General features: G+C 48.1%; 8 protein-coding genes across 15 annotated transcripts in view; 4 read left to right on the top strand and 4 right to left on the bottom strand.

Annotated features, from left to right (window-relative positions):
• Positions 1-24,672: 24,672 nt before the first annotated feature.
• Positions 24,673-43,834, top strand: Csk (C-terminal Src kinase). The gene is made up of 13 exons (XM_047540244.1): positions 24,673-25,315; positions 38,923-39,002; positions 39,365-39,478; positions 39,597-39,709; positions 40,037-40,256; positions 41,139-41,232; positions 41,406-41,471; positions 41,559-41,658; positions 41,740-41,830; positions 42,198-42,271; positions 42,376-42,571; positions 42,682-42,768; positions 42,969-43,834. Exons 2-13 carry the CDS (start codon positions 38,988-38,990, stop codon positions 43,149-43,151), a joined length of 1,353 nt encoding a protein of 450 aa, XP_047396200.1. The 5' UTR covers positions 24,673-25,315; positions 38,923-38,987; the 3' UTR covers positions 43,152-43,834.
• A 7,348-nt stretch (positions 43,835-51,182) lies between these two features.
• Lman1l (lectin, mannose binding 1 like) lies at positions 51,183-62,645 on the top strand. Its single transcript, XM_047539274.1, has 13 exons — positions 51,183-51,363; positions 53,627-53,781; positions 53,894-54,001; positions 54,104-54,162; positions 55,556-55,658; positions 56,041-56,161; positions 57,267-57,322; positions 57,888-58,020; positions 58,314-58,465; positions 59,487-59,554; positions 60,409-60,532; positions 61,170-61,297; positions 62,376-62,645. The coding sequence occupies exons 1-13, from the start codon at positions 51,183-51,185 to the stop codon at positions 62,503-62,505; spliced, it is 1,518 nt and encodes a 505-aa protein (XP_047395230.1). The 3' UTR covers positions 62,506-62,645.
• A 923-nt stretch (positions 62,646-63,568) lies between these two features.
• Cplx3 (complexin 3) lies at positions 63,569-67,381 on the top strand. Its single transcript, XM_047540257.1, has 3 exons — positions 63,569-63,732; positions 64,923-65,010; positions 67,003-67,381. Exons 1-3 carry the CDS (start codon positions 63,569-63,571, stop codon positions 67,225-67,227), a joined length of 477 nt encoding a protein of 158 aa, XP_047396213.1. The 3' UTR covers positions 67,228-67,381.
• Positions 67,382-73,216: 5,835 nt separating this feature from the next.
• On the bottom strand, positions 73,217-80,216 carry Ulk3 (unc-51 like kinase 3). Of its 3 annotated transcripts, none has more exons than XM_047540237.1 (16): positions 79,835-80,214; positions 79,098-79,238; positions 78,895-79,015; positions 78,361-78,465; positions 77,522-77,665; positions 77,259-77,341; positions 76,576-76,809; positions 76,360-76,465; positions 76,102-76,142; positions 75,733-75,835; positions 75,532-75,596; positions 75,362-75,440; positions 75,251-75,291; positions 74,694-74,741; positions 74,481-74,547; positions 73,217-74,359 (listed from the first exon to the last, which is right to left on the bottom strand). In XM_047540237.1, exons 1-16 carry the CDS (start codon positions 79,934-79,936, stop codon positions 74,343-74,345), a joined length of 1,497 nt encoding a protein of 498 aa, XP_047396193.1. In that variant the 5' UTR covers positions 79,937-80,214; the 3' UTR covers positions 73,217-74,342. The 3 variants fall into 3 exon arrangements, 2 of the variants coding, with proteins under 2 accessions (XP_047396193.1, XP_047396194.1); XM_047540238.1 differs by having other exon boundaries at positions 76,654-76,809; positions 79,835-80,211; XR_007107103.1 differs by lacking the exons at positions 73,217-74,359; positions 74,481-74,547; positions 74,694-74,741; positions 75,251-75,291 and having other exon boundaries at positions 75,363-75,440; positions 75,733-75,852; positions 79,835-80,216.
• A 1,096-nt stretch (positions 80,217-81,312) lies between these two features.
• On the bottom strand, positions 81,313-102,823 carry Scamp2 (secretory carrier membrane protein 2). The gene is made up of 9 exons (XM_047540248.1): positions 102,655-102,823; positions 90,835-90,903; positions 90,317-90,415; positions 88,222-88,339; positions 87,185-87,313; positions 86,426-86,585; positions 85,098-85,199; positions 83,022-83,142; positions 81,313-82,797 (listed from the first exon to the last, which is right to left on the bottom strand). Exons 1-9 carry the CDS (start codon positions 102,709-102,711, stop codon positions 82,663-82,665), a joined length of 990 nt encoding a protein of 329 aa, XP_047396204.1. The 5' UTR covers positions 102,712-102,823; the 3' UTR covers positions 81,313-82,662.
• A 5,762-nt stretch (positions 102,824-108,585) lies between these two features.
• Mpi (mannose phosphate isomerase) lies at positions 108,586-117,321 on the top strand. Of its 2 annotated transcripts, XM_047540245.1 has the most exons (8): positions 108,586-108,739; positions 109,217-109,344; positions 110,907-111,107; positions 111,806-111,947; positions 112,291-112,473; positions 114,389-114,562; positions 115,862-116,070; positions 116,334-117,320. In XM_047540245.1, the coding sequence occupies exons 1-8, from the start codon at positions 108,724-108,726 to the stop codon at positions 116,550-116,552; spliced, it is 1,272 nt and encodes a 423-aa protein (XP_047396201.1). In that variant the 5' UTR covers positions 108,586-108,723; the 3' UTR covers positions 116,553-117,320. The 2 variants fall into 2 exon arrangements, with proteins under 2 accessions (XP_047396201.1, XP_047396202.1); XM_047540246.1 differs by lacking the exon at positions 110,907-111,107 and having other exon boundaries at positions 116,334-117,321.
• Positions 117,322-118,433: 1,112 nt separating this feature from the next.
• Fam219b (family with sequence similarity 219 member B) lies at positions 118,434-125,259 on the bottom strand. 5 transcript variants are annotated; one of them, XM_047540251.1, is made up of 5 exons: positions 124,968-125,259; positions 124,677-124,764; positions 123,914-123,991; positions 123,279-123,481; positions 118,434-121,435 (listed from the first exon to the last, which is right to left on the bottom strand). In XM_047540251.1, the coding sequence occupies exons 1-5, from the start codon at positions 125,179-125,181 to the stop codon at positions 121,383-121,385; spliced, it is 636 nt and encodes a 211-aa protein (XP_047396207.1). In that variant the 5' UTR covers positions 125,182-125,259; the 3' UTR covers positions 118,434-121,382. The 5 variants fall into 5 exon arrangements, with proteins under 5 accessions (XP_047396207.1, XP_047396206.1, XP_047396209.1 ...); XM_047540250.1 differs by having other exon boundaries at positions 118,434-121,438; positions 124,968-125,254; XM_047540253.1 differs by having other exon boundaries at positions 118,435-121,435; positions 123,433-123,481; positions 124,968-125,238.
• Positions 125,260-132,679: 7,420 nt separating this feature from the next.
• LOC124977063 (cytochrome c oxidase subunit 5A, mitochondrial) overlaps positions 132,680-139,188 on the bottom strand; it is a 14,878-nt gene continuing 8,369 nt past the window's right edge. Inside the window, exons 4-5 of the mRNA XM_047540256.1 lie at positions 137,847-137,970; positions 132,680-135,849 (exon numbers count right to left, since the gene is read on the bottom strand). Coding sequence (XP_047396212.1) covers positions 137,857-137,970 — 114 coding nt within the window. The 3' untranslated portion in view covers positions 132,680-135,849; positions 137,847-137,856. The remainder of the gene's footprint in view (positions 135,850-137,846; positions 137,971-139,188) is intronic.

Below are 139,188 nucleotides of genomic sequence, written 5' to 3'. Positions count from 1 at the left end.
ACACTTACCCATGCACATTCACCCACAGAGCATGGGCACTCCACATCTGCAGCCCTGGACACAAACTCCCAGGACTGGCTGGTCCTGGTCCTGGTTCCTCTGGTCACCACCCACCACTGGTACTCTCAGCCAGGTAGCCCCACGAACTATATCATCTTGTGGACCCACACCATCTCCCCTTTGGAGACCTAGAGGACACCAGAGGTGTGGCAAGGCTTTGGGAACAGACCTCAGGCAGGGCCTAGGGGTGACAATGAGGTACAATGCTGTGTAGTGGATGATACAGCAGCAAGTGCCCATTCCTAGTGATGCTACTGATTCGTTCATTCACAAAAATTCTCATTAAAAGGTGACATTTCCAGGTGGTGCATGCCTGTGATCCCAGCAACTCAGGAGGCTGAGGCAGGAGGATTGCTTAAGCCCAAGACTCCAGGGCCACCCTGAGCAATGGTGAGACCTCATCTCTAAATAAATAAATGAATAAACGAACAGTAACATTTCATATCAGCAGGGAAAAGATATACTATTAAACATAGAATGAAAAAAGTTATATATCCATCTCCTCCTTCATAACACCAAAATAAATTCAAATGGATCCAAGATTGAAATGTTGGAAGTAAAACCTTAAAGGGACAGAAGAAACATGAAATGGTAAGAGCTGATGAAATTGATTTTTTAAAAAGATAATCTAGAATGGAAAAAGACTTTCTGAGTTTAACACAAGTCCAAAAGCTATAAAAGAAACATATTGATTCTATTATATAAAAATAAATCATTTCTGCATTCCAAAGAATCATAAAAAAAGGCAGAAGACACATGATGGATGTGTGCCAGTGAGCTTCCACTTCACCCTCTGGAATCACTCTCCTGCCTCCTGCAGGAAGCTGACTGCAGGGACTTCATCCACAGCCCCTTGCCCTCTGGTGCCTGGTTGTGTTCTTGGAATGGAGGCTCTAAGGGACATGGCAATATGTCTCCTCTCCACACAGCCCTTTCCTTCTGCTGCCTGTCAGCATGCTTCAGCCAATGGAGCTACTCTACAAGGCCCCCTGCTCCCTGCCTACACTTTGTATTTAATAATTTAGTATAATTTAATTTAATATTTAATAATTCTGGTATTAAGTCTTCCTATAAACTATTTTGAGCATATCATCTATTTCCTGCTGGATGAGTCCATGAATGATACACAGATAAAAGACTAATTTCTTTAATATGAAGAGTTCCTATAAGAAAACAATAATCCAGTAAAAATGGACAAAGGGACTGGGGTTATAGCTCAGTGGTAAGAGAGCTTGACTAGCACGTGTGAGGCACTGGGTTGGAGCCTCAGCACCACATATAAATATATAAGTAAATAAATAAAATAAAGGTATTGTGTCCATCTACAACTAAAAAAAAATTTGCTTAAATGGTCAAAGGACAGAATTGTTCATAGAGGAAAATATAAATGAATTTTAAAATAGAAGGGCTGGGGTTGTGGCTCAGTGGTGGAGCACTTGCCTAATATGTGTGAGGCACTGCATTCAATTCTCAGCCCACATATTAATAAAATAAAGGTCCATTGACAAGTTAAATTTTTTTTAAATATATAAACAGATGTTTGGCCCCATAATAAAAAACTATAACTTAAAACGAAAATCATATACAATATTTCACAAATCAAATTGACAAAGATGAAATGTCCAATTAGACTGTTTGTGAAAGTGTTAAAAAAAAAAAAAAGGTACTTATAAGCCAGGTGTGGTGGCGTGTAGTTCCATGGTTGCAGGGAGGCTGAGGCCACAGGATCCTTGAGCCCAGGAGTTCAATACCAGCTTGGGCAACATAGCGACAAGACCCTGTGTCAAAAAGAAAAAAAAAAAAAAAAGTTTGTTAATTTGAAAAACCCAGGCATTCATATTTGCTACCGGAGAAAGTGAATTTAAGTTGAAAAGTAAAGCTGTAGGAGTTGAGGATGTAGGCAAGGCCCAGTATCACAAAAGAAAAAAAGGAAAGTTCTAGACACTATGTCAAGTGAAATAAGCCAGTCACAAAAAAGAAAAACACTGTAAGAGTCCCCTGATGTTAAGAACCTAGAGTATCAAAATCACAGAGGCTAAAAGCCGAAGGGTGATTGCAGGGGACTGCGGGCAGGGAGGTATGTGGAATTATTGTTTAATGAATACAGAGTTGCAGTTTTACAAGATGCAAAGAGTTCTGGAGGTGGATAGTGGTGATGGTTGCACAGCACTGTGAATGTACTTAACAACATACAAGTGGTGAAGATAGTAAACGTTAGATTACATGCGTTTTACCAAAATACAAAATTTTTTTAAAAAACCTGAAGTCCTAAAGATGAATTTGACAATACCTGCCCTTTTGTGTGTGTGTGTGTGTGTGTGTGTGTGTGTGTGCGCACACACACGCTTGTGCTGGGAATCAAACCCAAGACCTTGAGCATGCTAGGTAAGTGCTCTACCACTGAGCTACATCCCCAGTCCACTTCACAGCTTTTTAAAAGTACAAACCCTTTGACCCAACAACCTCCACTTCCACAAATTCATCCTTCAATTAAGCTGACACAAATAACAATAACATGTTCAAGGATTTTTTGCAGCCGAAAGTTGACAGAATCAAAATGGAGTCACTTTTGTCAAGCACTAACAAAATAATATTAGCAATAATAAAGCCTGGAGGCTAGGGAGAAGGGAATCTCAAACTTGTATGCCTGATAACAAGAACAAAAGACTGCCAGAACCCCAGCCTTGTACAAAGGCCACTGAAACCTTACACAAAGAATACTTCTGCAAGGACGTCTGCCCAGTAACTGTCTGTTTGACCTTGGACTGGAGCCATTCTTGTTATTGATCCTTGAAAACCCTTCTTACTAATTCTGTGGTCAAGGATGGTGGTATAAAAATAATTTATGCCATCTTTCTCATTTTTTCTTTAGAGCCTTCCCCTTGCCTCAACTTCTTTGACAGCATACATTACTATGACATTTGTCTTGCCATGACAATGCCACTCCCAAATAAACTTATTTATCTTTGGATTTTCTCTCTGCTTGTTATTTAGGTTGAAACAGTGTTCCACGAATTCCAGCAATAGTGAAAATGACCACATAAATCATAATGGACCCATATAAAACAATACCGTGTTATAGAAGATTATCCAGAATAACATATATAATTTTGTTATCATTTATGTGTTTAAAAACAAGTACATGCTAATATATGCAGAGAATATATTAGAAGGCTAGACAAGAAAAAGTAAGTTTTTCCTCTAGGGAAGGTAACAGAAGCCTAGGGAATGTGGTTTTGAGGGAGATTTCACTCTTTTGTAGCTTTTTAACTTTATACCACATGCATGCTTTTTTCCCAAAAAATAATTTATGTTATATTCATTGAACATTTATTATACCCCAGTTGCTGTCTGTGCTGACTGGGGGACACATGTTGATGAAGGGGATTAACATGGTTATCTTCTGCTCCCATGAAACTTAGGTCTAGTGAAGAGACTTAAAAAAAAAAAAGTCAACATACAAATAAATATCCAATTACAAGTTGTAATAACTAACTACTACAAAAGAAGAAGCAAGGCTACTATGAAGAGACAGAGATGATAATTTTATATGAGTTCGTCAGGACAGCCTTCTCAGAAGAGGAAAAATTTAAAAAGAAGAGCAGGATTGGGATTGTAGCTCAGTGGTGGAGCACTTGCTAGCATGTGTGAGGCACTGGGTTCAATTCTCAGCACCACATAAAAATAAATAAATAAAATAAAGGTATTGTGTCCATCTACAACTAAAAAAATATTTTAACTAAAAGAGCAAAGGAAAGAGTTCTAGGCAGAAGGACCAACATGTGCAAAGTCCCTTGCACAGGAAAGGGCTTACTGTGTGCATAAGGTCATATGTGAAATAACGCATTTTAAAGGTGGAGAAACAAAGGCTCAGGGAAGGGAGACAGCTTCCCCAAGAAAACAGAAGAGCTGTAAATGTAACCTAGATTTTTTTTTTTTTTTCTCTCATTAACTCAGTACTATCTCAATTGTGTATTTGGAGGCCTTCGCAGGATAACAAAGATCAGGAGCAGAGAGAGGCTAAGCAGGAAAGAAGTTGGGCACTTTCCTGGCTCAGTCTACTCCCATCTCAGGGACAAAGAGGGAAAAAATAAGAAACTGAATGCCTGCTGGGCACAGTGGTGCACACTCGTAATCCCAACTATTTAGGAGGCTGAGGCAGGAAGATTACATGTTCAAGGCAAGCTTGGGCAATTTAGTGAGACACTGTCTCAAAATAAAATTAAAGCTGGGAATGTAGCTCAGTGGTAGAGTGCCTTCCCAGCGTGCATGAGGCTCTGAATTCAATCCCCAGTGAGTACACGCACACACACACACACACACACACACACACACACACACACACTACTCCTCTTAAAATGTTGCTTCAAGGGGTTGGGGTTGTGGCTCAGTGGTAGAGCATTTGCCTAGTATGTGTGAGGCATTTGGTTTGATTCTTAGCACTGCATATAAATAAATAAATAAAATTAAGGTCCATTAACAACTTTAAAAAATATTTCTAAAATTTTTTTTTTTAAATGTTGCTTCAATCAGATACAAACCTGAGCACCTGGAGTATGCATGTCCTTGTGCAGGAAAAGCTCACTTGCATAGCATTGCATTGAATGCATTCTCAGTTTCTGTACCCACTATTCCTGGAACACAGCAATCAATTCTCATATTCCTCATCAGCCAATAACTATTCAAATCTGCATGGCAATCATATGGGTTACATACTATTATTCACCCCTTTTCATAGAAATTGGGGCTCAAAGACTTCACATGAAGTACCCAATATTCCCCAGCAAATAAGTAGCAGAAAATCACCTCATACAGCAAGGAGGAATAGCAAGGGCCCCTGACCCTACCTGAATTCTAGGTAAATGTACAACGAGTAAGTGAATGCATGAACCTCACGACACAGATGGGGAAAGTGAGTTCTAGACAGGCACCTAGGAAGTTGATGTATGGGGAAGACTAAAAACCCAGGGTTCACCCAGCCCTGTCAGGCCCCTTCCAGTTAATGCCTCTAGGGCCACAAGTTCCTGACCTGGCTTCTGCCAGACCCCCAACCCAAGCTTGGCAGGCAGGCTGTTGATGACACTGGGTATGATCTCTTCCTTGGCAGCCTACAGTCTGCTGGGCTCTGGCAGAGCTCACTGACCCACACGTCCAACTTAGATCCCAAAGGGATCCTGGCCCTCTCTGCCCTCTCTGCATCCCAGAGATGCATCTGAAATGTTGGAAAAGGGGCTGCCTTCTCCCCAGGCTACCTCCTCCATCCTTCACTCAAGGGGCCCCAGGCTCCACTCAAGAGAGGGGTGCAGCTCTTTGGCACCTATAGCAGGTGTGTCTGTGCTAAACTCATGTGGAGCCCAGGTAAGATGAAATGAATACACTAACGATACCACCACAAGTCAATGCCATGGCCCTCCCACTAGGGGATGATCAGGGGCTCCGGGAAGGCTCCCAGTCCCACTATCCCACCAGCTCAGCACTGTGTCTGGAGTCCCCCACTTGATGCTTCCCTCCTAGGGGTCAGCGCTGCCCCGCAGGGGGCCCCCTGGGTGGGGGGCTCTCTTCATGAGTACTAGGTCTCCTTCCCCCAGAAGCCATATTCTCATGTTCTCCCTGCCCCAAAACAGGTGGAATCTGTCCCTAAATGTCAAACTGCAACTGTGGTCTTTAAATTCTACAAACATTTTCCAGTAGCAGAACCCACTGTTCAAAGGAAGGCTTCTTACCTTGCCTGTCCCTAAAAAAGCCAGACTTGTGATGTGTGGGAAGAAGAGGGGCCCTACCTCTGCCTGTCCCATACAGCAGTTCAATTCTGTCACATTTTTGGTTGTCAATGGATCTTTTATTTTATTTATTTATATGTGGTGCTGAGTATTGAACCCAGGGCCTCACACTGAGTCACAACTCCAGCCCCCTCCACCGGGTTCTTAAGCCTGGATTTGATGGCGCCCTCCAGTGCTGGAAAATTTAACAGTGAGAACGCAGTCTTGGTCTCCCCCTCGTGGTCACTCAAAGAAATGCATGCTCCCATAGCTGCTGACCTCACCCACAGTCCCAATGACCCCAAGAGTTTATTTTCCATATGCAACTTCAAGACAAGTCTCAAGTCCTGCCTATGCAGACATTCTGGGAAACTGCTGAAAATAGCTAGATGATGCACCCCCACCTCAGCTCCCATCATTCCTTGAACTGATCTTCATAGACCCACCTAAAATAGAAATTCCTTATCCAATTCTCAGCAAGGAATTCAACTTAGGTTAGGCTTCCAAAGACATGACGCTCAACACCCCCAAGATTGACCATCATCTTTTTCTGTACTGGGGCCACTGGGAACACCTATGGTGTAGAGCCATCCCTGACCTGGGATTCACACACTGCTCACTTACCTGGAGCAACAACTGAGCAAATGAGAGTTACAGGTGCACCAATAGCACAGAGATTGGATTGGCCAGAGATTTTGTATTCAGAGGAATTAAATCCAGAATCTTGGAGATGACTGGAGTCCAGCTGTACTTTTGATTCCACTTGAAAATCAGTCAACCATAATGTCACATTCAGACAGAAATAAAGAGAAAAAATAAGAAAGAACAAAGAGAACATACAAGATTTCTGGGACACCATTAAAGGATTATATATCCACATAACTGGCATACCAGAAGGAGAAGAGCTATATGCCGAAGGCATAGAAAATCCATTCAGTGAAATAACAGCAGAAAATTTCCCAAATCTTGGGAAATGTATGAACATCCAGACACAGGAGGCACTTAGTACCCAAATAGATATGACTAGAAAAGAATCTCTCCATGACATATTAGGTTAAACTACCAAATGTACAGAACAAATAAAAAGTATTAAAAACTACAAGAGAGAAGCACCAAATCATATTTAAAGGCAAACCCATTAGAGTAACAGAAGCTTTTAGATAAGAAACTCTAAAGACTAGGAAGGCATAGAACAATGTATTTCAAGTCCTGAGGAAAAAACTTCTAAACAAGATGATGATGATGATTATGATGATGATGATGATGATACCCAACAAGTTATCCTTCAGAATCAAAACAGAAATGAAGAACTTCTATAGAAACAAAAATGGGAATCAGTGATCACTAGACCAGCATTACAAAAGATACTTTAGATAATCCTACACCCAGATGAGGAAGAAAGACAAACACAATTATGAGGCACAGGAAAGATGAAAGCTCTCTGAAAGACTAAACACACAAAGGAGAAATAGAAACAAAACAAACAGCTTCAATAGAGTAAAACATCAAATGAATAACAGGAATAAATGAACATAGAATATTAAAATAACCGTAAGAGAATCAACAAAATGACAAAAACAACTGTATGCCTTTTCATAATAACCTGAATGTAAATGGTCTTACTTCACCAATTAAAAGACAAAGAATGGCTGATGGCATTAAAAACCAAGATCCAACAATAATATGCTGTATACAAGAAACTCACCTCACCTGCAAAGACATACACAGACTGAAAGGGAAAAAATGGAAAAATATGTTCCTAGCAAATGGAATCTGAAAACAGGAATAGCCATACTTATATCTAACAGAATAGACTTTAAAACAAAATCAGTAGTCAGAAGAGACAAAGAAGGTCATGTTAATTGAGAGAACAATTCATCTAGAAGACTTAACAATTATAAATACATATGCACTGAACATCACAGCACCCAATTTTATAAAATAAACACTATTAAGCTGAGCATGGTAGTGCATACCTATAATCCTAGAGTCTCAGGGAGACTAAAATGGGAAGATCACAAGTTCAAGGCCAGTCTCAGCAACTTAGGGAGACCCTGTCTCAATATAAAAAATAAAAAAGGGCTGAGATGTAGCTCAGTGGTACAGTACCCCTGGGTTAAATCCCTAGTACCAAAAAATGAAATATAAAGCTGAGCATGGTGATGCACACACCTGTAATCCCATTGACTCAGGAGACTGAGGCAGGAGGACCACAAGTTCAAAGACAGCCTTAGCAATTCAGCAAGACCGTATATCAAAATATACGGTCAATGGTTAAGCATCCCTGGGTTCAATCCCTAGTATCAAATAAATAAATAAATAAATAAATAAATAAATAAATAAACAAACAAATACTACTAGACATGAAGGAAGAGATAGGTCATAATACATTAATAGTGGGTGACTTTAATACTCCATTCTCACCAATAGGTAGATTATCCAGCAAAACATCATCTAGAAACATTAGAGTGCAATTACACTATAGATCAAATGGGTTAATAGACATCTACAGAATATTCTATTCAACAACTGCAGAATACACATTCTTTTTTCCAAAATAGACTATATATTAGGACATAAAGCAAGTCCTAGCAGATTTAAAAATACTGAAACAATGTCTTGCATATTATCTAATCAAAATGGAATTAAAAAAACTAGAAATCAACAGCAAGAGAAACTACAGTAATTACACAAACATATGAGTATTAAACAACACACTTTTGAATGAACAGTGTGTCCTTGAAGTTATCAGGGAGGAAATTTTAAAATTCCTAGAATGAAATGAGAATGGAAACATACCAGAATCTGTGGAATTGGAGTGAAAGTAGTACTACTACTACTAGTACTACTACTAGTAGTAGTTTATAGCAAGGAGTATTTACATCAAAAAACAGAGAGATCTCAAACAACCCAATAATGTATCTCAAGATCTTACAGATACAAGAATAAACATTCATTAGAAGGAAAGAATAATAAAGATCAAAGCAGAAATAAATGAAACAGTGCTGGGGGTGCAGCTTTGTGGCCAAGTGCTTGCCAAACATGCACGGGGGCCTGGATTGAATCCTACCAAAGCAAAAGAAGGAGAAGGAGAAGAAGAAAAGACCTGGAATGAAATAGAGAATTTTAAAAATCAATAGAACAAAGAGTTTGTTCTTTGAAAATTGACAAACCTTTAGCTAAACTAACAAAAAGAGAGAGAAGACCCAAATAAATAAAATTAGAGGTTAAAAAGGAGAGATTTCAACAGATATCACTGAATTCAGATGATAATTAGGAAATATTTTTTAAAACTATATGGGAATAAATTGGAAAATCTAGAAGAAATAGACAAATCTCTGGACACAAATGACATACCAAAATTATATAATAAAAGACTTAAATATCCCATAATACCAACTAATGAGATTGGAGGAGTACTAACAAGTTTCCCAACAGAGCCAGGCAAAGTAGCACATGCCATTAATCCTGAGATTCAGAAGGCTGAAGCAGGAGGATCACAAGTTTGAGGTCAACCTGGGAAACAGACCATGTCACAAAATAAAAATTTTGAAAAGGGATTGGGGATGTAGCTCAGTGGTAGAGCACTCCTGGGTTCAAGCCCCAGCACTGGTCCCTACCAAAAAAAATCTCCCAACAAAGAAAAGTCCAAGATCAGATGGGTTCACTGCTGAATTTTACCAAACTTTCAAAGAATTAGCAAATACTCCTCAAACTAGTCCCAAATCTATTCTATGAAATCAGTATGCTCTGCTACCAAGATCTGATGGGGAAGCAATAGAAAACTATAAACCAATATCCCTCATGAACATAGATGCAAGAATCTCAACAAAATACTTGCAAATTGAATTCAGTAGCACATTAAAAATAATACACCACGACCAGGTTGATTTCATACTAGAAATATAAGTATGGTTCAACATACACGAATCAATCAACGTAATACTTGCCAGGCAAGAAGGTGCACACCTGTAATCACAGCAACTCAGGAGACTGAGGCAGGAAGATTTCAAGTTTGAGGCCGGCCTGAGCAACTAACTTAGTGAGACCCTGTCTCAAAATAAAAAATAAAAAGGACTGGAATGCAGCTCAGTGGGAAAGCACCCTAGGTTCAATCCCCACTATCAAAAATAAAATAAAAATAAACATGATACAGCCATGCAGAGAATTAAGGGAAAAAAAGTTATCTCAAAAATGCAGAAAAAGTCTTTGATAAAATTCAATATCCCTACATGAAAAAGTCTGAATAAATTAGGTATAGAAGGATCATATCAACATAATAAAGGCTATATATGACAATCTCTTAGCCAACATCATACTATATGGGGAAAAACTGAAAGCACTTCCTCTAAGATCAGGAACAAGACAAGGTGTCCACTCTCACTCAACATAGTACTAGTAATTTTTTCAGAGCAATTAGGCAAGAGAAGGAAAGAAAAGGAAGACAAACAGCAAAAAAGAAGTCAAATTAACCCTGTTTTCTGATGATATGAGTCTATGCCTGGAAAGTACTAAGACATCACCAAAAGACATAGAACAGATCAACAAATTCAGTAAAGTAGGATACACCACTGACACAAAAATCAGTAGTTTCAGTAGTTTTTCTTTCTTTTCTTTTTCTTTTTCTTTTTTTTTTTAAGTACTGGGGATTGAATCCAAGGCCTCATACATGATGCCAGGCAAGTACTCTATCACTGAGTTACATTCCCAGTCCTTTTAAAAAAATATTGTTTGCTCTATTTAGTTATTCATGACAATAGAATGCATTTTGACTCATTCTACACAAATGGAGTACAACTTTTCATTTCTCTGGTTGTACACGATATAGAGTCACACCTTTCATGTAATCACACATGTACATATGGTAATAATGTTTGTCTCATTCTACCATCTTTCCTTCCTCCTGCTCCCTCCCTCTCCTCATTTCCCTCTACACAATCCAAAATTCCTCCATTCTTCCCTTACCCACCACACTGGTGTGTATTAGCATCCACTTATCAGTCTTTAGTTTTTTGGGATTGGCTCACTTTACTTAATATGATATTCTCCAACTCCATCCATTTACCTGCAAATGCCATAATTTTATTCTTCTTTATGGCTGAGTAGTATTCCATTGTGTATATATACCACAGTTTCTTTATCCATTCATCTACTGAAGGGCATCTAGGTTGGCTCCACAATCTAGCTATTGTGAATTGAGCTGCTATAAATATTAATGTGGCTGTGTCACTGCAGTATGCTGATTTTAAGTCCTTTGGGTATAAACCGAGGAGTGGGATAGCTGGGTCAAATGGCGGGTCCATTCCGAGTTCTCTGAGGAATCTCCACGCTGCTTTCCAGAGTGGTTGCACCAATTTGCAATCCCACCAACAATGTATGAGTGAACCTTTTCCCCCACATCCTCGCCAACACCTATTGTTGCTTGTATTCTTCATAATAGCCATTCTAATTGGAGTGAGATGAAATCTTAGGGTAGTTTTGATTTGCATTTATTTCCCTAATTACTGGAGATGTTGAACATTTTTTCATGTATTTGTTGGTCAATTGTATATCTTCTTCTGTGAAGTGTCTGCTCATTTCCTTAGCCCATTTATCGACTGGGTTATTTGTATTTTTGGTGTTAAGTTTTTTTAGTTATTTATAAATTCTGGAGATTAGTGCTTTATCTGAAGTGCATGTGATAAAGATTTATTCCCATTTCGTAGGCTCTCTCTTCACATTATTGATTGCTTCCTTTGCTGAGAAAAAAACTTTTTAGTCTGAATCCACCCCATTTATTGATTCTTGATTTTATTTTGTGTGCTTTAGGAGTTGTCTTAAAGAAGTCAGGTCCTAAGCCTACATCCTAGTCCTGTCCTTTTCATTTTATTATGAAACAGGATCTCACTAAGTTGCTGAGGCTGGTCTTAAACTTGGGATCCTCCTGCCTCAGATTCCCCCATAGCTAGTATTACAGGTGTATGCCACTGCACCCAGCAATCAGCAGTGTTTCTATACACCAAAAATGAACTTGTCAGGAAAGAAAATCAAGAAAGCAATTCAATTCATGATTGCCCTAAAATAAAATAATACCTAGGAATAAACCTAACTAAGAAGGGGCTGGGATTGTGGCTCAGTGGTAGAGTGCTTGCCTAGCACTTGGGAGGCACAGGGTTCAATCCTCAGCACCACATAAAAATAAACAGAATAAAGGCATTGTGTCCATCTGCAATTTTTTTAAATTATAAAAAAAAAAATAAGGATGCAGGTAAATGTATGGAGCTGGAGAATATCATGCTAGGTGAAATAAGCCAACCACCCGAAACCAAAGGCCGAATGATTTCTCTAAGTGGATGATGATACATAAGGGGACTGGGGGGAGGCAAGAATGGAGGAAGGATGGATTATATAGAGGAAAATGAGGGGTGGGGAGGGAGTGGGGGGAAGGAAAGATAAGAGAATGAGACAGACATCGTTACCCTATGTACATGTATGATCACACAAACTGTGACTCCACTTCATGTACAACCAGAGAAACGAATGTTGTATCCCATTTGTGTACAATGAATCCAAATTTTTAAAAGTTCAAAAACATAAACAAATAAACAAAACAAACCTAAGGAGATAAAAGACTTATGCAATGAACATTTCAAAAATTTTTAGAAAGAAATTTAAGAAGACACTAGAATGTGGAGAAACCTCCCATATTCATGGATTTGGAGAATCAACATCATTAAAATGGTCATATATTCAAAGCAATCTACAGATTCAAAGCACTCACCATCAAAACACCAAGGACTTTCTTCACAGAACTAGAAATAACAATCCTAAAATTCATATGAAAGCACAAAAGACCCTGAAGAGCCAAAGAAATCCTAAGCAAAAAGAGCAATGCTGGAGACATCTCAATATGGGATTTCAAAATATACTACAGAGTCACAGTAACAAAAAAAACCAGCATGGCATCTGCATAAAAACAGGCATGTAGACCTATGGAGCAGAATAGAGGACCCAGAAATAAATCCATGCATCTCCAGCCAACTGATTCTCAACAAAGGTGCCAAAAACATAAATTGGAGTAAAGATAGCCTCTTCAACAAATGGTGCTGGGAAAACTGGAATCCACACATAGGAGTTTGAAACTAGACCCATATGTCTAACCTTGTACAAAAATCAACTTGAAATGGATCAAAGACCTTAACGTACGATCTAAAACTTTGCAATTACTAGAAGAAAACATTGGGGAAACACTTCAAAATATTGGCACAGGCAATGATTTCCTGAATAGGGCTCCAATAGCCCAGGAAATAAAAGCAAGAATTGACAAGCCAGATAACAGCAAATTAAAAAGCTTCTGCACAGCAAAGGAAACAATCAGCAGAGTTAAGAAACAACCTACAGAATGGGAGAAAATCTTCACCAGCTATTCATCAGACAGAGGATTTGTATCTAGAATAATAAAGAATTCAAAAAAGAACAGGTAATTGAATTTTAAACACACACACACACACACACACACACACACACACACACACACCTATAATCCCAGCTACCCAGCAGGCTGAGGCAGAACGATCAGAAGTTGGAGGCCAACCTGAGTACTTTAGTGAAACCCTGTCTCAAACTAAAATTTGAAAAAAGACCTGGGGCCCGAGTACTGTGGCTCACACCAGTAATCCCAACAATTTGAGAGACTGAGGTAGGAAGATTGAAAATTCGAAGCCAGCCTCAGCAACTTAGTGAAACCTAGTCTCAAAATAAAAACTAAAAAGGGCTGGGGCTGTAGCCCAGTGGTAAAGTGCTCCTGGGTTTAACCCCCCATAGGGTGGGGGAGATGTCAGAGGTGTAGCCTTACCTACACATGTGAGGCCCTGGATTCAATTCCCCATGTGTGTTGCGGGGCAGGGTGCAGGGGTGCAAAGAATTTGAACAGACTTCTCAACTACAAATGGTCAATAAATACATGAAAAAAAAAAGCTCAACATTTTTAGCCTTCAGGGAAATGCAAATCAAAACTATACTGAGAATCTAGCTCATTACAGTCAGAATGGATATAATCAAATCAAAATGCTGGTAAGCACACAGAGAAAAAGGAACTCTTATACACTGTTGGTAGAATGTAAATTAGTAGAGCCTCTATGAAAAACAGTATGGAGATTCCTCAATAAAAACAGATCTGCCATATGATCCATCTATGTTACTCCTGGATATTTATCTAAAGGAAATGAAGTCTGCACACAAAAGAGATACCTGCACATGCATGTTTATTGTGGCATTGTTCACAAAAGTTAAAGCAGGGAATCAGCCTAGGTGCCCCTCCACAGATGATGGGTAAAGAAAATATGGTATAGACACATAATGGAGTATTACTCAGCCATAAAAAGAAGGAGATCATGTCATTTGCAGGAAAATAGATGGAAATAGAGGACACAGAAAGACAAGTGGTGCATATCTTGTCTTATTTGTGGAGAAAAAAAGGATATGAAAGTAGATGAGGGACTATTAGGGAAGGGAAAGGGAATCGGGGGTAGAAGGGAGTACAAAGTGAGGGGTACAAAGGAGAATAGATATGATAAATGTACAGTGTGTGCATATATGGAAATGTCATAGAGAAACCTATTAATTTGTCAAATTAATATGTGTGAATAATTTTTATCTTATTATTTTTTTGGTACTGGAGATTGAACTTAGGGATGCTTAACCACTGAGCCACATCCTCAGTCCCTTTTTTCTATTTTATTCAGAGACAGGGTCTTGCTGAATTGCTAAGTGCCTCACTCAGTTGCTGAGACTGGCTTTGAGCTCACAATCCTCCTGCCTCCCAAGTCACTGGGATTACAAGCGTATGCCATCACACCTGGCAATAATCTTTTTAAATATATTTTTTAGTTAAAGATGGACACAATTTCTTTATTTTTATGTGGTGCTGAGGATTGAACCCAGTGCCTCACACATGCTAGACAAGCACTCTACCACTGAGCCACACCCTCCCAGCCCTGGACAATAAGTTTTAAAAAGAAAGAAATCAGTCAAAGTTCCCTGAGCTGAATACCTGCTCTATGCCAGTCCCCACTTGTGCTTTGCCCACTTAGTCCTTACGCATATTGCATACATGCCCACGGGGCAGATGGGGACAGAGGTGCAGAGGGAGAGGTTACTTGCCCAGGGTAACACCTCTAGTCATTTGCAGAGTTGGATCTGACCTCAGGCTTGCTGGTAGCTATCAGCTATCAGCTGCAAGAATTGCCCCGATCAACAAATGACACCCCAACCTGGCATCAGAGCCCTGTGTTTCCCCTCAAAGAATCTGGATCAAGACGGATCCTGCTGAGAAGGTTCAGGGAAGATTGTGAAGTCAGAAGCTTCATCCCTCTATGTGCCTCCTTCCTAGCTCTGCTTCCCACCTCAGGGTCCAGGACCACTGTAACCAGAACTTCCTGCCCTGTTTCCAGCAGGAGACCACTACCCTGCACCAGCAATTCTCTATGCCTATATGGAGGGTGGGCAGGCAGGAGGCAAACATCACCCTAGCTCATGATTTTCACTGCCAAGCAAACCTGTAACCCAAGGACTCTGCAGCTGCCTTTGGAGATCCCCTCCTAGGGCAGGAGAGAAAACCCAGACTTTGGAGTCATTCTGCAAATCAGCCCAGCTACACGGATAAGATCTATACACTACTTCCTTGAAGGATAATGAAAGCTAACGTAAACACCCAGCACACCGTAGGCATTCAACTGAGTGGATCTTTCTGCCCTCCTCACCTGGCTCTTATTATTCAAGAAAATACTGGGGCTATCAGTACTGCTTATGTTGGTCCAGGAGTCCCAGTGGTCTTAGAATCAGTTTGCAGCCTGAAGAAGGGAAACCTGAGGATCCCAGCAGCCACATGCTGATCTGGCTGTTCCTCACCAACATCCCTTTAGAAAAGCCCTTTCAGAACCAGATGGGGGGCTGGGGTTGTAGCACAGTGGTAGAAGTGCTTGCCTGGCATGTGTTAGGCACTGGGTTCAATCCTCAGCACCACATTAAAAAAAATGAATAAATAAAATAAAAGTATTATGTCCATCTACAACTAAAAAGAAATCCAAAAGAAAAAAGAAAAGAAAAGAACCAGATGGGGCCCTTGGGTGTGGTTTCTAGAGGGCCGAATTCTGCCATTTTGTGAACAGATGAACAACCCAGCCATGCTTTCCAGAAGTGGCCTTAGCTCCTTCCCTTCCAGCTGCCCTGGGCTCCCCACCCTTGTACTCCCAGGCTAGCTCTGTTCAGAACTGGCCTGGACACTCTATTGGGGACCATTCAGTTCTGGCTCTGGCCATACTCATTCCTGGGACAGGGACCTCTCCAGGCTTCTAACAGTTCAGTTTTCCCAGAGCAAACATATGCCTGCTGCTGTGAAGAACAGGCTGAAGCCAGAGCCTTGTGACTGCTCTGGGCCTGGGGTTTTTTCTCTTTCCCTTCCTTTTGGGATCTGAAATCTTGCCACCAGGGGACACTGTTTCCCTTCAGATCTGACAAGACCAGCAGGAGGGCTCCGGTGTAGAGACCAAACTCAGTTCTAAGAGGGCAGAAGGGGAGGAACTGTGGAATGCAATGTCCATCACTGCCTGAATCTCCCACTTCCCACCCAGGACTCTACCTCATCCTCCCACTGCCTCGGTGGGGGTGGGGTCGGGGGCACCAGTCAGGGTTCTAAGTCACAATCAACAGAAACCCACCTCAGCTAACATTAGCCAAAAATAAATGGACTGTTCACAAATGTAACAGAAAAGACAAGAGCCATGCTGAGGAAATGGCAGTCACTCAAAATGAGACTTCCAATGCGGTTTGAACAGGATGCTGCCCCCGTCCTTTCCACTCCCAGCTACCACTGAAAAAAAACCTCCGAGGGCCCTGGTGTTGGTGGCACTGCTTCCCTTTGTCATATACCCTTACCCTAGAGGCCTTGCCTTGCACCACAAGCTCAGAGAAGCCACCAGTTCCACCCCAGCTATGGTCCTCTCACCCTGACATCAATTCTTCACTCATTTAGCAAAGGTAGAGTCCCTTTTCCTCCAGCACAGGGACCACGCAGGGTGGTTCTGGCTCCTGACAGGCAGGCCTGCCTTCTCTCTGGGGCTGCCACTCACTTTGGACTGGTTACAGGTGGAGGTGGGTGGTGAGAGCTGGCTACACTACTAGCAGCCAAGGACCTGGAGTTGCTGAAGGTCACAAGTCAGGGGAACCAACCTGGGTCCAGGAGAGTGGGTGGGAAGAGTTTGGGGACTGAGAGTTCCATCTCTCCAACCAGAACTTACCCCAGACTACCCCTATGTCAAGAGGTTGCTCTGGCAGGCTCAGAGGTTAAGGTGAGAGGGTCTGAGAAGATGGACCAGGGGAAAGGGCAGAGGGGATACAGGCAAGGGCCTTAATGGGAGTCCTGAGACCCATGGCAGGAATGACAGCCAGAGACCCCCAAGGAGAATTCAGTGTCTCATTTATTCCACAGGCATTTACTGCTGTAGGCTCTGAGCCTTCCTTCTGGAAGGAAAGAACCACTTCCTGTCCTCAGCATTCCCCCCACTGACATCCATTCTCCAGAACAAAACCCAGAGGGGCTTGATGACTAAGGGGAAGAGGTGTTTCCCTCCAGGTCTTCTGGGACCCCTGAAGAAGAGTCCCCCTGACTGGAGCATCCTTGACTCAGAGAGGATCCCCTCTACCAGGTCCTCACCCAGACAATCGGTTTTATTAGCTTCCCTGATCTTTGACAGCGACAGGTGTAAGAACACTGGTTTATTGAGGGTAAAGCACCTGGGCAGGAAGATTTGCATGAGATTTGCAAAAGCTGGGCCCAAGGCAAGTTCCCCAATAGGGTTCCCAAGAACCAGCCTGCTTGGCAAGCTGCACTGAGCAGGACTTCCAATCAGCAAGCAGAGCCTGGAGACTCCTGGGTGGGGTTTAGTCCAGCACAAAAAGGGCTCCCCGCAGGTGAAGATCTCTGGCAGCGTGGAAGGGTAAGTATCAACCTGAAAAAGACTTTACTGAGTCCAGGACTCCAGGTGAGAACCAGAGTCTCTCTGGCCACCTCTAATCCCAGCCACTTCAGTGTCTGAAAAGTAGTAAGCTCCCAGGATATTTGGCAAATGGATGAATGAGGGTTTTCACTTCATCAGCCATTGTGAACCTGCAAGCTCAGGAACAGACAAAAGCCCCCGCCCCACCCTCAGGGAGGCAGACTGAACCTTTAGAGGACAGCAGGGGAGAGCCAGGACTACAAAGCCTGTTTTAGGACGAGAGAAAAAATATTCATCTCAGTGCCTGTGAGTGAGGATTGCCTTGTGTCAAAGCACTACATTATTCCAGTTTAAGGTAACTTCCTGTGAACTGGGCACTTGTTCCCATCTTAGAGATGAAGAAACAGGGTCAGGGAGGTTCAGCACTGGGCCGGTTGTGGCTCAGTGGTACTGCACGTCCCTTGCCTACAGGAGACCCTAGCTTCAATCCCCGGCATGGCAAAAATCATGCTAAGGTCACCCAGCTGGGCAGGGACACAGCAGGACTCTAAACTAGAAGCTGTTAATAGGAAGGATGAGAGAGCATCCTAGGTCCTTCCTTCCACCTAGGGTTTGGTGACCCAAGTTCCCTCATTAACTCCCTCTTCACTTTCCTTCTAGGTAAAATGAAAATTGTAATAATACCTTTATCATTAATATGTTGGGAGATTAAATGACATTTAAAAGTGCACAGAGCTGGGCATGGGGGCAGAGACTCAGGAGGCTGAGGCAGGAAGTTCAAGGCCAGCCTGGGCATAGTGAGCCCCTGTCTCAAAATAAAAAATGAAAAGTGCTGGGGAGGTAGGTCAGTGGTAAAGTGTCCCTGGGTTCAATCCCTAGTATCAAAAAAAAAAAAAAAAAAAAACTGCTTAGGATAGTGCTGGCAGATTGTAAGCCTTATATTAGTGTTGTCTATTATTATTATTAATTGAAATTCATGTCATTCATGTCATGTCATTCAACCAACATTTCAGCACCAGGCTTCAGCCTTCAGCAGCAGATCAGGACACAGCACAAAGACAGTAGTCAGTGCTCTAATGCCATTGAGGGAGCACAGGAGGGGAGGAATCCAACCTTGGAATATTGGAAGGGAGTCATGGAAGCTTCTAAGAACAGCCAATCAATGCTCCTCCCAGAAGAAGGAGTGATCTTTTTACAAAACAAATCTGATCAGCTGAAGATGTGGTGAAACACTCTAATGCAGAGGACAGCGTCTACTCTGAGGATGAAGTCCAAAGACCCTGTGCTTCACTGGACACCTCTGCTCCTCTAAGGCTCTGCCTCCACATCCTGCACTCCACTCCTCTGGGCCTGTTTAACTTTAGCTTAACTTTAGCACGATGTTCAACCCCTTCTAGCTCCAGGGCCTCTGCCCAGTGGTCCCCCTGCCTGCCTCCCCTCATGGAAGGTCTGAGGGTTTCTGTGCTCTGGACCCACTTTGCATCTGCACATCCCTCTGGGGAACTGGCATGACCTTGTTGGCCATCTGTGCCCTTGTGGCTTGAACATTCCCAGACAGGGCCCCAGGAGGAGAGAAACATTCTGTGGGGACAGTTTGCAGAGATCCCAGATATCTCAAACAATTTGTGTCATGAACTTGACTCTTGATCTGTACTTTCCAGAGAGATATCAAAGCCCTGGACCCAGAAACTTTAAGGTCAGAGTCCATAAACCCTTGTGGTGGTAGAGGCTCTGTGTGCAGGCAGTCTTAAGCCACACGGTTGGATCCTCCAGTTCCCAAAGGGTGCTCTCGATTGGGTCACCACCACCACCACTAACACCACTAAGGCCACAAAATCACCAAACAACCATCACTGGAAATTCTACCACCGTTATAAAGGAAACAAAGACTAACTTTCTAGGAAGTCCCTTTGGAGCAAGTTGGGGCAGTGGGGAGTGAAAAATGTTCAATAATATCCTCCAGAACAATAATAAAGTCCCTGGTATATAGTAGGTGCTCAACAACAGTTTTCTGGTCTCAAGGGAATAGAAGCTGGAGGCAGTTGCCAGTTCCTGCTTTCCTCCCCAGAGCCCTCCACTTGCACACAGTAGTCAGACCTGTAGATCAATAAATCTAACCATTTGTAACTCAGGCCTAGAGGGACAGATCTGGCCCAAAGTTAGAAGCAAGATCTGTCCCAGAACCTGGGTCTCCCAGACCAACATGTCACCCTTGACATCATGATAAACTCATCCAATCTTAGGCAGGCACACTTCCTTCCAGGGAGGGGCCAAGGATAGGGTGAGTCAGAGGGGTGGGAGTTAGGGCTCCCTAAGGAGAGTGGAAGGGTTATCTGGAGGGTGGAAGGTTTGCTACTGCATGAGGCAGGTTCAGTTCCTGACTTGGAGTCGCAGGGAACCTGTTCTCCCATGGGTCAGGAAGGTAAAGAGGTCACAGGGAAGGCCCATCCCTGTTCCTGGAGCCTTTGGCAGCTGTGGACATTGGCCAAGCAGCTCCTGCATTGGAACAAGAAGGACCACCATCATGGCCACTTGCTCTCTCCTGGCTTCTCTTCCCTAGACACTCTCAGCCCCAAGCACTGGTCTGGTCTCCCTGGTTACTTCCCATAAGGCCTCTTTCTACCACCTTGGCCCCTCAATCTACCCCCACAGCTCAGTGAGTCCCCACGGCAAGGAAGTGAGTGACTCCAAAGCCTGAGCGACCACAAAGCCCTTGCCCTTTCTGCTTGGTCCCACCACCTCCCTGCGATTTCCTGTCTGTGCCACCATTGGGTTTCATTCCACAGCCACTTGCTGGAGGAGGCTCCTTCCCCAAGGTCCTGGGCAGAAGCAGTGATGTCAAGGCCAAAGAACAGCTCCCAAAAGTGGAGGGCTGGCTTCCTGCAGCTCAGCTCTGCCTAAGCACCTGTGTACAGGAAGTAGAAGGGGACTTTGCTGGAAATCTGCCTTTAATCTTGGCTTCCTGTTTTCTGCCCTGGGGGACTGCCCAGAGTGTCTGAGTTTCAAGCTACTTCACACCAGCTTCTCTAAACTGTCATCTCAGAGAAAAGAGGCTGGGGGGAGGGGAGGAGATAGGGGAGGGAACAGAGGCCCTTCTCTTCCCAGGGAACCTTGAGAGCTCAGTCCACCCTCAAATGTGCTCTGGACCTCTGGACACTAACTCAACTCTGATGGAGCAAGGCCTTTTTGCTCCTACCACCAAAAGCAATCAAAAGTCTTGATGCTTTGTTCCCATTCCCCATATCCAACAGGTCTCTAGTCTTCCTCTTTTCTTCACTCCCTTGGGGCTCACCCCACCACACAGGCACAAGTGGCTCAGCCCAAGAAAGCTAGTGTTTGGTCCCAAATGTAGACTTGATATCCCCATGTTTCACAGGCTGCTCAAACTCAGCTTGTCGAAAATTGAGCTTTCTAGTGCTACCCCAGCCTGCCCTCCTCCCCAGGTTCTCCCCATCTCAGCAAAGAGTACCTCCATCTCCCCAGGAGCTCCAGTCACAGGGAGAGTTCAGGCCTGACTTCTCCTGAGCCCTCCCTCCCCACAAAGGGCCCTTCTTGGAGAGTTGTCACGTGACTCTCCTTTGTCTATCCCTTCTCCTCTGTCCTGCTGCTTCCACCAGGCCCCAGTCCATCATCACTGGTCAGGACCAAACTGTGCACAGCCTTCTCACTGGGTTGGTTGGTTGGTTTGGTACTGGGGATTGATCTTAGGGGCATTCTACCACTAAGTTACATTCCCCGCCCTTTTTATTTTTTATTTTGAGACAGGATCCTACTAAGTTGCTGAAGCTGGCCTTGAACTTGTGATCCTCCTGCCTCAGTCCTATTTGCAGGATTATAGGTGTACCCCACCGCACCTGGCCCTACTAGGTTTTGACCGTCATTCTTTATCATGTCACTCTCCTGCTTAAAATCTTTCAATGGCTTCTATTGCTCATATTAAAAAATCCAAACTCTATAAATATCTGGTCCACAAGGCCCTACAGAATTTGACCTTCTCTCCCTCCCTTCTCCCCCCACCCCCATCCCCCTCTCTCTTTTTCCAGTTCTGGAGTTGAACCCTGGGCTCTGTTACCACTGAGCTACACCCCAACTCTTCTTAATTTTTATTTTGAGACAGGGTCTGGCTAAATTGCCAATGTTGACCTTGAACTTGTGATTCTCCTGCCTCAGCCACCTGAATTGCTGAGATTACAGGCATGTAACACCACACCCGGCTCTGGCTTTCCTCTCATACCACTCTCCCTTGCTTTCCAATCTCATCTTGTTGACCTTCCTTTTGTTACTTGAGCTACTGAGCCCTTCTGTATCTCAGGGTTTTTAACCATCCTGTCCTCTCTACCTGGAACACCCTACCTTCCCAAATCCACCAACACTGGCTCAGTCTCTTCCTGGGGTCTGGAAACTGAGGTTTGTCTTCCCCAGTTCTCCCGCATCAATTGAGGTGCTCACTGCCATGATACTACAATGACTTGCCCTGTCCATGTATCCTCTTAGGCAAGAACCATGGTGATGGCATCCATTCTTTTATCTCCTACACTCAGAACAATACTTAGCACTTAGTAGGTGCTCCATAAAGTATTTGTTGTGTGAATGAATGAATGAACTCTGAGGTTGGAAGTTAACTGGCCCTTGCACTAGAAGAGAGCTCTGTGGGATGAAGTCCTTTATTGATTTGTTCATGGTATTCTCCCTGCTACCTGGGAGTTAAAAATTTATTTTCACCCTGCAGAAAAGAGGTGGAACCAGGATTCAAATGCTAGTTTTATTTGACTCCAAAGTTCACACACTGGGCCACAGCACACCCAGGGGGAAGAGTGAAGTGTGTTTGGGAGTAAAGGAAGATGTGTAGGGGACAAAACTGGAGTAAGGATTAGAGTGTTTTCCCCAAGTCCCCAAAGTCTTGCTTTCTCATTCTGACAGTTAATTCAGCCAGGGCAGGGGAAGAGATGTCAATTTCTCCTTTGCACAAGGCTTTGCAGAGCTGCTACGGAAGAACTTTCCTTCAGGCTGAGTGGCAGCCCCTGCTCTGAAGGCCCCATATTATCATTCCATCTTGACTCAGAGAAAAGCAAAAGAAGCCAGCTCCACCCCCTTCACCCCAAGGCGTTATCTTGCTGAATCTGCGCCATCTCTCATAAGTGAGGTGTACCTGAACCTCATCTTACAGAAGAGGAAATTGAGCTGAGACCTTAGGCAACTAGTCCAAGGCCACACAACTAGTGGCCTGGTTAAGATTTAACCCTGAGATTTGAACCCCAAATCCATGGCCCCACACCCATGGTGCCACACTTACTTCTGAGATCTACTGGATGACTCCTCAGAAATCATCCCTCCCTTGGGCTGAGGTTGAAGCTCAGTGGCAGAGCACTTGCGTGGCATGTGTGAGGCACTGGTTTCAAACCTTAGCAACACATAAAAATAAGCAAATAAAATAAAGGCATTCTGTCCATTTACAACTATAATTTTTTTCTTTTTTAAAAAAACATGACCTAAAATAAAAATAAAAAAATTAAATTAAAAAAAATTACAAAAAAAAAATGAACTGGGCCCAGCATCTGGAATCTTTGAGGATGGGGTTCCAGGTCAGTTTAAAAAAAATAATCATCCCTCCCCATATGGCTGGCTCCTTGCTGGGAAGCTGGTCATGGGGCACGTCAGTCAGAATGCCTATCAGTAGTTTGCCTGGAGGGCATTGCCCAACTCCTCCTCCTGGCATCTATGGCTCTTTGCAATCTGCAGCTCTGCCTCCCACAGGGCCTGTACTGTCCCTTTCACTCCTTAAGCCCCTTCATGCTTATCTTGCATGTCAAGACATTGCCAGCAGCCTCACTTCCCCCATCCAAGAATGTCCCCTTTTCTCTGTCCACCTAAATGTGACCCTTCCTTCAGGACCCAATCCCTAGAAAACACCCTAACACTGCCTACCTCTGCAGGAGTCTCCCTGCTCCCCAAGAACAATGATACATAATAGCAGTCTGTGTTTAATTGAGGACTCACCCCATGCCAGGCACTATACACTGAGTGCTTTAAACCAATTAACTTATTTCCTCCCCATAAAATCGTATGTTGTTATTATTTTCCCCAACACAGAGAGGTCGAGTAACTTGTTCAAGGGAACACAGCTACTAACAACTTCCTTATTGCCTCCAGACTGAAAATAAAGTCCAGAAGAGTCCCATGAGGCTCTTTGGCTCTCTCTTGCCCCTGTAATTTGCAGGAACGCATCTCCCACCACTCTCCCCCACCCACACTGCCTGCAGCCTACTGAACTATTTATAGTTTCCAGAAGTCACCAAGCTTTCTCACTGCGCCCTGCCTCTTTGTGCATGCTGTCCCTCTGCCAGGGTCCCAGTTCTATGAAGTCTCCCTATGAGCCCTTTTTTCTTTTCTGTTTCCTGTGGACCTTGCAATCACCTCTCCACTTTTATCGATTAGTTCTATGCGATGATCCATTGGCCTGTAGGTCTGTTTCCACCCGACTAAGGACTAATACTGAAGAGGTGTCAATAGTGGACTCCAGAGCAGGGCCTGTCATATTGTCAGCGCCAGGAAATGTTTGTAAATGAATGAATGAATGCTTACTGCTGCGAGTGAGGTTCACTCTTTACAGACACACCCGAAGAGAGGGGGCCAGGCCCGACTTCAGCAGCGGGGGAACTCCAGAGAGGAGTGTGAGGCTGCTGCGAGACGAGATGGTGGGCCCTCTAGGAGAGCACTTGGGGAGACTTCATGCCCGAAGGCGGGTGGGGGAAGGGCGTGGGCGCGGACACACCCCCCGCAGTGCCCCCGGAGCCCAGCAGGGGGCGCCGTCCCTCCGGCCCACGCCCCGCTGCGCGCCGGGCAGGCCCCCTCGCGCAGGCGCGCTGCGGCGGGCGGAGGATCCGGGCCGCGCTTCCTCTCGCCAGGCCTGCGAGCTTCCTCCCAGCGGAGCCCGGGCTAGCAGAGGTTGGCCGCCACCGCCGCCGAGCCCGCCGCCGCCCTCCAGCTCTAGCACCACCCCGCTCCCGGCCCCGGGGATCCCGCCAGGGCGGGGTCCAAACCGGGCGACCGCCCAGCAGCGCAGCCGTCGGGGCCGTTCCCCGACCAGCTACCTCCCGCCCCGGCCAGTCCTTGGCCGCCCGAGCCCCCCGGGCGTGGAACGAGGGGAGCCCGGCGGCCCCCAGCCGAACGTCCTGGGCGGCCCCGGGCTGCCGGCGAGACGTTCCAAAATCGAACCTTGGTGGCGGCGTTCGGAAGCGGAACTCTACCGGGGCCGCGCCGGCTACATTGTTTCCTCCCCCCCGACTCCCTCCCGCCCCCTTCCTCCGCCTTTCTTCCCTCCCCGACCCGGGCTTTGCGGCGGTCCCCCTGCCTCTGTCGGACCGTCCTTCCTCCCTCCCTCTTTTAGCATCCGTGCCTCTTTGTATCGCACCCCCTGGGGACCCCTGCGCCCCACCCCTCCCCCTTGGCCGCATGGACCGTCCTGCAGGCCGCTGATGCCGCCCGTGTCGAGGTGGCCCGGACCGCAGTGCCCCGAGAGAGGTGAGTGCTTGGCAGCCCCGGAGGAGGTGGGCATCCAAGTGTCCCTTGGAGGGAGGAGGGTGGAGGTCGCATGTCCCGCCTCTTTTACCACCGCGGTCGCATCCACTCCCATCCCCCACCTCTTTTACCCTCTCCTCCATGGGTTCGAATTCTCCCGGGAGTCTCTATCAGAATCCTTCTGGGAAGGAGCCATCAGGGAGGTACTGCTCAACAGCCCTACAGACTTGTCTGAGGTCTACAGAGTCCCCCCAGTGTGGAACTCAGAGTGAGAGGTGGCTACAGATCCAGGGCCCAGGAGAATGAGCTAAACTCCTGAGAGTTTGCCCTTCCCTGCCCAGGACCTCCTTGCAGTGTCCCGGGCCACTTGGTTCTGACCCTTTCCTCTGTCCTGCACTAAGACCCTTCTGGCTCCAGACAGCCTAGGGCCCAGCCACCTCCTTTGAACGCTTTCTAGAAGCTCAGGTCCTGAAACTGAACCTGTCATCTTCTGCCTCTCAAAAGAACAGGCCTAAGCCAAGGGACCTCTGACCCCTGGGTGGGGAAACTGGGCAGGGTGTCCCTCTGGGTGGAGGTGACACTAGGTAATAGTCTCATGCCCCCACCTCCTGGCACCCTGGAATGCCCATTCTCCCGGTTCCTCTGGGCCCAGGTGTTAAGAAGGGGTGTGTCCACCCACCAGACTTTGGAGCTTAACTAGGAGTTCGCTTCATTGCCCATTTTGTAGACCCAGGAACTGAGACCCAAAGTGGGGAGGTAACTACTCCCAGCCTCTGTTGGAGGGAAGCCAGCTCTCTTTCATCCCCAGTTCTGCAGAACTGGACTGCTGTGGATGGGAGAAAACCAGGCAGGCACTGTAACCTATCAGGGATGCAGGCCCCCAGCCTAGCCCAGGAGGGACCTTGTAGGATGAGCACGTGTTCCCCTGCAGAGGACTGGAGAGGGCTTCCGGCCCCAGCTTTGTCTAGGTCTGGGCTCAGACAGCATCAGCACTACCCATAATATCTTCCCTTGATGTCTGAGGCTTGGTCTTACTGACAGGGGATGTGGTGAGTTGTGGGGTCTCCTGTGTAATATGGCACAGAGGTCTGCTGGCATTGAGTTCAAACAGTCTTGTGGTCAGTCCTGACCCAGCCCTCCCTATATGTTTTGCCTAGCTGGCACAGGAGCACACTAAATTCAGAACATGAATGTGATCAGGATGGAAAAGGTAGAGCTTTTTCTCCACTGGCAGCACCCTGTCATGGGCACATCAGCTGAGTGGGGATACCCACAGGGCCCATTTCTAACACCTGTACTGTAGGTGTCCCAGTGTCTTTCTTGGTGTGACCACAGCAGGAATGGGGCACAGGCAGCAGGAATGAGCTTGGCAGTGCAGCAGGATCCTCTGGTTCCCTGGAGGATGTTGAGCCGTGCCTGGGCCCCCTTCGAGCCACCTGTAGTTTTGTCCTGTTTGGGGCCCCCTGCCCTTTATTTAGGTGGGTATTTTTGTTTGTTTGTTTCCTCCCTTGTTTCCCTTACACCTGACAAGCATAGCAGAGGGGGCCCAGATGTCCTGGACCTGTTAGGCTCTACTCACATAGCTCACACCCAGCCCTTACTTCCTTTCCAACCTGAGGTGCCGGGACCTGACATCTGACATGGTTGAGTGCTTCTTTACCAACTGTGAGCTGCAAGGTTGTAGCCCAGCATCCCAACACCTTTGTAGAAAGGAGCCTATCATAGGCTGGCATATGTGCAGGGAGGTGTTTTTTTATTTGAGCTCAGTGCTTTCCTCCCTCTCAGAAGTGGCTGCTCTTTTCTCTGCATTGGGTTGGGGGCAAAGACCAGAAGATGAGTCCTTTCATTGCTGCCAGGGACACTCAGCCCTGAGAGGCTGAGCCACGTGGAGCTATTAGAGTATTAGAGAGAAGGCAGAGTTCAGTCTCCCCCAAAACAGCACCGTGTGATTGAGTGGCCCAGTTGGCCTAATTGGGTGGGACTGTGTGGGTCACGTCTGGGCTCCATCATTTGAGTGATTTTGAACCTTGACACGTAGACCTCAAAGAACAGAACAGAGGATTGAGTCTGGGGATGATGGTAGGGAGAGATGCTTCTGTGTCTGAGAGACTGTCCTAGGTGGGAAAAGTTGTCCCATGGTAGGAATTTCCTTAGGAGCCTGGACCAGAACCAGGGGTAAGTGGGACCCAAGGAAACCAATCTGAGCTTCTTGGAAGAAAACTATGTACATACTAATTTTCTTAATTTAGAAAGTAACGAAACAGATACAAAAAATTTATAAAACAAAAGTCACCCACTATTTCTTTACCAGGCAGTGACTGCTAGCATTTTGGAATCTCTGCCAGCTTTTTCCTGATTTTCTTCCTTCGTCACTGTTTTTGTTGGAATGTATATGCTGTGACATCTTTCATTCAGTACTGAGTGTATGGGCATTTTCTCATGGCCTTCCCCAGTCTAAATAACTGCCTCAAAAGCTACAAAATATTCTAAGTAGCTCTGCCACAACAGCTTCACTCAATTCCTCTTACTGAGCATGAATTTCCCATCTGTTGCCATTGTGGGGGTTGTTACTATGAGCCCCAAAAGCAGTCAGGAGAGAGCAGACAACTTGGCACTCGAGCCACGTGGGTACCAGGCCTAGTCATGCCACTTAGGCCAGAGTGAAGGGCTGGATAAGTCACTGCCCTCTGAACCAGAGTTCCTTTGTATAAATAAAGAAATGGTGGTATGCTTCATAGGAAAGTGTGAGAACAGTGAACGTACTAACCAAGGAACTAGAAAATGCCTGGCACACCCTTTCTTCTCACCTTCTGTAGATAGAGGTTATCATTGAGGGATTGCCCACTGCAGGGTGGCTCAACAGAGGGAAGACACCTGAGCCATGAGCCCAGCAGGGAGGTGATCCCTGCCCCAGCCCCTCTGGAACCCACTGTCTCTGAAATTCCAGGCTGCTATGGCCAGTGCCCTGCCCTGCCTCCTGCTTCCCCCAGTCCCCATGGTAGAAATGCCATTGCTATGTGATTGGCTGGCTCAGGGCCTGGAACAGCCCTGGGAAGATGGGCTGCTGGTTTGTGTCCAGGGCCTGACCCCACCCGTTCCCCTTCCAGTCTGCCAGGCTCGGTGCTGAGTGAAAGAAACCTCTTACCTTCCAGCTTCTGCAAGTCTGGTCCAGTCCTGCATTCTCCAGTGGAAATAGAGGTCTCCCTAACCTGAGCTTAGGCAGGGCATCCTGATCCCAAACCCAGGGACAGCCAGGCCAGCTTCAACTTCCCACCTTTCTCAGTGGCCAGGGAGGGGAAGAAAGCTGAGGGGTGAAGTTGGGGCAGTTCTAGAGCTTTCCAGCTCTAGAATCTTCCTTGGCAGGTGTTGCTCAGATCTAACCACTATACCATACCTTGCTTCCTCTTGTTCTGCTTCCATGCAGACTTGAAAAACTGGGAGTGCCCTCCAGGGGCCACCCTATGGACAGAAGGAGAAAACTCTCAAATTTGGCACTCCCTGGGTCCAAGAGACTATAGCCCCAGATGACCCTAAGGTATCTCAGGGCTAACCTAGGCAAGGAGTCCTCCCTGAGGTGACCTATTCAATGCAGAGGTCCCCTCAGGCTTGTGACCTCAGACTGGCTGCCAGATTTCTTCCTCCTGCCTGGTCTTGGTACAGGGGAAGTGGGCATTACAGCTGCCCTCCTGTCCCACAGCTTGGGCTGGGATGAGGTCACAGGGTGGGGTCCTCCCCAAGATGCTGGCCTGACTAGAGCGAGCCCTTTGGGTGTTTCTCAGTTTCCCCCGCCCTTGGTTGAGGACAGGATGGGTGGAGGATCAGGCTGCCCCCACGCCTGCCAGGGAGCACTGCCTCTCCCTTCTCTTCCCCTCTGGGTCCCTTCATCCAAGGACTGGAAATAGAATCCGCTAAGTAATGATTAAAGTCAAATTCAGACCTAAAAATAAAGAGCTGGTGAAGGAAGAGCTGGTGTGCTCCCTGCGTGGCTGAGGGAGAAACAAGCAGAGAGGGAAACTGGCTTTGGGTGACTGAGCCCCTACTCCCTGTGGTCAGAAGTGCTCCAGGAATCGGGGGAGCTGTCATCAGGCTTGATGCAGCCTGTAGTGCCCATTGCTTATAGCCTGCACGGATCAGAGGCATTCAGATAGGAGCGGATAGAGAAACCCATTTGTTCTGCAGGGAGACACAGGCCCAGAGGGTGAAGTGGTTTGACTGGGAGCTCCCCTCCCTAGGCCTCAGGTCTAGAGGCCCCACGGCCCAGCCCGCCGTTCTTCTCGCTCAGTTTCTCTTCCTGGTTCTGAGGCGCTGTGATGAGGACAGCTTCTCTTCACATACTCGCTGTGTACAACCGCAGCTTCCTTCCAACCGTCCCTTCCCCTCCCTTGGTGTATAAGAAGCAGAAGAGGGGCTGCTGTATGTCCCCTTGCCTGTCCTGCTCTCTGTATGGTGGGAAACCTTGTAGATGGGTGAAACCCGGGTGTCTTCCAACCCTTGTCCGTGCTGGCTGCTGCTATTCAGCCTTGCCCAGCCTTCTCCTTAGTCCTCAACCAGCCTTGTGCATCTGCGACCTGCGCTGTCCACACTCCCAGAAGACGGGAGCAGGGGATAAGCTCTGCTGCTGGGCAGAGAGGAGCCAGGCTCAGGAGAGTCAGTCAGGAGAGGCCTATGCTTCTTTCCACTTCTTGGCAGGCCTGGTGGGAGCTCAGAAGCTGGGGCCCTGTGTGGGCTGGAACAGCCTGGAGGACTTCCTGGAGGGAGGGAATGGGCATGAAAATCAAGAATCACTTGAAGAATCACTTGAGTATAGGCATGGGGGGAGGCAGAGGTTCTTGTTTGGAGCTTCTGCCCTCACAGGGGCTGTTGGCTTCTCTTCTTTTTGAAGCCCTGGACCAGCCCTCAGCTTCTCTGTACCTTTACTCCCTAGAACAAGAGGGCCAAATGCTGGGCAGAGCCCCTCCACCCCAGTGTTCCCATCTATCCGTTCCCAGGGTGTCATCTATCCTGCCCCAGGAAAGTTGGAAGAAAGGTCTCCTGATTGAGGTTCAGACAGATCTGAGCTCTAGTCTGTTCTAGCCTTTGGAAGCTGGGCCACCCCCAGGTGGGTGACCCTCATCAGAGATTGTTTCCTCCTCTGTCCAAAAGGGATCAACAGTACTTGCCTATGGGATTTTTTTTTTTTTTTTTTCTTTAGGATTAAATAACACACAGCCTCCATCCCAGTTGAGCCAGTAGGCTGTTACCTGCACGCTTTCATTTTTGTAGTCCATTCTGCAGGGGAGTATTGACAGCCTCCTTTCCCCCAAGTGGGTAGTAAGCTGTGTGTCCTTTGTGTTAGCCCCAATAGCTTTGCGTCCCAGCTGGTTTCTGTAGGTCCCAGTTTGGAAATAGGAAGACCAGAATTCCTAGGGCCAGAGTTTTAGACTGCTCATGGGCCTCTGACCCTTAGTCTTCCCTCCTTCAACATGACTGAGAGATGCTGAGGTGATGGGCAAGGACAATCCATGACTTTTAAGGATTTGTGGGAGGTTGGTGCTGGGAAGCTGCATGTAAATGTAGGCAAATGAAGATGCAAAGACCACAGCCTGCACTAAGAGGGTTGGGGGGAGCAGAGGCCTGGGTTAGGGCCCTGGGGAGGCCCAGAGTCCCGGTTGCCCGGTACATGTAGGTAATTAGGCTTCTGAGCAGTAATTAGAAACCTTTCTGGGCCAGGAGTGGCAGCCTCTAGCCGCAGTGGTGCCTGGGGGAGGAGGCTCCCCATTAGCCTCCTCTAACCCAGCCCCCACTGCTCCCAAACCGCTAGACAGGATTTCCGGTCCCCCTGAGCCATTGGGGGCAGGAAAAAAGCCAGTTAGTTGCTATAATTTGGTTTTTAACATTTTTCAGTCATTAAACTCACCCCTCTCCTTAGGTCAGGGTACTGAAGGCTGAGGGAGCCTCAGGGGTAAGGGTAGGGCAGCATGCACTGGAGCCAAAGCAGGCCATCCTTCTCCCTCCCAACCCCCAGGGAGCTTTAGGCATCTCCAAGTGTCTTGTGCCTGATCCTGCTGCTCTCTGCCCCTCTGAGACATCTGTGCGATGGGTCTACCTGCCTGGACTTTCTAGGGTCACTGGGAACCCTCCAGCCCCACCACCTGGTATGTGGCCAGGGGGTATCATGTGCTGTCAGCCTGGATGCCTGATGTAGAACCAGAGGTGGGGCTGATTTTATTGCTGCCAAACCAGCCCAACTGCTGGCAGGGGGATGAGGGAACCCCACCCTCCTCAGGTGCTCTGCCCTTTCCAGGGGCGCATACCCAAGTCTGAAACTTAATTCTGCCTGTTTGCCCTGTTACCTATGGGAAACTTGGGGGCTAAGCTCAAAGCCTCCGTGGGCCTTCACCCTGAGCTTTCTTTAGCCTTGATTAACTCCCTCCATGCTGCAGTTGGGATCTTAACCTTGTCTGTTCTAGGCCATCCCTCCATCCCTCTCCCTCTTACTTTCCCCTAGATCCTTCCAGCTCCAGCTCCAGCTCCCTTCCTCCCTTCTGCTTTTCTTTGATTATTTCCTGGGTGACCCCTGTCCTTTCTCAGTTTTGTTGTTTTTTTCAACAGTATAGGGATGTAACCCAGGGCCTGGGGCAAGCAGGTGTTCTCCCTCTGAGTTACATCCTGTCCTCAATGTTTTGAGGCACTGAGCACACTAAGCCGTGGTTGACCATCATGTGTTTGGACAGGAGCCAGGTTGGGGTCTCCTGAACCTAGCCCTGGACTTAGCACAGAGGAAAAGTTCATGAGTGGATTTCGTGGGTCTCCAAGGGCAGAATCTTCTGGGCCCTTTCCTCCTCCTGCCCATCCTGGCCCACTGAACACAGGAAACTCCTGAACTATTGGCTTAAGAGAACAGAAAAGCAAAGTGAACCTTCCCATTGTGTCCAGTGGTTGCCCCCATCCCTACAGGGTGTAGCAATCATGTATTCAGATGTAGTATTCAGCTATGATAGATTCAGTCCCAAGACTAGAGTCTCTAGGGGCCATGGCCTCAAGTCCCCCCAGGTCCCTAGTACACTTCCCTTTTCAGTGGGTATTTTTAGCTGGGTGTAAACAGTTACTGAAGGCTCCCACGCCCCATTAAGCAGTGGAGTTTTGATGAGGGGGGCAGGGCAGGGGCCCCTTAACTTACCCTGATCATCAGCATGTATCTGGCTTTGGGGGTCTACTGCTGCTTCCAGGACAGGGAAAGGGCAGCCAGGGAGTTTCTGGGCTCCCAGTTCCCTCCCATTCCCCTCTCCATGATAGCCTGGGCTCCCAAGAAAGGCCTGCCTGAGGCTGCGGCCACTGACCTCAGCGCTTGGGCACAATGCCCAGCCTGTTCCCGGGACCCCAGCACAAGGACTGCTGGGAGCAGGGTTTAGGGCAGGAAGTCAGAGTGAAGCATTAGCCCTGCCATATCCCAAGCCCCCTGTCCTCCAGCCCCGTGGGGGTGGGGTGACAGCTGTTGTCCCTTTGGGGTTAAATATAGTTTTCTAGTTACGGGACCTCAGTGTGGTGCAGCCAGCCTGGTTTCTCCCTTTTGTTTGTTCATTCATTCATTCAGCACTAGTTTACTGAGCAGGCACTTTGGGCCCAGCCCATGCTGGGGATGCAGATGTGAGTCAGAACTAACTTTCCCCCTGCAGACTCCCAGTACGCCCAAAACCACAGGCCACGGCCAGTGAGGTTCTCACTGGAGTGCTAGGATGTAAGAGACCCTGGAGGGGGGCTGCCAGCACAGCTGGGGAAAGACTTGTGGCAGAGGTGATTTTCAGAAAGTGACATTTTTAATTTTGTTTTTAGGGGAAGGCAATAGGTGCATGTATTTAAAAGAAAGAGCCAAAAAGGACAAAATATCAAATACGGGTAAAAAGGAAGTATTCCTTGAACTTGATCCTATTCTCCCCTCCCATCTCCAAAGCAACCTCTGTTATTTTCCTGTGTTTTAACAAAGATAACCTAGGCATACCTGAGTTTAGGGATATATTGTACATCTTCAGAAGAAACTCATACAGGTAGTGCACGCCTGTAATCCTAGTGACTTGGGAGGCTGAGACTAGAGGATCACAAGTTTCAACCCAATCTCAGAAACTTAGCGAGACCCTTGTCTCAAAATTTATAAATATTCAGGCACTGTGGCGCACTCCTGTAATCCCAGCAGCTCAGGAGGCTGAGGCAGGAGGATCAAGAGTTCAAAGCCAGGGCTGGGGTTGTGGCTCAGTGGTAGCATGCTCACCTAACACCTGTGAGGCCCTGGGTTCGATCCTCAGCACCACATAAAAGGAAAATAAAGGTATTGTGTCCACCTACAACTAAAAATATTTATTTTAAAAAAGTTCAAAGCCAGCCTCAGCAACTTAGTAAGGCCCTAAGCAATTCAGTGAGACCCTATCCCTAGATAAAATATGAAAAGGGGCTGATGATGTGGCTCAGTGGTTAAGCGCCCCTGGGTTCAATCCTAGACTACCAAAAAAAAAAAAAGATTTAAAACAACTATTCAGGGGACTGGGGTTGTGGCTCAGTGGTAATGTTCTCGCCTGGCACAGGTGAGGCACTGAGTTCGATCCTCTGCACCATATACAAATAAGTAAGTAAAATAAAGGCATTGTGTCCACCTACAACTAAAAAATACTAAAAACATAACTACTCACAGTATATACCACAGATGATCTGTACCTGGTTTTATTCCACAACTGTTTTCTTTTTCTTTCCTTTCTTTTTTTTTTTTTTTTTAAGTGTTTCAAACCCACTGAAAGTTGTAATAATTGCTAGGAATGGTTGTGCACGTCTATAATTCCAGTTGCTGGGGAAGCTGAGGCAGGAGAATTTCAAGTTTAAGGCCAACCTGGGCAACTTAGCAAAACCCTGTCTCAAAAATTAAAAAGTGCTGGGAATGTAGCTCAGTGGTGGAGCACTTGCCTAGCATGCACAAAGCCAATAGCATATACACATAGAGTTGAAATAGATACTCAAAAATCCTTCACTCTGCTGGTTCTTTACATTTTTCCACATTTTTAAAATCTCTTTTACCTACATAGATACATATGTAAATGCAGTTTTTGCTGACTTGAGTGTTAATTGCAGGTATCGTGTCTTTCACTCCTGAGAATCTACATATCTTTTATATAATTACACTTAGGAAAATTGACATTAATTCCATATTATCTTATTATTCCTATTTTTCCAATTGTCCTCAAATGATTTTTTTTTTTTTTTTGGTGGGGGGGTACTGGTGATTGAACCCAGGGGCACTGGAACACTGTACTGCATTCGCAACCCTTTTTATTTTTTATTTTGAGATGGGGTCTCTCTTAAGTTGCTTAAGGCCTCACTAAGTTGCTGAGGCTGGCTTTGATCCTCCTGCCTCAGCCTCCCAAGCCACTAGGATTACAGGCATGTGCCACTGTACCCAGCTCAGATGATTATTCTATTTGTTTTTCCTCTCCTTGATCTAGAATCCAATTCAGGATCACTCATTAAAGCTTATTATCATGTTTGTTTAGTGTCCAATTTAACTAGAACATTATCCAACCTTTTCATTACTATTTTTTGGTTTGGGGGTGTTCTTGTTTTTGTTTTGTGTTTTATAACATTGGCCTTGAGAGTTCAAACTGGTTGTTTTGGATTTGTAGAATTGCTTTCCTCTTTGGAGTCAGGTTGAACAGCACTGGCAGGAATACCACACCGGTTGGGGCTGTGTCCCCTCAGTGCATCATGGCAGGACACACTTGGTATCTGCTTGTCTCCTTGTTGGTGGTACTCAGCTTCATGTGATCCCTTGGTTGAGGTGTCTGTCAGCTCTCCCTACTGTTAAGATGCTCTTTCCCCTTTCTGGTTAATCTGGGGGATGGTGGTTAGAAGCTGCAGTGATACTTGGGCTGGTGTTTTTCTATTTTATTTACTGTATCATGGGAAATGTTCCTAATCCTCATCTAAAGAAAAGTTTGGGGCTGAGGTTGTAGCTCAGTGGTATAGCACTTGCCTAGCACATGTGAGGCACTGGGTTTGATCCTCAGAGCCACATAAAAATCAATAAATACAATAAAGGTATTGTGTTAATCTACAACTAAAAAGTATTAAAAAAAAAAAAGAGAGAAAAGAAAAGTTTGGACTCTACCTGGCTGGATTGATGCTGTTCCCTCTTTGGAATTTGGTTTGTTTACCTAGTCCCCCATTAATGGACATAAAGTCTGTCTTCCCATCTCTTACTACTAGGAATAGTAGTCCTGCATTATGAAGGGCATGTGTGCAACAGAAGCATTCCCCTACTGCACCTCCAAGTGGGAATGGATGTTCCTTGGGTGAAGAGATAGGGAGCAAGGAAGGAGTGGCAAGGCAGGGAGGTGGGCAGAGTGCAGGTGTCTGGGAAATAGCTGGTGGGAAATAAGTCTGGCCAAGATACTGGAGCCAGCAAATCCCTGGAAGATCAAGTGACTCTCCCCAGGTCATACAGCAGTTGGTGGCAGAGGCAGGTCCAGGACTCAGAGCGCCTGACTCCCTGGACAGTGTTCTACAGATAGTCTTATGAAAGATCCTTCTTTGTCCTTGACCCAGGCTGAATTGTGGAGGCCTAAGATTGCATTCATCTCAGCTGCTGTCTCTCACAACCTAGAAGGGAAGGAGTTCACCTCCTGGGGATTCCTTAAGGAGGAGGCCCCAACCTGGGCACTGTAGGGGGCTGCTGAGCCACCCTAGGCTCATGATCTCACCAGGGAGGAGCCTCCCAGGAGGGCCAGCAACTCCAGTCCTCTGAGCAGCCCTCAGAACTGCAGGTTCTCACCAAGACTTATAGAAGAGGAAATGGGTCCCAGAGGCACAACTAGTAGAGTAAAGGTGATGGGTTTGGCTCCTCTCTCTCCTAGAGCCTCAAGCTTTCAAAACCTCACCCCTCAAGGAAGCCTACCCTGACTGCTCCTAGGCTTGCCCCTTCCTCTGAGCACCAACGTCTGTGATTCTTATGGCTACTTCTCTCCCCAACACTGCTCTGCCCTGACCCAAGCTCATGTGGTCCTAGTCCAACAGCAGCTCCTGGGGTCATAGTGGGTGCATGTAAGACAGGGGGGTCTTAGGGGCCAGGAAGGAGTGCAGGGCAGATCAAGAGTCTAGAGCAGGACTCTGGAAGCTCACTCAAGGTGTGACCCCTGGCAAGGCCACATGCCTCTCTGGGCCTTACTTGGAGTCCTCATCCTAAAATGAAGATAATAATAGCCTGTCTTCCAGAGTTGTTAGGATTGGATGAATGGTGACGTGCCAAGGACAGAGCCTGGCACTGAATAAGTGCTCAGAAAACAGGACCTGTTATTATTTTTATTATCATCATTGAGGCAGTGGGGAGGTGGCAGCAGCAGCTGCAGGCTGGGAAGGAGTGTTTGCAAACTGACAGCTGGAAGGGTGACTAACAGGGCAGCAGCCTCCGCGCCCTCCTGCGGTGGCAGCCGGGTTTTGAGTTTGGGGAAGCTGGGGGAGGTGTGGAGATGTGGAGACCTGGCAGGGCCTTCTGGCTAAAAGGACCTGAAGGTTGGGGACCAAGCCAACCACAGTGGAACCCCAACTCAAACTTGGAATGTCATCCCTAACTAGCTTTGTGACCTCAAACAATTGTTCAATCTCTTGAGCCTCAGTGTCCTAGTCTATCAAAGGAGGGTAAGGAGAGCTCACAACTCCCCATGGAATGCAGTCTGGGGGCCCAGGTGCAGATTCCTGTACTCATGGTGGCTCAGTCATGTGAATGTGGCTGTGGAAATCCAAGCCCATCCTCCTTGTGCTTCAGTGCCCCTGACTAGAGGTTGATGGGCTGGCCTCTGGATGTAGGAAGGGCTGTGTTCTGCAGAGATGGGGAGGGGGCATACCAGACAAGTTCAGGGTCTCTTTGTACTCCCTTCATAACCTGCTTGCAGGGAGAGGAATGTGAGGCTCAGAAGAGTTGAGTCATTCACCCTGAATTGCACAGCAGAGCAAGGTTTGAAGCCCAGATCTCCCTGCCTGACTGTGTGTAGAGCCAGGGGTGTGGCCTGAAAGTGGTCATTTTCCCTGGGTTCCTTTCTCCCCAGCTTCTGCTGGGCTCCAGGATCAAGGATCCAGAGCTCCCTAGGCCATCTCTTGCCCTCAGAGTCCATCCCTTATTCCATACATTGGTATTGGAAGCCCCCCTGCAACCTGCTAGGTTTATGCCAGGCCCACTCAAAACCTTCCTATACAGCCTAGACAGGGCTGGGCTCTGGAAGCTTGGGGTCACAGAGTCCCAGATGAAGCCTGTCCCACCTTCCATCTCCATTGACTCCTACCCTGACCAGTTTCTCAGGCTGTGCCTGTCTCCTACCTATCCCAGTGCCTTTGCTCTGCCTGCCACATCAGCCTTCTCTCTGGGGTGCCTTCTCTGTCCTTCCCTCTGTCCTTGTAAACCCTTCAGTCTTCAGGGCTCAGCTTAGTACTCCCCAAACACACCTCTGCGCTGAAATGTTCTCTCCCACCATCTGGAGGCAGGTGATAATGTTTGTTACCATCAGCCCAACTGCCAGAACCCTCCATCCCATCAAAAGGAGTATGGTGACAAGGTTCATGGAGAAGTCTGTCCCAATGAAAGTGTGGCCACAGAGGTGCCTCTGGGCTGTGTTTGGGAAGGCTGTGGTGGTGGAGGGAATCAGGCACAGGTATGCAGACAAGGTCAGCTTGCTGCTCTTGCTTGGGATGTGGGGTTGGTTGGTGCAGTTCTTTGGGTGGTTCAATTTCATTGAAGTAAACACGTACCAAAAAGCTCACCAGTCATAGGGTGCAACTCAGTGAATTTCCACAGTCTGGGTTCGGGTGGTTCATATAACCATCACCCAGAGGTTCCCACTTCCCCCTTCTAGTCTCCCTCAGTGCAGTCATCCAGACAGCAGGGATTGGTTTGGCCAGATTTTGAGCTTCATACAAACAGAATCACATAGTATGTGCTTTTCTGTGGCTGGCTTCTTGGTTGATGTTATGTTTAAGAATTCATCAGGGCTGTTTTGTAGCTGAAGTGTATGGTGCTTGTCCCTGTACAGTGTCCCCTTTTGTAACCATTTCACTCCCTGGGCACTTGAGCAGTTTGAGATCTACTACAAAATGCTCATCTGAGTGAGCCTGTGCCTATCCTGGTAGGCATGTGCCCTATTTTCTGTTGGGTATGTACCTAGAAGTGGGCTCTGTACACCAGGGCAAGCTTTTGTAGAGGAAACTGCTAGACCCACTGAGTACAAGGCACTTTCTCAGGTAACAACCATCTTCTGAATCTCACAGAGCTGACCTGGGCTCCCTTTCTCACCAGGCCAGCTGCTGCCTTGGGCTTGGGGCTGTTGGGCAGTAACTCTAGTGCTGCTGACCCTTCGAGCCTTCTTTGCTCCCCTTGATTATTCTGTTGGACCTGCAAGGCCCCCTGTGTACTTAGGGTTGGATGACATCCTCTGACCCTGGGAGACTTCATACTCCTGCCTGAGTCTGGAAAGTCTGGCCCCCACTTTCTGTCTCTTGGAAGCCTTGGCACCTGATCACACTCCTGTGGGGAAGGAGTCGATCCCAGTTATGGGTAGAGGCCATCTCTTCTGACCCCTCCTCAATCTTCATACTTCTCCCCCCAGCTCTAATGGTACCAAGTGACAGGTCAGCCTTCCTGTGACACGGAGACACCAGATCTCCTGAGAAGATGTCGGCAATACAGGTACTGCAGAGGTGCAGGTCTCAGGCATTTCTGCATCCCTACCACCTCCAGGGGTGCTCAGCGGAGGAGAGAGCAGGGGGAGCTTAGATCAGCTTATCTTCCTTTTTCCCACCTTCTGTCCCAACCTAGGCTTTCAATAAAGTAAAATTCCAGCACCTACTGTCAGACACAGGGCCTCAAGATGGGTGCACAGGTCTGGGGTGGTAAGGAAATCTCAGCTGGAAGGGACCCAGAGTTCTCAGGAAATAAATGCCTCCATGAGCCTGGAGGTCAACTGAGAGTCTGTGACATCAAGGGTGTGCAGGCAGGTGGGTGGAGAGGAGCCCCAGGATGTCCCTGCCCACCTGTCACCTGCCCTGCAGGCCGCCTGGCCATCCGGTACAGAATGTATTGCCAAGTACAACTTCCATGGCACTGCTGAGCAGGACCTTCCCTTCTGCAAAGGAGACGTGCTCACCATTGTGGCCGTCACCAAGGTACTCAGGGACCTTGTATGTCCACCCCACTCTCCCACCTCTGGGACTTCCTTCTGGGTTTGGTTCCCTTGCAGGGGAGGGTGGATCTGAGGATGTGTCTGGGCTGCCCTCTCACCAGGACCCCAATTGGTACAAGGCCAAGAACAAGGTGGGCCGTGAAGGCATCATCCCAGCCAACTATGTCCAGAAGCGGGAGGGCGTGAAGGCAGGCACCAAACTCAGCCTCATGCCGTGAGTACCACAAGATGGTGGAATAAAAATGGAAGTGAGCATGGTCCTTCTAGAAGAGCATCAGAGGAAAGCCTGGAGCCAGAGTAAGGGACTTGTATGTAGGTCCAAGAGGAGGGTTGGGACATTGTCCAGACCTCACAGAGTGGGGAGCGGAAGGGGTTTCACAAGGACCGAAGAAAAAAGGGACAGGGAGCAGGTAAGGGTTCCCTGGCTGAGCAAGTGGGACCTTCAGGAACAGAGGGAGCACCTTCAGAAAGCAGAGCCTGGGGTGCCAGGGTGGTCAGAACCCTTGGGCCACTATGACCCCCTGGCCACACCACTCCCCAGCTGGTTCCATGGCAAGATCACACGGGAGCAGGCTGAGCGGCTTCTGTACCCACCGGAGACAGGCCTGTTCCTGGTGCGGGAAAGTACCAACTACCCTGGGGATTACACACTGTGCGTGAGCTGTGATGGCAAAGTGGAGCACTACCGCATCATGTACCATGCCAGCAAACTCAGCATTGATGAAGAAGTGTACTTCGAGAACCTAATGCAACTGGTGGAGGTGAGAGTGGGAGGGTACCTGCAGGTCTCCTCACCATGTCTATGTACACCCCTGAACCCATCTGCAGATACCAACACACAACCCTAGATTCTAACTCTAGTCCTACCTCTTTGGTGGGCTGACCTGACATATGGGCAACCTCCGAACCCTTGTTTTCCTCAACTTGAATGGAGCGCCTGCTGCATGCCAAAACTGGCCTCTGACCCCACAATGCTCCCACAAGGAAGTGGCATCCCCATTTTGTAGACTGGGACCTAAAGGTTCAGAGCAATTAAGGGCCCGCAGCTACACGTTAGAGGTTCCAGGACTAGCATCTGATTCTCTTGTCCTAGAACTCCCTTCCACTTGCAGAACCACATGCCCAGATATGTGTATATAAACAGGAGCTATACACCTTGACGGTCAGATGCCTCTCGGCTCCCACACCTGCATGGACATGCCCACAGGTCCCTGCAGCTTCCAAGGCCAGCTCTGGCAGATCTGGCCAGGCCACACCTAGCATCCAGTAGCTACAGGTGGCCTCTAGATGCCTCCAGACTCTTTCCTCTCCTTCCCTCTGCTGTCTTGGCAGGGGAGGGTGGGGTTCTGAGCACACCTGGCTAGGACCAAACCAGAGTTTGCCCTCTGCCTCAGGATTCTGGTGAACCTGCATGGTAGCAACAACCAGCTGTCTCTCCAAGCAGCTGGGTGTAGAGTGGCATGGGAAATGGGCAGACATTCCTGCCTTGCCAGAAATGGGGAGTCCTCCCTATGCAAAACAACTTCAGGCTGGGCGGGATCAGCCTCAGCTGCCCTCTGGTGGTCAGGCCAGAGCAGTGCATGTGAGCTGGTATGACATGGGTCCCAGTGGAGGCTGGCTGTAAGTACCTCTCCTCTCCCCAGCACTACACCACTGATGCAGATGGACTCTGCACTCGCCTCATCAAACCAAAGGTCATGGAGGGCACAGTGGCAGCCCAGGATGAATTTTACCGCAGTGAGTGCACCTACCCCCAAACCTCCTATTCACCCACCACTTCTCCATCCCCAGGCCTCTGGCTCTGCCCACATCCTAGAGGCCTAGAGACCACCAGTCTGGAGATAGTCCAGTCTATCTGTCCCATCAGGGGCCCTGTCCAGCGCCCACACCCTCACTGACCCCTCCCACAGGTGGCTGGGCACTGAACATGAAGGAGCTGAAGTTGCTGCAGACCATTGGGAAGGGAGAGTTTGGAGGTGAGCTGGAGGGGCCTGGATTCCTGGGAAGGGCCTGGAACAGGGAGCTCTGGGGAGTCCAGGAACAGCCCTCAATTCTCCTTCCAGATGTAATGCTGGGTGATTACCGGGGGAACAAAGTTGCTGTCAAGTGCATTAAGAATGACGCCACCGCCCAGGCCTTCCTGGCTGAAGCCTCGGTCATGACGTGAGTAGGGGGAAGGCTGTCCATGGGCAAGGGCCGGGGAGGCTGAACTGGGCAGGCTCCAACCACCCTGTCCTGCCCCAGGCAACTTCGGCACAGCAACCTGGTGCAGCTTCTCGGTGTAATTGTGGAGGAGAAGGGTGGGCTCTACATCGTCACCGAGTACATGGCCAAGGTGAGCACCTGCCCCAAATCCCTGCCAAGTCTGCCCCCTGAACTCTCCCTGCTCCCATCCCAACTGAGCTTTGAAGTCACCAGGGCCTGACTTTTGTCCTGGCTCATTATTTACTGACTTTGACTTTGAACAATTCAAATTACCTCTTCAAACCTGTTTCCTCATCTGTGAAATGAATAATAAAGCCTACCTCTGAGATTTTGTGAGGGTTGAAAGAGAATGCTGACATGGTGTACAGCAGCAATGTCCCGTTCCTTCCCTCTTTGTAGTCCCCTGGTGTCACCATTTACCTGCCCTCAAGCCCACTGTTCAGAGGGCTGCAGGGCAAGTCTGACTTGTGGGGCTAATCTGTCTGTCCTGCTCCCAGGGGAGCCTGGTGGACTACCTGAGGTCTCGGGGTCGGTCGGTGCTTGGCGGAGACTGTCTCCTGAAGTTCTCACTGTGAGTGAAGCAGTCCCTGGGGTTGGGGTAAGGGTTCTAGGAAGACCCCCCACCCTGCTGTGGGAGCCCTGATCTGAGGGGCCATGTGACTGGCCTGCCCCCAGAGACGTCTGTGAGGCCATGGAATACCTAGAGGGCAACAACTTCGTGCACCGGGACCTGGCTGCCAGAAATGTGCTGGTGTCTGAGGACAATGTGGCCAAGGTCAGCGACTTTGGCCTCACCAAGGAGGCCTCCAGCACCCAGGACACAGGCAAACTGCCAGTCAAGTGGACAGCCCCTGAGGCTCTGAGAGAGAAGGTGGGACCAGCCTTCCCCTGGGTCCTAAGCTGTGGTGGGCTAGGGTCCTGTGTCACCCACCACCCCTAGATTCTCAGGATCTGACGCTGCTTCTCCCATCCACATATCAGAAATTCTCCACCAAGTCTGACGTGTGGAGCTTTGGAATCCTTCTCTGGGAAATCTACTCCTTTGGGCGAGTGCCTTACCCAAGAATTGTGAGTCTAGGTGCCGGGGCCTGTTGAATGGCTGGGACTGATTAGATGGCAGGGGTGTGCCATTCCATTGGGTCTGAAGCCTCAGGCCTGCCCGGGGCAGTTTCCAGGCCACTTCCTAGCCTGGGTCTGAGACAGCTGAAGTGGGCGGTCCTCCCCAGGGTCAGGCATTACACTAATGCATACCATCCATCTGCCCACAGCCCCTGAAGGACGTCGTCCCTCGGGTGGAGAAGGGCTATAAGATGGACGCCCCTGATGGCTGCCCTCCCGCAGTCTACGAGGTCATGAAGAACTGCTGGCATCTGGATGCCGCCATGCGGCCCTCCTTCCTCCAGCTTCGAGAGCAGCTTGAGCACATCAAAGCCCATGAGCTGCACCTGTGACCTCCGCTTCCACCCAGGTCATGGGCCTGTGGGGACTGAACCTGGAAGATCACAGACCTGGTGCCCCTGCTGCTCGCTGGGCCTGAACCTGAACTGAGCCCCAGTGGGCTGGCAGGCTTCTTTCCTCTGCCCAGCCTGTCCCCTCTGGCCCCCCAGGGACCCCACCTAGGCCAGGCACCTTCTCTCATGGACCTACTTGTAGACCTTGGGGTGCCTACTGCAGGTGCCAGGAAGGGAGGTGGCTGAGGAGCGGAGGCAGTGCCCCCATCACAGTCAGCCTTCCCCTGGCCTCCCATCGCTCGCCTTCTTAGAGTTTTATTCCCTTACTTTTTTGAGATTTTTTCCGTGTGTTTATTTTTTATTATTTTTCAAGATAAGGAGAAAGAAAGTACCCAGCAAATGGGCATTTTACAAGAAGTACGAATCTTATTTTTCCTGTCCTTTCCCCCAGGGTGGGGGGGACCGGCCCCTTTCTAGGGACCCATGCCCCAGCCTCGTTCCCCAGTCCGTGTTCCGTGTCCCATGTTGCCTCGGTCGCCCCGTGTTTGCGCTTAACCATGTTGCACTGTTTGCATGCGCCCGAGGCAGACGTCTGTCAGGGGCTTGGATTTCATGTGCCGCTGCCGCTCGCCCACCTGCCTTGTGAGATGGAATCGTAATAAACCACTCCATGAGGACACCGACACCCAGCCTCGGCGCTTCCTCGGCCGAGTCTGCCTGTCCTGCCGGGTCGTCCCCCCCATGCCATTTTGTCCATCCCTCTGTCTCTGTGAGTGGGGCTGGGGGGAAGCATGGCTGGGAAATGTAGCCTCCGCTTTGTGTCAGCTGCACGAGCGACTGTTCTGTGTCTGCCCATGGGGAAGCGCTCACTGCCTACCCCTCCCCACCCAGCTGCCACCCGGCCCTGGGGCTGGGGGGTGGAGCTGTCCACAGGATGCTGCCTGAAGGTCCTGGGCTGCCTCTCCTGCTGTGTTCAAGCCTTCAGCACAAGGAGGGCTGGGGCTGAAGATGGGGGAAGGGGCTAGGCCTGACCAGATGGGTAGGGGATCCCTTGGCAGATGAACAGCTCAAGCCTGAAGATGCTAATCCTGGAGGGTGTTGGGGAAGGGGCGGTTCCAGGTTTTGGTGGTTCTCACCGTTCACCTACCATGTAACAGCTTTGCCCTGGCCCCACCCTCACCTGCACCAAGCCCTGTGCCTTACTGGACTTTGCAGGGGATGGAGATCCAGCCCTGTGTTCAGGGACCTTCCCTCCCCACTCCATACAAGGCACACAGATAGGGAATGAGGACCAGCCATGGGGCTTCTCTCCCTGCATTCAGGTTGTTGAGCAGAGCCTGGGAAGATGGGGAGGGCTTGATTCAATCTCTGAGGCAGGTGGGGGGTTCCCCTCCTCAGCAGCAAGACTGAAAAGCAGGCTGTTCTTCCCTGAAGTGTGCCTGGTACTTACTTCTCAGCCCTGCTGCAGTTCCTGCCATTGCACCCTCTCCTCACCAGTGCAGCAGCTCCTCACCTCCATCTTCTGCACACACTGCCAGACTAATTTTTCTGAAAGTGGACCATTATTCATTCATTCAACAGCAAATATTTGTATACTGACTGTGTGCTAGGCCTGGCACTCAACAGTGAGCAAAAGCAAACCCTGTGGACTTCATGTTTCAAAAGACAAATAATCACGTGTAGTAACAAATATCAATGCTATGAAAGAAACCCCTAACATGGGAATCTTCTGTGTAGATCAAGGAGTGCTTCCTGGAAGAAGCATTTAAGATCAGAAGGACGAGCAGGAGCACAGGTGGTGGTGAGCAGCACACCAGGGAGAGCCGTTGAGACTAGAGAGGACAGCTTGTTTGGACTCTCCATGAAGACGTGTGAAGATGCTATACAGACAGCCTAGGGCTGAAAAATGGAGTTGGAGAAGTGAATCTGTAGCCAGAACGTGGCTTTTACCAAGTCAAGAGCCATGGGAAGCCAGTAACGGGCTTTGAGCAGGACAGGAGAGTGACATGTCAAATTGTAGTTTTAAAATGATCACCCTTGGCTGGGTGTGGTGGCCTGTAATCTCAGCAATTTGGGATGTTGAGACAGGAGGATCACAAGTTTGAAACCAGCCTGGGCAGCTTAGTGAGACCCTGTCTCAAAATAATACAAAGAGAATGGTGGGAGGTATATGGACCAGAGAGCTGTAAGGGGTAAAATTGATCAATCTTGGTAATGGATTCTGTATAAGGGTGAAGAGATACCTGACTTTACCCTGATGATTAGATGCAGAGAGCGTAGGTGCCAGGCACCTGCTGAGCAAGGGAACCAGGAGCTCATGCTTAAGAGGAAGTGTCAGTTCTGTTAAAGGTATATTGAGTTTTAAGTGCCTTTGAAATTGCCAAGAGGCGGGGTGTGATGACCCACACCTGTAATCCCAGTGACTTGGGAGGCTGAGGCAGAAAGATCACAAGTTCCAGGCCAGCCCCAGCAATTTAGCCAGACTTGTCTCAAAATATAAAAAGTTTGGCTGAAGATGTAGCTCAATGGTTCAATCCCCAGTACCGGGGGGCGGGAGGTGGGGAAGAAGAAGAACAAAGAAAGAAAACTGTTAAGGTGTTGAGTAAGTTATTAGAACCCAGACACTAAAGAAAGAAATTTTGAGTTATCAGCTGATAGATTTAACATGAAACCATGTTAAATGGGCAAGTATGAGGTTACTGTGGGAGGACACAGAAGAGAAAAAGTCCAAGATCAATCCTTTTATTTTTTTTTTGGTGTTGGGGATCAGGCAAGCACTCTACCAACTGAGCTATCTCCCCAACCCTAAGATCAATCCTTGAGGGACTCTTATCATTGGAAAATAAAAATGAAGAAATTGGCCACACGGGTACAGAGAGCAGCCCCCAAATAGGAGGAAGCAGGAGAGGGCTGCATCATAGGCCAAGGGAGAAACCAGAGTGTGGCCCCCAGGGTCCCGGCTTCCCAAGAGACATGGAAATGGAGGCTGAGTTCCTGCTGGTTTTAACCACAAGGAAGTCATTGTTAGCCTTAGCAGTATCTGTCTTTGGTAGGGACCAGTTCCAGATTGCAATGGCTAGAAGGTACAAGCAATCAGAGGTCAACAATTTTCTGAGGAATTTAACTCTAATGGAGAGGAAGGAGAGGTTGAAAGAGGAGGATATGGAGAAGTTTTTTATGAGGGCAAAGGCTTCAGCAAATTTGACTACAAGTGGGAAGGACATTGACTTCTAGATCATGTCTGAATCCTGAAAGGGAGCTGAAGATACAAAGGGGAGGAAATGGCAGGGGAACCTTCCTTAGAGCAACGGATGGGAGGCTGGGCCCAGAGCACAGGGAGAGAAGGTCTGGGAGGGGAAAGGGATAGTCCCTCTGAAATTGAAGAGTAGGAGAGAGTTCACACAGAGAGTTCACAGAGAAATGCTTAACAACCAAACCCAGGGCAGGGGGTGGGGTGGGGAACTCTGTTTTAGAGCATTTGTGACACCTACGGGATGAGTATTCTCTCCATGGCCAGTTTCAGCCTACCAACTGACTTCACTAAATGGGGGTGGGTGGAGATTTTCAGAGCTCTCATTAGCTAGTTCAAGTCAACTAGGGCCCGGAACCCTGTAACAGTGCCTGTGTGAAGGGGTAGGGCCCAGCTGATGGGGTCCTGAGTGAAAGCAGGCCCAGCAGCTGAATGTTCCCATTCTTCTTCCACCTGATAGCATGTCCCCATTCATTCATTAGTCCTTTTTCAACCACACACACACAGTCTCATTTACTAGGTTGGCCCTCTTTCTCATCTCCCTTCTGCTCTGTGCTGGCTGCTGGCTCCTTGTAGGTGAGTGGACATCTTTAGGAGCTCATGGACAAATTGGGGAGCCCTCTTCTCCAGACTCTCAACTTGGTGCCCAGAAATCTGGTGGGGTGATACCTGCTCCCTGATACCAGCACCAGCTAGTGAGACAAGCAATGGGAGGTGCCAGGCAGCTTCTCGGACACTGGGAGGGCAGGCAGGGACAGCAAAGGCATTCCTGGCAAAAGAAGGGCGGTGCTTGGGGCAAAGCTGGTGAGGTGCTTCAGTGTAAGTGGGCTCAGGTGCCAAAGGGTGTGGTTTGGGAGCGAGTGAGGCTGAAGCAGGGTCCAGACCCCACTTGGCTTAGCAGGTCAAAAGAGGGGCTCGACTCCATGCAAAGATGATGAGGAGCTGTTGAAGGCTTTAGGACAGAGGAATGATGTGATCAGATCTGCATTTTAGGAAGATGACACTGACCTGGAGGAGGTCCAGGTTGTAGGTGGAGATGAAAACGGTAGGGAGGCTGCAGCAAGGTTGGAGGGTGATTAGTGGTGGCCTGGGCTGCAGAAACAGTGTAGAGAGGAAGGTAAATCCAGCTGGCTTTTTTTTTTCGTGTGTGTATGTGTGTGTGTGTATGTGTCGTATTAGGGATTGAACCCAGGGCACTTTTCCACTGAGCTACATTTCCTGCCTGTTTTATTCTAAGACAGGTTCTCACTAAGTTGCTTAGGGCCTCACTAAATTTTGGGGGCTGCTCTTGAACTTGTGATCCTCCTGCCTCAGCCTCCCCAGTAGCTGGGATTACAGTTGTCGCTACCACACGTGGACCCCAGCCCTTTTTATTTTTTTATTTTGAGATAGGGTCTTGCTAAATTACCAAGATTGACCTTGAACTTGGGATTCTCCTGCCTTAGCCTCCTGAGTTGCTAGGGTTACAGGCTCAGCTGGCATTTTACTGAGCTGAGCACTCATTCTGCCAGGTCTTGGTTTGTATTACCTCCTGGAACTCTCTAGAAACCCTTGGAGGCATACACTATTATTTTTTTTTTTTTTTTTTTTTTTGGTACCAGAGATTGAACCCAGGTGCACTTAAACACTGAGCCACATCCCCAGTACTTTTAAAATTTTTTTTATCTTGAGAAGGAGTCTCACTAATTGCTTAGGGCCTTGCTAAGTTGCTGAGAATGGCTTAGAACTTGTGATCCTCTTGCCTCAGTCTCTTGAGCTGCTGGGATTATAAGTGTGCCCCACTGTACCCAACTCTGGTATATACTGTTACTGTCCCCACATTACAAACAAGGAAACTCAGGCTCAGAGAAATTGAGGGACATGGTGACACAGTCTAAGCATGGCAAGAGCAAACTTAAGGGGATGAGGCAGGAAGGATCTGGGGGAATTCCTTTTACCTTTTGGACTGATGAGGGGTGAGACCCAGAGGAGGCTGGGTAGGGGCTAATGAAGAGAAATTCAGTTTGGACATGATATTGGGAGAGTCTTAGTGACAATCAAGCAGAGATATCCCCTGCAGAGAGACAGAGAGACATTCTTTCAGGGCCAGTTGCTCCAGGGAGAGAGGCTGCACTGCTAGTAGGGATTTAGGAATCAAGAATACAGTGAAGTGCTGGAAGCTGTGGGTCTAGATAAGCTGGGCCAGGGAGCATATGGAGAATGAGGAAGGAAAGGAGCCCTGAGGAGCCCCAATTTAGGGGGCTGGGAAAAAACAGCTAAGGGAGCAACCCAGGCAGGGGAGAAGCAGGTGAGCAAGGCAGGGGCCTCAGAGCACAGGAAAGGGAGGCCTCACCAACATAGAGATGTTGGGGTGGGGGACACGGGCAACCCTGAATATTGCAGAGGTTGGGTTGAGAAGAGCCCACTAGGTCCAGACATCAGGCCCCATTGCTCAGGCCTTGCTAGAGCAATTCTTATAGAGCACAGGGCAGGGGCTGGAAAGATGGAGTGAGGACCAGGAAGAAAGGACGGGTCAGGATCCACATTTCCAAAACTTGGTTGACTGTGAAGGCCAGGGGGAGAGAGCAAGCAAAGGTGTTGAGGGCTTAGTGTTGAGAAAGGGCTTCTTTTAGCACATCCTGAAACTGTCCGTTTACAACCATGACTTCAGTTAATTTCTAGAGCTTTAGGAACTGAGTGCTACTGGGCACTTACAAAACCCAGCAAAACTTCAGCTATCCAGCGCTGCAGAGGCAGCTCAGATGTGCAGTGCATGTCTAGCACATGTGTAGCCCTGGGTCCCATCCCCAGCATTGAAGAAAAAACAAATTATGGTTCTTAACTGCTCAGAAGACTAAGGCAGGAGGATCACAAGTTTGAAGCCAGCCTAAGCCACTTAGACCCTGACTCAAAGTAAAATGGGCCAGGGATGTGGCTCGGTGGTAGAGGTAGAGCACTGCCTAGTATGCCCAAGGTCCCGGGTTCAGTCCCCAGTGCCACAAAGGGAAAGGAAGAAACAAAGAAAGACTTCAGCTATCCAGAATGCTTGGCTAATGAATGACTCTGGAAAATCAGCCTTTATTTGAACAAAATACTCAAAGTATAAGGTTTCCTTACCTTTAAAAAAAATTTTTTTTATCACAGAAATAGTGAAACAAAAAAATAGGCTGGGGGTGTAGCTCAGTGGTAGAGTGTACCCTCAGCATTTGTGAGGGCCTGGGTTCCATCAGCAGCACCACAAAAAAATAAGTAGAAAATAGAACAGTATAATAAACCCCAAATTCCTATCATTTAACTTCAACAGTTAACTCAAGGTCAGTTCTGTGTTGTCTACACTCCATCTGCTCTTCTCAGATTCTGGAATATCTTGGAGCAAATCACACATTATATGAATCCATTCATAAACCTTTAGTATGTTTCTCTGAAAGATAAAATACTTTTTTTTAGTGCTGGGAACTGAACCCAGGGCCTCATGCATGCTAAGCCCCAGCCCTTTTCATTTTTCTTTTTATATTGAGATAGGATCTAAGTTGCCCAGGTTGACTCTCTGGACTCCTTTTGCCTCAGCCTCCTAAGAAGCTGGGATTATAGGTGTGCACCACAAGGTCTGGCTGAGACATATGGTATTTAAAAAACATAAGCACAGCCCACTACAGTGATGCATGCCTGTAATCTCAGCAACTCAGGAGTCCGGGGCAGGAGGATCACAAATTCAAAGCAGCAACTTAGCAAGGTCCTGTCTCAAAAAATAAAAAATAAAAATGGCTGGAGATATGGCTCAGTAGTTAAGTACCCCTTGGTTCAATCCCCAGTAACGTAAAAAAAAAAAAAAAAAAAAAGCACAATATTTCTCCAAAATTTAATGATAATTGCTTAATAATCAAACTTCCATTGTCCAAATTTTCTCAATTGTTTTGTTTTTTTTTTCCATTTGGTAGATTAAAATTAGGCTTCAAACAAGGTCTATCTATACATTGCATTTATTTACTCAGTCTCTGAAGACTCCCTTTTTTTTTTAACCTTTATATTATTTATTTATTTATATACGGTGCTGAGAATCAAACCCAGTGCCCCACACGTGCCAGACAAGTGCTCTACCACTGAGCCACAACCCCATCCCTGAAGACTTCCTTTCTTTGTTCATGTAATTGTCGAAGACACCAGGGTGTTGGGCAGGGTGAGTTTTCAGAAATTCAGGAGAGAGCTGAGCAGTGCAGCTAAAGAGGAGGTTAGGGGAGGCTGAGGAGGAGTGTGGGAAGGTGATGGATGGATGGCCAGAGAGTCAAGACATCCATGTGCAATTAAATAGGCAGGATGCAGGTTCGACACAGTGGCCCACACCTGTAATCCCAACAGCTCAGGAGGCTGGGGCCCCTAAATTCAATCCCCTGTATCCCCCCCCAAAAAAAGGGGCAGGATGCAGAGGATAGTCCTGCCCCAACAGGGAGGACAGGCCAGGCTGCTGAAAGGTAGGGCTTGTCCTCCTGCATCCCTGAGCAACCCTTTCCACCAGCTGCTGGGGCAGAAGGAAGGTGAAAATATGGTCCCAGCCAAGGGAGCAGGGGCAGAGCTCAGGTTGGCGAGAGGTCATCTCCTCCACAGGCTGGAGGTGAAGGAGGGCTGGGACCTGAGATCAGGCTTAGAAGGAACAGGATGTCTCTGTTGGGGAGGGAGGAAGAAGACAGTGCCAAAACCCAGGTCCTGGCCAGTCCCCAGCTCCACCCTACCTGGCCTTGGTCCAGGAGCCCCTCCCTGGCCTTCCAGCCATCATCCACCCTGGCACCCGGACACTGGCTCCCTTCATGATGCTGAGGGTCCATGATTCAGTTCGTTTGCTCTACCTTCTCCTGTTCCTGCTCCTGGTCCTCCACAGCTCTGAGGGGGGCCAACCCCCTTGGCGCAGGTTTGAGTACAAGCTCAGCTTCAAAGGCCCAAGGCTGGCATTGCCTGGGGTTGGAATACCCTTCTGGAGCCATCATGGAGGTGAGGAAGAGGTGGGGAGCAGCCACACCCGGGATCCCTGGGAGTGCTGGAGAGCTGGAACTAGGTGGGGAGTGTGTCTGCCAATGCTTCTGTCCAGGGTGGGACCAGGCTGGGGCCAGGCTGGGGTAGACAGTGCCGGGACCCCAGACCCCTCCCAGGCTAGTTTCCTGCTCTACCTGCCGTAATTCTATCCCTACCCACCAGCCTGTTTCTCCTCTTTGCCGTCTCTACTGTATAACTACTCTCTTGTCTCTCCTTAGACCCCTCATCTTCCTTTGCCTCTTGGAACTGTAAACACACACACACACACACACACACACACATGCGCACGCACACTCATATTCTTAAGTCCAAGACACAGAGAAACAAAGCACCTTGGACCAGCACAAGCTTATTCTGTCTAGGATTCATCCCGCTGGGTCATGACTGTCCACAAGAACTGGGGAGCTACCTGGGGTACACATCTTCATGTCCAACTATTTTGCCAGAGCAAGCACCAGCCCTTCCTTGTATGTGTGTTGGGGATGGAAGCAAACCTGAGAACATCTTACCCCACAGGTCTGTATGTAGGGCCTTCCAAACCCAGGACTGTTACAAAGAGTCTGTCTTCTACCTGATTTTGTTCTCAAAAAGGTTTGTGATGACTAAGAACTATAAAATACAAATGAGCTTAATTTAGGAATAAGTAAGAAAGACACAGTGAGAATGGGGCAGGAAATAAGTTTAGGAATGTGGCTTGTTTCCAAAACATACAAGGTCTGTTTAGCCATAGATTTAGTTCATAGTTTCCTGGCAGGCAAAGCAAAGACAGCAAGCAGATGGCTATGTATTTCTGTCTATGAGATATAAGTTCTGGAAAATGGCACAATTGCTGACTGAGGCCCTTCAAGATGATAAAGCCTGCTGGTAGGGTCTTTGTTCCAGTCTTCCTCACAGAGGCATAAGAGGTAAACAAAGGAGCGGGTTCTTTGTCTCAGCATCAATCCAGGCCCTACCTCAGGGTCAGGATGGTAGGGTTGGTACAATGCTCTCTGCTCTGGGTCTTGCCAAGTCTGGGGTGACACAGATTATGTAAGGGAACAGAGGCACATTTTCTGAGATCACCCAGTATTATGCTTGTGGCTTCTTCATTCATTCATTCACCTTTTATGGAACTCCTACTCCCACGCTCCTCCATGTTCAGCCCAATCAGGCTCAAGGAGCCCATGGTCTAGGACAAGGTCCACAGACACTCCACAGAAGGCTGAGCACGTAAGTGTAGTAGATAGCAGACAACCCTCGTCTCCTCCAAGTCACTTCGAGGCGGCGGCAGCTTCCAGGGGCCCTGGGACTTGCAGCCTTGAGGCGTCTGCACCTCCCTGCCCCCCATCCCTGGCCTTTGCAGAGCAAACAGGCTGGATTAGCAGCCCTTGGAAAGTCCTGGCAGGGTTTGGGCCTTGGGCCAGGTTCCAGGCTGGCAGGCCAGAGGGCGGGGGAGACAGCTGGAGCGGGACCTCTGACTTCCCTTCCCCCTAGTTCTTACCAAGTCTACCTCAGTTTCTCTCCTTTTTGAGCTCTCCTGTCCTATAGGTCCCCACTAGCCCCAGGGACGATTCTCACACTAGCTCCATCCTGCTCCCACCCTCACTGTCCTGAGGGCCAGCACCCACCTCTACCCACCCCTCCTGCTTTCAATCTTCCTCATCTTGGAAGGAACCAGGTCTCCCCCACCACACACTGAAGCCCCATTCAGCCACACTGGAGTGTCCTCTGAGCTTCCACAGTCTGCCATCCTGAGCCTCTCGTGGCTACTCTCTCACAAGGTGCTCTCCCGTGCTCTGTGGTTTCAGGCTGTCCCCCTGATCTCACGAGTCCTTCATTTCCTCATCTGACAACACAAGTCTCTCTCATGGTGGTAAAATCTTGTACTTTGAAGTCAGATCAAACTGAATTCCAATCTGCTTAGTTCCTTAACTTTTCTGAGCCTCAGTTTTCTCATCTGTGTAATGGGGTCTCATGGAAACAGACGACACAGGCTCGCAGCGAGGCTGAAGTGAGAACACAGGTAGTTTTCCCACCCTGGGCACCATCCCCTCCTTCTGTGCTGGGTTGTGGTTCCCCCTTCTTCATTTGGCTCCTGCATTGGTCCAATGGGCCCCTGATTTAATGGCAGGTCGTGGTGTGACCTCCTTCTCCTGCCAGGGTCTGGCTCCAGTCAATAATACAGAAAGCTGGGGGATGAGACAGTAGCAGGCCCAGGCCCTTGAGCTTCCCTGCTCCACAGACACCATCCTGGGCCTGGAGGAAGTGCGGCTAGTGCCATCCATGCGGAACCAGAATGGCGCCGTGTGGAGCAAGACTTCTGTCCTCTTCCCTGCTTGGGAGGTGGAGATGCAGATGAGGGTGACTGGGCCGGGCCACCGGGGAGCCCGGGGTATGGTGAGTAGCTACCACCCAGGCCTAATGGAGGGGCGAACTGGGGAGGAAGGTAATGAGTCCTGGGTTCCAGTGTCCTTCAGAGACCCTGAGCTGAGGGTCTGGGGACCTGCAGGCTGTATGGTATACCCAGGACAGGGGCCAAGTTGGCTCTGTCTTTGGGGGACTGGCATCATGGGATGGCATCGGGATCTTCTTTGACTCCTCGGCCGAGGATACCCAGGTGAGTAACCACCTCCTGCCTGCCCATGCCCTCACCCTCCTTCCTGCCCATGCCCTCACCCTCCTTCCTGCACCCGCGGCTCAGGCTGTCACTCCCATGCAGAACAGCCCTGCCATCCGTGTTCTGGCCAGCGACGGGGACGTCCCTTATGAGTCAATTGGGTAAGAGGCTGTAGGGACTAACCTGCCCCCACCCCTGGGCTGGGAGGGCTCAGCCATCACCCACACTGTCCTCCTGTGCCCCTGCCCCAGGCAGCCCCACTCCCCAGAGCTGCCACCATGCTGACTCTCTCACTTAGCCCATGGCTGCGTCCTGGGACTCCTCCCATGGGGTCTCAGCTGTGCCTCCAGTGGTCCCAGAACCAGAGTACTTGCTCTTTCTGGGAACTGCCCCACAGAGTTCTCAAGTCATTCAACCCAATAATCCCAGGTGAAATCCCTAGTCGCCAACCCCCTTGATAAGTGGGGACTGTTAGGTAAGGACACAGAGGCCCAGAGAGGTGAAATGACTTATTGAGGTCACACAGCTGTGTGCAGAGCTAAGACTGGAGTACTGACTGGCCCACGGAGGGTCCACACCCTTCCCTGCACCAGCTGAGTCTTCCCTTTCTCCCCAATGACGTGGCCCGCTGGCCTCCGTGGCCCAGCTGCCTCCTCAGTGGCTGGGCCGGTTTGTCGGTGTCTCTTAGCAAACATCAGCTCATAACAATTAGAATAATTGCTTACATTTATGGAGCTGAGCTTACTGTACGCCAGGCAGAGTGCCCAAGCACTTGACATTCATTCTTAGTTATCCTCATAGCATTGTTATGAGGTACTTGCAATTATCCTCTTCATTTTACTGACAGGAACGCCAGGGTATGGGGAGGTGAGGTAACTTGCCCAAGGTCACACAGCTGGGAGTGCAGACCCAGGGAGCTGTTCTGGGGCTCCTTCTCCCCAGCTCTGTGCTGCTTCCCTCTCCTATGAAGGTGACAATGACATGCTCTGGTATGAGCTGCCCACAGTGTCTGTGCACCCGTGTGCCCCGAGAAACTCAGGGCTCATCACTCTTCTCCTAACTCCCCAAAGCCTGTTGTGTCACCCCTGTGGGGAGGTGAGCTGGTCATATTGTCCTTGGTCATTAGGACATGCCCCATGCTATCTGTCCTGCTTGGTCCGAGCCTTTGTAGAAGAGAGGGGGGAAAAGCATCCCCAGAGTCATGGGACAATGGGTGAGGTAATGGGTTGGGGGGACAAAGGTCAGAAACCCCACAGTTGGTCCAAGCCTCTGGCCCTCTGGAGAAGGGCCACAGGGAGGCCCCTGACTCCTTCCGTAAACTCCAAGTCCCAACATTCTGCCAGGTGGAACCTGCTTTCCTATCCCTCTTTCTTCTCCTAAGGAGGCAGAGTACAGCAAGGGAGACTCAAGCTAGACAACAAGGACACGCCTCCTACCAGCTCACCCACTGGGGAGGGGGGAGTCAACACAAACCTTGGCAGAGTGACTACTGGAGTGCCCTCGTTGGTTAGGCCTAGGGTCTTATGTGGCCTGGCTAGATTCCAGCTCTCACAGGGATGGAGTCAGCCACCGGGTACTGGGCTCCTGTCACCGGGACTTCCGGAACCGGCCATATCCCATCAGAACACGGATCACCTACTGGGGGCAGAGGCTGCGTGTGAGTCACCCTCCTGCTTACAGGGGTCCTTTGCTGACAGATTACAGGGCTCCAAGTTAGAGTTGCTGTGTGGGGGTACCCGTGGCTCCAACAGATGCATGACTGTGATACCACACAGGGTCCCTGCCACTCATGTGGGGTTCCTGGCACATCCCATGTGGGATCCTCCACCCATTTATAGAATCCTAACAGTTGCCCAGAGAACAAGCACATAAGTGTTCACAGGAAACCAGAGTGCAGGTCACCTTCATGTCATTTAGATCCCAAGCCCTGTGGCTGTCTACCCTCCTTCAGGACCAGGGTAGCCAGAGTCAGAGGTGGGGATGATTCCCTACTGCTGGGGCAGGGAACTGGAGGAAGCTCATGCCCTCGTGCCCTTCAGGTATCCTTGAGCACTGGCCTCACTCCCAGTGACCCAGATGAAGTCTGTGTTGATGTGGGGTCCGTGCTGTTGGCCCCTGGAGGCTTCTTTGGGATCTCTGCAGCCACCAGCACCCTGGCAGGTGAGGACCCCACTGGGCAGGTGAGAGCAGAGGGATAGGTTCGTTTTCTGTGTGTAATGCTGGGGTCGAACCCAGGGCCTTGCCAGTGCTAGGGACATGCTCTACCATGGAGCCCCAGCCCCTGTCACAGGGCCCGGGACTGTGTGTGATGAATCATCCTTAGCATACCTTCTAAAGAGCTGTGTGGGGTCAACCACTTCCTCACCATGTGACCTCGGCAAGTCACGAGCCCTCTCTGGGCCTCCATTACCATCTGGAGGTCACATCTGCCTTGCAGGGTTACTGAAACTCTCAAATGGGATAAAACATGAGAAGCTCTTATTCCAGTATTGTGCCCACCCCCACCATGCAATGGGGCAGGTAAAAGGAGGATAGCTACAGGGGACATTTAGGGAAATAGAGCAGAGGGATGTGATGCAATGGGGAGTCCATGAGGGGTCTGTGGCTGGAAAGCAGGCTGCAATTAGAGCATGGGAGTCCTTGAATGGCAGGACTCTGGTCTTTATTTTATTATTTTGGTACAGGGAATTGAACCCAGAGGCACTTAACCCCTGAGCCACATCCCCAGTCCTTTTTTGAATTTTATTTAGACAGGGTTTTGCTAAGTTGCTTAGGGTCTTGCTAAATTGCTGAGACTGGCTTTGATCGCATGATCCTCCTGCCTTAGCCTCCTGAGACACCAGGAGGACCCAGCAGGACTTTGGTCTTTAGACTGGGCACTGGGGAGCCCTGGAAGGTTTCTGAGGAGGACAGCGATGTGGTCAGAGCCATGCTGGGGAAGCAGCCTCTGCATGGCTGCTGCTGCCAAAAGCTCTGGGATCTGAGGGTGTCCCTTGGTCTGCTGCCATGGCTCCAGCCCAGGATGCTTTGGGATTGTCCAGTATTCCCACTCACAGGGGCCCAGCTGTGTACGGTTCACCCTCACAGCCCATCTGCTTGTCTGACCCTCACACCTTTTTTATGAAGTGAGCAAGACAAAGCTGCCCAGTCACCCGGATCTCTTGCCTCCCTGGGATGTAACGGAGCCTGAGGGCAGAGTGAGGCCTGAATGAGCAGGCTGCCGGGCGGAGGGATTTTATGTCACCTTCATCTATCCCTCTTCCAGATGACCATGATGTCCTGTCATTTCTGACTTTCAGCCTGAGCGAGCCGGGTCCAGAGGTGATATCAGCCCTGGCCTGCCTCTGAGAGGCAGCCCAGGGACCCTCCCCTCCCCAGAGGCTTCTGCCCATGTCATGGTGCCCTTAGACTCGCAATTTCGGCACTTATCCTCACCTGTTCTCTGAGTTCAACTCAGGACAGGCCTTGAGCTGGGCATTGCTGGGGGGTCTCTGTCCTCCAGACCTCCCAGGCTGGTGGGTGGGGATAAGGTGTGATATGAGAGCTCAGGGTGATCCGTGCTGGCTTTCAAAAGGCACCAGGGCTGTGGGAGCACGAGGAGGGGTGTGAGCTAGCCAGGGGGTCAGGGAAGGCCGCCTGGAGGAGACGAGCTTAGAGGAGCTGTGGGTACACAGGCCTGAGGTTGCAGCAGCGAGGGCAGGAGGTGGAGGCAGAGCTCAGAGGGCTGGAAACTGCAGGGCTTGATGGCTGAGCGAAGAACCCCCCAGGCTGGGGTGAATATTTGGTCAAGGAGGGAAGCTGGGCTCATGGGGGTCCTGTGGGAAGGCTCCCCTCACTTTTGGATCTCCCATAGGTTTGGGGTTTAATCTCTTGTTTTCCTCCTCAGGTTCCTGCTCAGCCCTTCCTGGAGATGGAGCAGCTCCGCCTGACAAGGCAGCTGGAACAGCTGCAGGCCAGGCTGGCCCTGGGCACCAGGGTGGACATAATACCACAGCCAAACTCAAAAGCCCAGGAAGAGGGTAGGGATCCAGTGAGTGAGCAGGTGGGGCAGTGACCCATTTGAGTGTCAGGATCCTATGTCCTTAGAACCAGGAGTCCTTTAACCAATGGGGAAAAGGAGGTCTGAGGAAGCCATAGCTAAGCTGAACCTGGGCCCATGTGTCCTATCCTAACCCCACCACCCAGACATATTCTCCAAGGGAGAGTCTTGGAGGCATCAGGCACATCCTTTGATGCTCTTCAAGAAGTTCCCCTAGGTAGGGTCCTTTCCCCACCCCAATGGCTACCCACCCAGCTCTGCCCTTATCCCCAGGAGAAAGGCTCTTTGACCTGGAGGAGACACTGGGCAGACACAGCCAGATCCTACAGAACCTCCAGGCTCTCTCTGAGCAGTTGGCCCAGGCTAAGATGCAATGGAAGAAGCAGCTGGGGTCCCTAGGCCAGGCCAGGCCTAATGGAGGCTGGGTGAGTGGCCCCTTGGGCATCCCAGTCTCCACCTGTGGTCCCGAAAGAGGGAAAGAGCTACAGTCGGGAGGGCTGGGGTTAAAGACGGCAGGTCACAGGGTGGGGCAGGCCAACATGCACTGGGACATCTCTACATAAGCAAAAGCCTATAAAACCACAGAGCTGGGGCTGGGGACAGGAGATTCCAGGAATTTGGTTCGGGGTCTATAGACCAATGACAGAAATAGACGAGGTGATAATTAGCATGTAGCTTCACGGTGACTTGCCTGGGGCTTGATTAATGCTCAGTTGCATGGGAACCCTCCTTTCACCTTCACTGTCCCTCCTGGTTCCTCCCCCGGGGAGTCATACCCCAAGGCACTGCCCAGCCTGGGGGACCTGAGAGCTAAACCCAGCCGGCGGCATTAGATGCAGAGAAGAGGAGGCCAGCAGCACTTGCAGGCTTTGCTGGGTTATAAAGGCTCAAGATTTTAATCTTGTGTCCTCAAGCCACAGCAGCTTAGGCTGGGTTGCTGGAGTGGGACAGAGGGGAGGGGGTCCACACTCTAAGGCCAGTCCCCTCTGATCCTACCTCCAGTTCCTGGACCCTTCCTGAAAGACTCTGTTCACCCCCAAGAAGGGCAGCCACCTCTCCTGGTCACTCTGCAGGACAGGGACCCAAGCACTGGATGTTAACCAGCACTGGCCCCCAGCTTAGGTCATACCCTGGGATAAGGGTGGGAAGAGAGGACTGGGCTAAACTTTAGAGAGGAAGAACCATTTTTAGAAATGGAAGGAGCTTGAGAAAGTCCAGGGATGACCCTATTGGAGGAAACAAGTACCTTTAGGGAGAAGGGGTTTGAGATCAGGAGGGAAGACTTCAGAAGCCCAGGTGGACAGCAGTCAGGTAACCCCAAATGAGCCCTGGTAAACTGGTAAGGCCTCTGGAAGGAGGAGAGCTGCAGTATTCCTGGGGAAGGTGGGCTTTGAGGGGAGGACAGTTGTGTCCTGGACCCTAGATAAGAGGCTGGCCCTCCGGCAGGACTCTGCCAAGATCAGCACCCTGCTCTATGGACAGCAGACTTTGCTCCAGGCCCTGCAAGAGATGAGGTAAGGGACAGAGTGAGGGAGGAGCTGGAAGGAGGGAAGAGAAGCCCCTCTACCAACTTTGCAGTTCCTCTCTGGGTCCTTCCTTCCTTTCATTACTTTCTGAACACCCAGCACAGAGTTTGGCAATGAGAGGGGCTGGAGGTGAAGTTAGGTTTGCTGAATCGACCTCAATTTAATTGAATGAAGTTTCAAGTTTTGAAAATCCTAGTTTAAAAACAACTATCCTGGGAGAAGCCCACCATGAAGGACACCATGAGGCATTCCCACCCCTGGGAGAGTTAGTAAATCTGAGCTTTCCTCCAGTGATAGTTTATGGAAGGAACAAAGGTTCTGATGGATATTCTTGGAGGGAGCACAGCTAAGATCAGGCCAGTGGGTGAGACAGTCCTGAGTTCATTTTTGCCCCCCTCCGCCCCTCCCAGCATCCTGTCTGGGGCACTCAGGCCTGTGGAGATACCCATATACTCCTAAAAGTGGGGAGACCACCTGGATGCCATGGATGCTCTATCTAAAGCCTGCTTCCCTCACCCCACATCCAGATACCTGGGGTGGTACAAGAAAAGAGGGAGAGAAGCTAAATTCCCTGGGGTCTGGAGGTGAAAGGAGGAGCCCAAGGAGCCTCAGGTTGAGAAAGATGGCTTTAGGGAGATCTTGTCTGAGCGAGAACTACCTCAAGATCTAGGCAAAAGGTTTGGAGTGAAAAGACCAGCCCCCAAGAAGAGCCCCTATGAATGGGGCCTATTCCCCACCCAGGCACTGCCCTGAGAATTATGGAAATAATTAGGAAACTTGGGTACAACCAGAAGGGGTAATTCATCATCTCCCTTGGTTTCTACTCCACACATACACACCAGGAATGCAGCTGCCCACATGGCCTCAGGAGCCCAGGTCTTCTATCTGCCCATGGGCACCAAACATCATTTCTTAGAGCTGGACCAGATCGTGAGCCTCCTGCATAAGAGCCTTCGGGACTCAGTGGTAAAGGAAAAGTAGTGGGTAGCATGGGGGCCCCAGTCCTGAGGTCTAGTCTCTGTCACCCTTCTTCCAACACTTCTCCAGTCCCAGGTGTATCCTGCCTCTGACCTCCCTCCCAGGAGGGCATGCATACAGGCGTGTGGGTATACCAATTTCATCTCCCAAACCCTCTCTGCTTTCTGGGGAGTCCCACAGACTCTCAGCACCAGCAGAGCCCTGGAGACCCCCTAGTCCAACCTCCTCAACCACCAGAAGGGAAATGGGGTGGGCTGTGCCCAAGATCATTCTGAGTTTAATGGTAGAGGCTCTCTTTGCTGTGCCCCTGTCCCTTCTTGCTCTTTCCCTTGTCCTCACTCTCACCTTGTCTTTGTTCTCCACTTCTTCTATCTGATCTCTTAAGCCTTTGGCCTTCTGATGATCTCAGGATCCAGGTCTTCCCAGATTTTCCCATAGATGGAGCCATCAGAGAAGGGGTGGGGGAGGAAACTTCGCATACTGCCCCTCCTCCAGATTCCCCGGATGAGAGCCAGTATGCCCCAAACCTGGGGAGATAAACAGGGCTCAAGTACAGCAGATTCCAGGTACCCTCCCTCCTTCTGGGTTAGAAGCTGATCTAGGACCTCAGACTTTCCCCTTTCAGAAAGCAGCAGTCAAGCCCCCTCGCCCACCTGGCTGGTGCCCAGGATCCTTCACGTGTCTGCGGCCCGGCATCTTCCTGTTCTTTCTCCTTATCCAGACTGTTGGCTTTTTCTGCTATGTGAATCTCAGGTGGGTCTTTCCACGAGCAGCACTTCCCACCCGACCATGCATCACTTGGTTCTGGGTTACATCTATTCAATTTGCAAGAGGGGTACTGAGGCCCAGAGGGGATGGCCCAGTCCTCCAGATGGCAAGGACAGAACACATGCTCAACCCCATTCTTTCACCAGGCACAGACCACCTGCTCAATCCCCAGCCCCATCTGGTCCTGCCCTCACAGAGCTCATGCTAGAGTGAGAAACTGATAAGCAACCAGTAGTCACACCCTATATGATTGGTGCTATAAATGGCAGGAAGCTCAGGAACTACAGGAAGTGCAGGAGAAAGTACTTGACAGAGCTTGAGGAGATCAGGCATTTGGCCTGGAAAGGACATTTGATAAGGGTCATCAAAGTGACGAGGAGTTGACTAGTGACTAGGTGGGGGATGTCACTACTTCTGCTCGGTGGGTGTTTGCTGAACAAATGAGCACCATTTAGAGATGTGGATATGCTGAGAGTCTTGGGAAGGGGACTGATGGTCCTTGCAGGGGGAATGTCAAGACAAGATTAGTGTGGGCTGGGATGGCCCTGGAGGAGGAATGAAGTGTGTTGAGCTTTAAAAAGCACAAAATGGAAGTGATCACAAATTTCCTGGTTTACAGGAGGGCAGTGGTAGCAATAAACTATCCAGATGGTCCTTAAATGCCAAGGGGAAATGAGCACTTTATGTGACATGCTAAGGGAGCCATAGAAGATCTCAGAGCAAGAAAGGCTGTGGTGCAGTGAGTTTAGGAAGGCAATTGTGAATCTTGGTTTCAAAAGCCCAGAAAGGGCCAGGTGCAGTGGTGCACACCTGTAATGCACACAACTCAGGAGGCTGAAGCAGAAGGATTGCAAGTTCAAAGCCAGCCTCAGCAACTTAGCAAAGCCCTAATAAATTTAGCAAGACTCTGTATCAAATTTAAAAAGAAAACAAACAAACGAACAAACAAACAAACAAACAAACATAATAAAGGGTTGGGGATGTGGCTCAATCACTGGTCAAAAAAAAAAAAAAAAAATCCTAGAAGGGAAAGAGCCAAGTAACCATTTTCTCTCTGCAGCAGGCAGGAGCTGGACAAGAGGCTTCAGGAGTGTTTGTCCACAGGAAACCTTCCTTTGGGTGCTGTACCACACATCCCTAGGGTGCTGGGAACTCTGAGGAGGCAGCCCCTCTCCCCCAGCATGCATGCCTGACCCACTTCAAAGTCACTTCTCTCTAGGAAGCAGGTGGCATCTGGGGTAGGCAGAGGTCTTGGCCAGGATCCTCTTCCTCTGGGTGCCCGGCTATTGCCCACACCTTAACTTTTGGTGAGCCCCACCTTATTAAAGGTGACTTCCCTCCCCCTGCATGTGTTGATATGCTCCTTTATCTCCTAATCTCTCTGATGGCTTCTACTCCTTTGAGAAGGTAACCTGACATGGGCTCCAAGCAAGCAAGCAAGCAGTCCAAGGGTTCAATCACCCAAAGACCTTCCCTACAGTCCTTCCCTCTGGACCAGGGAAAGAGAGGGCGTAACAACTGCGTATAATTCTGTCCCCAGATTCACCCAGAACAAGGAGCGGTGTCTCCCAGTTGTCCCTCCTGGCCCAGCCCTGCCAGCATTACCAAACAATTCTCTCCCTCTCCAATCCCCCGCAGCTCTGGGGACAGCAGGGCAGGCACGTGACGGAGGAACTCTGAGAGGGGAACTCATGGATCCATAACTGGGATTCCTGCTCACGCTCTGGGGTCTCCCTCCCTTCCCAGTCCCAAACTCCGGGGTCAGCAAGTTGTGCGGTTGTGGGGTTGGGGGAAGAAAGATGGGGTGGGGTTTTCCTGCTTGCTGCTGCTTGGATCTCCCTGCTGAAATCCTATCAGTGACCCAGGAGGGGAGTAAGTTGGAGGAGGTTAGGAAGCAGGATACGAATCAGCGCAACCCCTCTCCCGGGAGGAGCGACCCCATCACCGCAGGCCCTAATCCGCTATCAGCAGTGGCCAGCAGAGCTTGGCGTTGAAGGAGGCACGTGGGAGAGGCGGGAGTGAGGAGCGGGCACGTGGTCCAGCCTTCTCAGCCCCGTGCATGCCCCCCGCCCCCCGTGAGGAGGGGTTTGGGAAGGTAGGGGCGGGCCCGGGCGGGGGCGGGCGACAGGCGGCGCAAAGCGTGGGGCGAGGGCTAGCGGCGAGAGCTGTCCGCGGGACCTGGTGCTGAAGTAAGCGCGGACGTGCCAGAGCCCGGTGCGTGGTACCAGACGCCTGGTGCCCCAGCCCGCGAAGACCATGGCGTTCATGGTGAAGACCATGGTGGGTGGCCAGCTGAAGAACCTCACCGGGAGCCTGGGGGGCGGCGAGGACAAGGGGGACGGGGACAAGTCGGCAGCGGAAGCGCAGGGCATGAGCCGAGAGGAGTACGAGGAGTATCAGAAGCAACTGGTGGAAGAGAAGTGAGTGGGATCCCTTCCTGGTTCCAACAACCCCCACACATTCACACAGCTACTGAGCCCACCCCTGGGCCAACCTGGGGGCCCAACTCCCCTCCCCTGCCTTCCTAAAATGTGGTAAAAGGCTGGGAGGTGCCTTCTAGGTTGCTCCCACAACTACCGCTTCTCAAACCCAGGACCCTGTTCCAGCTTTGTACTCTGACCCAGCGGGTGTAGGGGGAGGGGTGATCGATGCCTGGGACAGGGAGCAGGGTGCACGTGCATTTCTGACGAAGCAAATAATCCCTTAATCCGATCTGGTCCTAGCCGCCTGTGTCTTCCAACTGGGGCTCCTTTGAGCCAGAAGCTCTGAGAAAAGCAGCACAGCAGAGGTGGTGGTGGGGGGGCTGAGAGTCATACAGACAGATCTGAGATGGGAGCACTCCTAGATATTGAGGCTACCGTGTTCCAGCAGTCCTGGGACACAGAGGACCTGGGTTGGAGTTAGGGTCTGGACTCAGGCTGTCTGGGTTCAGATCCTGGCTTTGATTCTCATTAGCTAGGTAACGTTAGGCAAGTTACTTAACCTTTCTATGCCTCTTTTCCTCTTCTGGAAAATGGGAATGGTCGTCATAACACATGCTTTATATCTTCATGCCGATTAAATGACTTAATGCATGTAAACCCAGAGCCCGGCACGTGGCAAATCTTCATTAAATGTTACTTGTTATTTCACTTAATCCTGATAGTGTTGTGAGTTGCAATGTCTCATCCCCATTTTACAGAAGAGAAAGGCAAGTAACTTACCTAAAGACATACCTAAAGTGGAAATAGAGCCACAACGGAAACTCAAATCTATTCTTAATACTTTCCCCCCTCACAACACAGTTCCTCAGGGAGGGAAAGATAGGCATGAATCAGAGACCGCAAGGCACATATATTAGAGTCTGCATAGAGGGTTAGACAGACTGACACCAACGCCCTCACAACTCTTTTCAGTGGTGGGTGCAGAGACGGTAGAGGGCACAATGATGGGGAGAAGAAGCAAAGACCAATCTAGTAGGGCCAGGTCAGAGAACCCTAGGTACGCACAGATGAGCGGAGAGACCAATGCAGATTGCTGCCAGTACTGTTGAGACCTCTTTGGACCCTCGCTCGCAGACCCCGCCCCTTCTTTCAGTCCTTGCGTTGACTCCACCCCGGTGCCCTGGCAGGATGGAGCGGGACGCGCAGTTCACGCAGAGGAAGGCCGAGCGGGCCACGCTGCGGAGTCACTTTCGAGACAAGTACCGTCTGCCCAAGGTAGGAGAGCTCAGGCTGTAAGGCTGGGCCGGAACGCTGAGCTCTAGGCTCAGAACTCCTTCATCCTCTCTGGGCACCAGAGCTCTCAGCCCGTGAGACTCACAGGGTGCTTGGTTGAATCTTTCCTTCCCATTCATTTGTTCATTCACTCACTCACGGGCAACCAGCACTGCCAAAAGTGAGGGCTGGTATTTAGGGAAAGCCCAATCCTCCAGAGACTGACAGGTTTGTGTCCCCAACCCTCCACCCCAATCAGGCCTGACCCCTGAAGGCACACAGGAGACAGAAAGTAGATTTTACCACAGGAGTGAGTGCTCTTGGACCTTCTGAATACACGCGGAGGGCAGGCTGGAGGAGAGAAGGCTGTGACTGTGATGTAAGAGGTACCATGTTTTCACGAAATCACCTCAATAATGCTGCTAAGGGGCTGGGGAGATAGCTCAGTCAGTAGAGTGCTTGCTTTGTAAGCACAAGGCCCTGGGTTCCATCCCCAGCACCAAAAAAAAAAAAAAAAAAAAAAAAATGCTGCTAAGTAGCTATCACCCCCACATCTATAAACAAGGAAACTGAGTCTCAGAAAGATTAAAGGATTTGGCTGAGGTCATATAGTCAGTGAGTGATGGGGCTCAAGCCTATGAACACTGAGTCTGTGCTCACTTCAGGCCATAAGGCTGTTTTTCTGGGCATGGGGTCTGCCTGCAGAAAGCAAAGTACCTCCTTGGCTGACAAAGCAGCCAAGATGTATTTCTCAGGAAGTCTCCTGTGCTCCTGTAAGCACTGCAGCACCAGATAGACATGTAAGTATGTTACTTCTGAAACCTAAGAAGGGAACAGAGGCATAAGCCACTCCCAGGATATTACCCTAGTGTGCCTGGAACTGAACTAGACTGAGGGGGAAAGAGAGGTAAAGTGCTATACCACTTCTGATCTTGATCTTCCACTTGAATTGAAATATCAGTGAACATTACCTTCACTCATTCAACAAATGTTTACTGAGCCCCTGGCTGCCTCTGACTTCCCACAGGGCACCAGGCTTTTGGAAGTCTCTCAAAGGGAAAACCAGTCCAAAAAGCCTGCCTGGCCGCAAACCCGGCTAGGAATGGAGTCATTACTCAAATATTTGCATGGAGCGGATAAGACACACAACTCCTGCCATCAGGGAACTCTGAGTCTACTAGAAGAGGCAAGACTAGGATACAACCAAGTAGGACACAAGGTCCCAATGCCTCCCACAGGGACAAAGAAGTGCACTAGCCATGGGCAGGTGCTGTGAAAAGACAGCATAGATGTTGGAATCAGTGACATAGATTTGAGTCTAGCTCCCCTGTTTCCTAGTTGTGTGACCTTGGGCAAGTTACTTACTTAAATTATCTGAACCTCTATTTCCTATTTGTAAAGTGGAGACAGTAGTAACTACCTCCTAGACGATTTATTATTGTGAGAATTAAAAGTACCCAGCTCAACATTAGCCATATAAGAGGAGCTGATAAATGGAATCCATCACTATTATTGGTTATGTCCTTTTGGTGTAGTTAACAATAGTCGTTATGTGACAGTTGATTTTAACAGTGTGACTTCTAGGCATTTTTTCTCTTTACTCACTATGCTAGTCCTTCAGAGTCTCAGAGTGAAGTAAAGCAGTACAAAAGCACAAGGCCTCCAGGCCCATGCATCGAGTGCTTGACCCTGAGATGTTGTGGGTAGGGGTGGAACTCACTGGAACATGGGGCTCAAGAATCTAAGGGCCTGAGCCGGGTGCGATGGTGCACATCCATAATCCCAGTGGCATCAGAGGCTGAGGCAGGAGCATCACAATTTCAAAATCAGCCTGTGCAACTTAGTGAGACCCTGTCTCAAAAAAAAAAAAAAAAAAAAAGTCGGGGACTGAGGTTATGGCTCAGGGGCTGGAACCCAGTCTAGGTTTCTTTCCTGCCACTTCAACTCTGAGTCCTCACAGACCTCTACCTCAACCCCAACCCCTCTTCCCTTCAGAACGAGACAGATGAGAGCCAGATACAGATGGCAGGTGGAGATGTGGAGCTACCCCGGGAGCTGGCCAAGATGATTGAGGAGGACACAGAAGAGGAAGAGGAGAAGGCCTCAGTCCTTGGGCAGCTGTCCAGCCTCCCAGGCTTGGACCTTGGCTCACTCAAGGACAAGGCCCAGACCACACTGGGAGACCTCAAGCAATCAGCTGAGAAGTGCTATATCATGTGACCTCTTCCCCTGGGGTTGTGCATTGGGATGGCCAGAGGGCTGGGTCCACATGAGTTATGAGTGTGTCTCAGTTTCCAGGGACCTATACCCCATTTGGGGCTTTATTTCCCTTCCCCTAACCTAGCCTCAGAACCCTTCTCTTTCACACCCTAAGCCTGACTTCTGGTGTTTCCCTTCCCACTGGGAACAAAGTTTCCATTCCTCATCCTATTCTTTAGGACCCATGCCCCTACTCAGCCTGGGGAGGCCTCCCAAGATTATAGAAATAGGTCCATCCCTCTTTGGGTATGGCCCCAAATTCCTGCACACAGGAGCATTCACAAAAGGACACAAAGACCCTGGCATGTGGGCCACAGATAACCCTGGCACACAAAGACACACATCCCCTGGGTTCCAAGCCCCACTAGCCACCAACCCTCAGATGCTCTCAGAGGGGACTGTAGGAGATACTCTTAGCAGACAGGAGGCCTGCATTCCAATCTCCACCTTTATTGTCCTTAAAGACCATTGCTCTTTCAGGGCCTATTTCATCATCTGGAAAATGGGAACAGACTGAATGATTCCTAAGATTCTTTTTGGCTTGGCATCCCTGGCCACTTGGAGCTGAGCCCACACCCCTCCTTGGGCAGGGCAGCAGCTGCAGTCACAGCCTCAAGCAGCTGCCACTGTGGGCTCTGGGAGCTGTGCAATGCTGGGTGAGGGGCGAAGTGCCAAGGATGGAGCTGGCATTGAACAGTAGCCCAGGCAGCTCCAGGCCTTCTCTGGGCCCAGGGCCCAGCCAAATTCTGTCCTGTTCCTGTAGAACTCTCTCTGGATTCTATAGCTGGAATCTCCTCTCCTAGCTCAGTGAAAAATAAAAATTTCAAATGTCGTGGTTATCTTCCCACTTCTTAATGACCTTGAGTCCTGGAACTCATAGCCCCAAGCCTGCCCTGGAGGGGCATCCTCTACCTCTTTCCTGCAGTGGCATAGGAGGGAGGACAAATCCAGTGCCAGGAGTGGAAGGGTCTTCTGAGTGGAAGGGAACTGCTCCAGCGCCAGCCCCTATGAGATATTCTAGCTCTACCCTCTCAGGGCCATGCGGGAGAGTGGGATCTGCACTGACCAAGTAGCCAGTCTAGCCTGGGGCCAGATGAATAGGCCTGGGCTCTGGGCTTTGAGGCGGATGTGATGGTCAGATGGATGGGGATATATGTGGGGAGGTGGGGACCTTCAGGGCATTACCTGGATCCACAGGAACTGCCACAACTCAACCACCGCTGTCTGCGGCACCTGTGCCTACTATCCCTTCCCCACCTAGGAGATGGAGGATGTAACAGAAAGAAGCAGGGAACCTATGCTCCAGCTTGACTAGAACGTGGCTTTCGGCACGTTCCCTTCCTCTCTGAGCCTGTTTGCCCCTGTAAAATGAAAAATGCCACCACCCCCAAATAACAATAGCACATGTTTCAAAGGGTGACTTCTTTTCTTCAGGGGTATTGGGGATCAAATGCCAGACCTAAGGCATAGTAGGCACTGAGTACACCTCCAGCTTCAAAGGGTGACCATTTGTAAAGCCCTTGACACATAATAGACCATATCAATAAGTGGTAACTCATTGTTTAAAAACAGGAGTGGGGTGGGACCCGAGGTCATGTGACACTGTGTAGTCTGGCACCCTCCTAAGGTGGTCTGAGGTGAGGCAGAAAGCTGGTCCTATTCCAGAGCTTGGTGTATTCAGAAGAGCTTGTGTCTAGGCAGCGAAGAATGTTTTTGAATTTTTAAAACAATGAAAAAATGAAGAGCCCAAATGTCATCCTGCTCACCTGTGGTGCCCAGGGTGGGTGGAGCAGAGTGTCCTGGAGACTCCTGGAGCAAACCAGTCACCCTGAGTCATCTGCGGAAGGAAGGAAGTGCTGCAGGCGACCCCGGGTGCCCCTCCACCCCACAGGCTCAGGCCCCACTGTGGGAAAGCCTTCCGTGGTGTGGTTGTCGGGGAAAAGTTCCCATCAGGTTCCCTTTGTAAAATAAGAAGAAGGAACATAAACGCTCGAGCAGTGGGTAATGTGGGAGTGGGAGAGGGGAGAAAGAAGGCAAGGAGTTGGGAGTGGGGAGCAAAAGGGACCCAGGCCCGGGATGGAGGCAGAGCTGCTTGGGCTGTCACATGGGCCTCGCCCTCCTGAGCAGCTCCCAGGAGACCCTGGGGAAGGGCCTGGCAGCCACTGCACACGAACCCCTCCTGACCTTCCCCAAGCTAGAGGAGCCCCAAGCCAGGTGGGGGATGTGTGTGTGTGGGCTGCCTCAGTAGCGTCAGCAGCAGGACCCACGTCAGCACTCCACCCTCCGGGGCCCTTCTGCCTAATGGGATTGGACAGCCCCCTTCCCCCTCAGTGCTCTGCAGGGCCGAGAGCCAGCCTGGGGTGGCAGGCGCTGTGTGTGTGTGGTGGGGGTGACTGGGAGACACTCAATGAACCCTGTCAAAGCAGGGCTGTTTGGCGCCTGGAGTCAGAAAGTGGAGGGGACTGACCCTCCACACTGGCTCCTCACTCATCTTGGGAACCCCATGAGGCCCTGACCTGTCTGCACTGCCCCTGGAATGGAGTAGAGGAGGCTACCAGGCAGAAGGGGCCAGTTCTGGAGCTCAGGCAGAGATGGGCGAGAAGGGCAGGCTGAGGGGTCTGCTTCTGCTGGCCTTTACCTGTTTCCCCGTCAGCTTTGCTCTCTGGGTTTCTCTCTGTTTGTATCCCTCTCACCCGTGTCCTCCCACCCTCTGTCTGCCTCATCCTGGCTCAGTGCCTGTCCTGCACTCCTACCTTCCAGGGGGCTTACCTGATCAAGCTGGAGCCTCTCCTCCCAGGCCCTCAGGTCCTGGATGCACTCACTTCCTCTCTTCCTATCCTGTCTCTACCCTTTCTTACTGTAGACAATCATTCCATCACTGGTCCATCCACCTGGTGTGATGTAAAGGTCACAGAGAAAGCTACTTGCTACTAAAACTTCCCTTTTCACAGTGTCCAAAACCCTAATACTGCCAGATTTCGTGCTGCACACCTGTAATCCCAGCGGCTCAGGGGGCTAAGGCAGGAGGATCAAGAGTTCAAAGCCAGCCTCAGCAATTTAGCGAGGCACTGAGCAATTCAGTGAGACCCTGTCTCTAAATAAAATACAAAAAAAGGCTGGGGCTGGGGTTCAGTGGTTAAGTGCCCCTGAGTTCAATCCCCAGTACCAAAAATATAACAACAATAAAACCCTACTATCATCATCAGGCATCATAGCTTGGAGCCTGATGCTCTGGGCCTTCTCCTTTCCTGCTACCCTCCTGTCCTTTACCCCTCTTTCCTTCCTTCTTTCCCTTGCAGGCAGGTGGTGAGAAAACCCTTTTGTCCTCACTCCCTATCACATGCTTTTTCAAGGGGAAATGGGAGACCGAGATGGCTGGCCTCCCCTCCCACCATTCAGGAGCTCTGACTCCACAGTACAAAGGATTTTGGGAAGATTGGTGGTGCCCCTGAACCCTACCTAAGGAAACCCCAGTCCCCTTCTGCCTTGAATCCACTCAACCAGACAGCTCAGACCCAGCTCCCAGTGGGAGGAGGGGTGCAGAAAAAACAAGTGACTTTCCTGAGGCCAGCTGGTCCCCAGGGAGGAGTTGGGGAGGGTGACCAGCGTTTGGAGTGCGTAGGATCTCCCTTTCCCCAATAGCCAGATGGTCCTTCCTTAGACACTGGAGGCCGCAGGCAGGCACTGGGGACATTTGGGGCATGCTAACTTGCTGAGCCAAGCTGCTGACAATGCCTACTGACCCAGCTGATGCTCAGGCCTGGGAGGTGGGAGCTTCTGTCTCCCATCCCACAAATCTGAAGCTGCAGTAGGGCTGGGGAACCACAAAGCTCACTACCTTGCCTCTAACTGGGTACCCATCAGGCATCACCATTCCTTGAGTCTGCATGAGGCTTAAGAAGTCTGGGTGGCCTGGGTCCAGAACAGCAGCAATGTTAAGGCTGCCTCAGTCTCATTCAGCAAGAGATATGCCTGTGTGTGAGGAGTTGCAGTCTGCATGGGGACCTTCAGGCATGTGAGCTTGGACATGGCTTTTTGTGTTTGTGTCTATGGGATTTCAAGAGTGTAGGTGTGGGTGTGTTATGCTGGAGTATTCATTGATGCACCTCATCCCTCAAGCCTCAGCCTCAGTATGAGCCATCTCACTCAGGGAGGGGTTGAATGCTGGACAGCATCCTGGCCTCTGAGGCAAGAGTCTTTCTAGATAACGTCCTGCAGGAACCAGGATTCTATATCCTTTCTTGTATTCCCAGGAAGTCAAAGAATGCGCAGGCCAGGGACAGGGAAATTTGGAACCCTCAATATGCTCTAGAAGTGGCCCTTGGGAGATAAGAGGGCCCAGATTGGTCTGGTGCTGGATTTTTTTTTTTTTTTTTTTTTTTTTGTACCAGAGAGTGAACCCAGGAGTGCTTAACCACCAAGCCACATCCCCAGCCCTTTACATATACATATGTATACACACACACACACACACACACACACACACACACACACATTTTATTAGAGACAGGGTCTGGCTGATGCTCAGGGCCTAAGTTGCTGAAGCTGAGTTTGAACTCGTGATCCTCCTGCCTCAGACTCCTGAATTGCTGGGATTACAGGCATGCACCTCCATAAACAACCTGCTCCAAAGAGGAAAAGTGTTTGGTCCATTTGTAGGTTCCTCACCGGCCTCTTCCATTAGAAGGAAGCCCCTAGAGAGCCTACCTCCTCCCTTGCCCCTAGCCTTCCAACAGCACTGTCTTGTCTCCCTTGCAGGTGGCTGGGACACAGAACCAGCCTGGAGCCCATCCACCTAACGCTCTGCCCAGGGAGAGCCCCTTCCCAGGGCCTGAGACTTCCGTTTCCTGTACCTAACCCTTCATATGGGCCCACTCCTCTCCATACCCACATTGTCTAAGCCTTTGAGGCTCCTGTTCTCCATCACTTGATGTAAATACCAGAAATAAACCATTGGGGTCAGTGAGTCAAACCTCTCCCCTTCATCCTTTCCACTCTCCCTCCCAGCCCATCTTCTTCACTTACCCATCCAAAAGGTCCATTCATTCTCCTCCTTCCACCTATTGCAATCTTTTTTTTTTGGTCCAGTTTTGAAGATGTTATGAAATGTTTCTCTCCCTAGATCTGAACATTTTATTGAATTTACCACACGCCAAGCCCATGTACACCAACTCTTTACACATTCCCATGGGGCACATTTCCTCATCCTCATTTTATGGAGAAATAAACAGGCTAATTGATGGGTCCACAGTCAAGTGGCAGTGAAGATTTTAGCCTGCTCCTCCTGCCCTCTGGCACTGCTCTACAGTGCCCTCCAATGGCCAGGTCAAAGGCTTCAGGGGAATTCCTTCCCTGGGTCTGCTCCATTCCCTTATCAGAAGCCACTGAACCCATGTGGAAGACAGCAGCTTGGTACTGAGGAATCTGAGGAACAGCTTCTGGGTGGCTGCCCTGAGGTGTTCGGCCATTCTCTTAAACCTCAAAGACGTTCTCAACAAGGGCTGGTCACACCAAGAGCACAGAATCTGCTAGAAATGACTCCAGTTTGGGGTTTGGCGAGTTAGATATGAGAACAAGACATCCAAAAATGTCCTTTTCTCCAATCCAGTTCAATGCTTACTTGCAGGCCACGCATAAGGGGCTGTGGTAGGGTCCCCTGGCTGGGGGAGAGTGTATGGTGCAAAGGGCAGAGCATCTGAAGACTGCCTCCAGTCCCAGAACAGCTCTGAGCAAAGGGAAAGGGCCTTGCTTCCGTGTCCCCACTGGCAGAAATGGCAGCGGGCTGACTCTTCTCGATTCCCAAAAGCTGAAGGCAGGAAGCAGATGTGCCTATCACTTCCTGCAGTGATTTCCCTAGACCTACCTCAGGTTCCCCAAATTTCCTGGGTTTTCTCACCCCAGCCTATGAACAGGGCTACTTCTCCTGTTTTCCTTAGGGCAAGAAGAGATGTGCAAATACCAAAAATAATTTAATAGAAAAACAATGAATTGCAGTTTTTACACCCAGCCTCCTGCAGAGAAGACAGTCAACACTTGACTTAAGAAGGTCTTTGTGTGTGTGTGTGTTTCTAGGGATTTAGAATCCCCAGGCATTTAAGGGCATAAGTGTTAGAAACCCTCTCTGGTATGTACATTCTTCTCCAGGTTACATTCACTTTGCCCTCACGAGAGCCCATGCCGTGGGCTGTGGAGGTATCTGTGACCCCACTGAAGAGATGGGGAGGCCCAGAAAAAGGAAGGGACTTAAATAGGGTCACACACTGGGGTAGTGGCAGTGCTAGGCCTAGGACTACATATCCTCAACAGTGCTGGGTGCCTGCAGCCTCTCTTAGGATCAGCATTTCTTAACCACTCCCCTGATTCCAGGTTCGAATTCCAGTACGAGGCCTACCCTGCAGCTAGTGTGGTGTGTTCCCCAAATAGGACAGAACTGGGAGAGATGAGGATTGAGGACCCCTCCCCTGTGCCAGGGCAAATTTGTACCACCCCTGCCAAGGACATTACTTTCATGCTTGAAGGATTATCTTAAAGTACAGAGATGGTAGGCAGGAAGGAGATCCCAGGAAGATTGCCGAGTTCCACAGGGCTGAGTGCACCGTGTAGTGGGTGGTCCCTAAGGGGTCCTGGAGTGCCTATTCCAGTGGAGGAGGAAGATGAGCTGGAATACCCACTCCCAGGAAGGGTGGGTCCAGGGTATGGCTGCCTGCTGGCAGGGATAGTGCAAGAGCAAAAGTGCAGAGGGCTCCCTGCCCTACTCTCAAAGCAAGACTCATAAATGGCTTAATGACCCAAACTGACAGGCTCAGGACCCAGCAGTCACCAAATAACAAAGGTCTCATGAAAGAAACTCTCCTCTTACAGTCCTGCCTCCAGCACTCCCAGCACATCACATGGGCCAAGAGGCCCTCTGTGGGGTGGGCAGTATTGCCAGAGACTCTGGAATATGGGGGGTCTCAGAAGTGTTCATCCGGGCAGTCCCCCAGATCTGCAAAGGGTCACTTAATTCTGGGTGTCAGCCTGGATTAGCGTGCCCCTTCACTCCAGGTGTCACGTGCTGTCCAGTCATTCTTCTGAGGTCACTGCAGGGTGCAAGCTAAGGAGGAGGAAAGGGGAAGGGTCAGGCTGAGGTCTCTGGAAAGAGAGGCAGAAACCTGGGTCATCCTCAGCCCTCATCCCTCCTTTTGTGGAATGTCAGACTCCAAAGCAGGACTCACAGCTACGAACTGACTCTGACAGCCCCTCCTTGTCCAGAGTCTCTGCTTCCCAGCGAGATTCCCTCATCTGTGGAACATAAAGGTAGCACAAAGGGTAGGCAGCCAGAGATGGACACGAGAGTCACAGAATATGCAAAGGGGGCAGAGGACAGGCAGTCACAAGCACAGAGAACCCAGAAACCCTCACCCCAAGATGGCCCCCCTTGTGCCTACCTTGACCTGCTCCTTCAGGTATTCAGCTCGAGCCATGAGATTCTGAACCTGTACAGTGAAGATATGCCCATGGGTGGGGGCAGGACCTAAATTTGAGCTCCTCCTCACGTTTTTTAAAAAATTTTTTTGTTTAGTTGTTGATAGACCTTTATTTTATTTATTAATTACTTGTATGTGGTGCTGAGAAATGAACCCAGTGCCTCACACATGCTAGGCAAGTGTTCCACCACTGAGATACAATTCCAGTCCCTCCTCCTCGGTCTTGATGCTCTCCAGAACCCTCTGCCCCATTAAAACAGTCTCCCTTTTGGTTCCTTTTATGCTGCCTCTTCCAGGAGGCCTTTCAGGCTGCAGCAGCCCACCACTTCCTGCTGATCTGAGCATCCCAGCCCTGGGCCATAAGGTTTGACTCTCAGACTTGGAACACACCAAGGGAAGGACACTTGGAAAAACCAAAGGGAAGGGAGCTCCACAGAGAATCCAAGGAGTTTCCACAGATAAGAATAGAATAAAGGGGAAGAGAAAGCCCCCATCAGCCTCCCAACCCTAGTGGGCACCTCAGTGTGAAGCAGCTCCCGCCTCCGGCCTGGGGGCTCTCCTGTAAAGAGAGGGCAGGTGGTGAGGGCAAGGCCTCCTGCGGCCTGTTGCGGGTGGTGCTGGTACCTCACCTGCCAGCAGTAGCAGCAGCTCCCCCAGGCTCTGTTGGTACAGGTCCAGGGCATCCTGGTCTCCACTGGCCTCCTCTTCCTGCAGCCACAAGGATAGGACACTAGGTCATTTAGGATCACATCTTGAATTCCTCCCTAGTCTATGGAGAAACGTCCCACTGGGCACAAACCTTGGCCATGGCAGCCGAAGCCACTTCCAGGGCAGCTAGGAGGCGTGGCTTGTCCCGGGCCATCTCTGGGATGAGGACACAAAGGCTCAGGGTAAGGGGCCCAGTTTTTTCATCACAGGGGGCCTACCTCAACCTGCTTCCCCTCAGGCTGGAGGGAGGCCTGCTGCGGGGCTGATGGATAAGCCAGGAACTTAAGCCTACCTCTGAGCAGGTCTCTGGCTGAAGTTCCCTGCCTCAGCAGGGCCTCATTGGAGGAGGAGATGACGACCTTGAGCTCCTCAGCCCGGGACATGTACTGCCCGACCTGTAGGAAGTGAGGGGCTGAGGAGAGGAGAGCTGATCCCCATCTGCCTCCCTGTGGCACCCACCTCCCATTCTCCTTCTGGGTCTTCAGTAACTCTCTCAAGTTATAACCACATCAGGGGTCAAATGAAGCTGGTCTGACCCCTCCCCAGCCCTGTGTTATGGAAGAGGAAGTTCCAATTCTAAGACAGCCATTCCCCAGAGGCCCTGGGATCCATGGACCCTCTCCACTCACACCTACCCTTTTCCTCCTAGGACCTCACCCACCTTTGCCTTAATTGCCTCCTTCCGCTGGGCATCCACTTCATCTGCAGAAGGTGGGGGTTCACATGAGGAGTCTGGAGGGAACACCTATGCCACACCAAGTCCCCAGAATCCCCCAAACACCAAGTTCCAGGTTTATCCTCTGCCTTGTCTCTCATAAGATCCTGGATAGGAAACTTCCTCTGGAATCCATCACTGCAGATAGAGTTGACCCCCATTCCTGCTGCGCTCAGGGACTACAGGGCTCAGGCTGGAACTCACAGTGCAGGGCAGGCACAAAGAAGTCCAGAGCCTTGCAGTAGAGAGATAAGGCGGCCGCAGGGTCCCCCTCCTGGTCCTTCTTCACAGCCTCTACCACCAGGGCAGTCTGGGGACAGGCAGATGAGGAGTTGGGCCCACCCCCAGACTCCCACACTCACCAGGATAGGGCTGAGATAAACCCCCTGAACCCACCCTCAGTCTCTGTGGGCGAGTCACCTTTTCACCACCAAAGGGAGCAGATAAGACGTCCCCACACATGCCCTTATTCCGCCACATCCCGGTCGGCCTGCTTACTGCTCGTGCCAAGCTCTCCCTGCTAGGCATGTGCTCCAGGTCTACCCAGGGGTGGGTGAAGAAATCCTGGAAGGAGATCCGACGGCTGGGGTCCCGCTCCAGGAGCCGCTGCAGTAGGTCACGGCAGTCTCGGGAGAGCGGGGGCCTCAGTGGGAGCTGTGGGGAGGGGAGGGCAGGGACAGATGTTTCTGGGCTCCAGCACCTCAGCCCGAGCTCAGGGCCCTGTAAGGAACTCCACAGGCACATGTTTGACAGGTGGAGAACCTGAGATCTAGAAGGAACAAGGTGGGTCAAGGTGACAGAGCCCGTGAAGAGTCAGCCTCATTCCCCAGGCTCTTGCCCACAGCTGGAGTAGAGCCTTGTCTGTGGGTCCCTCCCTCCATCCCTGCACTATGTTCCCAGGAAGTTTGGGTTTGGCTCTGCTGTGGCCTGCCTCTGTCTGCTGTGGACTGTCCCGGGTCCCTGGAATGCATCTGAGTCCCACCTTCCTTCCGTGCTAGAGCCTGTCCCGTGAACATGGAGATGGCTTGGGGCCCACACTGCAATTTGTGTAAGGCCCTGACTCCCTCCACCCCATAATGGTTGCTAAGGCCCTGCAGACCCACCTCAATAACCCGGTTGCTTCGGATCTTCTCTTCCAGCTCCAAGAATGACCTGGAGGCAAAGGGGGGCTGCCCGAAGAGGGCTTCTGTGGGAGGGAGGCAGAGGGGAGGTTGGGAAGAGAGGGGACCTGATGTCCCTCAGAGCAGGGCCCCAGATCAATAAAACTGGAGTTCTTGTTTATATCCAAGAGGTCCAGGGAAGCCTTACCAGAGGACACACAGTCCAGCCCTTGGGGTGGGGTGGGAGCAGGGGACAGAGGTCTCACCATACAGGATGACCCCTACGGACCAGAGGTCCACACGGGCGTCATATTGTCGCTGACACACCATCTCAGGGGCCATGTAGAGGGGGGAACCGCGGAGTACATGCTTCTCATCCCATGGGGACATGTGCTGTGCGAAGCCAAAGTCTGCAGGTAAGAGGCCAGGCAGTAGGGCTCGAACTCCAGCTGCTTCCACTTGTAGCCTATAAAGCCTCACCCCCAGCTCTGGCAGGGCTCTTCCCCACCCTCCAGACTCACCACCAGGATCAATCCTACTTCCCAGCCTGTGCAACATCTCCTACATCTTCCTCTGGGTGTGGAAATTCCACCCACCCTGCACAGTCTCTCCAGGCATCTGCTTCCCAGGAAGCCACCTGATCACACCAGCTAGGCAGATAAGGGCCTGGCCCTCACTGTTCACCAGGCTTAGGCTACACCATGTTCTCTGGTCTCCAGCGTCAAGTCCATTCTTGTCCAAATCGTATCAGGGGCCACAACCACTCTTACCCCCACCATGCCCCCTTTAAGACTACCTTAGATTGAGTCACAGTTTGAGAAACAATCCAGTCCAGTCCCTAGTCACACACTGATACTGTTTTCAGACTGAACCCCAAACCCGACAGATAGTGAGCCCCAACTGACTACAACTTAGTCCTAACTCCGCCCATTACACTGCCGAGTTAAGTGTGGGCAGCCTAAGAAAGCTCCTACCTTCCAATGATGGGGCCCAGCCCTGGATCTATCAGCCTGTCACTGTCATGACTCAACAGGGTTCTGCCAGGCAGAGGGAGCCCTCTGCTCACCCATCCAAAACCTTCACCCCTGCTGTTCCAGATTCAGACCTGCCAGTTTAAGATGGGGTTTCTCCAAGGAACTCAGCAGAATGTTCTGTGGCTTCAGATCCAGGTGAGAAATGTTTCGTTCATGCAGAAACTGCAGGGCACTAGCTGGGGAGCAGGACCCAAGCAGAGAGACAAGTCAGAGAAGCCCCCTCTCCTGCCTTCCTCTCCCCTCCCCACCCACCTTTCCCCTCTAGACTTTTCACAAGCCTCCTGAAATGCCCTGGCCCTTTAGATTTTGTATTTTTCCTTGCTAATGCTCTTGGGTTCCACTTACTGGGCCCTGGAATGTTGGATAAAGTTCTCATATTATGTTCCACATGTAGAAGCCTGAACTCTCCACAGATGGAGGCTCCTGCCTCTCTCATAGCACCCTGAAGCTAGGGTTGGAACATGGAAAAGACAGGGCCCTAAAAATTCCTAAGCAGCAGGAAGTTGCAAAGCAATGTCAGGGCTCTAAGCCAGGGGGTGCGGGTAGGATACAGAAGGTAGAGAGAACAGGGGAAGAATTGTGAGGCTGGGATCAGAGGCTTATACCCAATTGCTGCATGAAGACTCGAGCCACCTTCTCAGGCAGAATCCTTCGGGTATGGATGAATCGAGATAGGTCACCTCCCGCACAGAACTCCATGATGAGGTAGATATTGTCACTGTCCCACTACAATTAGAGATAGAGAAGTAGCCTAAAGAGTGCGTCCCTTTTCCAGCCACCTTGGGGGAGCCCCATCCCAGGTCCACACCTGGAAGTCTTTCAGTTGCACAATATGGGGGTGCCGAATGCCCTTGAGGATCTCAATCTCAGTCAGGAGGTTTTCCACCGATGCCTTGTTCAGACTTTTCTTGGCCACACACTTTATCGCTACCACCTCTCGAGTGTCCTTCTGTTGGAAAGGTGATTTGAGGGCTCTGCGTTGAGGTGGCCAGGGCCTTGCCTCAATGGAAGGGACCCTTTGCTCCCTTCCCCATCCCTGGACCTGCCACCCACACCAGCCTCCTGGTGGAAATCCCAGTTTTTATTTCTCAGGTCCACGAGGCAGCTGGACTCTGGAATCCTGGCTTCAGGACCTGGCCTGGTGTTCTCGAACATTCTGCAACCCGACCCTCACTGCACCGCATTCTACGGTGCCCACGCAAAGGCATGCCACTCAGTGTTCTAGAACTGCCACTCCGCCCCCTAACTGGTCCTGCCTTCTGGAGTCCAGTCCTAGACTCCTCCCAGTCCACCCGGCAACTTCCGTTTTGAGCCGGTTCCTCGGCCACTGACACCTAGGTTCCGCCCAGGTCTCCACCCGCCCCCTCCAGAGCAAACAGTGGGGGTATACTTGTGTTTGTTTTGAAGACCCAGGAGTGGCAGTGAGCTCCACCCTCCTGCACCCAGGGTTAGCCTAGGGCTAGGCAGGCCGCCGGCCCTACGAGGTCTCTTAACCCCACAGGTCTCCCGGGTCGGCGGACACAGGGGCGGCTCGCCCACACCCACCTTGGCGTAGGCCTTGTACACGGTGGCGTACGTGCCACTGCCCAGGCGTTCGGTGAGGATGAAGCCGTCCAGCCGCGGAGGACCCCAGCCGGGCCCTGCCATCCCGCGCCCGCCCGCAGGCGCTTCCGGGTTCCCGGCGCCGTTTCGGGCGGGCAGCCGAACCCACCGCTTGCACGGCGACCTGGCAGGGATCCACGCGGCCCTAGCACCGCCCTCCGGAAGTGCAGCTGGGCCCCGCCCCGCTCCGAGGCTCCTTCTCCTCCCACTCCCGCACCTGGCCCTGGACGTCCTCCGCCAGAACCCTCAAGGCCTTTGTGGGGTCAATGAAGTCTCTGCGAGCCGAACGAAAGCAAGCCGAGGACCGCAGATTCGTCACACGGGGACTCCTACCCGGGCGCAGGCAGCGTCCAGAGATAACCCACGTGAGGGGGCGGGAGGGGAGGAGCCCGGTGAACAGGTGCGTGAGGGGGCGGGGAGATTCCTGGAGGGAACCCGATCGCTCTACCGAAGGCAAGACTAGCCGCCTTGCCCGGCGGTGGTAGCTCACGCCGGTAATTCCCGCGACTCTGGAGGCTGAGGCAGGAGGATTGCAAGTTCCAGGTCAGCCTCGGCAATTTAGCGAGACTGTCTCAAAAAATAAAAAGGGTTAGGGATGTAGCTCAGTGGTAAATTGCCACCCTCCCCCCACCCCCGGGTTCATTCTGAAGGGTTATGGAAAATAATATTCCTGCAACATAGCCCCCAAAGGAAAATGGAGAGGGGTGCTCAGGAGGAGGGAGGGGAAACTAGCCAAGGAACAATGGGCCCCGGGGAAAGGGGCGAATACTGAATGCTGGGCCCTAAGCCGTGACCTTCCCCCAGGGCTAATTAGTCCTAAACTGAAGCACAGCAAATACCAATGAGCAAGATTTGAGTACTCATCCCTGGAATCTGGACTCATCTCTCCCCAGACAACACTGAGTTTCAACCTTTTTACAACTGCCTTCCTAAATTAAAGTTTTAACCTTTTCAACTAGCCTGTGTCAGAACTGCATGTGTGCAGGATGGGGAGATAGCTCAGTTGGTAGAGTGCTTGCCTTGCAAGCACAGGGCCTCGGGGTTCAATCCCCAGCACCGAGAAAAAAAAAAAAAAAAAATTACATCACTGTACCTATAAAACCAAAATCCCCTCTGTAACTGACAGACATTTTCCCCATCCGGAGAATGGGCCCCAGCGTCCGTCGAGGTCTGCTTCCCGTCCTTTTGCGCTTACACAATCCCCAGTACAAAAATGAAGGGTAGTTCTGAAAGTAGAAAGTACTTGGGACAAGACAATGCCTTTGGAAAATGTCAAGTTTCCTTTCCACTGCTTCCTACCTACCTTTCTCTTTGGAGGAAGGGGCCTATACACTTGTCACAGACCAGCCAAAGCCCTCAACCCCTACCTGATAGACCACACTGTCCTCCCACATCCCCCAGACATCAGGACCAGTGCTGTCTGAAAATGTCTTAGTTTTATTTAAGCACAAAAATTGAGACATAACATATACATTTGTACATCGAGGAGAAAAACACCAGAAAGGAGTTTACAAAACCCTGGTTGCTGTCATTATCACTGAGTGGCTCTAGGCCTAAGTGGGCTGACAGTCTGAGGGCTGCCTCAGGTGGGCTCCAGGACCCAGAGGCTGGAGGCTGGGCCAGCTTGCCAAGTCCCACAGCCTACACACCAGCTCCTGCAACCTCCGCAGGACAGGGTGTAGGCTTTTACAGTGGACTCCCAGGGGCACATCACAATAATACACCTCCTGGAGATCCCAAGTGATGGAAGGTGACTTAGACTGTACTCTGGGTGTGGAAGGAACCCTCAGAAAAATGGCTCATTGGTCCTGCTTGAAGGACACAGTTCTAGACTGATTCCCCTTGCCTTGCGTTTCACGAGCTGGATATTGATAATGGTGGGGGCAGGATTAAGGCTTAGGCAAAGGATACCTTAAGAGGAGTGAGAAATCAAACGGGGCCATACAAATCACCTTAACATTCAGACCCACTCTCCTAGCAGACTGCCAAAGGCTGGGGAGGACAAATTGGGACCAATGTCCTCTTTCCCTCCTTATCCCCAATTCTTAACCAACCCCATTGCACATTCGTAGTCTGAAAAGGACTCAGGGCCAGAGGGGACAAGATGTTACACACATCAGGAGGATTCAGGGGGTCTAAAGGGTTATCAATCTGTTTGTGAATAACGAGGCAGGGAAGAGTCTGGGGCAACCAACCAAAGGCTCTGGAAACCCAGAGACCATTCCAGAACCATCTGGGGAACAGACCTGTCCACACATCCAGACTGCAGCTCACCTAAAGTGGAACCCTTGGGAGATTTATCCCAGCCTGGGCAAGCAGGGAAGGACTGTGGGGACCCCATGCTTGCTGGTAGAGGCCTTCTTGGGGAGGACTATGGTCCCAGGACATGAGTTCCAGGATGCCAGTAGAAAATTCCAGCTAGGGTGGGCCAGGCCAGCTAATGACCCCATGTGTGTGTACAGGGGGAAGACAGCTTCAGTCCCACTGCTGCTTCCAGTGAGACAAAAGAATCCTACCAAACCACCACCAGAGAAGGAAAGACAGCTTTGTTATTTTTTTTTTCTCTTGTATATAAAAAAAAGTCCCTGTCCCTCCCTCCCCTTCCCTCCCATGGAAGGGAGAGCTAGTCGCTGAGGAAGGAGGAAGAGTCACGACAAGGCCCCCGCCGGGTCGGTGCTGGGCACAACCACTGCATAAGGCACCCACGGAAAGTGCAGCTCAGAAGGCAGGCGAGAGAAGAGGCTGAGGCAGAGGGAGGAGAGTCAGGAGGACTAATTCCCCTGGAAGGTTCCTCGGGCAGCAGATGAGGCCGCATTGCGGAAGGTTCTGTTGCTGAAGATGCCCTGGGAAAACTCCTCCTGAGCCTGCTGGAAGCTGGCTCCTGTTCGGCGGTAGAAGGAGTGCACCTGGGGAAAGAGGGTGGGGTGATGGTCATTGGAATTCCAGCTATATGCCCACAGGAGCCCCCAGGCTCCCAACTCTGCCTAATTGTCCACCCAGAGTCTTGGAGGAATGTGCTGGACCTCCACAGTCCTAGGGAGCCCAACTACAGAGGTGAGGGAACCCCTCCTCGCAAAGGCAGAGAGAGGACTTACTTCTTTGAGCTTGCTGTAGCCTGGCCCTCACTTACCCGCTGTAGGAGGAAGAGTGAGAGCCCAGCACAGAGTGTGAAGAAGCCAGCCACCACCATCATGATGACTGACACGGGCAAGGACTCTTGCTTCAGTGTAGACAGGGCTGCAATCCAACCACTACAAATGGAAAAGGAGGCCAAAGGGGGCAAAGTGGGAGTGGGCCCCAGAAGTCCCATAGGGGCTCTTTTCCAATTGGCTACTATGTCCCAGCTTCCACCTGGGCATCTCTCAGCAGTACAGTGCACCCTGTGGGCCACAGCCTTTAGTCTGAGAGAGGCCAGGCCTCTTTGAGGGCTGACAGGCCCATGCTACTCCTCCACCATGCAAACCCATACATGCACAAAAGATGATCTTCAAACTAAATTTTGTATAAAAATGTTCACAGCACTAATTCACAATAGCAAAAAGAATTTTGAAATGAATGCAAATGATCATCAACTGATGATCTGTAGTCTATCCATGCAATGGATAAATAAAATAAAATAAAATGTAGTCTATCCATGCAATGAAACCAAACTCAGTCATACAAAGGAACAGAGTACTAATACATACCAAAGCATGAATGAATCTTAGAAACATTATGCTATATGAAGGGAACCACACAAAGAGGGGCACCCAGTGTATGATTCCACTCATATAAAAATGTCCAGAGTAGACAGATGCATAGACAGAATGCAGTTTAATGACTGTCAGGGGCTCAGGGAAGCAGAAAATGAGGAATGACTTCCTAATAGGGTATGGTGTTTTCTTCTGGGCTGATAAAAATGTTCTGACTAGACATTGGTAATGACTCTGCAATACAGTGAATGCACTAAATGCCACAGAACTGTACAGTCCCCAGTGGTTAAATTCGTAAATATAATGACAAATTTTGTTAACATGTGTTTTACAATAAATAACAAGAAAGACGTGGTGAAGTACAATTAGAAAATGGTCACAGAAGGGCTGTAGAAAGGCAAGGGTAGGCTTCAAAGTGCATCCAGCTGGAACCATGCAGGGCAGTGAGGAGCAAGGCCAGGGCCGGAGAGAATCAAGCCTCTGACTCCAGTCCAGGGTGTGAACAGCAGTTGTTATTATCATCATCATTATTATTATTTTGGTACGGGGATTGAACCCAGGGACACTTTACCACGGAGCTACATCATCAGCCCTTTTTATTTTTTGAGACAAGGTCTCATTAAGTTGCTGAGAGTCTCGCTAAGTTATCCAGGCTGGCTTCAAACTTGCAATCCCCCTGCCTCAGCCTTGGAGTGGCTGAGATTACAGGCTATGTCACCATGCCTGGCAAACAGCGCTTATTAATCACAGCCTTTCTACCAGGATCTCGCTTAGGATAAAGAGTAATGGAATTAGATTATGAAAAGAGGGCAGATTAGAAAAAGCAGGGTGAGAAGGAAGCGGGCTGGTGGGAGGACAGCAGGTGCTGGCTCTGAGTGCCAGGGGACCCAGCCCTTTCCTCATGCTCTGGATTTGCCAGCTGTGCTGGAGGGAGGGGACCAAAATAGTGCTACCCCCTTCTAGGCTTGGGCTCTCAGCCAAGTGCCTGCCTGTGCTTCTGAGCACTGGGACAGACAGGCAAACATCAACCCCAGCTTTTCTTCTAGAGGATAATTTTGAGCTGAGGACCAAGGTAGCCAGAAAACTCAACCCAGCCAGGTGCTCGGGGAGGAGAGCAGGAAGAAGACTACAGAGGAAGCCGGGCCCTGTCTCCTACAGTTTCAGTGTCTCTGGAGAAAGTTGTAGCTCAGGGTCTGTAAAGACGAGGACATCCCTCAGCCTCCAGGAGGGTGTGACAGTAAAAAAGGAAGGGGCTGCAATCCAGCACAGAATACAACCCTAAAGATTCAAGCCAAGGGAAGATAGTAAGCAAGCAAGGGAAGATAGTAAGCAGTGACCAGTAAAGAAGAGGAAAAGCACCCAAGGCAGATCCAGGGGCAGGTTCACCCAGCCCTCCCACTGTGGTAGAATTGGGGTCATCCATGGGGTTCTCTGGGAGCTAGTACACAGAGCAAGAGAGGCTAAGCCCTACATTCAAAGCCTACTACTTCCTTCTGTGATGCCCCACGTCTCACCTGGTCCCCAGGTTAGGCATGCCAATCAACTGGATGAAGTAGATCCCTATTTGACAAAAAAATACAAAGAAGAACACGAAGAAGCTGAAAGAATTGTCAGACCTGTGAAGAGACAGAGAAATAAGAAGTCACAAGAGGGCTTAGGTCATTTCCTAAGCCTTCCTTACTTGGCATGACATCTATCTTAACTAGAAGCCAGGAGGCAGGATGGATAAGTAGCAAGGGCCCCAGGGAACTAGTCACATTGTCCATAAGGACATAAACACATGGACACACACAGATATCTACCATCAAAATCAAGAAGGGCCTGGGGCTCAGTGGTAGAGCACTTGCCTAGCACATGTGAGGCACTGGGTTTGATGCTCAGTACCACATAAAAATAAATAAATAAAATAAAGGTATTGTGTCCATCTACAACTAAAAATATTCTTTAAAAAAAAAAGGGGGTGACTTTTACTCCCTCCCTGATAAAATCATTCCCCCAAAGGAAAATATAAAGAGCCTAACACTCCATATCTCCTAGCAGGCAATAAAATCTAAGCCAAAGGCATAAATCTCTAATAATAAAACTATAGGCCTGGGGTTAGGGATACAGTTTAGTGGTAGAGACCCTGAGTTCAACACCACCACCACAATAAAACCCCCTGAAAACTGAGTGGACAAAAAGGTATTTGGGGAATGGGGAGTAGGAATATCAGTTAAGCCTCTTTAAGGGTTGAACACTTTCATCTCTGTATCCTCCAGGGATCATGCAGTTGGGTCCTGACCCATTTCCCAGAGCCTACTAGGTTCCCAGCTCTGAAAACATCAATCCTGAGGTACAATTCCAAAATCCCTAGGGGTCTGTGAGGTGTATCCATTCATGTTCACAGTATCTAGCCTAGGCACTGGCACTCATCAGAAACCCAAGAATCACTGGGGTGTACAAGTGAACGTAAGAGAGAAGCCACCAGGAATAGCTGCTTGACAACTCTCAAGAGCAGCACACTTATAGACTAGGATGTTTTCTAGAGGCCCCTTCTTCCTAGCATCTGAAATACCTCTCTGCTGGCTAGACTGGGTACAGTGTGATGGCAGGTGAGGCTCCATATCCCCTTTCTAGGTCTCCTTGCCTCATTTGTGGACAGGGCTCAGAGCCAGAGGTCAGGTCCAACTAAGGAAAATGGCTCCTGGTCCTTGTCTGCTCTGGCTCTTGGTGGAAGTGGGAAAGCAAATTTCCATACCACTCTATTATACACTAAGACTGGGATGGGGCCCCAGGCCTGGGGTCCATCACCTACTACTGGGATGCCAGCCCTACCCTCACCCTTTGCCACAGTCCCACTCACCTGAAGGCTTTATAGATGGGTCGGTACCAACAAAGGAAGGCACAGGGGGTGAAGATCAGAAACCACAGGATTGAGAGACCGAAATCCACTCCCTTGGCGCTGTTGCCTGTGAACCAGGCCAGGCAGGCAAGCAGGTTCAGAAACAGAGTCACTGAATGCACTGGGCAAGGGGAGAGGAGAGAGACAATCTGAGCCAAGGGGGCTAAAGAGCTTCCTGACAGGGAAAGCCACTCCCTAGGAGAGGAAGTGAGGTCCATGCTGTATGGCAGCTACATACGGTATGGAAGCTAAATAGTAGAGGACCATTTTTCTGGAACCTCAAAACTAAGTTCATGAGACAGGATAGCCCGGATCTCTGGGAAGTGGTCATGGGGTGGGGTACAGTCCCAGTGCTGATCCTTTTCCCCTGGGCCTAAGTGGCCTACAACAGAGTTAAGAGTTTCCTTCCTCATCCCTAGGAACCTAGGGGCCTGAGAGGGAGGCTTTCACCTAAAGTGGGCCTTTTAGAGCAGTGAGCTCTACAGGGACTTGGAAGTCTGTCTAGTCCCACTATATGTGCTAAGTGGTCTGGACTGCTCCTCTCAAGGAGGCTCCCAGATAGAGAGCAGTCTGTGTAAGGGACCTCCCTACACAGCTCAGGTACAGGAAAGCTGGAGTCTGAAGAAAGTCTTGACACCAGAGAGGAGCAACCTGACCAAAAACAGGCCTCTCAACAGCCCCACTGCACCCCTAAACTCTGAGGGCAGGAGTGGGACTCACACATCCAGAGATAGTAGAGCATCTTGCATATCCGCTGATAGTCAGCAGGGATTTCAGCAGAGAAATCCTGATAGAAGCAGGGCTTGACAGGGCACCATGAGGGCAGGGCTGGCCAGTTGTTCTCTCTCACTGTGTGGAAAGAGGAAAGAGAAAACAAGATGAGGTTCCAGCATCAGAAGGAGCACAGAGGTGCACATGCTGGCCAGTTTACGGGCAAACCAGAGCTTGCAAAGGGGCTACCACAAGCAGGAGCATGAAGTGGGATGGAAGAGGACAAGTGTTCCCAAAGAGACACCTATAAGCTCACTCAAAGATAATGGAGCCCAAATGCACTGCGAAATAGCTAAATGGCCTAAGTGATTATTTTTATTAATAACAAGCCCACAGCAAGTCATCATCATAAGCAAGAAATTGTGGGACCAGTGCTCCATGCTATCCAAGAACCAGAATTTCAGGCTGGGTGCAAAACGGTACACGCTTGTAATCCCAGCTACTTGGGAGGTTGAGGTAGGAGGATCACAAGTTTAAGATCAGCCTCAGCAACTTAGTGAGGCCCTTAGCAACTTAATGAGACCTTGTCTCAAGATAAAAAAAAATTTTAAAAGGGCTAGGGATGTGCCTGGGGATAGTAAGGTGCCTCTGGGTTCAATCCCCAGTACCAAAAAGATTAAATTTAAATTTTAAAAAAGGGCTAGGGATGTAGCTGTGGTAATGTCTTCCCAGAATGCATAAGACCCTGGGTTCAATTCCTAGTACTGGGGAAAAAAAAAAGAAAAAGGAAAACAATTTCAGGACTGGAAAGGAGTGCAAAAATAATCTAAATCCATTAGGTCTACCACTGTAGGTCTCTAGACTTCCAATATACTGCTCTCCCCTAGGACTGGTGCCCTTCTGAGAAGACCGAGAACTCCTTGAAGCTCTGTGGCTACCCCAGGAAGAAGGTGACTCAGGACGAGTGCTGGGAGGGCACTCTGTGCAGAGCTGAGGGCACTCCTGTGCCAGGCAGGGTGAGCTGAGGCTCCAGTAGCTTCCCTTACCATGCAAGCTGGCCACAGTGTTTTGTAGTTCCCGCTCCTTGCGTTCCAGCTCAGCAGCTTTCCTGTCCAGTTCCTCCTGCTGCCGGAGCAGGCCTGCCTGGGCTGCAGCTGCCACAGCCTGAGAGAATGGGTAAGGGGCAGCCAGACACAAGAGATAGAGGAATAGTGTCAGTTAAATAAGGCAGGCAGAGGCGCCTTGTACCAGACGGGAAGACCACATAGGGAGTCCCAAGGGAGGTACCACAGTGTCTTAGTTACTGAAGACCGCCACAGAGAAACCAAGGGGATCTATCTCCCACTCCTCCTACACCACCCTCTGGCCACTTAGCTATTATAATATAGGGCTGTCCTTTCCCCTTATCCCTAATCTTGAGCTAGGAAAAGAATCCCTCATGATGTCCTCCTTATTCCCCACACTGTAGTCTGGGTTGAGTTCAGTTTGACCTTTGGGGTAATAGCAAAGGGAAGAAAATCTCACAAAAGACTAACCTGAAGCCAGAAACCCAGAGACCCACGCCTCATGTGAACGGCCTAGAGTGGGCATGTGAAGCGGGAACAGTGCAAAGCTTCCAGCAGTGAGCACAGAGGGGAGACACTTGAGGGCAGGCCACAAGCGCTAGAGCCCCAGGGATCTGTATTTAAGCTCCCTACCATCCCTGCCCACCCCCAGAAGCTGCCTCTGGAAGTCCATCTCAATAAAGCTGGTCACCTGAATTGTGACTGGAAACTCCCCAGACAGGCCCTGAGACACGGCCTTGCCTGGCTTTCATGGTGTGCAGAGTCCAGGCTTTATCTCCTCTGCAGGCTGAGCAGAGCCTCCAAGTGAGTGAGCTCAGTGATGCTCTGGGAGACTGAGCAGAACAGGGCCAGGACCCGCCCAATTGGTCCAGCCCAGGGCCCTGTTCCTGCTGGCTCCTGTCACTGTTTGGGCCAGGTTCCTGCTACAGTCTTCTTTAGGGAGCAGGTCATCTCAGAGAATAACAGACTTGGCATAACAGACTTGGCATACGTGTATACACACCTTTCACCAAAAGGAGTTCCCCAAAGAGCTAAGGTTGCCTTTGAGAGGTGAACTTCAAGCACTGGAGGCAGAAGCAGGACTGACCTCACAGTACCACACTGATGGAGTCTTAGCCTCCTCTCCCCAAGTCTGTGCCTCATTTGAACGGGGCCTGGATCCCTGGAGCCCACCACCCTGCTGAAATAAAGTCGCCCTGCATGTAAGGCTTGCCTCACCTCCACAGGGTTCTAGGGCCAGCCTGGGCAGGGTCCAGGTGCCCAGCCTCCCTCTTGCTCATCTACACTGGGCCTACCTTCGGAAGCTTTCGCATGTAGCTGTCTCTGAGAATACTATCTCCTCCTAGTAGCATCTGCCTCTCTGAGAGCTCGCCCACTGCCAGGAATCGGGCAGGCAGGAACTTGCCGACCTGCCTAGGCAGAAGCTGCAACATACAACTCCATTGTGGACCACACTCTTAGGGCAGCAAGGAGCCTTAGGTAGGAGCCTGGGGATAGGGTTGGGAGTTGACCGAGTGAAGTGCTGGACATAAGGCAGAAAAGATTCACCGCATTTGGTGAAGGGACAAGGGATAATATGAAGAAAAGCAGGGATAAATGAAGTTAAAAGCAAGAGAGATGGGCTGGGAGTGTAATGCTGTGGTACATACAGTGTTTGCCTAGCATGCACAAGGGCCTGGGTTTGATCCTCAGCACAGTTGGAGGGGGAGAGACAGATACAGAGATAGAGCAATAGAAAATAGATAAAGATATTCTGGGCCCCAAGACAGAAAGAATAAGGTAAAGGCTTCAAAAGGACCTGGAGTGGTAAATCGGGGAAAATACTTCCTCTGAATACACCACAGACCACAGCCTGTGTGAGCAGATTTATTTTTTGGTGGTGGCAGTAGGACGGTGAGGACTTCAACTGGCAAGTAGGCCCTACACTTGTAAATGACCAGCTCCAAAGAATTTTGCAAGAAGACCCTTAAAGGGGAGCCAGTGATTAAGGCCCTCTGTCCCCCACCAACCTCAGGGCTCAGTCATGGGTCTGCCCTCACTGCACAGGAGAGGCCAAAGGATCCTATGTCAACAGTACCTGAGGGCTTGGCTGTGTTGGTTCCACTGAGGGCTGGAGAACCGCTGGCTGCGAGGGCCCAGGGAGCTGTGTGACAGGAACCGTTGTGGCTGCATTTGTCTGTGTGGGACAGATCGAAGGAAGGAAATTGGTGAGTTCTACTAGTGGCAAGCCCACACTGTGAGGGGCACTCCCCCTGGGCTTGTTCTTGGTCTTTCTCTGTAGCTTCTTGGCCAACAAGCCTCAGGTTCAGGTCAATATGATCCCTAACCCAGTAAGCCCAGCCTTGTTGGAACCAGGAATCTCCACCAGTGCTCTGCCCTCTTTGGGGAGGGGACCAGGTCACATATCCCAAAGACAGAATTGCAGAGAACCTTTGATGATGTCCCCATCCTTACTCCCATCCTGAGTTCATGTTAGGACTACACCCTTGAGACTACAGAGTTTCAGAGCTGCTTCTTTCTCTGCCAGTTTCTTGCCCCAGAGACCCTGGCACCACCCTGAAGTTCACAGGACTCAGAACATGCACGCTCACCAACCTCTGAGAAGGGGTTGAACTCAGCAAGGCCACCCTGTGGGGCACTGGTTAACTGGGTCACAGAGGGATCCTGTGAAGGTGAAAAAGAGGCATTAGACACGAGAGGAGATGAGAGAGCCCTGGAGAGAGGCCAGAGCAGGCAACCCCATGACATCCGGCTGCAGTGTGGTTGCTGATCACCTGCCCAGTGCCCCGAAAAGCCTCTCCTGCAGGCTTCTGGGACACCCTGCCACAGTGAAGCTGTAATCCTCCAGCCCTTTCTATAAATGGTTCAGCTCAATTGACTTCTCAGAAAACATCCAGAGCCAGCCTGAGGCCTAGAAGCAGTACCATGCAGGCGCTCCTTACAGATGCAGGATGGCTCACAGAACTTACCTCCCAGGAGTGGGGACTTTTTCTTTTTTTTGGTAGTGGGGGTGGTTGGGGTGGTGAAGGTGGAGGGTAACTTGTCACTTTATAACCCCTTCTGTACTATTTTATATATTATTCTACAGAAAGTACATATTTTTCTTTAAGTTTTCTTTTTCTTTTTGAAGCAAGGCCTCACTAAGTCGCTGAGGCTGGCCTTGAACTTGTAATTCTCCTCCCTCAGTCTCTCAAGCCATTGCTATTACAGCATGCACCACCGTTCCCAGCTCCTCTTATTTTTTAAAGAACAGTTTAAGGTCTTGGAACAAAAATAATGCTGCTGGCTGCCAGTGCTGATTTTATTAAATCAGGCATACTTGCTAGGAGTGGAGATATGAAGGGCTCAGATGAAAAACCAAGAAAACCGTTTGTTCTGGTTTTGGGGAGGATTCTTTTCAAAAAGTGCAATGTCTTCAGAACACAGCCTTGTGTTTCTAATCCTCTCTTTCCGGTCTGGTCCCTACCCAAGGTTCCTGTCCTTCTCTTTGTCCACGTAACACCCCTAGTAGCATGGAACAATTTGTTTTCACCCTGACCCTACATCCTCCCCTTCCTGGTCGCAGGTGCTCCACAGCCACACAAGGGTTCTGGGAAAAACATCATAAGGGGTGCCAGGCTGTCACTAGTCCTGTCTCTGCATCCCACTCCCAGTCCCACTCCCAGTCGACCAGAGGCTCCTGTCTTTCAGGCTCAGTCTTGCCTCCACCAGAAAGCACCACTGGAAGCCTCCACAGACCCAACTCTTCAACACAAGGTTAAAGTGTTTGGAGCTCAGAATCTGTTCTCCTTTCAAACGCAGACTCTCAGAGAACAACTCCCTCCCATTTATTGGCATGAAGAAAGTGACACTCACATGCACTCAAATGATGAAATAACTTGTCCTAGGATTCAAAGAGGGAGATTATTCCCTATTCTGAACACTTACAGAGATGAAGATGAGGGTCAGCCTTGAACATGTTCCCTGGTTGGTGTTTTTTTTTGTTTTTTTTTTTTTAATATTTTTGTTAGTTGTTGATAGACCTTTCTTATTATTTTTTTAATTTATTTTTACGTGGTGCTGAGAATCAAACTCATAGCCTCAAACATGCTAGGCAAGCGCTCTACCACTGAGCTACAATCCCAGTTGCCGATTTCTTTATTTTATTTTATTTTTTTTAACTAACTCTATCTTCCTACCCATGCTGCCAGCAATTAGAAGTCAAGACTGTGGGACCACTGCCAGGACCCAGCCCAGAGCTAGGTACACAGCCCCGTTCACTTTTGTCCCTGGATGGGTGTCATCCCATGCAGCCCCACTGCTCTCCAACCTCCTCTGAAACAGACACTGTGACCACATCCATTCTGCTGGATACTACCTCTTATCTCGTGGCTCCTGTGACTGGAATAAAGTGACACGGTGAGGTTCAGGAGGCTACCTGGAGCTGGAGGAACTGGTTCAGAGGTTATTTCTTAGCTGAATAACTAGCAATTTTCTCTCAGAATTAATAGGCTTCTTGCAAGGAAGTTTTGGGGTTCAGTATCTGTTTCCCTTTCAGATTCAACAGATACCTAGCCAAAGTGGAGTGAGTAAGCCGAGGTCACTGAAATCAGACCCACCAGCCAAGGCACTGGCTATTCAGGTGTGAGTCACCAAAGGACAAAGGAACAGAGGGGCAGCTCTGGTAGCGATTTCAGGTGCTGGCACATATATACCTGGCCAAGGTGTACATGTTTAATAGACAACCTCCAGTCCCATGGTGAGATACTATCTCCCTCCCAAAAGACAGTCAAGGAGGGGATGCTGGAACGGGATGGAGAGGGAGGGAGTCCACACTGATCCCTCCTCCTTTTTCTAAAATCTTAAAGGCTCAGCCCCTGGGCCCTCCACCAGGCTCATCATAAACAGATCCTGTCTCCACTAGTTGGCTGGGAATGCTGTGCAGCCGAGTACATCGAGGACTAGTTCATCCTTCTGGCTCTCTCTTCCTGGGGCCTGGTGAAGGATCCAAGGCAGAGCAGCGGCTCAGTAAAGATTTGAGAAAAAATGCCTCTACTTTCTCCAGGAGGCAGGTCTAGCAGATATGCAGTACAACAGCGGCTCCAAGGGTCAGAGGCACCTTGCCTGGGAAGAGAAGCCTAAAACGCTCTGTAAAACACGTGGGTACTTTGCATCTGAGGAGACCTGGGTTCCCTCTGAAGGCTGTGGGTAGCTTCAAGAGAATTCAAGGTCTGACAAGAAAAGGAGGGAAGTGGAGGAACTGAGAGAGGAAGCTGACATTTACTATGTCTATTATGTGCCAGGTTCACCATATAACCACATTACTGTGAAATTCTAGTCACTTCAGTACTGGCCACTGTGTCAATCCATCAGAAAAGAAGGTTCTGCCAGCCTTTCTCAACCTGTTTCTTTGAGAGACTTATGCCCCATGGTCCTAAAGAATCCGCTATCTATAGTAACTTGATTTCTCTCCTGTGCATCTAGAATGCACATATTATATCCATTCTGGAAAGAACTGAGAAAAGTCATTCCAGTCAGCTTCTGTGTTCTGTGGCTCAGCTGAGGAACTACAGCTAAGAAAGTGCCATATATCTCCTCATTTAACCCTCATGACAACTCTATGAGGGAGGAGTATTTCTATTTTGCAGCTAGAAAAGCTCAAGTACAGAGATGGGAAACTCATCTAAGATCTCAGGGGCAGTGGTTATGCCGGATTCTGAATCCAGATCTGTCTGCCTCCAGGGACAAGGGACAATACATCTGAAGAGAGAAAGGGTTCCCCAAGCCTGTACAGCACCTGGCAAATGGAAGATGCTCCATTACTGTGTGGTTGAATGAATGAACCCCACTCCAGAAGAGCATGGACAAGGGCTTCTGCTCCATTTCCTTACTGGACTTCAAAGAGCTGATTCTTGGGAAACATATGTGGTAAGTCACATGCAGACAGTCTTTCAAGGAAGGGTCACATTTGACCAGTCCCATTCGTTTTCACTCTGAGTCACAAACAGGAAGCTAAGGGCATCAACTTTCTTTCCCACTTACTGAGTACCAACTAGTTCTTAAGTGGGTCAAGGAGTTATTTAAAAGGATGGTGAGGGCTAAGTTTCACCTACAAAAGAGAAGTAACCTAAAACCCCCTGAGCCACTCAGACTGGCTAATGCCCTTTACTGAACTTATAACAAGGAAAAAACTCCTAAACTCAGTTCTTTTCACTCAGCACACAGTAACAGTATAAGAAACACGCCAAGACAATCAGGACACAATGTTACCTTTCTAAAGTCCATAGTCTGGTAGCTGAAACAAGTGGACACACCTCAAGAATGTACTGAGGATTAAAGTGAGGTGCAGAGTAATGTCAGGAGGGAAGGGAGATACCCCAGAGGACTCTGAGGAAGATGGGGGTCCCAGAAGACGGAAAGAAGGCAAGCAAAGGGCTTGAATGGCAGGTACCACCCAGGGCTGAGGGGCCTTGCCACACAGCTTGTGGGTGAGGACACCAGAAGAAGCGGGGAGGGGCAGCTCTACTCCCGAGGACCGTGAAACACACTTCTCTCCTTGGTTTGCAAATCTCCTTCCATTCATTTCACAGGTTCTGTCTGGGCCTGAGTGCAGTTACTTTCCCATGTTCCACTGCCGCAAGCTCCCAGTATGACATTGATTTCAAGCTCCAAATAAACTCATTAAAGAAATATCTCACGAACTAAAAAACTCAGATCTTTCTCTCTGGGAGGCAGAGTCATCAACACTTTAGAACCTTGGTGAAGTCCTATTTGCTTGAGATGAGACTTAGTGTCATAGAATGAGAGAGGCTATCATCCCCAGAGGGGCTGGTTGGGTCCCGGGCACGAAGAGCCACAGTAACCTTGGAACTCTCTCCTCAGGAACCTGAGAATCTATTCCAAGGAAATACGACAAAAACATGTAAAAACTGTGCCTATGGAAATATTCATTGCACCAGGATTTACAAAAAGGAAAAAAAGCAAGACAAAATAATGACACAGAGCACAAGTGTGTTTTGGTGCATATCCCCTTGAAGGCCTGAAAAGCCAGAAAAAATCATAGTTATGCAGACAGCAGAGCAATACAGAAAAGCCTTTGTTATATAAATGCCAAATTACAGTTTTTTCAAAATAATCATATGAAAAAGATTGGCAGGAAAACACATCAAAATAACAATGGTTGCAAAAGACTGGTAGAAATATGGATGCCTTCATTTCAATCTTCTAAATTTTCTATATTATCATGTTATTTTTACTTCAAAAACACACAGTGGGTACGGTGGTTCATGGCTGTAATTCCAGTGATTCAGAAGGCTGAGGCAGGAGGACAGCAAGTTCAAGGCCAGCCTCAGCAACTTAGTGGGGTCCTAAGCAACTTAGTGAGACCCTGTCTCAAAATAAAAAGGGTTGGGATGTAGCTTAATAATAGAGAACCCCTGGGTTCAATCCCTTCACAAAAGAAAAAAAGAGAAGGGGTGGAGAAGAGAGTTAGAGACACTAAAAAACTTCTGAAAGGCAGAGGCAGCAATGCACAGAGTGGTCCAAATGCTGCCTGGCCCAGCATTTGAGGCCTTCCTGGACCTGCTGCCCCTTCTAGAGAACAGTCTATTCTCAATCTCAGTCACCTCTCTTCTCCCACCTGTTTGTCCTCTCCCTTACACAAACTTCTCTACACCAGGTTCTGGGCTGAGGCAACCAAGAAAGTCTTGGTTCTTGCCCTCAAGAGGAAATAGCACAGAGAATTAAACAGGAGCCAAGGAAGCAGCGCTGGAACTTGACTGGTACTGTGACACAGGGCAAGGGCAAAGGTAGCATGATCACAGGAGAGCAGGGAGAGTCAGGGCAGGCTTTACTGAGCTGGTATCTGAGTTAGATCTTCAGAAATGAAAGGAATTTAGCACTGTAGAATCTTAAAAAGAGTTTGCAGAAGCCAGGTATGTAATCCCATACATATGTAATCCCAGCAACTCCAGAGACTGAGGCAGGAGGATCCCCAAGTTCAAGCCTCTGCAACTTAAGAGACCCTATCTCAAAATAAAAATTAAGAAGGAAAAAAAAAAAAAAAATTAAGAAGGGCTGGAGAAGTATCTCAGTGGTAGAGCACCTCTGAGCTCTAGCCCCAAAAAAGAGCTTGCAAGTGTCCAGGAAATAGGAGAAGGTTACAGAGGCTGTGGAAGTGGGGTGTGTGGAGAGAAGCCAGGAATGTCAGGAAACAGACTGACAAGGACAGAGCCACAGTATAGGAGTTTGGACTTGACCCTATAGGCAATGGGAAACAAGCAGATATGTGTGAGGTATGCCATGATCTGGCAGCAGTGAGGAAAGTGCAATGTGCGGGAAGGATGATGGCAGGAGCTCTGGCTAGAACACTTCCATTAACACGGGAGAACTGAGAACTGAACTAAGAGGGGGCAGCTGGGGATGGAGAAGGAAGGAGGGACTCCAGAGACCCTATTCAGGTTGATGCCACAGGTTTGGGAACTCTAGATTGGTGGGGGGATGGAAGGACTGCAGGGCAAGAAGGAAAGGAAAAGGAAGGAGTTGGGAGCTGGGGGTTGCTAGCTTGGGTGACTGCTTGGTGAACACTGCCACAATTAACCAAGATAACTGATTACGGAAAAGGAGAAACAAGTTTTTCAGGCTGGGTGTGGTGGGTAGGGAGGGGATCTGAGAAGATTCTGAATTGGGTTGGAGATACCTATGGATTGTATGTGGTTGAAATGGCAGGAAAGGTCCAGTTGGGAGCTGTAAAATACTGACTGAGAGTTGAGAGAGATCAGGATCTGGGATCCACTGGTATGTGGATGCTATTTGGAGAGTAAGAAACAGGGTCAAGGACAGAACAGCAGGGTATACCTGTACAGCTCTGTCCTCCCTCCCAACATTCCTCATAGTTCCTCTTGCACACTGCCCTCCTACCCATGCTGTCCTGTCCTATCAGTAAGTATTCTTAGTTCTCCTGCTGGATTAGAAGCTCTAGCTGGCCAATGACCACGTGCCCATTTACCTTGCTCTCCTGCACTGGCCTGCACAGCACAGTAGCAGGGCCTCAATGACCTGCACAAATGTGTCAGTATCTCAAAGGGGCACTTACTGGCTGGGTCACATCTTGCAAATGTGCACAGCTCTCTTCTCCAAATGAGTGGCAAGAACCCCTTGTTTGTCCTGGTTAAATATTACTATTCTCTGAACATAGGATTATCCTACACAGTGGCTCCAAAGAAAATTTATCAGAAGCATAAAGTCCAAATTCACCTCAATCTCCAGCCAAGTTCTAACAACCAGCCTGGCTCCAGGTGCAAACCATAAAGGCAAGACTATTCCCATCTGGGAAGCTTTCTGGAGTTAGCATTAAGCTATAAAAACTTTGACATTCTCAAATTACTTAAGACAATGCTCCTGTTCCATAGGACAGTTGTACCAGGTCCACTGAATGATTCTAAGAATTCCCAAAGTTACAGTTAAATTGGAGCCAACCTTCTCTGGGAAGTTGCAAAGCCCTCATGTCTATACAGGGAACTTCGTGTAACTTTCTTCACACCCAAGTCACTTTTCTGCCACCACTCTCTCCTCCCACAGGAGAGAAATGTTTCAAACCCTTGGGAAGCAGTCACAGCACTGAGATTATCTTTTAACTGCAAGGAGGCAATGTGTGAAAGTGAGATTGTGTGATTTGGCAACTCTGAACACTGAAAGGCTTCCTCTGTTCAGCATCACCACCTCTTCTACACCCCCTCCTGAGATCACCACTCTCTGTCTGGGAAAATCTAGCGAAAGGGCCAACTAAGAAAGCAGCTCTGGCATTAGCCTGGGTGGTCTGACTTTTACGAACTACTGAAAAATAAAATGGACAGTACAGTGCCTCCTTTTAGCTTTCCATCTTTTCAATACCTGATAAGACTTTATCAGGAACTTTTGGGAGCAGACACCCCAGAATCTCTCCAGAGCATGAACCCAAATACCCAGAAGGTACCAAGCAGACATGTCATAATTAACAGAGGAATTAGGGTGTGCCAGTGGAGGTTGTGAAATGGCCAACACTTGGCTTGCAGTTTTCTGCTTCCTCCTAGGAGTTTGGTAAGCCTCTGCTGCACTCTCGTGACTGAACTTTCCACATGCAGTTTTTACTTTGCAGGAAGTTTTCTAATAATCCCAACTATAACCACACTCAAGGAAGGGATCATAAAAGCCCATGCCCACGTCATGAGGTGTGAATAGGGGCTTGATAAAGAACTTGGATAGGGAGTCAAATTAATGATGCACTGGGAGTTTCACTGGCTTTCACAAGAGTAAGAAGAAATGAGGTTTCAAGGTTGAATAACTGAGAAATTATTATTTATTTGCTGGGTCAAATAAAGTTGAGCAGATGTCTTTATTGTACAATTTCTCAACAAACTAATATGACTGGTTATCTTCAAGAAAAATGGAATAGGCTGGGCACAATGGCACATGCCTGTAATCCCAGTGACTCCAGAGGCTGAGACAGGAGGATCCCAAGTTTGAGGCTAGCTTCAGCAACTTAGCAAAGCCCTAAATAGCTTAGTGAAACCCTGTCTCAAAATAAAAAAATAAAAAGGTCAGTGGTTAAGTGTCCTGGGTTAAATCCCCAATACCAGGGGGAAAAAAAGGAATAGGTAGGGATTCCCAAACCTATTTGACCACCTTTCAAAACTACCATTACTAGAGCTGGGGATATAGCTCAGTTGGTAGAGTGCCTGCCTCGCATGCACAAGTCCCTGGGTTCAAACCCCAGCACCACAAAACAAACAAACAAAAAACCTACCATTACCCAGAACATATACTGCTTTAAAGTACTACCTAAAAAAACACAACATGGGGGACTGAACCTGTGGCTCAGTTGTAGAGCACTTGCCTAGCATGTGTGAGGCACTGGGTTCCATTCTCAGCACCACATACAAATAAATAAATAAAATAAAGATCCATCAACAACTTAAAAAAAAAAAAAAAGCACAACAAGGGTTGAACTCAATGGTAGAGGACATAGTTAGCATACTCAAGACTCTGAATTCACGTGTGTGTGTCTATCTGTCTCCACAAAAAACCCACACAATAAAATCTGTATTATTTCATCCCTCTCACACTGAGGAGAGGGGGGAGAGCTTAGCTAATAATAATTAGTTATTTTCACCACTACCAGTTCTCTCATTTCTCATTTCTAGAATGGTAGCAACAGTAATGATGTTACATTCTTTCCTTAGCTGGTGTAAAATAACCTCAAGACAGTTTAACACCAATGATTCAAAAACCTTTAAAACAACCAGGTGTTGTGGCACACAAATATAATCCCAGGGATTTGGGAGGCTGAGGCAAGAGGACTGCAGGTTTGAAGCCAGCCTCAACAATTTAGCAAGGCTATAAGCAACTAGCAAGACACTGTTTCAAAATAAAAAATAAAAAGGGCTGGAGTTGTGGGTCAGTGGTTAAGCACCCTTGGGTTCAATCCCTGGTACACACACACACACACACACACACACACACACACAAAAAAAAAAACAACTTTAAAACATCACTGTCCTCAGAATGAAAGCCAGGTCTAAGCACCTTCCCCCCACTAATTTGCTGGTGACCCTGGCATGTCTTGGTTTCCATATCATGAAACTGAAAAGATTAAAACAGATTTCTAACATTGTTCCCATTTCTAGCAGTTAGCCATGGACTCTGAACACTAAGTATATTTTTTGCAATCCTTCATTATATGAGGAGACAGAAAAAACCCAACTGTTCTGGAGGCTGACTAGGTGTGACAGTTTCGGAGTCTATCGCCTATCCACCTGCTCTTTCCTGAGCTCTGTGCCAACACCTTAAGTAAATGAAGCTGGGTTCACACCCAATCTCCCAAGGGCTGCACCCTTCCAATGTCCCAGCCTTGGCAGTCAGGGAAGCAGACAATTTCATCTTAAGAAAAGGGAGGGAAGCTCTGATCAGAAGGATGACACTGGGGGCCTCATATCCAAAGCTATCTGAACCCAGGGGTGCCTAACCACTGAGTCACATCCCCAGTTCTTTAGATTTTTCGAGACAGGGTCTTGCTAAGTTGCTTATGGCCTCACTAAGTTGCTGAGGCTGGCTCTGAACTTGCAATCCTCCCACCTTAGCCTCCCCAGTCCCTGAGATTACAGGCATTTGCCATGATACCCAGCTCCAAAGTGCTTTCTCTCTACACAACTGCATGCCACAAATTAGGCACACACCTAAAATTCCATCCACTCAGGAAGACCCTGTCTCAAAAGCAAAACAAAACAAAACACCAAAGGATGGGGATGTACCTCTCTAGTGGTAAGAGGCCCCTGGGTTCAATTCCCAATACTAAAAAAAAAGTTAAAAAAGTAAAAAATTGGGGCTGGGGTTGTGACTCAGTGGTAGAGTACCACCTAGCATGTGTGAGGCACTGGGTTTGACTTTCAGAGCTACATAAAAATAAATAAATAAAATAAAGGTATTGTGTCCATCTAAAACTAAAGAAAAATATTTTTAAAAAATAAAAATAAATAAATAAATAAATAATCAGCATAGGATGGCAGGGGGGAGGAGCAGTACTACAGCCAGCCAGCTTTCTTCTCATAGAATTCCCCACCAGATGTTGCTGGTTTATAGGCCAACAGCTGCTTCCTGTCCTGCTATATCTGGGCTGTCTGATGGGCATACTGTCTTGCTTGAATGCAGAAGTTATTTCTCTCACAGTTTGCACAATCATTTCTGGGACCAGAGATGTGGTTTAAGACTTTCAAGGAGCTAATAATAAAGGTCAAAATGATCCTGCCTACTGCTAACAGTGAAGAAAAGCTCTCTGCTTCTTTGGACTGCTGACTGCTTCTGATGTCAGCAGAAATTTTGATCCTGACAGGATCAAAAAAAAAAAAAAAAAAAAAAAAAGCAAAACAACGAAAACAACATTAAAAAAAAAAAACCAACACATACCACTCATTTAAAAAGTTACTGGCCCTTTCTAGTATTATACAGCAGTTTTATAATGAAAGCAAAACAGCTAACCTTGACATTGACAGGAAAAAATGCAACTCTTTTTTCCTTACCCAACTAATAGAGATGACTTACATAAGAGACAGGTCTCTGCAAAGGCTCTGTCAAGAAGCATTAAGCTTCAAGAGGAATGTTCAGAATTCCCCAATGTTACAAGGAACAAGCTACCAAAATATGCCTTGAGGGTTTTCATTGGCTAAGTCACCTTGAAACCAAGAAAGAAAGCATAAAATTTTCACTATCCTGATAATATGTAATCATTTAGTTCAAGTCTCCTTTGCTCTGACCTTTGAAGGGGATTCAAGGTGGAAAAGCTCATGCTGTTAGTCACAGGAAGAACCCCTTCAAGGATTTCCCTGATAACTGCAGGAAACTTTGAAGCTGCCAATGACCAAAATAAAATACAAACAGGATGAGTTAATGTGCCTAGTGACAACCTGACAGAGCAGAAACATCTGCGCTCATAAATCACCAGTCAGCACAAGCAAGCTTCCTTAGAACTGGTTTTGAATAGACAGGAAAGAAGAGGCACAAGCGCCTTGCAGCTAACAGGCATCCAGCCTTTCACTTTAGTAAAAGAACATCCTGGTGCTCTGCTCAAAGGCAGGAAGGTTTTGGCTTTAAGTAGGAAGATCGTTTCTTCCTTGAGTGTTTGTTCCAAAGGTCAGGCCAGTTCATAGGACAGTGGATATCAATTACCCTGTCCTACACTCAGGTCCATCAGACCAACATTCCTTGTGCTTTAAGACTCTTCCAGCGTCCCCTCATCTCTAACCCGGGCTCTCCTATCCGGCCAAAACCCATCCCAAACTAGACCTATAGCCAAGGTGTGGAATTCTTATCAAGGCTATGTTTAAATAGCGAGGCAACTGGAATCGGCTTCAATGTTACAAAACTTAAGCTATTTACCTACCCTCTCCCATTCTTTTCCTGATAAACCTCAGGGACTCTCCTTTACATGATAGTTTAGCTGCTGGTGGTGGGGGTGGAGAGTGCTTTGGGTTTTCCCACATTTCTCCATCCCACTAGGTTTCTAAGTTCCTCATCATGTTGCTGTCACCTCGAGGTCACTCAAGACAGGTGTCTTTGCAGAAATGTAACAGTCACAAATTGCTACTCTCCCTGCCACTAAGAGTTCTCCCCAAGGGTCCGACTACCAGCTCCAGTCCCATTCACCGCAGTGCAGTGTCCAGAGGGGCTATATCCCCAGGTGCTAGAAAATCCCATCTCTTCCCAGGCTACAGCGCCCCGCCCCCTTCGCAGTTCCACCTGCTGTTAGTCCCGCCCCCAGGCGTTATGATAGGCCAACCCTCAGAGCTCGCTTTCCCATTGGACAGATAGCCCGTCCCTCCTACGCCACGTCTCTCGGCTCTGGCGAAAAAGGCCCGGGCGTCGGCCCTTGGGCTCTAGAGAGATCTGTGAGTCGGAGGGTCCTACCTGGAAGGGGTTTACGTCCACTGGGTCCGCGAATGGGTTGGTGTCGAAGGCCGACATGGCGGTCGGGGGCCAGCGGGCAAGCTCCGCGAGCGCTGCTGCCTCCGGGCACCCAGACCCAGCGGTGCTCTGTCTAGATCCTTCACTTCCGGGAGCGAGGCAACCGTTCCAGCGCAGGCGCAGCTCCCGCCCAGGGGGCGTGTCCCTCCAACGTCACAGAGGCGTGCTCCGCCCTCTGCCCTGCCCATTGGAGAGCTATGGGTGGGCTTTCTGTTTCCATCCAAGTCTCCGCTGTGAGGATGCTTCCAGGGTTGGGGTAGCACAGAAGGAGTAGGGATCCAGGGGCAGGATCCAAGTCGTTCCCAACTGTTTCAGTCTGATACCTTCCAACTTGGTGTTTCCAAAGTAAATTCTCAATAGTGCGACAGGAAACTTCTTCCTTTCCCTGGAGGACAAGTTTGGAAGTTCTACATAGGTCTGAGGGCAGGTGACAAGGGTAACAAGTCAAGCAGAAGTGTTCTCCTTGGAAGAACCATCTTCCAAGAAAGAGAAAGACGAGGACCCGTGCAGCTCCTTTTAGGGATGAGGATTCCTGGACCCACACAGGGGGGAATTGGAATCTGGGCCTCAGGCATTTATTAAATGAATGAGGGAATTCAGTAATAGAGACTCAGTCCTAGAGGAGATGACTAATTCACTCCCCACAAACTCAACTTTTTTATTCCTGTCTTTCTGACTTTGTTCGTTTTTGCTGTGTAATCCAGTTACTGTAATTTCTTAACCTGGACTAGAACAGAGCTGCTAATTGGTCTATGGTTTCATGTTGTAACCAGAGGTCCTTATTGTTGTTGCTGTTTTTTGAGATGGGGTCTCTCTATGTTGATTAGGCTGATCTCTAACTCCTGGATTCGAGTGATAATCCCATCTCAGCCTCCTGAAGCACTAGGACTAAAGTGTGCACCACCATCCCCAAGTCCATAGATCTGTTTAAAGGAAATAAAATCATAAAACCTCTCTATTAATTTCTATATATTAAGTTATTAATTTGGCCTCAAGGTATGTAAGGATCTGCCTCCACCTATCTCTCCTTCCCACCCCTTTCTCAATGCCCAGCCTCCTGCATTCCAGCCTTTCTAGTGGCTTTTCAGTTCCTTAGACTTTCCTCTTTCTCTCCTGTGTCAGGGCCTTTGCACTGGCTGGTATCCCCTTACCTCCTACTCTCATAATCATTCTCCACTTAATCTTTTAGGGGCTGGAGATGTAGCTTAATGATAGAGTGCTTGCTTAGCTTGCATGAGGCCCTGGGTTCAACTCCCAGTATCATAAAACAAACAAAAAAGAAGTGGTACTCAAAATTTCCTTCAAATCTAAGCCTCAGGCCCTTTCCTCAGAAGTGGTTTTCCTTCTCTTGATTAGATCAACCCATCATGCATTATAAGCTATCATACTGCCTTGTACTTTTCCTTTATAATGTGGTTGCAGATTGTAATTGCACATGTGTATAGGTGAGTATTTGTTTATGTCTGTCTCCTCTACTAGACTGTAACTTCCACAAGGGCAGAGGTGAAGTCTGTTTTGCTAACTGTTGTGTTTTTGACTCACAGTACCAAAACATGATAGGTATTTAGTGAATATTTAATTTTTCTTTCACCCACTTCTTTTACTTCCTCTCCTCTAAGATTCAACTATTTGTGAGGGTTCAGTTCAACTTTTCTCTAGGAAACATCCTCGAGTGGGAGGACGGTATAAGTGATCTGCATGTGTGTCCCCTTTGAAACTGCCTACCTTTCAGTCCCTATGGCTACCCCTCCAAAGGCTGAGACCTTTTTTATCTGTGACCTGAGAGAAGAACAATCTGTACAGCCTAAGGCTGTCCTAATCTCCTCCTGGACTGCTGCAGCCTAGTATTAGGCTGGTGAGGAAGGAATGAAATTGATTAAAACCCATGTGGAGGCTCACCCATCTGTCCCTAAAGAGCCTCTGTCCACTTTCCTGTGAGAGACCAGAGACAATATTCATTTTTTCACTTTTTAAAAATTTTTTGGTACTGGGGATTGTGCCTAAGGGTTTGCACATGCTAATAAAGTGCTCTACCATTGAGATATGCTCCCAGCCCCTTTCATTTTTGAGACAGGATCTTGCTAAGTTGCCCAGATGGCCTCAAACTTGTGCTGCTCCTGCCTCAGCCTCCCAAGTAGCTGGATTTCAGACATGCACCTCTGCATCACTTATTCAACATGGAAGGAGATAGCAACATGGAGCTCTATGCCTTGGACAAGTTACTTCACCTTACTGAGACCCATTTTTCTCAACTCTAAAATGGGGCTGGTGGGTTGGGATATTACTCAGTGGTAGAGTGCTCAGGGCCCTGAACCCTAATTCAGTCCCCAGCACCACCGCCATGTAAACCATTAAATGGTGCTGGGGACAGTATGTATCTCATAGGATTGTCTTGAGAATTGAAGGAAAAATTCTTTTTTCTCCCTCTGCTCTTGTAGTCATTCAACACTTTTTTTTTAATCCAGGGAAGGTGCTCCACCACTGAGCTATGTCCCCAGCATTCAACACAGCACTCCTGACACTAGATGCAAGAGTTGTTTCCCTAAACACCAAGCAATTCTCCAGTGGACACCAACTGAGTGTCCTATAATTCAACTCAATTCTGACACTATCCTCCTGGAGATAGATAATTCCCAAGTCAGTCCCATAGGTGAGTTCCACAAGACTGCCCCCCCATTTCACATATCCCAGGTTGTTTTACCTGTGCTTCTGACTAGCTATAATCAGGGTTCCCATGACCTCCTTAAGTGCACCAGATTTGCAAGCGTGGTTCCCAGAACTCAGGGAAACACATTTATCAGTTCTTGTTGTTTTGGTATCAGGGATTGAACCCAGGGACACTTAACCACTGAGCCACATCCCCAGCCATTTTTAATATTTTAGTTAGAGACAGGGTCTTGCAGAGTTACTTAGGGCTTTGATAAGTTGCTGAGGCTGACTTTGAACTCACAAATCCTCCTGCCTCAGCCTCCCAAGCTGCTGGCAGTACAGGCAGGTGCCACTGCCTGGCACTTTATCAGTTGATTATAAAGAATATTACAAAAGAAACAGGCTAAGAGCTAGATGGAAGATATGAATGATGCATGGCATGTGGGAAGGTCCACAGACTACTTCGCTCTAGGAACCTCCATGTGTTCAGCTACCTGGAAGCTCCCCAAATCCAGCAGGGTGCTTTTGTTTGTGTTTGCTTTGTTTTTATGCATGCTTCATTACCAGGCATGCTTGATTATTACATCATTGACCACTGGTGAGCAACTCAATCTTCAGCCCATATTCCCTCCCTGGAGGTTGTGAGGTTAGGGATGAAAGTTCCAATCATCTAATCACTTGGTTGGTTCCCCTGTCAACCAGTCCCGATCAGAGGCTTATCCAGGAGCAAAAGAAGAGGACAGCAGATCATCTCTAGATAATGGAGTGTGGTCAATTCTAGAAGAGCCTGCAAGAGGAAAGAATGGAAGGTGTTCTCAAGACACCCTGATTTCCCTTACAGATAAATCTTTCTGTATGTATTGAGGGGTATGGGGTGGAGGCTTTGTCTGACCATTAATCTAAGTTATTCCGTTCCTGTGCAGGGATACTCTGAGAAAGTAACTATAATTCTGGTTTGCTTCTTTCTTTCTTTCTTTTTTTTTTTTTTTTTTTTTTTTTGTTGGTACCAGGGATTGGACCCAGTAGCATTCTATCACTAAACCACAACCCAACCCTGTTTATTTTTTGAGACAGGGTCTTGCTAAATTGTCCAGGCTGTCCTGAAACTTCTCAGCCTCCTGCCTCAGCATCCCAGCTCACTGAGATTACAGGTGTGTACCACCTGCCCAGTTCTTAACTGGTTTCTGTGGTGGTGGTAAGTGGGAGTGTTTCAAGAATCCTTATGCTGGGGCTGGAGTTGTGACTCAGTGGTAGAGCGCTTGCCTGGCATGTGTGAGGCCCGGGTTTGATCCTCAGCACCATATATAAATAAATAAACAAAAGATCCATTGACACATAAAAAGTATTAAAAATATAAAGAATCCCTGTGCTGCCAGTTGTGGTGGAACATACCTATAATCCCAGCAGTTCAGGAGGCTAAGGCAGGAGGATCGTGAGTTCAAAGCCAGCCTCAGCAACTTAGCAAGGTCCTAAGCAACTCAGTGAGACCCTGTCTCTAAGTAAAAAATATTGAAAAAGGGCTGGGGATGTGGCTTAGTGGTGAGGTGTCCCTGGGTTCAATCCCCAGTACCAAAACAAAGCAAACAAACAGAAAAAAAGAATCCTTCTGCTTAAACAAATCCCTCATTTTTATCCCAGAAAGTTGGTATTGCTGGGGGGATGGGGATAAAGTGAAGGAGGAGTATTCCAAAGTAGGAAGTATTGAGCTATGTGTGCTATTTCCATGATTCTTGCACTTGGGCTGGGGATGTAGCTCAGCAGTAGAATGCTTGCCTACTATGTGTAAGGTCCTGGGTTAGATACCCAGGACCACAAAACAAAATCAAAACTATGATTCTTGTGCTTTCCATATCATTATTCCTTAGGGTATAAGAAAGTGTTTCTTTGAAATGCAGACTGATTCATCTGAGCCAGAGGACCCAGGGGAGATTGATGTCCACTCCTGATCAGAACATCACAGAGAAAACAGCACTCCCTCTTTCTCTTGGACACAGTGAGAATCAGTGTTTTGGAGGAGGTGGGTAGAGCCAAGACTAACTTCTCCCTCTAGTTTCCTAGAGCTTTGAGGGCTGTGTGCCCAGCTGCCCTCTTCCTAGGCTGCTGACTAAGGTCAGGATGGCAGAGTCTTTCTCCACAGGAAATAGCAAGATCATTCTACAACCAATGTTCAGCCCCAGCCTCTGCCATACAGATCTGGTGACTCCCAGACTCTGTGTATGCAGCTTGTGAGTGGCAGCCTGGAAAAGGGGCTGCGTTTCTTCAGCTCCAAGGATAGGGAAGGCCAGGAAAGCACAAAGCCCTGACTACATCACCTCATCAGACCTTCCAACACATCTATCACACCACTGTTGTTATCCGAATTCTACAGAGGAAGAAACCAAAGTTCAGAGAGGTTAAGGGTGTGTATGCAGCATTTGCCATCACCATCACTAGTTAGTCCCTACTTATATCACAGCAATAATCTTTCCACCACTGAAAAACTGTGTAAAACCTGAAGTCCTCACAACAGCCTGTGAAGCTCTGCCCAGGGCCTTCCCAACCTCCTTACTTCCTCCTGTCCAGCTCACTCTGCCCCATCTGCTTTTGCAATTTATTCCTGACTAGGACAGGCACATTCCAAGGTTCCCACCCTTAGGTGCCTTTGCTCTAGCTTTTTCTCTGCCTCCAACATTTTTCCCTTCTCACCTCCCAAGTCTGAGCTCAAATCTCACCCTCTTAATGAGGCTATTTATTTATTTAGATACTGGAGGAGTGAACCCAGAGGTGCTATACCACTGAGCAATATCTCCAGCCCATTTTATTTTTCAATTTTGAGACAGGGTTTCAGGACCTCCCTAAATTGCTGAGGCTGGCTTTGAATTTGCAATCCTCCTGCCTCAGCCTCGCAAGTTGCTGGGATTACAGGCATGCCCCATGGTGCCCAGCAACCCAGATGGAATTTTAAATTCCACAGAATACCTCCTGCTTCCACTCACCCTCTTACTTTTTGTGACCTTTATTGTCTGTCAACATACTATATGATTTACTTATTACACTCACTTGTCTGTCTTTCCTTCTGTAGAATGGAGGCGCTACAGAGTAGTTCTGATGTATCCTCCAATCCTCAAAACATTCCGTGGTACTTAGCAAGTTCTCAATAAGTACGTGCTGACGAAAGAAGGAATGCTGAGGTCCTGGATTGCGGGCGGAAGCCGGGGGGCTGCCGGGGTGTTCCTTATGCGCTGAAGTGGTATAGGGCATCAGCGCCAGCGGCTGCAGGGAACGGCGCCCAGGAACTACACTTCCCGTGGAGCTGTGCGCTCGGGACCGCGGGTGCTGCCGGGAAGAGCTAACGTGCCCCAGAACAGGTACCCGGCGGCGGACATGGCGGATCAGCGAGGTGAGTGTTATGCTTGGTGTCAGCAAGCATAACGTTGGTAGCGCCCTGGGGACTAATCCCGGCATGACCTGCCAGGTTGCGCCTACCCCTTGGGCTCCGCGGAAAGATGAGTGGGCGCCATGCAGAAGAGGAAGCATCTGCGAAGGGAATTGCAACCCTCGAAGAGAGGAGGCCCTCTCACTCTCCGACGGCGCTTGGGGCACTTGAGACCAGGTGTTGAGAGCTGGGTACTTACTGCTCCCTCGTGGTCACCTGGACGTAGCTCTCAGCCTCACAGCTGACAGTATCTTTATCTATCCATCTCACAGATGGGAACATCGAGGCTTGCAGAAGAGCGTAGTCTCTCCCAACAACCAGCAGGCCCTTGTTTGATTCCATCCTTTGTTATAATTTCTCGGCTTATGCCTGGTTTCCCGAACAGTGGGGCCAAGGTCTGAGAAGTGGAGTGGAAGCTGACCTTCTTGTCTGTACCCGCAGTGTTCCCACTTTCCTGTGTGGTGCAGCATTATGCCTGGGGGAAGATGGGCTCCAACAGCGAAGTGGCACGACTGCTGGCCAGCAGTGACCCACTGGCCCAGATCTCAGAAGACAAACCATATGCAGAGGTGAGACCAGAGCTGAACCTTACCTGCAAGTAAGATTAAAGAGCCTGAAGCAAGTCATGTTGGATCCGCTAAGAAGAGCGAGAGTAGCGAGAATGAGGAGGTCCTCTTGGTTCTTCAGATCAGTGTAGGTCATTGGACCAGATGGTGGCACCAAAAGAAGATAAATTTTATTATAAAAGTGTTTTAGTCAGTTTTTTCGCTGATCTGACCAGAATTACTGTGGAGAAAAGGTTTATTTGGGGGCTCACGGTTTCAGAGGCCTCAATCCATAGACGGCAGACTTAATTCCTTGGGGCTCAAGGAGAGGCAGAACATCATGGTGGAAGAGTGTGGCGAAGGGAAGCCGCTCACTTGGTGATGACGAAGCAGAGAGCAAGGTCTCCACTTGCCAGATACAAATATATATCCCAAAGCCACACCCCAATTCCCACATTGTCCAGCCACACCCTACCACTTCAGTTACCACTAAATTAATTCCTGCCACGGATTAATTCACTGATTGGGTCAAGACTCTTAAAACCCAATCACTTCTCTGAATCTTCTTGTATTATCTCACACGTGAGCTTTTGGGGGACACCTCACATCCAAACCATAACAAAAAGTCTGGGAATTCTTGTACCCTCCTTTCTCTAAGAGTTTAGTGCTTACTGAAAATTTCTTTCTCGTTTTTCTTTTGGAACTGGAAATTGAAACCAGGGGTGCTTTACCATGGAGCTACATCTTCAGCCCTTTTTACTTTTAGTTTAAGACAGGATCTCACTAAGTTGCCCAGGCTGGCCTTAAACTTATGATCCTCCTGCCTCAGCCTCTGGAGTCACTAAGATTACTACAGGCTTGTACCACCACAGCTAGCAGCACTTGCTGAATTTTAATTCAGCCTTCTTAAAGAATAATTTATTTATTTATTTTTGGCGTTGGGGATTGAACCCAGGTACTAAAACTTTGCCACTGACCTACATCCCTAGCTCTTTTTATTTATTATTTTAAGACAGGGTCTCACTAAGTTGCTCAGACTGGCCTCCAACTTGTGATCCTCCTGCCTTAGCCTCCTGACTCACTGGGATTACAAATGTACACCACCATGCCTGACTAAGAATTTTTAAATTTATTTTGACCATTTTTGGGGCATTTTTATTAATCCATTATTCCTCTTGCTTAGTAGAGAAAAGGTCACAACTTAGGAAGGCTTTAGTCTGTGCTCTGAGACTGGAATAAATGAATATTAACCCCTCACAGAGCCATTTGAGAATCTTGGCTTTTCAGTGTCCTTGACAGCGAAGGTGTCATTCTCCTTTGGACAGATTAAAAAAACTAACACTAGAGAAAGGAAATAGAAATATATAGTACAAGGCCCCAGAGACAGTCTAGACTAAGGCCTGAGTCTCTTGATTACTGGTTGTTCTGGGGTCTGCTGTCTCCCTTTGTGTCTGTGATGGTATGAGCATTTGTACCTGACCTAGGAGCCTGTCCCAGAACCCAGCTGCTCTGTGGGGAGCACAGCATAACTTGTGCCAGGCCAATGGGTGGTGCTGCCTCCTCTCTCACGTTTCCTGTCTTTCCAGCTGTGGATGGGGGCACACCCCCGGGGGGATGCCAAGATCCTTGACAACCACATCTCGCAGAAGACCTTGAGCCAGTGGATTGCTGAGAACCAGGACTCCTTAGGCTCAAAGGTCAAGGACACTTTTAATGGCAAGCTGCCCTTCCTCTTCAAAGTGCTCTCAGTGGAAACAGCCCTGTCCATCCAAGCACACCCTAACAAGGTACCAGAGCAGAGTGGGCTATAGAGGTCAGGGTAGGGAAGGGCTTTTATTGCTACTTACCTCACCCACACCAGGCTCCAGCCCAGAGCTAAATCCAGGTCTGTCCACTCCCAAATTAGCTCTGCAAGGCCAGATACTAGTGATACATGTAGTAGCTCAGTCTTAAGTGGACAGCTGACGAGCCTGTGCCAGGGGAGTTTCTCTAAGCTCATGCCCAGGTTTTATCATCATCTTCCCAACTGGCTCTCTGGGAGAGTTCCGCTCCCAGGGCAGGACATATACCATCGCTGTTGCCTCATTTCCCCACCATGCAGTCTTCCTGTACAAACTCCTGAGTCCCAGCCTAAGCAATTGTCTGTCCAAATTTCTCATTTTTTAGTTAGGTAAAGACCCAGAGAAGGGAGGGATTTACTCAAAGTCACAGTTTATTAGGATCAGAGCTTGTTTGGGTTTCCTAATTCATTGGTGAGGCCTCTTAAAGTCTGCCCCAGCTCTCCCCCAGATTTAGTCTGTTGCCTTGTCTTGGACTGGCTGAACCCCGAGTTTCTGCATCATGCCTTGACCAGGTTCATTGCCAGAGGTAAGAAACCACTGCCATCTGGCAAGTGGGAAGGGTAAAGAGTAGGGGCTGGTGGAACTGATGTTCCTGCAAGACAATGGCCACTCCCTGACTGGCCTCCTCCCCTGGCCACCCACAGGAGCTGGCAGAGAAGCTGCACCTCCAGGCTCCACAGCACTACCCTGATGCCAACCATAAGCCAGAGATGGCCATTGCTCTCACCTCCTTCCAGGGCTTGTGTGGCTTCCGACCAGTTGAGGAGATTCTAACCTTTCTGAAGAGTAAGTTGGGCAGAATGCTGAGGGACTGTGTATTGGGCCTGGGATGTGTGGGAAACCCAGGCCAGAGTGGAAACAGTGACAGAGAACAGAGGCTGAAAGTCGTAGGAATTGAGGACTGCTTGGCCCTACGCAGCACTTTTTGGAGTCAGTGGGTCAGACTAATGAGACCAGACTCAAGTGTGGTTGCCAAGCGCTGTTGTGAGTAATTGGTTTGCACTTCAGGGCCTGCTTAGTGTTGCCTGACTCCTTGCCTAGGGATGGGATGGGGAGGCCTCCTATCAGTCCTTCTGTGGGTTCCATCTTACCATTCCTGATATGGGTCCTGGTCCTGGCATTCTTTCAGAGGTGCCCGAGTTCCTGTTCCTGGTTGGGGATGCTGCAGCAACACAGCTGAGGCAGAGCACAAGCAGCGATGCCCAGACTGTGGCCTCTGCTCTGCGGAGCTGCTTCTCTCACCTGATGAAGTGTGAGAAGAAGGTGGTGGTGGAGCAGCTCAACCTGTTGGTGAAGCGGGTCTCCCAGCAAGGTGGGCATAGTTATAGACTTGGGTCGGTGCAAAGTTCTGACCTGGGCTCCTTGATGTAGACAAAAGGCTGTGGGGACAGGGTTCTCAACCCCTTTGCTCAAGTGGAATACCAAAGAGTTCAACTTAGATGACCTGTTTTCCACTACCATTTCTTTTCCTGTCTTTGTGGAACAAGGCTGTAGGTTGAGTGCTGCTTTCTTCTTCTTCTTCTTTTTTTTTAATATTTACTTTTTAGTTGTAGGTGAACACAGTACCTTTATTTTATTTTTATGGAGTGCTGAGGATTGAATTCAGGGCCTCACCCATGCTAGGTGAGCACTCTACCATTATGCCACAACCCCAGTCCTAGAGTGCTGCTTTCTGACTGTTGTTTCTAGACAGTTGGAGGCACACTGGCCTCAAAGACTTCTGATGCCTTCCACCCAGGCATTCAGAGATTCTCCCCATTCCTGCAGCTGCTTCTCAGGGATAGACTTGTATTTTGGAGCTGGAGAGCAGGAAGGGGTCAGGAAGATGATCTCTCTCTCTAGAGGACTGACGCTTAGTGCTCTCAATCATTAGCTTTTCCTTAACTACCTCCTATGTGCTGGATTTGTGCTAAGGAGAGTTCAGGAAATGACTGATGGGTATGGTCAATAGGTATGGTCATCACCTTTGGGTTGAAGAATCAATATAAGCAGTGAGAAATAGAAGACAGACAACCTCTAGCTATGAGCTGATGTGGTAGCCCCAGCCTCTTCTCCAGTGGCCCTGGAGCGCTCTTCTGGCTTTATTTCTGCACATTTCTCTTGCTGTGCTGCCTTTGAACCAGACTGTTTCTTTCACCCAAGCATACTATCAGTGTTTTATTTTGGGTTTTTTTTGTTGGTGGGGGTTGGTTTTGGGTGTTTTCTCTGCTTGTTAACACAGCTGAACAGATTGCATCTGCCCTGAGCTCTTGGTACAGCCTTAGCACCTGTGAGTCTATGCATCATGTGCATACTTGTTAAAACTGGGGTTCTCTCCAGGCCAGAGACCAGTTTCTGAACTTCATGTTTGTCCCAGTACTTAGCAGAGTAGCCACTCAATAGGCTATGAAGACTGACCACCCTCCAACCCAGACCAGCTGGTTTCTTTCCTGGTATACTTGGAACACACTCTGCCTTTGTTTATAAATACCCTCCCCACTTCTCTGCATACCCTAGTAAACCCAATTCACTCCATTCTGTGCCTGCCCCTTCCAAGAAGCCTGCTCTCACAGCTGTATCCCAGGCTGAGTTCATTTTCCCTGGTCAGTCTCCAGGACACATTTTGGCCCTTGGCACATTCTGCCTTGTGTTCTCTGGGGTAGACAACCATCCCAGTTTGCCTGGGACTGAGATATTCTGAGACATGGGACTTTCAGTGCTAAAAAAGGGAATGTCCTGGTCAAACAAGAGTTTGTTCCCCTTCATGGAACGTTTTTGGACCATCTTCTAATCTAGATTGTGAGCTCAAGATCAATAGTCTCAACCAGGGGACCTTGGCAGTTGTGTGGGAGACTTTTTTTGGTTGTAAGAACCTGGATTGGGGGTGATGGTGGTGTCTTGTGGATAGAAGGATGCATCCAGCAATGTGCAGGACAGCCCTATATATAACAAGGTATCAAAAATGTCAGTAGGGTCAAGATCAAGAAATCTTGTCCTGAATGGAACAAACTTCAGCCCTTTTAGAGGTCAGTGCAGGCCAGGCAGACAGTTGAGGTGTGAGAGATGATATCTGTGTGGGCTGGAGTATTAGGAAGGCTGAACCTTAAAGAGCAGGGGATGGCTAGGACAGGCCGAGCACAGCTTCTGCATTCATGTGGGCAGGAACTCTTCCCCAAGACTCCCTGGCCTGAGTAGGGCTAGAATACACTCAGTGGGACTGAGGTGTTGGTATACTCTGTGACCCTCAGTGTCTGCTGGAAACAACATGGAGGACATCTGTGGACAGCTCTTGCTACAGCTGCACCAGCAGTACCCAGGTGACATCGGTTGTTTTGCCATCTACTTCCTGAACCTGCTCACTCTGCAGCCTGGGGAGGCCATGTTCCTGGAGGCCAACGTGCCTCATGCCTACATAAAGGGAGGTGAGCCCCTTTTCAGAACTGCCATCCCTGGTAGACCTTGTTTTCCCATCTGGACAAAAAGAGGATGGTTGGGGATACTTTCTCTAAGGACCATCCAGCTCTGACTTCTGAGAGCTCCTGATCTCAGCAGGGAAACTGCTGAGTGAATGTTAACTTGGCAGTAGACACTGCTTATGATCTTCTGCCAGCCTGTGAGGTAATAAGACTCCGATGTTAAGTCCTATCAGTGAGTGTGGGAACTGAAGTTGGAACCCAGGCTGTATTGGACAAGGCTGCTGTTCTCTCCCTCACATCATCCAGCCTTTACATGCCTATTCTACTTTTTTTTTTTTTTTTGCAGTACTAGGGATTGATCTCAGGGGCACTTTACCACTGAGCTACATTCCCAGCCTTTTTTGTTGAGACAGGGTTTCCCTAAATTGCTCATGCTTGTCCTTGAACCTGCAGTTTTCCTGCCTGAGCCTCCCAAGTCACTGGGATTACAGGTATGCACCACTTCACCTAGCCACCTGGATATTTTTTACAATAACATATGCATCGGGGCTGGGTGCAGTGGCACACACCTGTAATCCCAGTGGCTTGGGAGGCTGAGGCAGGAGGGAGTTCAAAGCGAACCTCAACAACTTAGTGAGGCACTAAGCAACTCAGTGAGACTCTCTCTAAATAAAATATAAAAAAGGGCTTCAGATGTGGCTCAGTGGCTAAGTGCCCCTGAGTTCAATCTCTATTACAGAAAAAAAAAAAAAAAGATGATATATCACCTCAGAAGGTGATTTTTAACTGTTGGCAGCTTATCCACTCATGCATAGGATTCTGTCACAGAAGTAGACTAGTCAGAAGGTTTGGGGGCTCTTGGTACAGCCTTAGCACCTGTGTCCCTGGGCTCTTTCAGGGTTAGCATGACTTTCTCTCACCTGTCACCTGTTTTTGGAGTCTGGTATCTTTTTGTCGGGGGGCAGGGTACCAGGAATTGAACTCAGGGGTACTTGGCCACTGAGCCACATCCCCAACCCTATTTTGTATTTTATTTAGAGACAGGGTCTCACAGAGTTGCTTAGGGCCTTGCTAAGTTGCTGAGGCTGGCTTTGAACTCATGATCCTCCTGCCTCAGCCTCTCAAGCCACTGGGATTATAGGCGAAGTCTGGTATCTTAACCCCATTCTCCAGAAAATGCTAATCACACATTTTTACCTAACTCTACAAGGGGTTCACAAAGTTCAGGTTAGGAGGCCAAGCCCCAGAGAGCCATCTCCAAGGCATACTTCATCAGCTTAGCACATGATAATTGTCTGCCCTCAGACTGCGTGGAGTGCATGGCATGTTCAGACAACACAGTGCGTGCTGGCTTGACACCCAAGTTCATCGATGTGCCAACCCTGTGTGAAATGCTCAGCTATACCCCCAGCCCCAGCAAGGACAGGCTCTTCGTTCCAACACAGAGTCAGGAAGACCTGTACCTCTTCATCTATGACCCCCCTGTGCCAGACTTCACCATTATGAAGATGGAGGTAAGTGGGACGGGGGATGGTGTCCTGGCAAGGGTCACTATGTGGAGTACACCTGGGGCTGGGGTTCCCTTCTGTCAAGCATGCCTAGTGGTGACAGCTATAGGGCCCATCCACTTTATAGCTGGGACCTCCATGCTGATAAGAGCTTGAATATTAGGGAAGGTGGCAGCAGGGCTGTTCCTTACTGCCCTTGAAGTCGTTCTGAGTCTGGGAGCTGATGGGTACAGAGTCTGAGCTGCACTATCCTGCTTCTTCCTGCCCAGGTCCCTGGCTCTGTCACTGAATACAAGGTCTTGGCACTGGACTCTGCCAGCATCCTCCTGATGGTGGAAGGGACAGTCACAGCCAGCACCCCCACAGCTCAGGCAGCAATCCCCCTGCAGCGCGGTGGAGTGCTCTTCATTGGGGCCAATGAGAGTGTCTCACTGAAGCTTACTGTGCCTAAGGACCTGCTGATGTTCCGGGCCTGCTGTCTGCTATAGAGACAATCACCTCACTAGCTCTCTTCTGCCAGTCACTCTAAATCCAGGCCAGTCCAAGCCCTTCCTGTTTTACACTCTGTATGTACCCTAGAAAAGCTGGGGGAGTAAACCTGTAGGTTGTGGCTCCTAAGCATGCCCAGGCTGAACCATCTTATCTTGGGATGAAGGGCCCATTGGAGGGTTAAGGCCTGATACTCCTCACCACACCTGAGAGCCAGGCTCTTGCCAGTTCAGGAGGCAGCATCTCTACTCCAGCCCATGGCATTAGGCTGTCTAGTGAAATCTGTGACCCATAATAACCTCAGCATCCATCAGAGCAATTGGTAAGATATCTTTTGAGAACAGGGTTCTTGCCCTGGGACTACCTACTTATTTCTTCAGCTAGAGAGGATAGGGAAAGGGTAGGCCCTCTTGCTCTGTCAAAGCAATTAAATATCACTTGTGTTGACCTTGTAAAGAACATTTCCACCTTTGGCATTTTTGTCCCTGAAGAGGGCTGAAAGAGCCCTCCTTGAATGTTGTCTAATTTTTGCTTTATTCCAACTTCATAAAGTGGGCAGGCTGGATCCCAGAATCTTTTTATAGCAAGTAGTGGGAGACAGGAAGCCAATTTCAGCTTTGGATGCACAGTTTGCAGGCATGCCTTGAGGTCTCCAGAGAGAAGCTGGAGATATACTAGTGCAACACTTTTTTTTTTTTTTGGAATCGGGATTGAACCTAGGGGCATTTAACCACTGAGCCACATTTCCAGCTCTTTTTTTTTTACATATATATATATAGTTTATTAAGAAACAGGGTCTTGCTGAGTTGCTGAGGCTGGCTTTGAACTGGCAATCTTCCTGTGTCAGCCTCCCAAGCAGCTGGGATTAAGTTGTGTGCCACCGCACCCAGCACAACAGTCATTTTTAAATTGGCCTTATGCAGGAGTCTGCAAACTAGGGCTGGTAGACCAGTCTGGTCAGACCTACTAATTTACATACATTTTGGCTTTCAGGCTGTAATGATAAAGTTAAGTAGTTGCAGCAGACTACATGGTCTGCAAAGCTGAATTTATTTTTTGTAGTACTTGAGATTGAACCCAGGGCCTCAGACAAGCTAGGCAAACATTCTACCATGGAGCTACATCCCCAACCCCAAACTTTTTTTCCTGGTGGTGCTAAAGAACAAACCCTTCTGTATGCTCTACCATGGAGCTATACCATACCACTAGCCCAAGCTGAAACTACAAGGAACAATTGTCAACTTATTATCTAAATATATTGTCATTACAAATTATAGGGACTCAGTGACAGAATGACCCAGTTTTCATTGTAAGAAGCCCAGCTACCTCTCTAAGCTGGCAGGAAGTACTAAGGAGGGCTTCTGCTCTCCCTATGCTCATCTCCAGGGGTGAGACACCTCTGCAAGAGGCTGCTTGCCTGTTAGTGTTGCTGCTGAGGTTTCTGACCTGCAGCCTTAAATCCTGTTGCTTCAGACAAAGCAGAGACTCAGGCCACTGCTCTTCCTTCCTGTGAGGCAAAGGCTAGGACTCAGAGAAGAATGTTTCTGGGCTTCTACCTGTACTACACCCTCTGTAAGACAGCATTCCAGAAAACTACCTTCAAAAATATTTTAGGGGATGGGGTTGTGGCTCAGTGGTAGAGCGCCCACTTCTAGCATGTGTGAGACCCTGGGTTAGATCCTCAGCACCACATAAAAATAAAATAAAGGTATTGTTTCTACCTACAACTTAAAAAAAAAAAGGGGGGGGGGGTGACAGGGTATAGTGGCACCTGCCTGTGATCCCAGTAGCTTAGGAAGCCAAGGCAGGAGGAAGATTGGAAGATTGAAAGTTCAAGGCCAACCTGGGCAACTTAGTGAGAGCTTGTCTCAAAAGAAAAAGATAAAAAAGGTTGAGGATGTAGGTCAGCGGCAGAGCACCCCTGGGTTCAATCTCTAGTACCACCAAAAACAAAAAAATGTTTTGGGTTTTTTTTTGCCTCCAAAATTTCTTTAGCAGATAAATATAGATGAGCTAGAAAGAAAGGATCTGCTAAAGGGAACCCATTCTAAATAGTAACCTGCAAGTGCCTGCTCCACTTATGACCTCCAGTGCAACAGGCCTGAAAACAGTGCCATGGGGAACACAGAAAAGGGGAAGGGTGATTCCCGGAGAATTGCCACTATTGGGCTATTAAGCTATTTCTTCCTTTCAGGATATCCAGGTCTTTCTTTAAAATCCTGATGCCACAACAGAAATCTCAACTAGCGTGATTGCATTTATTCTTATTAAATGTACAAGAGTGCAGAAGTACAAGCCAAGAGGTCTGTAGAGCACTGTGTAAACACCAGATGGAACCATTCCTGTCTGTGAGGGAAGCCCAGATGCACCCCTCTCCACAGAGGACTGTCACCTGCATATCACCCAGCACTCTGAATTAAGGCTATTTGACTCTGAGCAACTTGGTGCCTTTAGTGGTGATATTTTGGTCTGTGGCCCCTGACCCTAAAATGACCATTTCTTCAACTGCATGTTGTCCCCTGCTTCAGCTCCTTGCAGCTTTTTCTACAAGGTAATTCCTACAGTTGCCCAAATCTGGAACATCCTTTCCAGGAAGAGTTGCAGCCAAGTGCCCCAGTACTGATTACAGCAACAACTACCCAGAGGGTCTGGTTTGGGGTTCTTGCCACCTCCCAGCAGCTGTCAAATGCCCAGGTTACTCTGTCCTAACCAAGTCTCCCACAGAAATATGGCTCCATACCTTGCTTCCACAGCCACCTTCTGCCCTAAGTCCCCACCACAATCACAGAGTCTTTCTCTACACTGTCCACATCTGCTTTTCCCCTTCATAGCAACCTGAAGGATTGGAAACTAACTGTGGTGGGTAAGAGGTTCAGAATGGAGATGTTAATGTTCCTTGCTCTGAATGTTGGGCAGCTGGGTAAAGCTGCAGAGTCCCATTCCAGAAAAGAATAACCGTCTGACTCTGTCCCCAGACCCCAAGGGGCTATACCTCTGGTCTCTGACCCATCTCCCTTCTATGCTGCTGCTAATTAGCAGAGTAAATCAACCACAGCCTGTGAATACCAGAAACTCCTGTCAACCTTCCAGTTTGAAAAAAAACTATCAAGCCCTACTAGTAGGATGACCTTGAGGATAGTTGTCCAACAAATGATGATTAAGGTCTTATCTTTATATCTGACTTCTCAGTCTTCCAATCACCTCTTGTGGTAGGGATACCATACCATGTTCTCTAGTGATCACATGACATTAGGTAAAGTAAGAGCCTGGACACTCTTGTGTAGGGCCCGTGTCCTAATATTACTATGCCCCTTGGGCTGAGAATCATGTCTACTCCCACCTCACCATGGTGCTGGGTGAGACAAAAAATGGATGAGGAGCAGTAAAAAACTAAGTTCTAGCAAGAGGCTATTAGGTATAACAAGAGAAATTATCCAGTGGGGTAACAGGGAAAATTATGCCTGTTTCTGCTACATTCAGGCTGGGGGCCAAGAGGCTGGGTTCACACAGAGATCTGCTGTAAAGCCCAATCCTTTATTTTTGGTAGAGCTAGGGGTTGAACCTAGGGCCTCAAACATGTATGCTACGTAAATGCTGTACCACTGAGCTACACCCCCAGTCCATAAAGTCCAATCCTGAGCATCTACTGTGAGGCTCATGCTGAGGCAGAGGAATCTGGCTGTGGAGTGGTCTGTGCTACAGGGGAGACTGTACTGGTGGGCTGATCTCCAGCAGAAGCCTGGTTTCTAGCTTTGGTCTCTCCTCCCTATTCTGAGAGCTTCAGTCTAAGCCAAAGACCACAAAGCTGCACCAGAGGAACACTCACTCATTGCCACTTCCCACAAGTTTAAAAAAGCAGTCAATAGGAAGGCACTCTGCCCTTGCAGCTCCCTCTGCTGGTAATCACGAAAACTCCAGGCTTCTGGAGCCAGCATCAGTATCTTCAAGCCAACTTTCCAGCTCAATGACTGGGTGAAGAAGCTAGCTAGCCAAGACCAAGGAAATACAAATAAATAAATATGTACATGATGGAGCAGTTTTTCTCTAACTAGGGAAGGGCTGAACAAGTTACTAAGCCTACCCAGACAGTTGGAGTGTCCCCCAGTTCAGGGACTCTGAAAGCCATGATCCTGATGTATCAAGCAACCTGCTACACTGTCACAGCTAGACAGATGTAATCTGAAGAGGAAAAAAGGGACCCACTTTGCTGTCTTGGTTAATTTACCTTAGAGTTGGAAAGAGGAGGGAAACATGGAATTTCTTGAACTAGTCTCAGTTAAAAATTTGAGATTACTAGCTACATACTATAAGGTGCTGCTCTTGCCTCCACACATCAGCACAGTTTGGATACAAAAGCTCTCTTTTCGCATTCCATACAGCACCATGACATACCAATCAAGATGTCTGCAAGTGGTTTTCTCAGCCACTTGTTAGCCACAATTCCTGTTTCTGTCCTTATTAAAGTAGTTTCTCTAAATTGCTCCCAACAACAGAGGAAAACTAGAATTCTACCCATCCCCTCATCACCCAGATTGGGGGTGGGGCTCTGGCCTGAGAAGTACCAGGTGAGGGCTGTCCTGCAGGTTACTGACCTTCCCAGAGGGTCAGTGCCTGCACTGATTCTAAACTGACAGCAGTTCCCACTGCACTCTGAGCTATGAAGGGCCAACAGGACTATGTAGGCCTCACGGTGAGCAGGGCCCATCTTGGAGAATTATGGCTACTGGAGGGTACAGGAAGAATCTCCAAGACAGCACCAGCAGCAGGAGCATGTAGAGGAGGCCATAGGCTTAGGGGGAATGAGGTCCAAGTCCTCGTCATCTGGAATCTCATCCAGGTGATACCCATCCTGTAGCAGCTGCCGGCTCACATCCTGGTTTACCTGCTAAGAGAAGAGAGGAGGGGACTATAAGCCAGGACACAGGACAGAGATAACTGCTGCCTAAAAGGCAGCCTCACATTCCCACATCAGTGCTTCCTGTCCATGCTTCACCCCCAGGCCAACGCCACACAGCCTTGACTGTAGGAGGAAGGATCACCTTTTCCTGTTGTGCCTCACCCAACAACCAGGGGCACCCAAGAGCCTTAGGTAGTACTGTCCAGTCTTCACTGACTCTCAGGGGAGCTGCTCTCACTAAAGAATCCTGAAGCATCTGATACTAATACCACATTCTAGATTATGTTTGAAGTCATTGTTCTTATCCTTCCCACTGAAAACCCAGATGTCCCTGTCAAGGGAATATAGAACAATGACAACAGAACAATGGGCCAGAGTAGTAGAGGATTATGGGTTACCGTGGAAGCGGGTAGGGAGAGGCTTTATTTGTACTGCCTATTAGACCTGTTATCCTTCCCTGCCAGCAGAGCTGGGTCCTTGCAAAGTACAACCAGCCAGCCTGGTTTCACCAGTTCCACTGAGCACACAGAAAATGAGACTGGAAAAAGTATAAGACCTCCTCTGGCTCTTGGCTATTTTCTTAGTTTTAACAATCTTAGTCTTTCAGACACTTGAGGAGGACACAATGTGAAAACTGCTTTTCTCCTTCCCAGAAACACAGAGGTTAACCAAAGATTCCAGGAGAATAAGGAAGAATATTGGTGGTCTACAGTTACATACCCAGCATTCACCTCCTTTGAAGGGAATTAGCTACATGTTGGACTTTTTTTTTTTTTTTTTTTTAAAGAGACAGGGTCTTAGCTGGGCAAGGTGGCATACACTTGTAATATCAGCAACTCAGGAGAATGAAGCAGGAGGATTGTAAGTACAAGGTCAGTCTAAGCAACTTATTGAGACCCTGTCTCAAAAATAAAACTGGGGGAATAGCTCAGTGGTAAAGCATTCCTGGGTTCAATCTCAAGTACTGCAAAAAAAAAAAAAAAAAAAAAGAAAAAAGGTCTTTCTGTGTTGCCTGGGTTAACATTGAACTTCTGGCCACAAGGAGTCCTGCCTCAGGCTTCTGAGTAGCTGCAACTACAGGTGCATGCCACTACACCCAGTCAAGAATTTTATGTTCTTGGATTTCTATCTGGGATAGAAATATGTCCATAAATCCAGCCCAGGAGTGTCTCGGTCTGGAACAACTAAAGGAACTAAAGTCTTCTGGCCTGGAAGAAAGAAAACTTGGTGGAAAATGAGCAGGGGAGGGTTGAAAGCTAACCTCAGACAGGACAGTGAAAAGGGAGGCTAGAAGTGCTGTGTGACACTGGAAGGCAGGTGTAGGACCAGTTAATAGGTCCAGGTTGCACGAAACATTTCAGATTAAGAAGGAAGACTTCTTGCCAGGCAAGAGTGGTACATGCCTGTAATCCCAGCTATTCAGAAGGCTGAGGCAGAAGGATCTCAGTTCAAGGCCAATCTTAGCAACTTAGTGAGACCCTGTTTCAAAAATGTAAAATGGATTGGTGATGTAGCTCAGTGGTAGAGCACCCCTGGGTTCAATCCCCAGTACTGGGGGTTAGGTAGTGCAGGAAGACTTCACTAAAAGTTACTGAAGAAGGGGTTATTTATGTGTTGGAGTGGGTAGGAAGCAATGCTTCTTGGAGGTAGGAAGTACCCAATTACAAGATAGATGCTTTCAAGCAATCGGAGGCTAGTAAACACTTAACTAGGATCTATCAACAGGATTCCTTTAAGTCATGGTCTAGACTAGATTTTTGAGGTTATTTCCAACCCTGAGGATATACGGTCTCCGGGATTTTCAACAGATCTCCTAAGACGCCTATACCTCTGCTGGGGGAAGAGGGCAGAGTGGAAGATCGGAGAACAGACCGGAAGTCTGGTACAGTGCTGTGCACACAGCAGGCACCAAACAAGCATTTGGCAGTGGCGGTGATGCTGCCTGTAGCCTGGCCCTGCACAGAAAGGCGCTCTGGACTTGCCTCTGCAGAGGAATACCCGGAAGAGTATCTGGATTCCAGCTCCCCATCACTAGGAGAAGAGGAAGACAGTCAGTTCAGGGGAGGCCTGTGGAGCAGCTGCAAATGGCAAGGTGAAGAACATGCAAAGGGAGGGGCAGGTCTAAGGGACTTGTGAAGCAAGACCACACCACAGAACTCAATCTGCAGTGAGTGCAAATGGCTCCCTCAATTGGCTCTAGCAGGAACAGGGTCACTCTCACTAACAGCGCAGATATAATAAATTAGGTCAGGATGATTCCCTGGAAACACATTGGTGCTCCAAATCCTAGAGTGGAATGAGTACCTGTGAGTCTTCTAACCAAGCCATCCTGGGAAAGGATAGCACTCGGAAAAGAAGAGCCCTGGAATGTATATGGAGAGCCTCAGAGGAAACAGGAAACAAGCAAAGGTACTCAGCTATCTGCAGTGCTATCTATGTCACTCCCCAAGGGGTAACACTCACCTGTCAGAATCGAGGGACACCAGGTTTTCATCTGGACTCTGGCTAAGAGCAGTATAGCCCTTGTTAAACTTCACTGACCTAAGGGGAGTGGGAGGAGAATCAAGCATAGATGAAAACACAGGCATGTCACAGGGAAAGGCCTGATAATGAAAAAATTGACTGCACTACTCCAGACTTCCTTTTAACTGGTCACATGGCCACCTTTGCCTGCAGCTCTATTCTTCTGGCTACAGCTACTCAGAATATGTACTGCCCCATTAAAGTCCCAAACCCATGCTCCTGGGGAAAGTACACCTTTCCTTTTATGAACCAGCAAAAGCAGCCCACCTGGTCCACCACCTTATTTAACCAGAAGTTCTTGGGTGAATTCCTTCCCTTCTGCAAGTTTCAGCTCTTAGCCCTGAAAGAAGGCATTGAAGGGGTGGTGGTGGCGCATGCCTGTAATTCCAGCCATTCAGAGGCTGGGGCCAGAGGATCACAAGTTCTAGGCCCTAAGCACTTTAGCAAGACCCTGTCTCAAAATTAAAAACTAAAAACGGCTGGGAATGTGGCTCAATGAAAAAGCACCCTGGGTTCAATCCCCAGTGCAGAGAGAGAGAGAGAGAGAGAGATTGTTAACTCTTTCCATTTTTAAGATAGTGAACCTGACAGACTGCCGTCAAGGAATCACTGGGTCGCCTTAAATGTGAGCACCCTGTCTCCCAGGCTGAAAAATAAGGACTCTGGAAATTGCCGGCAGAGAGGAAGTGGAGTCCGCTGACACCTTTTCCCTGAAGAGTCGGGGCGGTTCGGCAAGGACCCCAGCATGCCTTTTCTACGCAGAACGGCCTTGGCCAGGTCCCGGTGCTTCTCTGGAAGTCAAAGGGCCCCAGTCAGTCAAGTTTTCCCCAGTCTGCCCTTGTCCCCCGAACGCCTGGAGACCGCTCTCCGAACGAATTTTTGGGGGCGGAAGCGGAGTGCATTGAACCCTTCGCTGGGTGCAGGACCACTGGGCTCCAGGGTCCGCCCCAGTAACGCGGCAGCATAAAACCTCCCCGCATGGGGCCACACTCACGCAGCTTGGCCTGAATGGACGGTGCGCGCGTCACCATGTACGGTCCACGCTTCTCCACCGTCGCAGGGGTACGGTCCCCCGGCCGGAGGGTTCCGCTGGCGCTCCTCCCGGAGGGCGATCCCACAGTTCCAGACGCGTGCTCTGGGGCCCCGCCAGGCCGGGGTCCGGGGGCGGAGGCCCTCCTCGCCTGCCCGCCGGGATCCTCGGTCGCCATGGCTCGGCTCCGCCCAGCCAGTGGCGCAGCCCCGCCCCACCACTACCCAGCCGTCAGTCGACCGGGGCGGCACTTCTTTAGCAAGATGGCGGCGCGCAGGCGCGGGCTGTCTCCAAGGAGCTTTTTTGCGGGCGGTTGGCACAACTGTTCCGCCGTGCCAGGAGCTGGACGGTTCCGGTCTTGCTCTTCTGGCTCGCAGCTGCAGAACTTGAAGTCCGTCCGAGCCCGGCGAGGTTAAGGATCTCAGTTCTGTTTCTAGTCGAAATAGAATACTGACATTTATGGAGATCCTTGGGGTGTGCGCTGGATGGACGTTAAGGGTTTATGCCCTTCCACCAACCCGCTTTCTAAGCTCTGGCAGCCTCATTTGCCGTCTTCCCGCCACAACCTGAGCTTCCTGAGGACAGCCTCGGGAGAGCTTAGGCTGGACAGAAAAGATTCATAGGAGGAAGGGAGGTATTCACATAAAAGGGAATAGGTCCCAGAAATTCAAAGACCTTTCGGCTGGCTGCAAGGCCTGGGCTGTTTAATCCGAAGCCAACCAACCTTCTAAGGCTACGTGGTGCCTGACACATTGGACTGCTTGACCCTATCTGGGCCTCAGTTTCCACGTTCAGTGGTAGGGTGCATGCCTTGTATGGGGAAGGCCCCAGATTTGATTCCCAGCACCAAAGAAATATAGAATGGAACCAATGTCACCACCTGTTCTACAGTGACAAAAACAAAATGGACACAAGAAAGGAGAGTGTAAGTGTACTCCTTTGGCCTGTGGGTGGCAGGGTATAGAGCAGTGTCAAGGCTCTTGACTTCTCCAACCCCCAAGTGATGTGCTCGTGGCTGGCTGGAAATAAATTACAGATTCTTGTAGAAGCTGCCAAATCTCATAAGACTATTCCATGACTAATATATAGGCCTCCATAGGGTAGTTTAACGGCCTGCAGCCTCTGGGCCTCAAGAACTGTCTTTAGTAAGCTAAGAGAAAGTAAAAATTCAGGGCTGGAGGTTTTGAAAAATCAAAAAAAGGAATCGTATTTTGGTGTGCCCTATCCCCTGCATAATCTGTTGGATCATTTTTGATGTCCAGAAATATCAATTTCATATGGCTTAATTTAATGTGTAATACTCATTAACTCCTAATGAAGCCTGTAGTTACTCCTATACAAATGAGGCTTAAACCTGGTCACACTTAGCACGTAAGTGATAATTTGAACTGAGGTCCCAGTGAATTCCCCCCCAAAGTATTTTTCTTATGACTTTGCTGACTATACCAGCTACTCTTTAATTTTACTGTGTATGTGTGTGGTGGGGTGGGTAACTAGGGATTGACTCCTAGAGTGCTCTACTGGTAAGCTACATTCCCAGCACTTATTTTTTTGCCTTGAAACAGGGTCTCACTAAATTGATGAGGTTGTCCTCAAACTTGCTATCCTGCCTCAGTTTCCCAAGAAGGTAGGATTACAGATATGTACCACCAAGCCAGGAACTGTCCCAGCTACTTCTGAGGCTGAGGTGGGGGGAATCACTTGAGGCCAGGAGTTCAAGGCTAGACTAGGCAACATGGCAAGACCCTGTGTCAAGAACAAAACAAGCCAGGTGCACTGGAACACACCTGTAATCCCAGCAACTCAGGAGGCTGAGGCAGGAAGATTCCAAGTTTGAGTCTGGCCTCAGCAATTTAGTAGACCCAGACTCAAAATAAGAAAATGAAAAGGGCTGGGTATGATGTAGCTTGGTGGTAAAGCACTCCTGGGTTCAATCTCCAGTACTCAAAAAAAAAAAAAAAAAAAAAAAAAAAAAAAAAAAAACCAACAAAGTACCCAACATCATAAAGGAAAAAAAATATATATATGGGGCCGAGGGTATAGCTAGCTCAATTGTAGAACGCTTGCCTAGCATGTGAGAGGCTCATTAACACATATACACAAAAAGAGGAATGTGTGCCATTATTACTTTACACAGTGTTTGAATTTAGTCTCTCATTTGCCTTCACTTTTTACCCTTTGTTATTAGCACAAGGTCATAATAATAAATATTTGTTGAATGAATGTCCTGTTCCCCTCTTAACTTTTAGTTAACTTAGAAATCAGAGAACTTTGGAGTTGGAGACACGGTACACACACCTGTAAAATCCTAGTGACTTGGGAGGCTGAGGCAGGAGGATCACAAGTTCAAAGTTAGCCTCAGCAACTTAGCAAGACCCTGTACAAAAAAAAAAAAAAAAAAAGGTTGGGGATGTAGCTCACTGGGTAAGCAATCCTGGGTTCAATATCTGGTACCAAAAATCAAAATCAAATCAAAATCAACAAATACAAAAATACACTGGGAATGTAGTTCAGTAGTAGAGTAACCAGTACTGCAAAAAGAACTTTGGGGATTGGAAAGGATCTTAAATATATCTATAACTATATATGGTCTAAACTAATTAATAAAGAAACTGTAATCTTGTGATAGTTGTGCCCCAATTATTCTGGCCTGGATATGGGTAGTTTCCTTGCCATTTAAGAAAGCACAGGGCGTTGGGGTTGTAGCTCAGTGGCTGGGTGCTTGCCTAGCATGCATGATGCACTGGGTTCAATCCTCAGCACTACATAAAAATAAATAAACTGGAGGTATTTTTAAAAAGTACAAAAAAAATTCACTAGGTACTTAAAAAAAAAAAAAATTAGCCCCATTCCCAAAACAAACAACAAAACCTGGGTTGACCTGGACACAGTGGTGCATGCCTGTAATTCCAGGGGCTTGGGAGGCTGAGGTAGGATCCCAAGTTTGAGGCCAACCTCAGCAACTTAGTGAGGCCCTAAACAACTTAGTGAGACCATCTCAAAATGAAAAATAAAAAGGGCTGATAATGTAGCTCAGTGGTATAATTCCCCTGGGTTCAATCCCCAGATTGAAAAAAACGTAGTTTGATGTACAAACAGAGAAACAACATGTATCCCATTTGTTTACAATTAAAAAAAAAAAAAAAAAAACAAAAAAAAACGTAGTTTGTAAGAGGATGAGGCCTTAGGGTAAGAACTACCACAGCACACAAGGTACAAAGCCCTCTTCCTTATACTGCTACTACAAACCCTAACCCATAGTGACTATGCTGGGCCTGGAAATCCTCAGCTCTTATATTCAACAAAAATTTATTCATCTCAGATCCTGTGGCAAGTGCTACAGTAAGTCCTGCAGACCTAGTGATGACAGATAAGGTAACACCCCATCTCCAGTTCCTGGTGTCATTTCTTTGCTATTGGGAATGGGGGAGGGCCATCTTTCCCCCATTGGGCGGTCAATCTTTATCCCCAGCTCCAAATCATAAGAATCCTACCTATTCCCTAACCTTTCATGGTCTTGGGTCAGATGAATCTCCATCATCATTTGAAAACTTTGTTTCTGCTGTTCACGGGAGTGGAATTCCTTCACCTAGGCAAGTATTTAGGGCTATCAGAAGGGGATGGAAGATAGTGAGTTTTTTGACGCATGAAATTTAAGAAAGCACTGAATGCCCAATGCTATGAAGGTTAGGGATACAGGAAGACTTTAAGAATAACTGAAGCTGGGTCATGGGGCCAACAGGAAAGTCCCTGATTTCTCTCTCCCTCTCTCTCTCTCTTTTGATACCAGGGATTGAACCAGGGGCATTCAACCACTGAGCCATATCCCCAGTCCTTTTATTTTCATTTTTTGAGACAGCGTCTCACTAAATTGCTTAGGGCCTTACTGAATTGATGGGGCATGGCTTCAAACTTGTGATTCTCCCAAGTCACTGGATTATAGGTCATATGACACCATGTCCAACTTTTTTTTTGCTACTGGGGATGGAATCCAAAGTCTTCCCACGCTAGGCAAGTCTTCCAACACTAAGCTACATCTACAGTCAGACAGTGATTTTTTTTTTTCCGGTACCGGGGATCGAACTCAGTGCGAGGCAAGCACTCTACCAGCTGAGCTATCTCCCCAGCCCTTGATTTTTTTTTTTTTTTAATCCCATTATTTTTCTGAGGAGGTGCTCTTCCCATCTCAGAAACCTGTCTCACTACGTTTGACTCTCCAGCTCACAGAAACTTCCAACTTCTCCCATCACTGGTAGTACAGATAATAAACAGATGGAGCATGTACTTCCTGGAATCCAAGGACCATGGCTCTACTTCTCCCTCATATTAACTCCGTTACCTCCCTTCCAGAAAAGAGATATTTCCCAGTCTTCACAACATCCTCATATGACACTGGCACATCCACTTCATATGAGGAAACTGAGGTCACAGAGGTTAACTGACTTGTCTAAGGCCACACAAAATTTTACAGGTGAGTTGAATTCTTTGGCTTTTGAGACAGGGTCTTACTGTCTCCCAGGATGGTCTAAAACTCCTGTACTCAAATAATCCTCATGCCTCACCTTCCCAAATAGCTGGGATTATAGTTGTGTGCCATTATACTAAGTTTAGAGTTGAGTTCTTGTCACCAGTCAAGTGTGTCTCCCCTTGGTACTGGAGATTTAACCCAGGGTCCACTTTACCACTCAGCTACATCTTTTTCATTATTTCCTTTGAGACAGCTTCTCACTAAATTGCCAAGGCTGGCCTCAAATTTGTAATCCTCCTATCTCAGCCACTCAAGTAGATGGGATTAAAGGTCAAGTGTGTCTTTAAAGATATTTTCCATGTTTTCACAAAGAAATGTGCAGAATCTACTTCCAAAGCATAATACTTGCTCTAAACAAGATATTTTCAGAATTAACATACTGGGGAAAAAGCTAGTTACACACAGGGGCATGGTCACAACTGTGGAGGGCCAAGCCCAGCATAGAATAATCTCATTTTTGGTATTCAACCACATTTCCTTTATGTAGGAAAATGGAAAACCAAACATTATTTCTGCAAAACATGACTCCTTCTGTTACTAAGGAGGGATAACCTTCCTGGTTAACAGACAGGAATAACTGCAGTGACAACTAGTGACATCGAAATGAGAATAGCTAGGTTTAAGCATATCCAAAAACTGTAACAAATAAGACATAATGTCACTAATCTTTTGTTCTCATTGTGATGCTACAGGGTAGCTCCCATTTTCAGAAAAGAAATCCACAGTACATAGTGGCACAACGATGCAGGCTGTAATCCCAGCTACTTGGGAGATTGAAGCAGAGGAACGGAAAGGTTTCTTTTTGGTTGTTTCCCCTGGTACCAGGGACTGAACCCAAGGGCACTTTATCACTGGGCTACATCACAAGTCCTTTTCATTTTTTATTTTGAGACAGGGTCTCACTAAGTGTTACTGAAGTTAGCCTTGAACATGAGATCCTCCTGCCTCAGCCTCCTGAGTCATGCGATTACAAGCAGGCACCACTGTACCTGGCAAAGAATAAAATTTGATACCAGCCTGGGCAATTTAGTGAGACCTTGTTTAAAGACAACATAAAAACGGCTAGGAATATAGCCAGGCAAATTTGAAGCCCTGAGTTCAATACCCAGTAAGTAACACACACACATAATTAAAAATCAGACTAAATTATAATTTTCACTTTGATGTTGCTATATAGGTTGGGATTTGAACACAGTGTCAGTCCAAATCCCCCAATCACTCTTCTGTTACATTTTGTTGCCTTCCATCATTGGTAGGCAAATGTTACAAACAGGGTCTAGGAAAAATTGACATGACTCTCCTGAGGATCTAATAAGAATTTCACATAATCTATGAAGCATATTTGGTCAAAAATGTTTATATGGGTATTAATAAGATATAATCAGGCAGGTGCAGATTACAAACATTCTGTGACATAACCGGCCTAGTTTTTTGTTTTGGGTACTAGGAAATGAGCTCAGGAAGCCATGTCCCCAGCCCTTACTTTTCATTTTGAGACAGGGTCTTGCTGAGGCTGACCTTGAAATTATGATCTTTGTGCCTTAGCATCCCAAACCACTGGGATTATAGCCATATGCCACCATGCACCACCTAAACAGGACTTTTTAAAGCATATGATGTTTAAAGCTATGAATGCAAGCTAAGAATTATTTTTTTTGTTTTTACATGGTTGAAAATTCAATTTTTCATGTCGTGAAAATTATATGAAATTTAGAATTCAGTGTCCATAAACAAGATTTAATTGGGACATAGCTACATTTACCTCTTGTATATTATCTGTAGCTAATTTTTTGCTCTTTTTAAAATTGCAAAATATATTTAGCACAAAATTTGCTATCCATTGTTAGGTGTACAGTTCAGTGGTATTAAGTGCATTCACATTGTTATGCATTATTTTTGGCTGCTTTTACATTCCATTGACAGAGTTGAATACTTGGGACAGAAACTGCATGGTTCACAAAGTAAAATATATTTACTGTTTGTCTAATAAAAAGTCTTGTTCTTAGATGTATGCTGAAGTATTTAGGGGTAATGTGTCATGGCTTTATCTTACTTTCAAGTGATTGTGAGGGGAAAAAAAAATGTGTCTGTAGGTGCAGACTAGGTATAAACAAATGGTAGCAAACCATTTATTAGTTCCTTTTTTTTATTCTTTTTATAGTACTGGTGACCAAATCCAGGGCTATGCATATGCTACCAGAGCCACAGATCTAGCCCTTACGTTTTTCCTTTTTTTTTTTTTTTTAAATGTTCATTTATTTAGTGGTGCTGGGGATTTGAACCCAGGGTTTTGTGTTTGCGAGACAAGCACTCTACCAACTGAGCTATATCCCTAGCCCAGCTCTTACGTTTTTCAAAGTAAAGCACAGAGCTTGGTGTGATGGCCCACACCTAGCAACTTGGGAGACTAAGGCAAAAAGATTGCAAACTCAAGGCCAACCTCAGCAATTTAGCAATGCCCTTTTTCGGTAATTGGCTAAGGGACAAACAGTAAATATATTTTACTTTGTGAACCATGCAGTTTCTGTCCCAAGTATTCAACTCTGTCAATGGAATGTAAAAGCAGCCAAAAATAATGCATAACAATGTGAATGCACTTAATACCACTGAACTGTACACCTAACAATGGATAGCAAATTTTGTGCTAAATATATTTTGCAATTTTAAAAAGAGCAAAAAATTAGCTACAGATAATATACAAGAGGTAAATGTAGCTATGTCCCAATTAAATCTTGTTTATGGACACTGAATTCTAAATTTCATATAATTTTCACGACATGAAAAATTGAATTTTCAACCATTTAAAAACAAAAAAAAATAATTCTTAGCTTGCATGCAGTACAAAAATAGGTAGTGACCTAGATAGATAGATTTGGCCATGGGCCACAGTTTGCCTCTAATGTGAGCAAATTAAAAAGTATGGCTTATTTTTGAAGTCTAACATGTAGCCATAACAACTTTTCAGAGATTTTAAAAGTCAGCATTGGGTTGGGGGGTGGTTCAGAGGTAGCACTTGCCTCACATGTGTGGGGCATTGGGTTTGATCCTCGGCACCACATAAATAAATAAAACAAAGGCATTGTGTCCATCTACAACTAAGAAATTTTAAAACAAAACAAAATAAAATAAGTCAGCACTGACAAAAAAACACATCACAACATCCATCAGTTTAATAGTGCAGATGATTGACTCAGGCAAAACAAAATATAGAAATCCCAACTGAACATAAAGATATAAAGGAAACAGTAACCAATCATGTTCCATCTATCAGTTCTATACAGCTATACACTAAATCTTCAGTAGGTAAAAGAAACACCATCGCTTTCTTTAACTTTTTCAACCTTTCAAATCACTCTCATTGTCCAAGCTCACCCCTTCAATGCCTGTAACTTGGCCTCCCCCACTACTGCAGACAAACTATCATTTGTTAGCCATTATATGCTCTTTAACTACAGTATGTTTTTCATTTGTTTTGTGATGTTAGAGACTGAACCCTCACACATGCTACTCTACATTTCCAGCCCTATTTTTAAATAATACATAGAGACAAATCTAAGTTGCCCAGGCTAGCCTTGAACTTGTGATCCTCCTGCCTCAAGCTTCCTGAGTTGCTAGGATTACAGGCATGCACCCGGAAATTAATGTCACGCAATACTCACAAAAATGGCTTTTAAAACTGTTTCATTCAAGCTGGGTGTAGTGTATATACATACAATCCCAGTGGCTTGGGAGGTTGAGGCAGGAGGATCACAAGTTCAAAGCCAGTCTCAGCAATTTAGGCAGACCTTAAGCAATTCAGTGAAATCCTGTCTCAAAATTAAAAAAATAAAATAAAAAGGGCTGGGATGTGGTTCAGTGGTAAAGTACCCCTGGAATGCAATCCCAGTAGCAAAGAATAAATTAAAATTTAAAAAAAAAATTTTTTTTTTTTAAATCCTCTATTCAGAAAATCTAGGTATGGTAGGGAATGCCTGTAGAGTTCCAGCAACTCTGGAAGCTGAGGTGAGAAGATTGCTTGAGACCACAAGTTTGAGAACAGCCTAAGCAACATAGTGAGATCCTTTCACAAAGCAAAACCAAAAGAAAACCCCAAGAAATCCTCCATTCAGGATTTCACAGTCATACCCATGTAAAAATTCAGGTAGTATACTGTATGATTTGCACACTTGACTGAATGTAAGTTATATCACACTAACAAAGTTATTACAAAAACCCTACCATAGCATATCATGCCCATTAAAAAGGAGACACTTATCAATATAGAAAGCAGTCTATCGTAATCTTGAGAAAAAAAAAAAAAGTAGAGAAAAACAGGGCTATGAAATAGCCTGCAAGAACATATTAAGGTACTGGGGGCGGTGGTGCACACCTGTAATCTCAAAGGCTCCAGGGGTGAGGCAAGAGGATCTCAAGTTCAAAGCCAGCATCAGCAACTTAGTGAGACCCTATCTGTAAATAAAATATAAAGAGGGCTGGGGATATGGCTCAGTGGTTAAGCACTCCTGGGCTCAATCCCTGTTACAAAAATAAACACACACACACACACACACACACATATGGGGCAAGATTATTTTAGACAGCTTTCTATATACATATATAAGTGAGCCAGGCTGGTGGTACATACCTATAACATTAGCAATTTTGGAGGCTAAGGCATGAGAATCCTAAGACCAAGGCCAGCCTGGGAACTTAGTAAGATTCTCAAAATACAAAGGGTGTGGATGTAGCTCAGTGATAGAGTGCCCCTGGATTTAATCCCCAGTATTGCAAGGGGGGTGGGGAATGGCTAACAGGACTTTATTATAGTTGCTCTATTTAAACAAACAAACAAACAAACAAACAAACAAGGACATGTGAGATTTAATTCCAAGTATTTGGAGTTGTTTTGAGGGTAAAGGAGGCTATAGGAGAAAAAAGGAATGGCTAGGACTGTTTACTGTTTAAGTACAGTAATGGGGTCCATGGGGATTTTTACTAGTACTCTATCAATGTCAACATTTGAAATTTTCTATAGTAAAAAAAAGTTATTCTCTTCTTTCTTCAGGTCAGCCTTCAGTTTATTTCATGCCTGCCTCCAAATGATTTTCCTTGGAAATTTCACCCTTTGTTGTTTCAAACTTTAAATTCTTCACTAGTCTCTTTCAGAACCTGAGGCCTTCTTGCCCAGTGATGCCTGAAATTTAATAGATCCAGAATAAAATACAGCAACTTCTCCACCCTGAACAAGATCCACTTTTTATTGACTCCTCTTTTCCTATGACAACAGCTTCACTCAAACATATAAAAAAGACCTTCTTCAGAGTTCCCATTCCTCCTCATTGAACTAGGTATCAATTATACCTCATTATGTGACTCTTGAAATTCAAACTTTTTAATTTCTACTGCTACCACTCTACTCAAAATCCTCATTAAGGGAGGCTGGGATTGTGGCTCAGTGGTAAAGCACTCACCTAGTATAGGGGAGGCACTGGGTTCGATCCTCAGCACCATGTGAAAATAAATAAATTAAATAAAGATATTGTGTCCATCTACCAAAAAAAAAAAAAAAAAATTCTCACTAAGGGACTGTACAACTGTCTAACTTTCTTCCTTACCATCTGGTTTCTCTCACTTCTCGTTCTGTCTTTCCTGTTCACTGCTCTGCATTCAATGTCTGGCATTTTCGTATGTGGTAGGCATTCAACAAACGTTTACAACATGAAGACCATCATAACACTTTTTTCACCTTTGTAAATAGTTGTGAACCAATGTTGCCTCCTTAGCTCCCTCCCATGACCATGAGAACAGACCACTTTATTGATTTTGCATTCCTCTTGTCATGTTGAAAGCCCAGGATACTGACACCGTCCCCTCTTAGCTAGTTATGGTAAATCCTTTATATTGTGGTAACTAAAGTAGATTTAAATGTGATTACTTATGCACATATAGAAACTATTAAAAAACAAAAACAAACAAATAAAAACCTTCCCACTCCAAGAGTAGTCAAACATCACACAATAATTAAAATTATTTTTTGATCAAGAATTAACACTCTATCCCCAATCTTCTAGGCTTCAAATTAAAAGTAATTTCCTCAGAAGTCACTCCCTCATGTAGGCCCCCCAGAGCATTTCATGTTGTTTCTCAATGCAAACAATGGAATAATACCTAATTTCAGTTCAAACTCATTTCCCTTTTATTAAAGTCCAAGTTACCATCACATGGTTTGGTACTCAATAAAGGAAAACTTGTTCAAATAAGGTAATATGTTATCATCAGCATTTCCAGGTAACTGTTTATAATCAAGTAGCAATATGAATATATCCTTGGGAAGACCATCTGTAAGAGAAAACATAAAGAATTAACAACAAAAAAATTGAGAAAAGTGGAAATCTTATTTAAAATAACCTTTAGAACTATAGCCCTACTAAATCACTCTCTCCGTAGCCTTTTCTGCTTTTACTTATTCTTGTCCCAGTCAAATCACAAGAACTTGCTTTGTGGCATTTTTGTAATTTATATCATTGGTTCTTACTTGAATAGTCTTCTTTTCCAATTAGAAAAGTATATGAGAGTTGCACTTAAAAAAAAAAAAATATATATATATATATATATACACACAAACTTTCTTTTTCCCTTCCTTACTATGCATTGAACCTAGGAGTGCTTTACCACACAGCAATGACCCCACCCCTTTTTTCATTTTGAGACAGTGTCACTAAATTACTGAGGCTGGCCTCAAATTTGTGATCCTCCTATCTCAGCTTCCCAAACTGCTAGGATCATAGGCACAGCTACACTCCCAGCCTTTTTTATTTTTTTGGTACTGTGGATTTAACCCAGGAACATTTAACCACTGAGCTGATCTTGAACTTGCAATCCTCCTGCCTCAGCCTCCCAAGTTACTGGTGACCACCACTCCCAGTCCAATATGAGTTCCTAAATAGTTTCTAATCCACTCTTTTTGAAACTTTAATATGACAGTTTTTAGTGTCACTTTTTAAAAATGTGTCTTCTTAATCTTAGGGAAAAAAATCCTCTATTTGAGTCTCATTATTTACATTTGAGAAAGAGGAGTCTGGCCTTGGTAAATGCCCAGTACCAAAATATCTGCGCTACATGTATGGCGTAGTAAGAATAATGGCATCTGGGGCCAGACTGCCTGGGTACACCACAAACTGTTATGATCATGAACAAGGTGCCTCAGTTTTCTCACCAGTAAAACAGTAAAATGGGAATAATTATACCAACAGTAACTACCTCACAGGATTATTAAAAGAATTTAATGAATTTAAAAAGATAGAACATATAGCATACTGTCTGGAACCGTAAAAGCTATTTATACCACATGCATTTGTTAAATAAAATAAAAACAAAGCCAGATGCAGTGACACATGCCTATAATCCTAGTAGCTAGGGAGGCTGATGCAAGAGGATCCCAAGTCCAAGGCCAACCTCAGCAACTTAGCAACTTAGACATACCTGGTCTCAAAATAAATAAATAAAAAGGGTTGGTGGGCTGGGGTTATGGCTCAGTGGTAGAGCGCTTGCCTAGGACGTGTGAGGCACTGGGTTCAAGTCTCAGCACCGCATTTAAATGAAAAGAAAAGTCCAACAACAACTAAAAAAAATTTAAAAAAAAAAGGGCTGGTGATATAACTCGGTAGTAAATTGCCCCTGAGTTAAATCCCCAGTACCCCCAAAATTAAAATAAAAAAATAAGTTACTGCTTATAAATTTTCTGTTTTAACAAAAGATTATTTGTACCCTGTTCACTGTTTAGAACATCTTGTGACTGTTTTTACTGCCCTGTTTTTCCATAGAGAATGACATTGTCAAGTAAGTTACATTACTAAATAGTAGATATTTACTTAATAGTAACTATTAAGTCTCTAGGAGCACACAAAAACGAAAGTGTCATTAATATAAACCTACTACTAAAAAATTAAGGCACACAAAGGGCCCTAACTCTATGTGCAACTGGTCATTTCTTGGGGGAAAAAACAAAAACAAAAGAAACAGGTCAAAATAATATCTGAAAATTTAGGTGTGGGCACATGGACAATGTTATTATCTATACTATTTTTTATGCTTGAAACAGTTTACATAGGTATTTAATTAGAGGCTTTTGCTTGACTTTACACCACCGAGAGGATAATAACAACTAGAAAAAATAATTTCAGTGCCTTAAATTTAGCATCATCATGACACTCTCTAAATCTATATGTTAGTGGACACTACCTGAAGCAAGAACAAGTGCTTTGAGAACCCTGAATGTCATCCACTTGCCCCTCCCTAGTTTCTTCTCCTGTCTTGGTCACTGGTGTGCTGCTTACCCATGGGGATTTACACTTTGTCAAGGCCCAGTTCCTCTGGAGTGGAGATTCCCAGTTCATTTAAAGTTGGTCTAAGTTCCTGGATGACATAGGGATAGATTTCCTTATGAGGTCCTGCTTTGTCCTGTTGGCAGAGAATATTCACATTTAACTGTCTGAAAACTGTCTTTATTAACAAAATGAAGTTGAAAAGTTTTTAAATATATGCAAGCCTAGTGGTATAGAATTAACATAGATCATCAACTTTTACAGCAACACATTTGTTCAATGAAGAGGGCAATTTATATCAGCACTGTTCAAGGCAGCTTTTATTTTATTTTATTATATTTTTCCTTGTACTGGAGATCAAACGCAAGGTCTCACACATGCTAGGCAAGCACTCTACCCCTGAGCTACAACCCCAACCCCTCGAGGGAGCTTTTCTTGTTGTTTTGTTTTGTTTGTTTTTGTTTTGGTACCAGGGATTGAACCCAGAGGCATTTTACCACTGAGCCACAACCCCAGACCTTTTTATTTTTTATTTTGAGATGGGGGGCTCATTAAGTTGCTTAGGGTCTCCCTAAGTTACTGAGACTGGTTTTGAACTTGAAATCTTCCTGCCTCAGTCTCCTGAGTAGCTGGGATCAGAGGCATGTGCCACTGAATCTGGCTTGAGGTAGAATTTTTTTTTTTGGTAGACAGATACAATACCTTTATTTTATTTATTTATTTTTATGGGGTTCTGAGAATCAAATTCAGGGCCTCACACGTGATAAGCAAGCACTCTGCCACTGAGTCACCATCCCAGCCCTTGAGACAGGTTTCAAAGATATTTTGAAAATAACAAAGATCCTAAGCAACTTAGCAAGACCCTGTCTTAAAATAAAAAATATAAAGGGTTGGGGATGTAACTCAATGGTTAAAGGCCCCTGGGTTCTATCCCTGGTACCAAAAAAAAAAAAAAAAAAAAAAAGTGGTGATGACAAAATCTTTTTTTAAGATAATTAAACATGCCCAGCCCCAGCAGGCAACAGAAAAATTAAGTTAACACAGGAAATGTTTTTTAATTTGTCTCCAATTTTCGACACTAACTGAATTAACTACCAGTGCTGAATGGATTGATAGCCTACAGAACCCTTAATTATCTTACCCATTATAGACAAAGTAATGTCACTTTTCCCCTTACAGAATTTCCCCTTGAATTTCTTTCTTACAGACCATAGTATCTGTTCATGGAGAGTTTCATGCAAAGAATATATATGTCCAGGGCAGGAGAATTTTGACAAATACTCACCATAAAGTATAATTATGCCTATATTGTTACAAAGTTTTTCAGGAGCAAATATTAAAAAGTCAAATGAAC

The sequence above is a fragment of the Sciurus carolinensis genome, chromosome 2 (assembly GCF_902686445.1).
Source record: "Sciurus carolinensis chromosome 2, mSciCar1.2, whole genome shotgun sequence".
Taxonomy (NCBI): Eukaryota; Metazoa; Chordata; class Mammalia; order Rodentia; family Sciuridae; genus Sciurus; species Sciurus carolinensis.
This window is presented reverse-complemented; position numbering and strand designations above follow the sequence as displayed.

Excerpts from the sequence above, each read along its gene's own strand:
- Csk (XM_047540244.1), top strand. Across the intron at positions 41,659-41,739 it reads GCTGAAGCCTCGGTCATGAC|GCAACTTCGGCACAGCAACC; the intron begins GTGAGTAGGGGG and ends GTCCTGCCCCAG. Across the intron at positions 42,572-42,681 it reads CTGAGGCTCTGAGAGAGAAG|AAATTCTCCACCAAGTCTGA; the intron begins GTGGGACCAGCC and ends TCCACATATCAG.
- Lman1l (XM_047539274.1), top strand. The coding sequence starts at position 51,183 with ATGATGCTGAGGGTCCATGATTCAGTTCGTTTGCTCTACCTTCTCCTG. Across the intron at positions 54,002-54,103 it reads CCTCGGCCGAGGATACCCAG|AACAGCCCTGCCATCCGTGT; the intron begins GTGAGTAACCAC and ends ACTCCCATGCAG. Across the intron at positions 60,533-61,169 it reads AGAGCCTTCGGGACTCAGTG|AAAGCAGCAGTCAAGCCCCC; the intron begins GTAAAGGAAAAG and ends TTCCCCTTTCAG.
- Cplx3 (XM_047540257.1), top strand. The coding sequence starts at position 63,569 with ATGGCGTTCATGGTGAAGACCATGGTGGGTGGCCAGCTGAAGAACCTC. Across the intron at positions 63,733-64,922 it reads AAGCAACTGGTGGAAGAGAA|GATGGAGCGGGACGCGCAGT; the intron begins GTGAGTGGGATC and ends GTGCCCTGGCAG. Across the intron at positions 65,011-67,002 it reads ACAAGTACCGTCTGCCCAAG|AACGAGACAGATGAGAGCCA; the intron begins GTAGGAGAGCTC and ends TCTTCCCTTCAG.
- Ulk3 (XM_047540237.1), bottom strand. The coding sequence starts at position 79,936 with ATGGCAGGGCCCGGCTGGGGTCCTCCGCGGCTGGACGGCTTCATCCTC. Across the intron at positions 79,016-79,097 it reads TGCAACTGAAAGACTTCCAG|TGGGACAGTGACAATATCTA; the intron begins GTGTGGACCTGG and ends CTCTAATTGTAG. Across the intron at positions 77,342-77,521 it reads CGTAGGGGTCATCCTGTATG|AAGCCCTCTTCGGGCAGCCC; the intron begins GTGAGACCTCTG and ends TCCCTCCCACAG.
- Scamp2 (XM_047540248.1), bottom strand. The coding sequence starts at position 102,711 with ATGTCGGCCTTCGACACCAACCCATTCGCGGACCCAGTGGACGTAAAC. Across the intron at positions 83,143-85,097 it reads ATGCCTAACCTGGGGACCAG|TGGTTGGATTGCAGCCCTGT; the intron begins GTGAGACGTGGG and ends TTCCATTTGTAG. Across the intron at positions 82,798-83,021 it reads CACTCTTCCTCCTACAGCGG|GTGCACTCCTTCTACCGCCG; the intron begins GTAAGTGAGGGC and ends CTCTTTCCCCAG.
- Mpi (XM_047540245.1), top strand. Across the intron at positions 109,345-110,906 it reads AAGACAAACCATATGCAGAG|CTGTGGATGGGGGCACACCC; the intron begins GTGAGACCAGAG and ends CTGTCTTTCCAG. Across the intron at positions 114,563-115,861 it reads TCATGCCTACATAAAGGGAG|ACTGCGTGGAGTGCATGGCA; the intron begins GTGAGCCCCTTT and ends GTCTGCCCTCAG.
- Fam219b (XM_047540250.1), bottom strand. The coding sequence starts at position 125,181 with ATGGCGACCGAGGATCCCGGCGGGCAGGCGAGGAGGGCCTCCGCCCCC. Across the intron at positions 123,992-124,676 it reads CCCGACTCTTCAGGGAAAAG|GTCAGTGAAGTTTAACAAGG; the intron begins GTGTCAGCGGAC and ends CACTCCCCTTAG. Across the intron at positions 123,482-123,913 it reads GTGTCCCTCGATTCTGACAG|TGATGGGGAGCTGGAATCCA; the intron begins GTGAGTGTTACC and ends CTCTTCTCCTAG.